This window comes from Acomys minous (assembly GCF_964271855.1).
Source record: "Acomys minous genome assembly, chromosome: 9".
NCBI lineage: Eukaryota > Metazoa > Chordata > Mammalia > Rodentia > Muridae > Acomys > Acomys minous.
The window spans coordinates 112,493,782-112,606,289 of NC_140490.1; the positions used below are offsets into that span (position 1 = coordinate 112,493,782).

Consider the following 112,508-nt stretch of genomic DNA (forward strand, 5'->3'; position numbering starts at 1 on the left):
GACAGATGTTCCACGGGAAAACTTTTGCATGTGAAGTTTTTCTAGGGAGAAATGAAGTTCCCTCATTAAAAGTTCTGAATGCGGGGCCAGAGGGAAAACAAAGAGGAAAAGGAGACCCTGGAGACGCTCTGGCCCTGGGCCCATCCCCACGCACCTGACTGCAGTAATTGACAGAAGGTTAACGTGGAGCAGCTGGGAGGCCGGCCTCTGAGAGCCTGGAGTTCCTAGCCAGCACTCACTCACATCTGTAATCCAATACCGCTGGGCCAACTGTACGACTCAACAACAGCCAGAGCTGTGCAAATAAAAGTCTAGATTAGTGGTTCTCACCCTTCCTAAGGCTGCGACCCTTTAATACAGTTCCTCATGCTATGGCGACCCCCACCCATAAAATTATCTTTGTTGCTACTTCATGGCTGTGATTTTGCCCACAGGTCTAGACTATACATTGAAGTAACTTCTTCATAAAGGTTAAACATGAATTCTTCTTTGGCTATCCCATCCCTTGCTGGCTTAGAAGGTGGCCCCTATTATGCATGGGCCATGGGGTGAGGGAGTATAACTAACAGGAGATCAACTATTAAGAATGTTTCTAAACTTGCTACAGTTTCTGGCCAGCAGAGATTAAAAGGAGGGATTGCATATTTTATTATAAATTAGCCATGACGTTTTTTGTTTTTGTTTTTGTTTTTCCTTCTTGCTGGTATTGCTAAAGGCTGGAGCACTGTGCGTTGTTATTGTTGCACTGGTCTGGAAGCGTTTTCTCTTCAAGTTGCCAAATGCAGGCTCCGCAGGACCACAGCCTTCAGCTACCACAGCCCCTGGACCACACACTCCTCTCTCTAACCCCCAAATGGCACTGAAGTGGTTCCAAAGTGGGCTTCTCTTGGACACATAATATTTATTTTATGCTGCATTCTCAGAGATGCCTTTTAAAAGTGCTCTGAAGGCTTACGAACTTTATAAAGAGAAAGGTCGGCAGCTAGGTAGGTATGTGGGTATACTTTAGTAAATAAAAAGTGTGCATAGAACTTAGTGTTGTACACGATCTGATGCTTCCAGCCAGGCAGATTTGTGAACTGTGAATTGTGACCTTGACCTTGGTCAGCATTTGACCATATGAATGGCTCCTCCAACGCTCATTATCTAATCATCTAAGTTACTGGTTGTGACTCAGTTTACACACTGAATACGTCTATGTGTACTTCCGATGAATTGGTCCCAAATCATATTTGTTAGTACCACCACCACCGTGATTTTTTACTAATCCACGATGTGACTGTAGCATGTGAATCCACAGACATGAAGTGTATCGACATGGTCTTTCCCAGGACTGAGGTTATTATTAGCTAACACTGATGTCGAGAACCCATTTCCCAGACATGTTGGTTGTCAGCGGAGAGCCAGCTGCTGATATGGCAGCCGGTCTCTGTATAGGAAAATGCTGAAAGATCCAACCACTCCATTTTTTTTTCTCATTCTAAGGAGAGGATAATGCCCACCTTACATTTGCTGAATGCTTGTTCCTTGTAACTGGGGAATGAAATTCCCACAAATTATGTCACCCCAAACATCAGTTATTAACCGGTTTCTACAGGAAACAAGGCCAGGAGTGTGCAGTGGACTCTGAGGTCGTCTCTCCTTCATCCCTACAGACCCTCTGCTGCCACAGCCCTGCTCTCTTGTTACTTGTAAAAGTCTTAGCATCCATAGACAATGAATTATGCTCTTTAACTTTAATTAGTAAACCTCACAGTAATATGTGTATCCCTTTTAAGTTAAGTGTCTTTTTATCGTCTTCTTTTCAACTACAGACACTTTCCATGAAACATCTTAATTTTAAAAATTAAGTCTCATACATATATCCGCGTCTCATCTCATATTCCTCCTCTAAGACTTCTTAACCATAAATTCCTTCCATCCCAGTATTTCTTTTCCTTCTTGGCCTGTCCTGCTACTTTACATTTTGCTGATAAGCAGCTCGTGTAATTAATAACCTTATCTCTCTGTGTCTGAGAAAAACAAATTTAATGCATTTCAATAAGGAGGCTGGAAGGACAAGGAGACATTTTATTGCCGTGCTGACTCTGATAAGGCGAGATATAAACCGGCTGCTCAGTGACTACACATAATAAACGGCATTTGTATGCATATTTTTTATTACTTGTGGTGTCAGAGCTTCAATGCTTCTTATAAGTATGTGGACGAACAGCTATACAGTCTAGAATTCTTTAATAAGCCGCTCCCACTGGACAATACGCTCGTTTTTAAAGTCGCTTTATCTCGTTCCTGATCTTAATCTTGTGTTTGTAGTTCTCAGACGACCAAGCTGTAGAGCTGAAAAGGCAGGAGCTCTGTCTCTCCAAAAATTTGCTGTTGCCTCCAGGAAAAACAAAGTGCTGTTTTCTTAGCTGCACAGGGGGGGCTAGAAGATTGAGAGGGGTTCTAGAAGGTTAGTAAGGCCACTTCCAGTCACACATTCTACAACTGCAGCTGGTACACTAGTGGGGTGGGGACAAGTTCCTCCTAAAACAAAACAAAACAAGGAACAAAAACTATTTGAAGGTTTTAAAAGTTTAAGGTCCTTTAGGACGTGAATAACTGGGTCTCTATTGTCTGTGCCTAAGTTTTATGTACTCCATGTCACAGCCTATTCCTCTGAAATCAGGGGAGCCTGGGACATCGTGAAGGGCCCATAACCGAAGAGCCCTGGGAAGCGCGCATCCGAGTCGCCTCTGCCCTTCCTTCCTGTGCACCGACCCTGTGATGTGTGTCTGCCATCTCATTCTGCAAAGTGAACTGCGTGCCACATAATAGTTGTCCCTGGGCAGGGCCACGGGCACAAGGTCACACACAGCTAAGGATGGCTGGGAAAACAAAACAACTTGATCTGCTAGAGAGGTTTGTTTGTTCGTTTTATGGTTAACTCGCTTTTCACTCTGTTCTTTTAGGTCAAAGGCAGAAATGAGCGGGAATGAACCACGACACGTACAGTCGTGTTATGCTCTGACTAGGGGGGGCTGATGGTTTGGTGGGGGTCTAGAGCGTCTTCTCCCGAGTTAGCATGGCAGCTTTTAGACCAAGGGGACCTGTTCTCCTGGCTTGGGATGGACGCACCCACCCTCCATCTGGACTGCCTTCCACGTTCAGTGTATCCTCAAGCGTCATTTGTGCCGTTGACCACATTTGTTTATTACTAAGATGAGCAAAAAGATCAATTTTTACAACATTCTCCGGCGCCGGATGCCGTGCCAGCTTCCTCGGTGTTTCCCTATTCTCAATAACTCCGCGACGATTAGAGAATTCCATGAGTTGACTTTAGCAAAAGTAGGAAGTTTTGAATCTGGCATTCTTTGGGAAAAGTCTTTCTGTGGTCTTTGTCCCGCCCTCGCTGGTTTCTTTTGAGAAGCAGGAATGCTCAACCAATCCCTCCAATTAATCCCGTAATTAGGGTTTAAAGAAACGATGCTTCCACTTCGGTAATCTGTCTAATTAATGATGCTCCTGCTGAAGACCAAAGCAGGTAGACAAGGGGTTTATTGTCTTTACAGTCTATCCTCAAAACGCCTTTAACTACTCCCACCCAGTACTGCTTCCTAGTATTACATAGATACTGCCTGTGTTTTATATCACATGACATGTGTGACTGTTGTACACAAGGAAGAAAAGCCACTATGTATCAAATAAGTTATTCGCCATAGCAAATTTTAATGGTTTTCAAACCAGAGCACCGATAGTTTTTTCTTCTGACCCTTCATCATAGCTTTAGGGAAAGATTTCACCTGTGTGAGCACTCTTTCTTTCATGTATGTTTTAGCGATTCTGAATAGTAAGTGCCACTGACATCTCTTTCTCCGAGCTCAGCAAGTGAAGACGGCATCGCCGTTGACTTCTGCCTCAAGTTAGAGCAAACGTTCTTTTGTCCTTTTCTCCAAAGAAATAAAATCTTTATGTGCTGGGCCACGAGGGGTGGGAAATAACAGGGAGGTCATTGTTCTCAGCACAAAGGCACGTCGTTAGTCTTTCGAGCACTGCCCCCTAGTGGGGAAATGTTCGCGTTTTCAGACCTGGCGTCTTAGTTAAAAGGCTTCTTCCCCTGATGTTTATGGAGAGAGGCTGGGCCCCGTTCATCATGTGTGTTAAAGTAACTCTCAGAACGTGAGTTCCCGACAGCGCAGGGACCTTTACCTAACAGTATCACTGAGCAGGAACACTGAGTAGATGAAATAACTTGTAGCTTCGTACAAGTCCTGGGAGCTTGCTGTCAAAGCGATGGACGGTAAGGAGGGAGATGAGTGCTCAGGGCTCGGAGATCTAGGCCAAAGGCAAGGCAGAAAGATTGGAAGAGCAACAGGGGTGGATGACTCCATGGAAACAGTGTCTTCCAGACACGACGGAGACTAATGAACACATGACCATACGAGTAGCACATACAGGACCTGCAGGGGTTCAAACCAGACAAAATCCTGGGAAGGGGAAGTGGACACAAAGTCCCACCCCTAACCAAGAAGCCATTTCCAACTGAGGCCTGCTGGGAAAGGCAAAATCAGTTTTCTCTAATGGAGTAACACTGGGGATGTGAACCAGACTGCAGCCAGGCTGCATGCTCAGAAGCAGTATTTGACCAGCACAAAGACACACTCCCTCTCTCTTCCTCTCTCTCCCTTCCTCTGCCTCTCTCTCTCTTTCTCTCTCTCCCTCTCTCCCTTCCCCCTCCTTCCCCCCTCCTCCTGTGTGTATGTGTGTGTTATTATGGTTTGATGATTTTTGTATTTTTAGTTTTTTGTTTGTTTAGTTTCCTTGTTTTTGTTTGTTTGTTTGTTTTTGCTGTTGCAGTTTTGAGAGAGAGGGAAGGGAGAGGGGGGGGTCGGGTGGATAAGGAAATGGAGAGGATGAGGAAAAACTTAGGGAAGGGGAAAAGAATATGATTAAAATATATATGTATATTTCAAAAAACTAAAACAAAACTACATTGTATAAAACTGAAAAGCAATTTCAAGAAACGTACATTTAAAAGGGCATATTGTTTGCAGTTTTCAAAATTAGTATTTCAAAGCCTCACTGTTATCTGGACAAACTAGCTATTCTGAAATTACTTGCTGTATGTGAAGCAAACACAACGCTGCCTTGAATTGCCGGGTACTTACTGGCTGGCCATTTAATAGCATAATCCTCATCCGTCACAATTTCTACATTATTATTTCTTAATTTTTTTTGAGCATACAGCCTGTTTGAACCTAGGAGTGAATTTTTGTAATTTCCTGAACTGGGGATTGAATACAGGACTTCGCTCATGCTGGGCAACCACCCCGCCTGAGGTGACACCCCTGCCCTCTTCTCACTTTTTAATTTTAAGGCTAAACTGCTCAAGCTGGTCTTGACCTCACTTCGTGGCCAGACCAGTTCTTAACTTGTTACTCTCCTGCCCAAGCCTGGGGTAGCTGGAATTCCAGGCCCATGCCCCTAGATTTCTACTGTGAGTATATATTTTTAAGAGGTACTGAAACTCCTGGCTTACCCTTCTGTTATTTGGTCTTTTGAACCAGGTTTCTGTTTGTTTGTTTTGGTTTTTCGAGACAGGGTTTCAGGGCCTTAACAGTGCCTTTCTGAAATAATTTAGTAATGAGCCTATGAGATGACACAGTTTCCAACTCTTCATAAACAGCAGACAAACACTAGGCATTCTGTTAAATAATTTTTGTAATATTTTGCCATAACCCCTAGAAGATCCTGCATCTTCCAGCTAAACGACAACTGATGACTCTTTCCACGACGCGTGTGGGACACTATCCAAGATTCACTTCCGTTTCCTCCGACCACTCCTCCTGCCCCGTGGTCCACAAGCACGCTCGGCCGCAGTTATACCTCCTAGGCTCTCGGGGGATTTTTGTGTCTCACACCTCCTTAGAGGACAGTTTCATATCAGGTGTGATTCCGTAGTAAGGAGCCAAAGTTTACGGCCGCTTCAATACACTCAAGAGCATGAACGTAGCCAAACCTGACTGCTCCTGTGGTCAGTTCCCAGAATAGGGAGCTGACCTCTGCGCCCAAGGGAGCAGAGACCGCAGACCTGTAAAAGACAGCTTCTGGGAAGCTAAGATTGAGGACAAATCTGGGAAAACATTCACTTTTTTATTTTTGGTGGTGGTTTTTGTTTTGTTTTGTTTTGTTTTGTTTTCTGAGACAGGGTTTCTCTGTATAGCCTTGGCTGTCCTGGACTCGCCTTGTAGACCAGGCTGGCCTCGAACTCACAGGGATCCACCTGTCTTTGCCCCGCTGGGTGCTGGGATTAAAGGCATGCGCCACCACCGCCTGGCACCATTCACAGTTTTCATCGCCTCATAGGTTAGGTCTGACGTCTTTCGGGATTATAATCGAGTCCATAGCACCTCTCAGTCACAAAGTGCGCCATTCTTCCACAAACCAGCTAACTGCACAGCTGGGCATACTTTTGCAAGACAGTCTGACTGGAGCCCTTCGAAGGCTTCCCTTCTGTTTCCGGGAAAGGTGCCCTTGAGGCTTCACTCTTGCTCAGTGTCCTGTGAAAGAGATGGAAAGCTGCTGCCACCTGCTCCCTCCTTTCGTCAGGCCTCATCTCTGCTCTGTCATCTGACTTCTTCGTGTTCATTTTTTTTTTTTAACTAGATCTCTCCTGGCCTGGAGAAGGGGTTATGGTTAAGATCACAGCTGGAGTCAGAAGTCACCAGAAGTATTTGATTGTTGCTTTGCAGGAGCGAATGCAGCAGGAATGCTCCAAATTTAGGCAATAGATTTTTGCCTCCCTCAGGTACAGGAAATTTTGAGTGGAAGAGAAAAGGAAAGATACAAGGAGACAGTTTGCAAATATACACTTAAGCAGCCTGGCACCGTTGAGAGAAATGTCACGGTCTGTCACTGTGCCTCATAAAACTAATGAGCTTGAAGCAAAGTGGAAAGCTGAAAGGTCTTCTTCTTAATGCTAAGTGGATTCTGGTGAAAAAAATGAAAGACTTTTTTTTTTTAAGCTGGCAGGGAGCATGCACTTGGAAACTGAGGTCACACTGCCACACTACCATGTGTATTTTTATTTTTAAAGCAAAGCAAGATGAGGCTCTTACCTCAAGGTTTCCCTCAAGCCTATGGCTGGACCTGTTCTGATGGTTCTTCTGGAATAATTTCCCTGCCTGGGACATGATAGGTTGGAATCTTCTGGTGTATAATCTACTGGAAGCCATCGCTTGGTTAGCTGGATGAGGCATGGCAGTAGGAGGAAAAGGGTCCCATGAGCAGGCAAAAGATTTGGAGATAGCCCCCACTCCCACTGATACCTGAGCATGCATAGGGCCTAGAGCAGACCCATGCAGGCTGCTGGAATCTTCTTATTTCAGCCCTGTGGCATTATAGTAAAGCATGTGTGGGATTTCAGCAAACCTAACGGACTCCTGCAGTTCATTTCATCTGCTTTTCCTGAGGCGACATGAACTTTCACCCTAATGTATATTTGGTGGCTTTTAAGTTCATAGGCCCGACAAAGAATACAGCTAAAACTGCATCTGGAAGGAGTGAATCTAGGGCACACGTCAGGAGGCAGCTTTCCATGGAGTGCGTAATGCATCCTCTGAGCAGATGCTTACTGTGTAGCCCCTAGCTGCCAATCATCGCTGTAAGCTCAGGAGATATTACAGTGAGCGAGACATGTGCAAGTATCCTTTCCTTGTAGGCTTGTATATAACACACACACACACACACACACACACACACACACACACACAAACACACACACACACACACGCATGCACCATGGTTCAACACACACACACATCATGATTCAAGCAGTGACTATAAGCTAAAGACTGTACCATGCTTGGCAGCTGCAAACAAAAATAAGACAACATTTCTCCCCGCCCACCCCCAACAGAAATGACATAGCTCAGTGAATAAAGGCTCTTGCCTCAGAATCCTGAATGCCTGCGTTCAGTCTTCAGCACTCACGGGAGAAGCAGAAAGACACAGAAAGAACAAGAAGCTCCAGACCAACAGAATCAGGAAACGAACAAGGAAACATTAATTCAGAATATTACAGGGAAATGCTTTTAAAAGCCCTACTCCATTAAGATGGACACTCTACCAAGAAGAGTTTAGCAGCGTAAATAGACCCATCATGGCGGAGGGGTTGGAAGGACAGAGAAAGTTGTCTTCTGGCTGCCAAGTGTGCACCATGGCCATGTGTGACCTCCCAGCCACCGCCACCCCCAGCATCATACACACACACATAGTAATAACTAATAATAATTTTAGGACAATTTCTACTCCCAGAGCAACAGATCTTTATTTTAGGAAATCCATCCCAATGCCATTATAGAAGCTATGCTACATCAGTCCACGTAGAAATGAGGCACAGTACAGACAATTACTGAGTAAAACCTGGTGAAGGACCTGGAAGACAAGAGGCAGCTGGGAAAAGCTATTTTTCAAGAGTGAAGTAGCCCCCAACAGCCACACACTTGGCTTAATGCTCTACAGAGCCCTGTCTTCAAACCCTGGGTAACTCGGAAGCAAGCAGTTAGGGGTTTCCCTTTCCATCCAGCTCTGCAAATTCTGCAGCAAGCTTGAAGAAAGAAACTCCCAGTGGCTGAGCATCAAGCTGCAAATGCCAGGAGGCAAAAGGACTCTGACCTGGGAAGTTATTGATTGTGGCAGCTCTAATTTGTGTAGCCGCAGGACCCTTGGGGGTTTTGAATGCCTGGGTCTCTCAGCAGCAGTCAGGCTTTGATTGCCCATATGCTAAAGCCAGTGGCTGTTGCACACAATAGAAACATCAAGAAGAAAAGCATTTCTAATCTCTCTTCTGAAAGCTACCTGAGTAGCTTCGTGCATGAGTTAAGCCTCCTGCGGCTTCCTCACTCATGAAATAAGGTGATAATCCTGGACCCATCATAGCTCCTGGAATTGTGACAATTAAGCTGACAAGAGAATTAAGCACTTTAAATTCCCCTCAAAGGAATGCATTCCACTAAACAGAAAGACTAAAAATAATTCTATTAACAATAGTCCTCAGGCAGTGTCCTTGACTCGGGTCCTCCAGAGGCAGCTATGGCTGCATGCTACCCAGGATCTCTCCATCAAATTCCCGACATTTGTCTGAGATGTAAATGGACAACCATGTGGTCTTTCTGTGTGCTGAGACATCACGGCTTATACTTATGCTGCTTCATAGTTTACGGTTTCTGCATATATTCATGCATTTATTAAACGTGTGTTAAACACACCTTGTGGTGTGCTGACTGATCTCTATGATCAGTCGGGAGAAGTTTGGGGTGCCTGCCCTGAAGGACTTTACAGTATGTCAATTGGAAATGGACACAAATGGTCTAGTTTAAACACTTTAAAGGTCCTTTGATCTCACAGAAGAGGGTTTTGAGTTCCCTCACAGCCAGCCTGGTAAACAGAAAACAATCCTATCTTTAAAAAAAACAAACTAAACAAAAATACAGAGTAATCACAGAAGGTCATGCGTTAAGTGCTAGTGGGAGCAGAAAAACAGCGCTTATAGCAGCCGTTCTCAACCTGAGGGTTGCAACCCCTTTTGTGTCTCCTAACACCAACAGAAATATCAGAAGTTTATGTTATTTTTCATAACTGCAGCAATATTACAACTATTGAGTAGCCAAAAAATAACTTTTTGGCTGGAGGTGACCACATCGACTGAATTAAAGGGTCGCAGCATTAGGAAGGCTGAGGACCACAGGTTTGTAGGATGTAGGGAGAAGCTGCACTGACTTGCAAGACGTTCCGTTTATCACATTAAGAAATCATACATGACAGGCTGGTGGGACAGAGAAGGGAGTAAAGCCGCTTGCTGCCAAGCCTGATGACCTCAGTTCAATCCCCAAGCCTCACAGGGAAGAAGGTGAGGACTGAGTCACAGGGTTGTCCTCTGACTTCCACGCAAATGCCATGGCTCCGTGTGCATGTGCGCGCACACACAGAATAAATAAAGATGACAAAAATAAAATCATACAGTCAGCTGTACTTCTCAGGTGCCACCTTAAATGGGCCAATCTTCCTCAAGCTCCGTCACTATAGCTCCTGAACCATATGCTGAAATAAACCTCTGACTTTAAAGAAAGAAAAATAATAATAAATCCGTGTGTTATGAATTTTAAAGATAGGATATAGGATTAGAATTTGAAAAGAATCTAGCACTGATAATACTGTGTGTGTGTGTGTGTGTGTGTGTGTGTGTGTGTGTGTGTGTGTGTGTACTGCCTTTGGAGGTGTTGTTTGTTTCTTCCACCATATGGGTACCAAGGATCAAACTCAGATCATTGGGCTTGGGAGAAAGCCTTTTATCCGCTAAGCCACCTTGCTGACCCTTCATCATTTGCTTTTAAAACCACTGTGTTGTTTTTGTTTTCCAAAAAGCCATATTGGTTCACTGTTTATTTCTCCATGGTTGCTATGCAACCGTGGCAATTTTTCCAAAGGCCAATGACTAGAGTTCCTTAAACTTTCTGAGCCTGAGTCTCTTCTGAGCGTGAGATTTTTATACTGTGGCATGCATACATTTGCTTTAAGGAAAAAAAAAATCATCAGGTCAGGACTCACACTTAGGAAACTGCAGGAGGTCCTGGCTTTTGATCTTAAGCTATACACACACACACACACACACACACACACACACACACACACACATTGTGATACTAGTGCTAAGTCCTAACCTGTTGTGCTCTTTGCTAATATTTTATGATTTTTCAGAAGTACCAGTGATGAAGATCAGTGTGACAATTCACTTGTAGACAGGGGCTGATTGCAAAAAGACTCAATAATTTCTACGGACTAGTCATTTTCTTGCAAGCACTTTGTACAGACCATTTCAGTTGCAGTTGATAATGCCGCGAGGTATATTTGAATCTAATTCTCAATTTACAGATGGGGATTATGTGTAAAACGATCCTGGGCCCTGTGTTGACCTCCCTGAGCCTTGAATTAGCCATATGGCAGCATCACAGCCGCACAAGTTCTGAACCGGAAGTCCTCCCCCCAGCACACACATATTTAGAACACTAGACATCTTCATCTCGCTGATGAATTGACAAAAGCCATGCCACTCTTGTCTGGAGGTCTGGATCTGTCTAAACAGCCATGGTCTCCCCCCCCTCCCCCACCCCCACCTCCACCCCCGCTACCCCAAGTTTGCCTGTCTTCTGCTTCATGACACTTCTCAATGCCCATCTCTGGGCCTGGGCCTTGGGTAGGGGCTCTTTCCTACCCTACGGATCCACTTGGTAGCCATGTAAATGTTGAGGGATAACTGCATGTGCAAAAGGAGCTCTGGCGCAACTAGAAACAGTTTGACAAGGCCGCTCCTCGCTGACTTCTTCCTGCAGTTTTGCTGATCACTGGCCTGGAGCTGAGGTATCTGCTGTTAGTGGCATCGCATTCTAACTAGCCAGTGCGGTCCCGTTCCTAAAGGACTTGGAGCCTCGACTGTAGTACATCTGTCTCTGCCCTGCTAGTCCCATCTATGAAGCCTCCTGTCGCCCTTTCCACTCTTGTTCTCGTCCCCTTTTTGTCACATACTCTTAATTGTCCACAGATGTCAAGTGTAGAGAGAGACATGTGGCGCTAATGTTCTAGTGCTGGCACAGAGGGACTTCCGGAAGGAGAAAGGGCCCCCTCACCGGGTTGTTGAGCTGGCTGCCCGTCCGGATTTATCACAGCTCAGGGCCTATTCTTGATTCAGATAGCCTGACAACTCTCACGCTGGAACAATGCCACCCAGGGTGCCAGTCAACGGGCCATCTAGTCACGTCAAGTGCGGCTGTTCAGGGCAGGAATCCTAGCCAGGAATTTCTGCACTGCTGCTGTCTGTGAGAGGTTCAATGCGTTTTGGCTGGGGACGCCTTCCAAAAATAAACACTAGATACTGTGGCCATTTGTTTGGACTTTGGTAGAAGTGTTATTAGTCACCGGCGGGTAAGAGAAGGACGTTGGAGACGTCAGCAGGAAATGACGTCATTCTGACAGGCAGCCGGGGAGCTGAGCCCACTCTTCCCAGAACAACTGTAGGGAACTTAGGAAATGGCTAAAACCGCGTTCAGTCTGACCAAATTGTGTTTGTTTCTTCAGAAATGGAAAGATCACATGAAATAAGAAAAGTACATGGGAAGTAAACAACATAGGAATCCAAGGAGTGAGCACATACGTTTATTTCAATGATTAGAATTAGTTTCCTTTATATGATATTTACGTGTGTGTGTGTGTGTGTGTGTGTGTGTGTGTGTGTGTGTATTAGGGGGGACAGACACAGAAATTGAAAGCTAGACATGCTAGGCAAACCCTATATTCCTCTTGCACGCTAGGCAGACGTTCTACGGCTGAGCTATACACCCCGCCCTCTTTCCACTTTTTATTTTGAGACAGGGTCTCCCTAAGTTGCCCAGGCTGGTCTTAAATGTATCTTAAATCTTCCTGCCTCAGTTTACTGAGTAGCTGGGACGTACTGGCCTATGCTAGCAAACCAGCTTGTTCAAAGCCCCTAATGGAGGGGTAAATGCATTATACTTTCAAGTCCAAGACTTAAATGGGTTTTAGGGGGTTACTAAAGTCTCTCACTGAGGGGTGCTAGCATGCACTTTCTGTCTAAAAACATTAGCTTTTGATCCAAACAAATTAAAGTTAATCCCTGCCTTCCCACTGTTTCCCCTCTGTTCTGTTTGTGTATACATTATAGAAGGTCAATAATCAAATAGTTTCACAAGAATACTATGAAGAATAAATAAGAAATTTGGCAAAGAGGTCAAGCTTAATGGCTGTAATCCCAACTACTTTGGAGGCAGAGGCAAGGGGCGCCATGGGGTCAGGGCCTGCGAGAACTACAAAATAAGTTCAAGGTCACAGGGGGCAACTTAGTAAGACATCACATCATCTCAAAACAAAACAAAAAACCCAACAAATTTAAAAAAAGAAGAGGGCTGAGAATGTGGCTCCAGGGTTGCGTGTTTGCCTTCTAAGTGTCACAAGGGCCCATCTTTATCCAGGCAGGGGCTGATAGGCAGGTAGGAGGAGAGGAAAGAGAAGATGAGGCAAAAAGAAAAACATTTCTTTTGTGCCCATCCTGAATATATCTTTGACTTTTTAATGTCTGTTTTTCCAACTGGTCTCGACGTGGTGTGCTCAACTTAATTCCTATTAGCTTTTAATAGGCAACTGTTCTGCTTTAGGGCTTTTGAGACACCGACCATACAAAAATATAAGAGCAAACAAAAAAGAGATACATGATCCCCTGACAACACGGGGTGAGCACCGAGAATTCATCCCATCACCGTCTTACTGCACTTTGAGGCAATGGACACGTCTTCTGCCTGTACCATGCTACAAACGCTGTATAACAGTGTGTTTGTTCACATCTCCTCCCAGCCTTTGTCACTGGAACCCCTTTGAGTGGTCTGACAACAGCCAAGGGACTTGAAAGTGACAATCCCTCTAGTGGTCTCCGAAGGTCACTACTGTCAGACATTAGTGAATGTTTCACTCCTGGGCTTCATCACAAAGCACCAATTATTAAACACTCAACAGCATGCAACTGTCCCAGGATAATTTAAATATCCAAAGTAACTTACGCAAACATTTACTATTGACTTCAGTGGATACTTTGGAATATGAGATATTTATATACGTGTGGCCCACTGAGATTGGCTCATGCACTCACTATTTTTTCAAATCAACTCTTCTTTCTTCAGAGTGTCTGTTTGAGTTCTTAGGCAGTTGATTGGCTTTCTAAGAGACCAACTTAAAATTGTTACGGTTGATATAGAATCCTTCTATGTACAAGTCACACTCAGTAGAAGTGGGTTTGTGAAAAGACAGAATTACAACAAATTTAGCTTTAAAGAAAGATCTTCTCTGGGTTTTGGCTGTGATTCTTGGGCAGCCCTCAGAAGCAAGATGGCTTCAGAGAACTCTGGCCTAGCAAGAAAGAACACTGTCTCAGTTAGAGTTTTATTGCTGTGAAGAGACACCATGATCAAGGCAACTCTTATTAAAACAATCAAACAAACAAAACAAACAAACAAACAAACAAACAAAAAACCAACAACAACAACAAAAGAAAACACTGAATTGGGCCTGGCTCACAGTTCAGAGGTTTACTCTATTGCCATCATGGCGGCATGCAGGCAGACATGGTGCTGGAGAAGGAGCTGAGAGATCAGAAGGCAGCAGGGGACTGTGTGTCACACTGGGCATAACTTGAGCATATCAGACCTCAAAGCCCGCCCCCACAGTGACACCCTTCCTCCAACAAGGCCACACCTCCTCATAGTTCCATTCCCTATGGGCCAGACATTCAAACACATGAGTCTATATGGGGGGGGGGGGGTAAGGGAGCAGGGAGCTACACCTATTCAAACCACCTCAAACGCTGAATACATTGCCAGATCAAAGCAGTGTTGTTTCAGAAGAAAATATCAATTATTCTCTTTAATCAGGACTCAGATGTTGGGGTGAAAACCTGCTAGCTCAGAGAGGCAGAGAAAGCATCCTGCTGGCCTTCCTACTCTGCTCATGTCTCAATGGAAAAGGCCTGAAAGGCTCACTAGCTCAACTGACAGCCCAGGAGGAAAAGGCTAAAAAACCCAGGGCCAAAGGCTTGCCAGCTCAAAGCTCAAAAGGCCCCAAAAGCCAAAGGCTGAAGAGGTGAACAGCTAAAGAGCTAAAAGCCCCTTCTACTTACTGTCTTAAATACCCATCAACTCAAAGTCCCTCCTACTCTTTAATCCCTGTCAGCTGGTTTCTTGCTCCCCTCTTGACCTAGGATTAACTTTATTAAATCCTGTGTGCAGAAAGCTCTTGCTTTAAAGGTGTGTGCTAGGGCTGGCTGAACCACGCCTTAATCACCTTTTTATAATAAACAGAAAGTTCTTAGATTAAAGGAGCTAATGAGCCTTTTTGGGCCTTTTCCTTCCTGAGCTGAGTAGGAAGGTCAGGTGGGTGCTTTCTCTGTCTCCCTGAGCGAGAAGGGTTTTCAGCCCAGCATCTGGCTCCTGAGTATTTATTGGTAAATAGACCAATCTGAGATTTTCATTTAAAACAATGAAGTCGCTCAGGGTTTTCGGTTATCTGCAATTCTGTTTACTACCCAAAGCCTAACATTCTTCTGGTGAACTTAAATGCTTGATACCTAGATGGTAGTTCCTCCCTCCTCAACTTGTTTTTTCTTTTTACAGTGTGGGGGTGCTTTTTTGCTTGTGTGTTTGTTTGTTTCGAGGCAGGGTTTCTCTGTATAGTCCTGGCTGTCCTGGAATTGCTTTATAGTCCAAGCTGGCTTCAAACTCAAAGAGATCCGCCTGCCTCTGCCTCCGTAAGTTCTGGAATTCAAGGCTTGCACCACCACACTTGGCTTCTTTTTCCATTTTCATACTTGTATTTGAGAGGCAACTGCAGTCTAGAAGACTAGTATTTCAAAAGTCCATGGCTTTCTCTGACAACCAAACATTAAGTCCCATAAACTTAGCACACAGTTGCTAAAACTTGATGATTGACAGCTCTTGAAGTAAGATGATGAAGATAAAGGATGCCTCTTGCTGAGAGAGGATGTGCTAAAGGAAAGACAAAGTTAAGAAAAAAAGTTGATAAGCCAGTTTGCAATCCCATGTCTATTTAGTTGTCTCTATAACTAATTAGAAACACATTAATTCAGAAAGTTTCAAAATAGAGGGTTGTCTTAATTTTAGTTAGAATGAATAAAAGAATATTTCTGTAGTAAAAATAAGACAACTGACATTTCAGATTTTTTTTTCCTATATAATTCCTCATAATAAGTTAGGATACTTAGATGAAAGTGACAGAGCTAACTAACTAATGTCACGATCTTACATTAGGCTCTGTGTCCTGTGTAAAAAGACATTTTTCAGCCTTTGAAGGTCCTTTTCATTTGAGGCCCTGTGGTCTTCTTCTATTTATAACTCACCTTCCACTTGTCAATCTGCACAGCCAGGAGGAAGGGCTGGAATTAAGATGGGAAAACAAAAGGACGTTCTCTCTGTAGCTGACCTTTTTCTTCCTGCTCTTCTTTTTCTCTACTAAGCCACAAAATAATCCTCCTGGAAGTGCTGTGAAAGCATAGCTTGTAACATAAGGATGCATAAGGAGAAAAAGGGCTGACCTGCACTGTTATGCGGTGCACAGCAGATGATGCTTGGACTCAGAGTTTACACACACACCCTTTTGTTTCCCATGTACTGCACTCCACTCACAGCATTATCAGTCACACACACAGATCATGTTCCTGAAAGTTTCTCCCAAGCACAAAATAACAGTTTTTGTAAGAAGTCGCAGGAAATAAGGAAGTATAATCAAAATGCAACTATCTTCCAACATGCACATTTCTGTTTTCTTTTCTTTCTTTCTTTCTTTTTTTTTCTTTTTTCTTTTTTTATTCTTCTGGTTTTTTGAGACAGGGTTTCTCTGTGTAGCCTTGGCTGTTCTGGACTTGCTTTGTAGACCAAGCTGGCCTCGAACGCACAGTGATTCCTTGCCCCTGCTGGGATTAAAGGCGTGCGCCATTATCTCCCGGCCCAACATGCAAAATTTTAACATGAGCAAAATAAGAGAGGATGTTGAATTGGTGATCCTCCTGGTATTTACGGAAGAAGAAGAGGAATAACCACTTGAACTTGGCAGCATTTGATTATTCTTCTTTGTCTGATGAACAAATCATGGACATTGCCTCTTTATAAACACAAGGCTTGCACAGCAGCAGCTAAGTGGTCTCCATGGAGATGTCCAGGGAAAGGTAACAACAGCAGCAGCAGGAGCAGCAGCAACAAATCCTATGTCGCAGCTTCTGAAGCTGCCATCTAAAAGCTCTTAATTGTATTTTTGCTTCGCACTGAAATAGGCGGAATCAAAAGTCCCCAAACACATTCATTTCCTAAGCATATAAGAGAAACAACAAAAGCTTAATTCTTGCATGTTCTCCCTCCGTCTCGTTCCTCTTAGTCTTTTTTATTGTTGTTGTTGTTTTGTTTTTATGCTTTAACCTTAAAAACAAAACAAAACAACAGTTGCTTCCCTCTCTTACGAACTTCTTGCAGTGGCTTCATTTCTGTTTTCTGCCAATTCTCGTCTAATTTTGCACGAATCTCCTCTAGCCACTTAGGATGCGAATCTGGCATCTACTGTATTTCTACTCCTGCCATGTAAATTTAGTACAGGAACTCAAATGCAGGAACTCAAAGTTTAGAAAGAAAATCAGATGAGGATAGAGCATTTTCAAGTGGGTGGAGTCTCTTCTTGAGAGCGGACAAGTGAAGCCAAGGCATTTTGTCCCTGGAAGAAGACCCCTGGTTACAAATATGATCAAGTAGGTTAAAACTCAAGCTGGGGCCCTGCGGTGGCGCACACCTGTAATACCAGCACTTGGGAGGCAGAGGCAGGCAGGTGGCTATGAGTTCGAGGTCAGCCTAGTCCACAAAGCAAGTCCAGGACAGCCAAGGCTACAAAGAGAAACCCTGTCTCAAAAAAAAAAAAAAACAAAAAAACAAAAAAAACAAAAACAACAACAACAAAAAAAACAAGCCAAACAAACAAACAGTAACTCAAGCTGGGCCTCTGGATCATACAATCTGCCCTCAGAAATCCTTGCCTTGGCTTGGAGTTTCAAGATCAACTTCAGTCTCTTCCAGAGTCTGGCTTGCACACTCTGGTCCTCATGAGCAATATTAAGTTTCCTGAGAAACATCATGTATAAGAATGAATGAGGAAGAAATCTGTCTTGGTATATCCTTTTTTTTCTGTTTCCTTTTAATAAAAAAAAAAGCAGAAAAAAGTTTAACCTCATATGTATCTATCTATCTATCTATCTATCTATCTATCTATCTATCTATAGGTATTTATTATTCAAATATATTATTGGACTCAATGAACCTTTAATTAAAAAGTTCAGTTTATGAGACATAAAAATAACAAAGCTAAGAATCAAGTTGAAGTCTGATACGTAGGTGAACTCCATAAATAGTACTTTCTTTACATTTTTTAAAAGAAAAGATTTATTTTATGTGTATGAGTGTTTTGTTTGCCTGAATGTATTTATGTGTACTGTGTGCATGCCTGGTGTTCATCAAGGTAAGAAGAAGGCATCAAGTGACTGGGAACTGGAGTTACAGTGGTTGTGAGCCGCCCTATGGGTGCGGGGAACTGAACCTGGGTCCTCAAGAGGAGCAAAGGCTACTAATTGCTGATCCATCTCTCCAGCCCTGTATTAGTTACTATTGCTGCGAGGAAACACCGTGACCGGAAGCAACATGGGGAGAAAAAGGGCTTTATTCCACAATAGTTCCATATAATGGTTCATCCTCAAAAGCAGTGAGGGCAGGAACTCAGCCAGGACAGGGACCTGAGGGCGGGAGCTGATGCGAGGCCGTGGAGGGTGCTGCTTACTGGCCAATGGTTTGCTCAGCCTGCTTTCTAATAGAACCTAGGAGCACCACCAAGGCTGGCACCACCCACAATGGCCTGGGCCCTCCCCCATCAGTCACTAATTAAGGAAATGCTCTCCAGGCTTGTATACAGCCAGATAAGTTTGGAGACATTTTCTCAATTGATGCTCTCTTCTCTCCGATGGCTCTAGCTTGTGTGGAGTTGACATAAATGCAGCCAGTATAAGCCTCCAAATAGAAATTTTTGTCAAGAGGAATCTGGAAATAGTTTTTTTTAAATACAGAATTGCACCAAAGGAATTCTGGACACATTGAAAACTGATGAGACTGTTTCTGGGTGCTTCTGGATCTTTGGTCTGTTGATAAGGTTTAAGTTTTAGTTGTGTTGGGGTTTTTTTGTTTGTTTGTTTGCTTGCTTGTTTGTTTCTGTCTGATTAACAAAACAAAAAACAAGCAAAAAGCTGAAATTTGCGTTGACTCAGTAATGTTCTATACTCGTGAGCAAGATGTGTTCAAGATGCCGATGTGTTTAAGAACAGGGTCCCTCGTCCCCTTAGTTCCCCCACACCCCCCTCCTCTCCCTCATTGTGTTCCGTATTTGGTTAAGTATCCTGTAAAGTATTTTTATGGTCTAAAACGAATAGGTTAGGGAAGAAGACGGAGACACTTTTAAGGGAATACGAGAAAACCTTCTAAGAATAATTCATCAAGGCCCAGGGTAGTTCTTTTAAAAATCATCACACTAAAGAATTCTTTACCAGTACGGACTACATCGCACACGGACACTCATAGAACCGTCCCCTGCCTAATGACCAGCTGTTACCATCAGTTAAGCTGATTGGAATGGACAACTCCGAGCAGCTGCAGAGTGCATTCAGGAGCGGTGAGCGAAACTGGCAGCTGCTATCTGAATTCTATAAATATTTTTAATTAAAATTTGCCTCCTGGATTTCAATTTGTGTAATAGCAAGGAATTTCAGTTGGTAACTTTAGGGGTAAAAGGATAGCTGTCTCTTCAAAGGAGCCTCTTAACTCTTCCATTAACGATGACTATTAACGATAATGGTGGCATCTTGCCACCTGATGGGAAAACAGGCCACCTAAGGAGACACTTCCATGTACCCAGCCATTTCAAAGGTTCTTTGCTTTTTTTTTTTTTTAAATACCTGTATATTTAGACAAAAGTCCTGATTTTTTCCATCAGAAATTCTTGGGAAAGTTGAAGATCGTGGATGGAATTATCTTTGATGTTTCTAAATGAGCTGGGCAAGTAAACACCCACCTCGACACACACACACACAGAAAGAGAGAGAGAGAGAGAGAGTGAGAGAGAGAGAGAGAGAGAGACACACGATCGCGCGCGCACCACACCCTGACTCACACCCCAACACACACACACACACCCTGACTCACACCCCAACACACACACACACACCCTGACTCACACCCCAACACACACACACACACACACACACACACACACACACACACACACACACACCCGCCATGCATTTTCTCACTGGAACTCCCCACTTCTGACTCATCGGACTCTTCCTGTTGACAGCCCCCTTTCACCTCATCAACCATTTGCTCTCGTGATCTCTACAGAAGAAATTTTAGTCCCTTCTCTGCACTCTGCCCTTCCATACACTCAATTTCTTTTTGTGGTTTTATAATAACAATGCAAATGGACCCTTTTATTGCCCTGCCTCTCACCTAAGGATGGGATCTATCTGAATTGCCCTAGGCACTTAAAGCTCTTTAGGGTGCGCATACCTGTGTTTAGTCTTGCTAATCTCAGCTAATGGCGCCTACAAGCTCATTACAGAGGCTCACTTAAGACTTCTTTTGAGAAACCAAAAAGAAAAGACTTTCCCCCTCTCACTTCTTGACTAAATCGTATCAGTTTCCAAGTCCTCTTCCTTTTACCTTCTATTTCTCAATGCTTTTACTGCTACCTTCATTTCTACTGCTAACCCCTTGAGGCGAGCAGGAAGCAAGAACCTGTCTCTTAGGTTCAGCCTTTCGACCTGACCATATTGATGCCTCAATTAAGACGTCATTGGCTACCCTCTCTGGAGTAATGTTCAAATTTTTAGCATGGGTTGCAAGGTTCCTGAGTGAGCCGTGACCTCCAAGTTTCAATGACAGGAAAGGAGAGTCACAGCAGGCTGGGAAAAGATTTCGAGGAACCACATACAAATATATCCTGCTTTATTTACCTGCACACAGACCACTAGGCAGGCAGATGAAGTGTTACCCAGGCACACAGTGGCTCATACAAGCTGCACACAGACGGGCACATGCACACATGTAGACTAGCACACAGGCTACATGGATGAAGGTACACTGACCCATGGATTGACACACACACAGGAAAACTAGCAAAGACAGGCACTCACCTCTGACCTTAAGGCCATATATGTAAAGAGTCACACCAAAGTGGCATATTGCCACAATTCTTGTGAGGAACAGTTATATAACAGATTACAACTCTGTTTACGTTGGGGTCCCTGGACATCCAGTGTCAGCCATTTTGTGCTAATTCATCGTTCTCCTGGATGTCCTGCATTACCCATCTTGGCCCATGGAGGATAGCCATATCAGTATCTTGTTGTCTAAACATAAACTAGTCTACACAGTTTCCTGTTCCCTCCAGGGCTGGTGTCATTTGCCACTCCTCACTATGGTTTGTGCCTAATGGCAGTGTATGTTAGTAGTTCCTCATATGCTATCTAGGCTTTGAAAAATCACTTAAAGTTCACATTAAGTGAAGTCTGCCTTGGATGCAACCTTCATACCTCCAGGCAGAGGTGAGTGGTGTCTTCTCTAAGAGTCTATGAATTTTTTTTTTGTCAGTGGTGTGTGTGTGTGTGTGTGTGTGTGTGTGTGTGTGTGTGTGTGTGTGTGTTATGCTGAGGACTTCCTGTATTGCTCCTTTTTTTTTTTTTTTTTTTTTTTTGATACTGGGATACTGGGTCTCTCACTGAACCCAGAACTCATCGTTTCAACTAGACTCGCTGCCCCAGGGCTGACTTGTCTTCATCCTGCAGCACTGGAGGATGTTGCACAGCACAGGCAGCCGTGCCTGAGCTTTGCGTGGATGCTGAGTGTGTTCAAACTCAGGCCACCTTGCTTCTATCTATAGCAAGCATCCTTACCCACTGAGCCATCTCTGTGACCCTTAATCGTGTATAATCATTATAACATTTACCAAAGACTCTTATAACCATTTTTATGAGCTCATGTCTCTAATTGTGATACTCCTTGAGCAAAAGCCAAGTCTAGCTTACTGCTGTTTCTCACAGTTACCATCACAGGGACAATTAAATGCAAAATTAAAACAAAGAAAGAGTTCCAAATATTAAAATTAGATCAGCAATTTTTGGAAGTCTTACCATTGAATAGGCAATTAAAGAACATTAGACATTAGAATTTTTTTTAAAGTAGCCATTAGTCTTATTTAATGAGATAAACACTTCACTGAAGGATTTGTGTGTCTTTTATTTACAGATGATATTCAGCCAAATTCATTTATCTTTGTGTAAGATGATGGTACACTGAACACATCTCTTATCCATCTAATTAGTTCCTCTCTCATGATTGAAGATTTGTGCTTTAAATGTCTCCATAACGTGGATGTGTTTTATAATATGTCACTTAATATGCCTATTGTTGCAATATCAATAACATTTCCAATGCATTATTTGTGAAGAAGTTTTATTTAAGCCATTCTTCACCAAGGGACAAGACTTAGGTGCAAATTTAAGTAACTGGATATATATTTTAATAAGTACATAGCACAGAATCTGCTTGCTTACACACTGGTCTGAGGTGCTTGCAGGCAGAAATACAAAGGATCACATGAAATGACACTCAGTCCAGTTTTCCGTATTCCAGTCATAATCAAACCTAATTCTGTAAGGGATGCCAAGTGTTCATCAGCCTACGACGGAATCTTCTCAGCACAAGGGGTGTGTCGGTGTTCTCCAGAGGAGTGCCAGTAAGGCTGGCGTGCCATGAGGGGTTGCCTGATGGAGTCATCTCAAAAAGCCTATGAAAGAAGTGTGCTTAGTGTGCGTAGGAGATAATAGAAGGAATAAATGAAGAATGAAGAATAGAGTGCTAAAAATAGAGAAGTACAAAAGGAGGGGGGAGCCAAATAAAGCTTCCAGAAATCAAGTGTGTTTAGCCACCCTCAAGTGTGGAAGCCTGTTAGACAGACACAGATCTTTGGGGGTTTCCGTAATCTGCCTGGGCTGTAATGAGACAATATGAAACCATCCTCACCGCCTCCTTTTGCACTTTCCGGTAAGCTTCTAGGATGCCTATGGCAACTGGGGACACCTATTGGGCTCACGTTGCCTGGAGATTGACATTCTCATCTATAACTATAGTTATTTCGCCTTTATGGATTAGTTATAGTCAATTATAGCCTAAAAGTTCCAAGTATTGCCTGTTTATAAAGAACTTTTTTTTTTTTTTTTTTTTTTTTTTTGCTTTTTGGAAGATGAACATATTGATACAGTGTCACATTAGAACCCAGGCTCTATTTGTAGAATTATCAGAAACACTTGAGACTTGGTGAAATGTATTGCTTGCTCTGGCTGTTAACCCTCCTGCTAGAGTAATGTTAACTTTAATAAATAATTCAGTGGTTTAAATTTAAACCTGGCACCACTGCTAACAGTCTTGAGAAAAACTAGTAAATAAATAAATCAGGCAATTTGAGTTTTTTTCCCCCATAATGCAAACAATACTATAAATAAAACAAGACCCAGGAGATCTGGGTGGGTGTACAAAGCTGCTGGGGACCTTATCTTAAAATAGCTCTTCCATTAGGTATTAAGAAGGTGGGGGCTTAACTATGCCCTTTAGATGTAGGGTTGTAGGGAAGTGATTAAGTCATTAGGATGACACCCCGATGACTGGGTTCTGGTGGCTGTATAAGAAAGGAGAGAGAGAGAGAGAGAGAGAGAGAGAGAGAGAGAGAGAGAGAGAGAGAGAGAGAGAGAGAGAGAGAAGCAGAGAGACACAGAGAGAGAGAGATGGGGGGGGGCGCTTAATATAGATATGAGCCATCATGTGATACCTCAAGGTCTCTGCCCCAAGAAAGCCAAAACCTTGAACCCGAACCTCCAAAATAGAAACTATTTTCTTTATAAAGTTATCCTGTATGTTGTAATTCGTTATACTGATAACTTTACACGAAGAAAATAATACTTCTTAAAGCGCTAAGGTTACATTGCTAAATGTGTTTTAGCCACGGATGGAGATGGAGCCTCGGTTTCATACGAAAGAAAGAATCTCACGGATAATACACATATCTAAATGTCCAAGAGCTGTTTTCTCCAAAGTAGAAATTACATTCCATGATAAGCAGCTTTAAGCAGCATTATACTTTTTTTCCATATGTGTAGGTGATGTGTGTGTATGCATGTGGGTAGGCATGCATGCATGTGTACGTGTCCGTGGTGGAGACCGGAAGCTGACGGATCCTGACTTTCTTTCTCATTTGCTCTCCATCTTACGTGTTGAGTCAGAGCCTCTCTCTGAACCCAGAGCTTGCCACTTCCGCTAGTGTTGCTAGCCTGCTTGCTACAGGTTCCTCCGTCTCTGTCTCCTCTGAGCTGGCACTGCAGACAGGCACCATCCCCATCCAGCTCTGGGAATTCAAAGTCCTGTCCTCCCTGAGTGCTTAACCTGATGAACATCTCCGCAGCCGCTAACCTTACGTCTAAAGATGACGTCATCTCAGCTTTAGACTCTGTCTCTGAACGAGATCTAGCGTTTCGCCGTTAACTTTCCAGAGATCACAGTTCTGGGCTTCTCAACATTAAAAGTACTTTCATCTTCCTGTAGACACGGGTTGGTGCTGGCAACTTCGTTTTTATTTAGTTAAACTATTCCAATACTTATTGATCAAACCTCAAACTTAGGAGATAAAATACTAAGATAGCTTCTTACCATAGAAGCAAGTATAAGCACATTCTGACCAATTTTTGCCTGCTGAAATTTTTGATTATGACATTTCTATATATGGTCAACATTGTTATACAAATTAATATTTTAGGATTATATTAATCTCTGATAAACACTAAATAAAATAAATACATCAGGTTTAATATAGGTTATGCAAACTCCCCCACCCCTTTTAAAGCATTATTAAAGAGCTCAGCCCAGCAGTGGTGGCACATGCCTTTAATCCCAGTACTTGGGTGGCAAAAGCAGGCAGATCTCTGAGTTCAAGGCCAGCCTGGTCTACAGATTGAGTTCCAGGACAGCCAGGGCTACACAGAGTAACCTATCTCAAGCAAAAACAAAAGGAAACAAACAAACAAACAAACAGAAGTCAGTTTCAGTCATTTTATAGTCTGTTTTAGAGTTGGCTCACACTTGCACGGCTCCTACCCCCAGGGCTTCATGAAGTCCACTAGAGTCTCCCAGGCATCCCAGGCGTGTGCTGAGCAGGAAGGCTCAGAGAAACATGGCAGAAAGGCTATTTCTCTTAATTGCCTGGAACATCCATTGCAGCTTCTTGGGGAGCCATAGATTCCTCAGCCACCCTTCCTTCAGAGAGAGGCCGAGAAGCTTTCCACGTCTCTTCCTCTTCCAGCCTCAACAACAGAGGAGAGGCTGTTTGTTAATTCACACGTGGGCATAATGTATTCCAGCCACCCTTTGCCCCCCACCGTCTCTTGTCAGCCTCTGTCCACCAGCTGCCTTCCACTCCTTACACAATGCCCGCTCCTGCCCTTATGTCCTTCTCTCTTGTTTTGGTCCCCTCTCTGTGGCCTCCTGCGTTTAACCAGGGCCTGGGTGACATATTTGGAACCACAGGTTCTGTCATATATTCATTCTGTGAAAATACATCTGATGACAACTTTCTCACCCAAATGGCACTGGCCTTTAAGGAGACCCATAGAGCTCCTATCTGCACATGCGCGTGTGGTGAAGAGGCAGAAACTGAACCAGCCTAAACGAAATGCCTGGTGGTAACTAGGCAGAAACTGAACCAGCCTAAATGAAATGCCTGGTGGTAACTAGGTAGAAACTGAACCAGCCTAAACAGAAAGGTCTGGTGTCAGCTCTTCAGTCCCACGTACTGCGTGGTGAGCACACACTACAACAGAAACACACTTCGTGTGTACCCACCTCTTCCAACTGGTAGAGGAAAAGAGGGCAGCAGGTGACTCGCACCGCGGCACGCTGGAGTGGATGGTTTGATTGCCTAGGCTTTAATGGTTTTTCTCACATACAACTAGCAGAGCTTGACGTGACTTGGCAGGTTCTGTCCAGTGCCGAGGTGATGCGACCCTGTTCAAACGTCACGTGGTCCCTTTGCACTGTTGTAACCATACATCTGACAAAAACACGATCCCCGGGGGGGGGTGTTGGGGGGGGGATGAACACATGTTGCCTTCGGGTTTCAATGCCCCTTAATATCGAGGGGCTTGAAAGACTCATAGGACAGCATCTGCAAGAGGTCACCTTGGAAACTATAGAATAAACTATCAGGATGCTTGTATGACTCTCTGCATGGGACACCGTCCCTTTCTTGGCTTGTACAAAGTCTGAGGGACTTTTGCAAATCCACTTAGTTCTGGGGTAAAATGATGGGTTGCAGTCTTCTGAGGTAGCACCCTAGGGACACAGGCAGCTCACTATGAACTAAAAGAAAGTACCAGCCAGGGAGGTGGAGGAATAGGAAAACAGGGCTTGGCTTTGGGAGATGGGGTGTCACATGGTCTTGCCAGGGTATTTCTGGCAGAGTTAGGGCCTTCGGATTGTAATGCTGAGCTTCGCTGGGCAATCAACAATAAAACTGTTGTTTCCACTGGGCCTTCAAAAGACCTAAAACTTCTCTCACAAGGAAGACTTGTGAAACTTGAATCTGCTGTGGAGATTAGGGGCATGTTATGTTTTGAATTGTCTCCCATGGGCTCCAGTGCTGGACATTTGGCTCTTCTTAAGGGTTAAAGTTTTTACCATTTAAAGAGAATATCTTACTTGTATTCATTAGCAATAAAATCAATCGTGTTTCTATAGTGAAGAAAGAGATCACCCTGTAAACTTGTAGGAAGTATACCCTGAAATTGTGGGGACTGTAACAAGTGATGGTCCTATCTGGAGGGTGTTAGGGTGTCCTTGGGGGTGCCATGTCTGACCTTTCCTTGGGGTTCCTTTGCTCTGCTTTCTCCCTGCTGAGGCCAGCAGCTCTGCGTTGCTGTTTCTTCGCTACCCTGAATTACTGAGACCTTTGAAACCCCAAGGCAACATATGTCGTTCTCCCCGGGATCATGTTTTTGTCAGATGTGTGGTTACGACAGTGCTGAGGGACCACGTGACGTTTGAACAGGGTCCCATCACTTCGGCACTGGACAGAACCTGCCAAGTCACTTCAAGCCCTGCTAGTTGTATGTGAGAAAAACCATTAAAGCCTAGGCAATCAAATCCTCCACTCCAGCGTGCCGCGGTGCGAGTCACCTGCTGCCCTCTTTTCCTCTACCAGTTGGAAGAGGTGGGTGCACACGAAGTGTGTTTCTGTTATAGTGTGTGCTCACCATGCGGAACGTGGGACTGAAGAGCTAACACCAGACCTTTCTGTTTAGGCTGGTTCAGTTTCTACCTAGTTACCACCAGGCATTTCGTTTAGGCTGGTTCAGTTTCTACCTAGTTACCACCAGGCATTTCGTTTAGGCTGGTTCAGTTTCTACCTAGTTACCACCAGGCATTTCGTTTAGGCTGGTTCAGTTTCTGCCTAGTTACCACCAGGCATTTCGTTTAGGCTGGTTCAGTTTCTGCCTAGTTACCACCAGACATTTTGTTTAGGCTGGTTCAGTTTCTGCCTCTTCACCACACGCTCATGTGCAGATAGGAGCTCTGTGGGTCTCCTTAAAGGCCAGTGCCATCTGGGTGAGAAAGTTGTCATCAGATGTATTTTCACAGAATGAATACATGACAGAACCTGTGGTTCCAAATATGTCACCCAGGCCCTGGTTAAGGGCAGGGGGCCACAGGGCGGGGACCAGAACAAGAGAGAAGGACACGAGGGCAGAAGCGGGCATTGTATAAGGAGTGGAAGGCAGCTGGTGGAGAGAGGCTGACAAGAGACGGTGGGGGGCAAAGGGTGGCTGGAATACATTATGCCCATGTGTGAAATCACTAACAAATTAATAATAAGTAATTCTCAAAAAACTGTATTAAAATTTTTTAATGCTAACCAATACCATGTAGAGATTGTATTGTATTATTTTCCCTTAAGTTACTGGTGTGTCCAAGGCTGTGTGTCACTGTGGTCCCCAATAGAAGCTGGGTAAAGAGCCAACACCACACTAGCCTATGGAGGAGTCTCCCTCCCACTTGCCCCGTTTCTGACGTTCTCACCACCTGTTTTCTCCACCACTTAGGAGCATCGCAGTCAATCCTGCTGGTGAATCTACGAGTGAGGCAAGGAGATATTTCTAGGAAAATGTACCATCATCAGAGGAGACATTGGTAGCTGGGAATGCTGTAAAGCTGGGAACCTTGGGTGGGAACTGAACCACCCTGATGTTCTAACTGGAGAGCTAGAAGGAGTAAGGCAGCGCCTGTTGGGATCATCCTCTGAGGAACGTCCACTGAGCTGTCCGGCTGGTGCGGCATGTGTAGCTAGTTTGCACAGTCTCCTGTCTCCAGACCGTAGCCAACTGGAGTCCACCGAGGGGGCGGGAAAGCGTTATTTCTGCCCCAGCTATCTTTGGACTCTGCTGTCTGCCTTACATTTTCCAACGCCTTACTTTTCGGGTGCCATTTCAACGGCTACAGAGTTAAGTTTCTGATTTCATGGCAAATAGAGATGTTGCTTAGCATCCAGAGGGTTGGAGAATGCCCCTAGATGACAGACTTGCCTGGGGAGAAAAGCAAGTGGCGAAGGCGACCAGTGGCGGGGAGTACTTTGTTACCTAAGGTAAGACTGAGCTACAGAGAGAGGACTCGCTTGTTGCTATTCCTAAATCTAATTGAAAACCCCGTGTTTAGTGCAGGATGAGACACCACAGTTAGGAGAGAAGATCTGACACATCAGTTATTTCAGCGTACAACACGTAAAGGCTCCCCCAAGTGGTGATAAAGAGAAAAGTCTAAATCTTCCCTCCCAGAGACAGACCTGTGAAAGGAGCATAGTGATTTTTAAATTTCAAAAATTGAAAAGTTTCCTTTTAAATTAAAGTCTAAGTAGGTGGAGCTTGACCTTAAGGCATAGGTTCACAACCTGTGCGTCTCAATCCCCAAAGACCATCGGAAAACACAGATATATGCATTACAGTTCATAACAGTAGCAAAATTAGTTATGAAGTAGCAAAAGAAAAAAAAAGTTTATAGTTGAGGGTCACCACAACACAAGAAACTGTGCTAAAGGTTCTCAGCATTAGGAAGGTGGAGAATTGTCCTAATCATATTATTGCATTGGTGTCATTCATTTCAAAATAACAGTCAAGCTTAGTCACTTGGCTCTACTCAAGCCAAATAAAGTTTATACTCTCAAAATCATAACATCTCATTGAATATCTGTTGAGTTAGTCACCTAAGGATTTCTCATTTTTCTTTTTTAGAAAATATTTATTTATTTATTTATTTATTTACTTATTTATTTATTTATTATGTATACAGTGCTCTGCCTGCATGTACACCTACCTGCAGAAGGCATCAGATCATATTATAGATGATTGTGAGCCGCTGTGTGGTTGCTAGGAATTGAACTCAGAACCTTTGGAAGAGCAGGCAACACTCTTAACCTCTGAGTGATCTGTCCAGCTCCGTTTCTCATTTTTCCAGTCCACAAACATGTCATAAACATAATGACACAATCGACCCACTTGTGATTTTTTTTCTCGAATATTATCTTTTGTTGATTTTTATTTTTCAAAGTTTCCACTAGGTTTGTTTCAGGCCAGACCTCACCATATAACTCCTTGATAGTGTGGGGTTGTTTTGTTTTTGTTTTTGTTTTTGACAAGTTTTCCATAATAGACATTGCAAGACTGGCAAGTACATCTATATAATCATGTATGCATCTATGCAGTATTGAACATTACATATATAGGTTGTAAAAACAGCCTAAGATTTGTGGTTCCTTTTTTTTTTTTTTAGTTTTTAGTTTTTTGTTTTGTTTTGTTTTTTTCGAGACAGGGTTTCTCTGTGTAGCTTTGGCTGTCCTGGACTCACTTTGTAGACCAGGCTGGCCTTGAACTCACAGTGATCTGCCTGCCTCTGCCTCCCGAGCGCTGGGATTAAAGGTGTGCGCCACCACCCAGTATCTTAACCAAGGTCACATTACACTGAGTTGCATAGCTGGGATTCAGTTGCAGTTCTCTGCCTCTTTGCCCAGCATTTGCTCATTCAGCAAACACTTACTAAGCATGTGCCAAGGACGTGACCTGTCTGAGAAGATGAAAAAATGGGGAAAGGGAAACAGAATTTGTTCTTTCAAAGTCACTGATAACTTTGAAAGAATATGGGGGGAACTGGGCCCCATTGTGCGAGCCTGTGACCCCTGCACTTGGAAGGCTGAGGTACGAATAGCCTGAGATCAAGATCGGCCTGAACTAAGTAGTGAGATGCTGCCAAAACAAAATGAAACAAAACAAAAACAAACAAACAACAAAAACACCACCCAACACCACCCACCTAAACAATAAGAACAACAACCTTCCCACCCTGATGGAAGGACCACCACAAAAGACTCTGTGTGAGAGCCACTTGACTTACGAAATTGCCTGTGTTGGCTTCGTACTCCAGGGTTCAAACTCCTGGATTCACGCCCTGCTTTTGCCTCAGCTTCCCAAGTAGCTGGCTGTCCCAGGTGTACACCACTGCGTTTGCCTAGCGGAGTGGGTCTCCACTTAGAATTTTATCATGCCCTTTGGCTCAGAGGGCTCATTTACACCGTGAAACCAAACATCGGTCACATTTGGCGTAGAAGTTTACACTGTGACTGTAAGGTGTCTGGCTCCTGGTCGTCTTTCCTAGTTGAGGCTTCCTTTCTTTGAGCACAGCGGCAGCCATCCCTCTCAGGAACTGTATTAATAATAGATGGCATGGGCCAACATTTTACCCACTTTCCCAATATTGTCACCTCCCATCTTTACATGCCAAAGCTAAGAGGGTAGGGAAAAAAAATCACCTTGTCAAATCAATTTCATCATCACTACAGCTACTAAACACAGAATGGGAGGACACCTCTCACACCATGACTCAGGAGTGTTTAACTAAAGTGCATACCAACCTGGCGTGATGACTTCTGCCTTTCTGCTTATTGGATTACGGTTGAGACCAGGAAGGCTCTCTTCTCCAATGCACTATGCTTGGCTGACTCTCTCTCTCCCCCTACCCCGGGGATATGTGTGTGTGTGTGTGTGTGTGTGTGTGTGTGTGTGTGTGTGTGTGTGTGTGTGTGTGTGATAACTGAATCCTGCCTGCACTCTATTTTTTTGGTACAGTAAACTTGTACTGTACTGAAAGTGCCTGAGGTACAGTAGGCAATACATTTATCCAACAAATACTTACTAGGCATAAGTGACTTAGAGAAGAAGGATGACATAAATGCTCATTTTCTCACCAGAGATCTTAAGAAGTTAGCATTCGTATATTCTAAAATGGACCCACTACTCCAATTTACCAAAGTGCTAACTTTTTTTTTCCTCATTCCATTTCTCTAAAAGAGAAATTCAGTGATGAGAAGACGCCGAGAGAAGTATTTCCCTACTGTAAACAGCAGTGTTTACAATAGACCTTCTTATGTAACAAATATCCCATAAAACAATGTTAAGAAATCCTTATGAGTCTTTACCATGTGAACTGGTTTAACACTTGTGAACTAGACAGTTCTGCGTGGAGTCTACCAAAGTAAAGATGTCTAAAGTTCAGGGACGCGCCTTCTCTCCCTCGTGGCCATAATCCCAGCTGTGATGCTTCTGTTTGCCCTGCACATGGCTAGCTTGCCCTTCCTCACAGGGAGGTGGTCCTAGTGTAGTTGAACACCATACACTGACGTTACATCCCAAGGGAGAGGAAGTAGAAGCTACCGGTCCTCCTCAAGCCTTGACCTAGAGTTCGCAGAGTCATCTCTGCAACATCCAGTTGGTCTAAGTAAGTCATGGAGCCTGGCCAGATCCAAAGAGGAGAGAAATTCGCTCAGTTCCTTGGGGTGAGGAGTGACAAGGAGGATATACAGGAGAAGGCGTCAACACTGGATTACTTCAGGGTTGCACATCGTATTTGCGTGATGCATCGTCTCAGGCTCCCTGCTCATCTACCTTTGGAGCGCTGTGGCTATAGCAACGGTGCCACTATATTGCAGGCAGGGATGAGGAGTCAAGCCATGCATGGATAGGTTGATACTGTGCCCTTGCCAAGACTGACTTCATATTCCTGAAGCATTGACATGAGTCGTTGCTTTGGAGGAATAATTCCTCCGGCCTAACTACTCCAGCCAGACACCTGCTCATCTACCCTAAAATGTGACTAATTACCATTGTAATCAATCTTTAGCTTTACTAACACCTCTCTTCTATGAAGTCAAATGAAAATCCAGGAGATTTTTCTTCATTAATCATCATATTACTGCTGAGACCTTGTCTTATTAACTCTTCTATTGCTGTGACAAAACATCAGGACCAAAGCAACTTATGAAAAAAAGCATCCAATTGGCTTATAATTTCAGAGGGTCAGTGTAAAAGTAACTTTTATTCTCCTGGCTCAGCTGTTGTCTGGGAGGCTCACTGCCTCCTTCTGCTAACCTAGGCCTAGTCATGGAAGCTTCTAGCCTCAGTACAATCTAACCTAGGCCTAGAATGTTTTCAGCCTCTGAGACTTACTGCTTAACAAGCTCACCCTTTCTAGTTCTTTCTGAGCTCTGGGCTGGCTGGTTCAACTCAGCTGTTCTGGCTCAAACTCTTCTCCCAGTTGACTTATTTAATCTGGCTTCTCTCTTAGCCTGGAATTGCTCTGCTTGGCCTTAAACTAACTTAGCAATCTGCTCTAATCTTCTGGCTCCTTCTCATTTTCTAGCTCATTCTGTCTTCTTCACCTGAGTTCTCTCTGCAACCCGTCTCTCTATTACTGTCCTGGTAAAAATTCCCTCCTCTCTCTGTAAAACTGCCTCTTAAGTAGCTTCTCTTTCCTCTCTCTTCTTGTGAGAGTTGGGTGTATCCTATTCTGTCAAATCTTTTCTGATTTGTCATCTTTCTCTGCCACTCAATTAGACATCACTTTCAAACACGGATGTTTCCTTCTACAAACTAACTTTACCTTTGTTTTGAATTAAAGGCATGTACCACCACGCCTGGACCTAAGCTTTTCTTTACTTGATACTTGCTCTAAACCGGGCTGGCCTTGAACTCAGATCTGTTTGCCTCTGTCTCGTGGATTAAAGGCATGTTTGTATTCCAGCAAGATCACACAGACCCAGAGGGTCTTTGGATGTGATCTCTTGCCAGAACAGCCATGTTCTGAGTTAGCCTTCCTCTATAGGTTAGAGACCCTGATGCTGTAGAACAGGTATGGTGGCAGCAACAGCTGAGTGCTTGGTCTGTGAGTTGGAAGCAGAGAAAGTAAGAGGTGCACTGGCAATGGGGCAGAATCTTTGGAAACCTCCAAGCCCTCACTCAGTGACACACCTTCTCAAACAAGGCCATACCGCCTTACCTTTTCCAAATGGTCCTACCAGATGGAGACCAAGCATCCAAAACATCTGAGCCTGTGTGGCCATTCTCATGCAAACCATTATAGGGAGGGAGAGACGTATTCTCTCTTAAAAATAAAGACAATAAAACAAAATGAGGCTTTGAGAAAGTTAATCAAGATCACACAGAGGGAGTTCTCTGTAAACAAGTGAAGGGCAGTATATTAGTTACTTTTACATTTCTGTGACGTAACACCATGACCAAGGTAACTTGGAGAAGGAGGGTTTATTTTGGGGGTGTTGGTCCCTGTCCTAGTTAGGGTTACTATTGTTGTAATGAAGCACCACTACCAAAGCAACTTGCAGAGAAAAGGGTTATTTGGAGCAGGCTTCCAAAGCACTGTTTATCACTGAGGGAAGTCAGGGCAGGAACCTAGAGGTAGAAGCTCATGCAGAGGCCATGGGGGGGGGTGCTGCTCACTGGCTTGCTCCCCATGGCTTGCCCAGTCTGCTTTCTTATAGAGCCCAGAACCACCAGCCCAGGGATGGCCCCACCCACAGTGGACTGGTCCCGCCTCCGTCAATCACTAATTAAGAAAATGCTTCACAGGCCTAGATACAGCCAGATCTTACGGAGGCATTTTTCTCAATCGAGGCTCCCTCTCCAGGGACTCTAGCTCATGTCAAATTGACAGAAAGCCAGCTGGAACAGTTCCAGAGGCACAAGAGTCATTGTCACCACAGTAAGGACGCATGGCAGCAGGCAAGGCACGACGACTGAAGCAGCAGCTGACAGCTGACATCTCAAACCATACCACAATCCAGGGGTGCAGAGAAGAAACTCGGAGCGGTATGTGACTCTGGAAATGTCCAAACCAAGCACCCCCTGCCCCCCCCCCCCCCCCCCCCGCTGCCGCCATCCGCCTGCACAACTGACACACATCTTCCAGCAAGGCCACACCTCCTAGTCCCACCCAAACAGTCAAACAGTGCCACAGACTGGGGACCATGCACTCAAGTGGCAAGATGGGGCAGATGTCTCATTCAAAATACCACCCACGGGCTGGAGAGATGGCTCAGCCGTTAAAGCCTAGGCTCACAACCAAACCACCACCCACACTATGCTTGTTAGTCTTTGTTGCCAACGTGGCATATCGTCTTGAAGAGAGAGCCTCAACTGAAGAACGGCCCTAACCACACTGGCTGGTGGCTGTATCTGAGAGAAATTGTCTTCCCTCACAACCGGCGTGAATGTCACTAGTCCTTTGCAGATGGGCCCAGGCTTTATGAGAAAAGTTGCTGAGCGAGCCAGAGGGAGCGACCTCACGAGCGTGCCCCTCGTGGCTTCTGCTCCAAAGCTCCTGCCTTGAGCGCCTCTCCTGATTTTGTTCAGTGATGGATTCTGACCTGGAAGTCTAAGATGATGAAAACCCTTCCCTCCCAACTTCCTCTGGCCGTGGTGTTTATTACAACAGAGAAGCACACTAACACAATTACCAAGTTATCTTGTGCCTTCTATTCCAGCGTTGTATAGCTGACTATTTAAATATCTCAGCATGCTGAAATATTTCCAGTAGAAAAAAAAATCATCTGGTATAATGAAAGACCGGGATTTGCACCCCTATGAGCCCCCCCAGAATCAAGCTGGTCCTTGCTTCTTTTAAGCTTTGTCTTTGCATAAAGCCATGGACTCTCATGCATTGATGTGAAAAAGTGTCAAAGGCACATTGTGTACATTGAGTGTGATGCCATACAGCAATACAGTAGTGGCTTGTGACAGGATAGGAAAATGGTCATCTTCATAAGTCCTGTGGTATCGGAAATGTTAAATCTGTGAGTCGAATTAGAGAACAAAAAGGATTAACAACGCGCTTTTACCTTTTATTCTTTTTTTTCCCTTAAGATTTATTTATTTAGTATGTATAGTGCTCTGCCTGCATGTGTGCTGCAGGCCAGAAGAGGGCACCAGATCTCATTATAGATGGTTGTGAGCCACCATGTGGTTGCTGGGAATTGAACTCAGGACCTCTGGAAGAGCAGCCAGTGCTGTTAACCTCTGAGCCATCTCTCCAGCCCCCTACCCTTTATTCTACACTAGCATTAAAACAACAACAACAACAACAACAACAACAACAACAACAACAACAACCACAACAGATCTGATTAATATTAGGAGGCAGCTGGTCAATATGTTGTTAGGTGTTGCTGAGTTTGTTTATGTAGATCTGGCCTGCATGAGTTAGTGTCTCTGTGTATTTTCACTCTCATGTGTAACTTAACAGCTGACCCTAATGAACATTTTTTTGCATCTTATCTTTAGGGCTCCATGGCTAGAGGCAAAACCTTTCAGCTTTTAGCTAATGCCATCATTGTGCCCACTTGCCCTCTAGTGGCAAGAACCAGAGAGAGACATTGTTTTTTTTGGGGGGGGGAGTTTCTCCCTCCACACCCCCATCCAAAGATGATAAAGGTTTCAATGAATTCCTGTGCTCACTTCAATGTTACATTCATTGTGTTTGTCTAAAAATTTATTAATTCTCACCCCCAAATTAGCTGCTTAAAACAACAAACAGTCATAGAGGGAAGCTTTTGTCAGCTGTCTGGAGTAGTTTAGCAGAGAACTTGTTCCTGGAGGTTTCTCATAGGGCGCTGTAAGGTGCAGCTAGGGATGCTGCGGCCTGAAGGCTCCCATCGAGCGGCAGCATTGCGTCTAAGCTGTTGCACGGCGTGGGTGACGTGACACTTTGGCTTTGCAAACATAAGAGGAAGGAGGAAGAGAGACACAGAGAGAAGTGGCTGAGAAAGGGGAGGAGAGTCTGTATGGCACGGTGCCTCTGAAAGCCAGTCCGTAGGTTCATAGGCTAGCCATAGGGCCTCCTATTTACCCCTATGACTTTAAGTTAAGTTTTTTTGAAGGAGCCTCAAGAAGGATTGCTACCTGCAGTATCTAAGTCACACTGAAATACCAACTGTAGAATGTTGTGATTGTTCATTGAGGTCAAGAAGTCCCCCGTTCTCTCCCGCAGAGCTCTAATCTCTGAGCACTTAGTGCTCATGAGACCAGACCACTCTTCTTCCCTGGACCACTCTTCTTCCCACGATGCTTTAAGGAAGCAGTAAGTTGATACCTGATTCATTGGAGCCTCTTGAGAAGGATGCTTTTATGTGTTCTCAAATGTGTGCTTTTCTGGGGGAACAATCTGGAGACTTATCAGATCAGAAAAGGGACTAGTAAGCAAAAGAGGGTTACAACCACCATGCGCTCATAAGGTGTCAGGGTGAAAAGCCTGAGTCTTCATGTCTCCCGGTGGGTTTTGGGCAGCCAGACTTTTTAAGTGGAGAATTTGCAATAATGAAGTTGTACTGTTTACTAATACCATGAAGTGACTTGCTTAAATGTGTATCCATTAAGTGTTTAAAATACATTCTGTAAAAATTTCATTTTCCTCCCAGCCATCTGCGAATACTTCCATCAAGGATGGAAGATGCATATAAATGTAACAAATGACTAAAGATCTGCTTTCCCAAATGCTAAAATATTCCTCTCATGTTGTGTGTAGAAATAAAATACTGTAGTTTGTTCTTCTTGCATAAAACAATTCTCAGCAATATCAATACATCTCCTGTGTTGCTGATTAAATCTTGAATATTCATGTAAGCATTTAAAAACCTTCTGCTGCTATGCTGCAACCTAATATTAAAAAATGTATTCCAGCTCTCCTTTAGGGAGAAAGAATATTATAACTGCAAATGAAATAAAAGCTGGTGCTTATCAATAAGAACAGGCATAAAGAGAAAGAAAAACCTGCTCTGAAGGAGTAGGCGGCGGGGGGGGGGGGTGTACTACATTTCCAAAGCAACATGAATGTTTTCTTGGTCTAGAGCCCTAGAGAGGCTAATATTCAAGCAGTGATGACTACCTTAAGATGCCAAGCATCTCCTGTACTTATAAGTCCCATTGTGTAGGTCAACAGACAACTGAATCCCATAAGACGGAAGCCAAGTAGAAGGAAATGGTGCAGGGTTGTCCACCAAGAAGCGCAACAGATGAGTAGACATGTCAAACTGCCTTCTGAAATATGTACAGCTATTGCATAGATTAGTGCTGCTCTCAGCTGGCTGGATAAGGCTCTGTATAGTAGGCTGCAGTGGAGCTACTCCTAGCTGGTCAAAGTGCCGAGGCTGTTGAGTGTTCATTCCTAAATAGGACACCTGTATCAACCCCATCAAAGCCTGGGGGATGTCACAGGGGAGAAGCAGAAAGAGAAGACCTGGAAGATAAGCAAGAGACCTGTGAAAGTGCTGTCTTTCAGATAGAACGTGGCCCTTTAACTCATGCGCTCACTGTGGTTACAGTTTCCCCACACAATGCTTGCACAAGGTAAAGCCAAATTTGGTCAACATCCTAGCATGAAGCACTAATCGACCTCAGATTAAAAATCAAAAAAAAAAAAAAAGTAAGGACATGAAGGTGGGAGGAGGACATGTCGGGGATGTCCGGGCGGAAGCTGGGGTTGGGTCTATTGGAGATACATTGTCAATGTATGAAATTGTCAAGGAAGAAATAAGAGGCTTTTTGAAAAGAAACCCACCACAGTAATGAACAACTAACCTGGCAACTTGCTTTTGATACGTGTTCTCCCTATGCAGATAGAAGACTGAGCACTGACTCTGCCTGCATGGCATTGCTTGCTTGAGATTAAAGCATTTACTGGCCATTTGTAATGGAATCCTACAAATCCAAAACCACAGAGATGCAGATCTCTATGACATTTGACATTTGAGATTAGTAGTTACTTGTTGTTCTACATTGTACTATAGTGTACAATGTACACTATAAACTGGGCCAATAGTTAAATTTCCTCCTTTTAAATACTTGCTTCTTTTTTGGGAGATTACTGTGACAGATTTGCACGCATTATACTGCTGCGTTGTTTTGCAAAATGCCATCAGTTGTTTGCAAATACTCTTTCTCCTAGCAGTATTAATGTTGTTATTCTTCCCTTTTTGCCGATCTGGTGGGCAGGAAGTGATTTTTTCCATTGTGAAGTCTGAACACGTTTCCAGTAGTAGTGGAGATGAGACTCATTCATGAAACAGTTGCTCACGTGCCTTCTTCTACCCAAGAAATGTAGATATACACACAAGAAGAATTGTAAAACCCTAAATGGTCACGGAGAGATGTCTGGCTCACCCTGAGAAAACCAGGTGTAGTTCAAGCTTGAGGACAGCACTCCTGCTTGCTAAGGAGTGGTCCCTTTTTTTGTTCTAGTCAGTTCTACTGACTGCTTTAAGTGTAAACGCCATCCAGAGATACGCTTACATATATTATGTCCGAATTTTGAGAGACTCCCCGAACAAACCACCCAAGAGCTGAGTCCAAAGGCAATGGCAAGGAAGTCTTTATTGCAGGTTCGAACCTGGGCCACACCTCCTATGCACTGACACAGCAGATGTTGGGAAGTGGCATCGAGTCTCAATTGAGGAGGTTTTTTTAAAATAGATTTTTAGACAAAGAAATGGGTTTTACAGTATATGGATTGGATGGCATTTGGGCAGAAAAGCTGCAAGCAGGGAGTTACAAGCCTTGGCGTTTCATGGTTGGGTAATAGGCGTAGGGGCAAGTTGGCCTATAGAAAGATTGGTTGAAGCAGTCATGGGGGCCACTAGGAACTTTGGCCTGGCTTCTCCTTATTGGTTGTTGCTATGTGTCAGACCACCTGCTGGTGAGCTTGACCAGCAGAGAGTATATTTGGACTTTCCCAAGGTGAGCTGATTGTGTTGCTAGGGAATATTTTTCTTTTTTTAGACCACTTTGTGGTTTTTCTGGAATCTGGGTTCAGCCCTTGGCTAGGTTTAACACAAAATGGAGTTTCTTTTTTAAAATGGAGTTTGTCTGGTCCTTACACAGAGACATATATGACTACAGCTATGAGCACTTTTGGCCCAACTAAGTTGCCTGTTAATTTTTTTTTTCTGATGAATGGTCTATATCACTTTATTCATTTTCAAACTAGTGATATCAAATCAGTGTGTTGCAGATGTTTTCTCAAATTTCATATCCTTTGTTAAATGATTTGCTCTGATATAAACTTCCTTTGGATGCCTGTTTGCATTTGAAAATCACTATGTAGACCTGGTTGGCCTCAAACTTGAGACACTCCTCCTGCCTCATGCTCTCAAACGCTGAGACTGTTGACCACCATGGTTAGCAGCATTTTACCTTTTTGTTTGTTTGTTTTATTTTGATTCTTTACATACGTTACATTCTGGGGAGTTTCCCCTATATCCACTCCTCCCAGCCCCCCCATTTCCTCTCTCCCCTAGATCCACTCTTCCCTCATTTCTTTTCAAAAGAAAGAGCAGGCCTCCCAGAGATATGAAGGGAACATGGCATAACAAGCCATTTTCCCTTTCAAATTATTGATTTAAATGCTTTATGATCAATGAATAACAGACTCACTGAATTTTAGATGAAAATTATACAAAAAATGTGGATGCCATCCATCTTCATCATTTTGAATTTCTAATCTTCTTCTAAGTTGACCTTAGAAGACTTTTCGGTATTTTTTAAAATACTGTTATGCTTCCATCTTTTAAACACAGTGTTTGGCAGAAGCTGAAGCCAGACCATCAGCCGTTTTCCAGGGAAAGGAACCCAGACCTACGTACGTCCCCATATGTGAAAAACACTGATGAGAACGGCTCAACGATCGCTAATGATATTCGACTCATAAAACTAGATGAATGCATTTCCGAGGTTAATGATATAAGGGTTTACCATTATGAGGCATCAGTTTTTTTCTTTCAAATTTGTTTAAAACTTAGTCTAAACCTTCCTAATGCTGCAACGCTTTAATACAGTCCTTCATGTTGTGGAACAAAAATAACGTTATTTTTTGTTGCTACTTCATAACTGTAATTTTGCTACTGTTGTGAATCATAATGTAAAAATCTGTGTTTTCCCATGGTCTTAGGTGAAAAGGCTGCTTGACCACTCCCAAGGGGTCGAGACCCACAGCTTGAGAACACTGGCCTAAGCAAATGACCTATTATTCTTAGTGTCTCAGTTTTACTAAGCATATGCCAGCACTCTTCTTTCCTTTATCTGGCCCAGTGGCCCATGTGCTTACTAAATGTTCTCCGGAGATTGAGAAGAGCTTGGGTCATAAGAGGATATCCTATGGTGTTTTCAGATCCTGGTTACTGCTGTCTTGCGTGTCTCCTCATCTTAGGGTCTAATTTATTGAGTATATTTTGTGATAATATATATATTTTTTGTTTTTACTGACTTTATCCTAAGTCTTTTAAAGTTGAGATGTAAGAATAGTAAGCAATAAAGGACAGTTTTAGTACCAGTGCCGCCCCTCCCCCCCCAATTATTAATGTTGAGACTGGGTGTGTTAATCCCAGTATTCTGGAGTCAGAGGCAGGCAGATCACTATGACTCTGAGGCCAGTAAGGTCTACTTAGCAAGTTCCAGGACACCGAAGGCTATTGTACTGAGAGACTTTGTCTCATAAAACCAAAATAAATAAACAAAGTTGAAACGGTCCCTAAAATCAATCTGGAAGGTGAGAGTGTTAAACAAAACACAAGGTAGGTTTTCAAATGGGCTAAATAGTGGCAACAACGTATGTGTAAATTTTTATTACTTTTTAATGTTTATTTTATTTTATTTGTTAATGTAAGAGTACATGCCAGAAGAGGGCATCAGATCTTTTTATAGGAGGTCGGGAGCCACCATGTGGTTACTGAGAATTGAACTCAGGACCTTTAGAAGAGGAGACAGTGTTCTTAAACACTGAGCAATCTGTGTTTTGTTTTTAAAGTAATTTTTGAAGTAATAATTTTTATTACTTCAATTTACGATTTCTATTAGATTCCTAATGTTCCTCAAACAAGAATTTTAAGCCGGGAGTGGTGGCGCACGCCTTTAATCTCTATACTCTGGGAGGCAGAAGCAGGCGGATCTCTGTGACTCCAGGCCAGCCTGATTTATAAAGCGAGTCCAGGACAATCAGGCTGCACACAGAAACCCTGTCTCGAAAAAATAAATAAATAAATAAATAAATAAATAAATAAATAAATAAATAAGAATTTTAATAATTCTCTCTTTTTTCTCTCCCTCTCTCTCTCCCCATTTCTCACCCCTCCCATCAGCTCTCAAGAAAGAACTTTCTGTGCTGTTACAAGTAGCAACAATTTAGCGCTTGACACAACAAAACTACAATTCCCAGCTTGCTATCTACCTCCGCGGTTGCAATGCACCCTGGGAAGGAAGTGTCCCCTTTCCCCATTGGCTACTCATCCGTGTGCGCAGAGACTGCGCAGATTGCGTCGGGATTTCACCGGAACTCATTTTGCACTTTAGACATTGTAGCCGGCGGGATTTAGGAACAGTTCCACTTCCTGTGCCACCGGAAGCAATTTTGCGATGGCATCTTCTTCTGTGGACGCGCCCGCCAAAGCAGCTCGAAAAAGCGACTCTCAGCAGCCGAAGCAAAAGCGTGAGAACCAAGGTGAGGCGGTGTGAGACCCGAAGCCTGGAGTTGGTAGATCTTGAAACGTCATTTTTATTTCCTTGGCTGCGCACTTGGGTCAAGCCTCCCGTAGACTGTTAAGTGCCTGCAGCTGCAGTTGCCGGTCGGTGGGTGTTGACTTGTGCCGGCCACGTGTTTTCTAACTCAGTGCTTTTGCCAGGGGCTGACCCTGCCAAGTATAGCTGATGTGCATTTTGTAAAAGTGTGAGGATTCAGAAACGGAGGAAGGCGCGGCAGTGCTTTGCTGCGCTCTGCGGAGGGAAAGTTGTTGAGAAGATGCGGATCAGGTGGGCTAGATAATCCTTAGGTTTCAATGAGGGATAATGATGAAGATTGAGGCACGCAGAAAGGTGGGGGCGGAGCTAAATGGGAAGTTTGCCAGAACTTTTATCAGATTGCTCTATTACTAGTATTACTAGTTGACACAGCTTGGTCTTTAGTTTTGCTTGCTAGTTTGATTTTTGCTGCCCTACTTTGATTGCTCTCTCGCGTTATAATGATAGTTTGGTGTTTTTTTTTTTAATTTTTATTTTTTTATCTACCATCATTATGGAAATGGGAATAGACCGTAAAGAAATGTATGTACGGTTTTGTTTTAATTGTTGCGCTCAAAGACTATGTAAAGTACGGCAGGGACTGTAGACACCGGTAAAAGTTTAAGCCAACGCTTAAATAGTTGACACTCAGACTGTTAGAAAGAGTTAACTGTATTCCACAAGGTTCCCATGTGCCAGTCGCAGATGATAGTTTCCTGTCTGAAATCCGGAGTAACTAGTCCGAATCATTCAAGTTTTCTGTTACCCAGCTTCATCGACCATCATATCGTTAGTTTTCAAGAGAATGCTTCGATTTTTGCCTCTTTTCGAATCACAGAAGAATGAAAGACCTTTGTGCATGCTGTGTCTTTAGTTTCTCATTGGCTACTTAGCCAAGGTGATATTTGTAGGTGTGATTTTATTCTTTCTGCTGCTATGTAATGTTGTTGCCTTGTATGAAAAACATCTTTAAATTCTCCCCTTGGCGGATGTTTGAGTTCTGCCCTCTGCTTGCTATTGCTATTGTAAGCACCTTTGCGGCTGTCTTCTGATAACGTCTAAGGCTTTCTGTAGGAGTATAGGATTGGAATTACAGGGTATCTTCAAGTGTCACACTACCGGAAGGAGCTGTGCCAGCTTTTTCCTTCTTTGTTTTAGGAAAGGTTTATGTAGGCTCATAGAGTGAGAGTACAGACAACCACGCTGCGGAAGCTGTGCCAGTCTGACTCACTAATAGATGAGGTTTCCCATTGCTCCACATCTACAGTAGTTTTTATTATTTGAGTTTCGGAAATGTGCTGTTTCGGAGATAAGAAATTGCATCTGGCGGGAGTGGTGGCGCTCGCCTTTAATCCCTCAATCGGGAGACAGAGGTAGGCAGATAGCTGTGAGTTTGAGGCCAGCCTGGTCTACAAAGTGAGTCCAGGACAGCCAGGGCTACATAGAGAAACCCTGTCTCGAAAAACAAAAACAAACAAACAAAAAAAAAAAAAAAAAGAAGACGAAAAGAAAGAAAGAAAAAAAAAGAAATTGCATCTGACTGTGTTTTTAGTTGGACTTCCGGGGTGACTGGTAAAGTTGCACAGTTTCACATGTGTTGGGGGCCATTTGTGCTTCCTCTGCTGGGAAGGAATCCTTTTCCTTTTTTCCTGTTTCTGTGCTTTGGAAGGTGGTCCCGGAAACGTTACTGACTGATAGCACTTGAAGTGTTTACATTGGACAGCAACTCACTCATAATGAAATTGGAGTGACTAGTGTTTGCAGGATTTTAGTTTGCCCTTTTAAAAAGTAGATATTGGAGAATGGATGGTTTATGAGACGTAATTCTTAGTCTTTTGAGCCAGAAATAACAAAGTGGGTGTGAGTGAAAGTAGAAAGCAAGTTTTTCTTAACAGGGATGGTGACGAGGGCCAAAGACCTGCTCTGCAGACGGCCACGCGGTGCCAGACGAGGCGGCTTAAGCACAGATCTCTGGCCACACCCCAGAGATCCTGATTCATTTGCTGGGATGGATCCCCATACCGCATTTCCAACAAACTCCCACCAGTGTGCTGACGCTACAAGTTCATAGATGCTATCTTTGAGTAGATTAGATTTGAGTGCTTTTTAAAGATCTGGGAAAGAGCTGGATGTGGTGGGATTAAAAGAGCCTTTAATCCTTTAAACCCAGCACTCAGGAGGCAGAAGCAGGTGGATCTCTCTGAGTTCAAGGCCAGCCTGGTCTACAAAGTGAGTCCAGGACAGCCAAGGCTACACAGAGAAACCCTGTCTCAAAAAAGCAAAAAAAAAAAAAAAAAAAAAAAAAAAAAAAAAAAAAAATCTGGGACAAGGAGTTTTAAGAAGTGACACAGGGCTCTCCTGGGGTTTTCATTTAGTTATCAGTGTTTAGGCTATTTCAGCTTTTGTCCCTTTGGCCTGTTAGTCCTTTTGGGTTGACTATATTCTATAAGTAGAAATAATAATAGTGGTTCTTTTACTCATGAAAGATATATAGAAGGATCTTTGTAGAACTGAAATCCTATCACAGAGATTGTTAATTGGCATTATATACCAGATCTACTTTTTAAAGTTTTAGCACACAGGTTCTGTACCACAAAAGTCAGAAAGGTTATTAATATTAAAATGATAAAAGTTTGAGCCATAATATAGTGCATTAAAAGTGTCTTAATAATTGCTGTCTACTAATACATCTCAGAGTGGATAAAAGGAGGCGCCCTTGTCCTTCAAGAACTTGTTCAGATGAGGCGCCTGCAGTGCATCCAGATGGTCCTATATGGCATATATAGGCATAAGGATAATGATGATGTCAGAGGCATGGCCGTCATGATGCTCAATAATGTAAAACCGGGGAAGAGGAAACGAAAGCATGTATTGGACCTCTTAGGGAGATGTGCGCAGAGTGTGCACGGAGAGTGTGGAGGACCATAACACGTGATGTATAAATCCTTTCTTCTGTAGATGAAGCAGAACTCCTCACTGTTCCTGATGGTTGGAAGGAGCCAGCCTTTTCCAAAGAGGACAATCCCAGAGGACTCTTGGAGGAAAGCAGCTTCGCAACCCTGTTCCCCAAATACAGAGAGGCCTACCTGAAAGAGTGCTGGCCGCTGGTGCAGAAAGCCTTGCATGAGCATGTAAGCTTGTTCTAAACAATCCGTGGGGGAGTTTGCTCTTGCTTATGCCTTTACTTGTAATGAACTGTGTGCGCTGGTTCAGGAATGCCAATGTCACTGGGTAATTTGGCATTGAAATTAATGGAAAGAATTTAGGTAAGCTTTGTTCTTACAATTCATTCCTTTTTCATTTTGTGCACAATAAAGTCCTTTGGGAAATTCTTATGCTCTGAATACTTTAGAGGTTTCTTAAAGTGTCTGATGTCACCTGTGTCATCCACATTTCCAAATGCCTTTTGTAGGCAGTGATGGTGACCGGTACTTGGCCAGTTCGAGCCAGGCCATGTTTCAATTCTTGTTTTTGCTCATCGTAAAGCAGAATTCTTCTGAGCATGTCACGAGCCATGGAGGAGCATTTTGCTTTGCTCTCAGAACCCACGTAAACAGCCAAGCATGGGGGCAGAAGACCTGAAACTCACTGGCCGTCAGCAACAGCTCAGAATTTTGAAAGGAAAATTCCTTTCTCAGTCTTGGTTTCAGTTGCCTCAGTTTAAATCCTGCCAAGAATGAAGTTAATCAAATATTCATTGCTTGTGTTTAACTGGCCAGCTTCCTGGGGGAGGCAGTTGAGAGGCTTTGGTGGTTAGCTTACCGGCACAGAGGTTCCCTGTTCGCTTAGGATCTGTTCTATAGGATCTAAAACGGAACCCACCTTTGCTTCTCTCTGTCTTTTTGTAGCACGTGAAAGCAACGCTGGACTTGATAGAGGGCAGCATGACTGTGTGTACAACGAAGAAGACGTTCGATCCTTACATCATCATCAGGGCCAGGGACCTGATAAAGCTCTTGGCGAGGAGCGTTTCCTTTGAGCAGGTATGCCTGCGACATGGGGTTTGTGTTGTGTGCAGTTAATTTGGTGAGCTCTGGGCCAGTGAGGGACTGTTCAAAAAAAAAAAAAAAAGGTGAGCACAGCCTGAGGGAAACATGGGCACTTGTAACACTGTGACTTTCCATCTCTGTGGCTTCCTTCCCATCCTCCCCCAGGTTTTCATGTTTGTCCTTATATTTTATTAGCTGGGCTTAGAAAATTAGAGTGTTGATGCATTTTTTTTTCTCTTATAAAAGGCAGTACGGATACTTCAGGATGACGTTGCATGTGACATCATTAAAATCGGTTCTCTAGTGAGAAACAAAGAGAGATTTGTCAAAAGAAGACAGCGGCTTATTGGACCCAAAGGATCTACACTGAAGGTACTTGTCACCAGTGGGCTGTGAGCGTCTCTTCCATTGGTCTTTCAGGGCACTGAATTTGAATTTGCTGTTTTTGTGCAGGCACTGGAACTCCTGACAAACTGCTACGTTATGGTTCAGGGCAATACTGTCTCAGCCATCGGCCCTTTCAGCGGCCTGAAAGAGGTGAGGACTATGACATTTTCACCATACAAAAGTGACATAACTTGGTTGTAGTATAAGTGATCATTGGGTAATGTCTTATAATCAAAATTTGTAATTTTAGAATGTGCTTTGATTTCTCATTTGGATATTGTGTGCCACATAGCCTGAGGGTGTGCGTCATCACTCCTGGAACCTATGGTGACAACTGTGGAGACATCCACTTCTGAGTTAGGTCTGTGCCGTATCATCCTTCCCATTAAAAGGTTTAAAAGGGCAGTTCAGAAGCTGCAGCTCACCTAAGAGGCCTGCTATCTATCCATTTGGGCATGTGCTCCATACTGGATTCTGAGCAGAGGCCTGCTGTTGTAGTACTGCATGCAACCAGCAGAGGTCAGGCTCAAGCCACCTTTTCTTTTCTTTTGGGGTTTCCATGAACAACTGTTTGGAGACTCCTGAGGAGCATGTTTTCCTGAAAGGCTCTCTTCTGTTTTGAGCTGGATCTGGCTGTGGAGATTGCTTCCTTTTTGGGATGTCTTTTGTAGCATTTCTGTTGCCTCTTTCTCATAAATTGCCTACTTTTTTCTAATGGAGCAATAATAAATACATAATTTAGAATTAAAAAATATTTTACTTATTTCTTACAGTAGATCTGAAATACAGTTTTAGTTCCATCTTACAGATATAAAGCTGAGATGGGAATATTAATTGACTCTTAAATGATGTGGCACTCCCAGGATTATTATTATAATACTCACTATTACACTGCAGTGCCGGAAACCAAACGCAGGCCTTGTGCACTATAGGCAAGCACTCTGCTACTGAGCGCAGCCCCTGTGACAGGATTTGAACCCTTGTCTTTTGACTCGACATCCAGCTGTCTTCTTCTAAATCAGTACCTCTAAGGCACCGAGTGTTATGTTAATTGTTCACCGTAGAGTCGCAGTCATGAGACTTTGTCTGAAGAGGTTGGCTGCTGCTACAGAACTCCTGAAGGAGTTACACTCAGTGTGGCTTACTCCTCTTCTGTCCTGCTTGCTGAAATCTTTGTGACTGCTTCCTTTTTCTTTGTAAATTTCAGGTTCGGAAAGTCGTCCTTGACACCATGAAGAATATCCACCCGATTTATAACATTAAAGTGAGTGCTGACTGTGCGTTATTAATCGTGACTGTCAGACTTCTAACCTCAGACTGTCTGAAAAGTAAATGCTGTGTGAGAGCAGAGCCAGCTTGGGTGAATTGGGAATAGAGTCCGCCCCACCCAACTCCACCCTAGTACTCCTTTGGTGCTTGTAAACTATGGAAAGAGGCACTGTCACTTACTGCAGAGTTCCAGTACAGTGGAAACAAGCCTCCCAAAGCGATAGCAGGCAGAGCAGCAGGGTTCTGTCCATTTGTGAGGGACTGGACTCTGGGGTTGCACTAAAGCTTCGTTTGGGATTTAACGCTTGCACTGTAGCCCCCTTTGGGAGAGGCCTGTTGTGTGGCTGTGTACAGAGCCACTGGCTGGGCTGGGACGCAGCTAGAGTACAGTGCGCTGTTTGGTGCTGGGGGCTTGTGGGGAAGTGACTTACACTGAGGGCCTTTCCCCTGGACCCCTCAGTTGGTACCAAAGCTTCTTACTCCCAGGAAGCACCGGCGAGTTTAGCGCCAACTCTAGCATTAAGTTGAATTTTAAAGTGCGATGGCAGGGAAGCCAAGCTTCATTTTCATATCGTATCTACATTTGATCTAGTGTCTTAGAAACCAGTTGTGCAGGTTTAATTTAATTTAATTGCATTTGATTTCACTCTCCTGAACTCACAAGGAGCTCATCCCTTACTTTTTAGAAGCAACATGTTAACAAATGTATAAATTTTAATATTTTGAATTTTATTTGTATGTATGTACCTAAAGACCTTGATGATTAAACGGGAGTTGGCAAAAGATTCCGAGTTGCGATCACAGAGTTGGGAAAGATTTTTGCCACAGTTCAAGCACAAAAATGTGAATAAACGCAAGGAACCCAAGAAGAAGAGCGTCAAGAAGGAGTACACGCCGTTCCCGCCGCCACAGCCGGAGAGCCAGGTCAGTGCGGCACGTGTCATGGCTGCGTGCAGACGACACTGCCTTACAGTGATTGCTCTTGGAAGTGTTACTGAGAGTTTGGCTGGGGAACTTGGTGACAAGGGTCTGGGAGCAGCCATCACATTGTGAATAACCTGTGTCGGGTGTGCTGTCGGGCAGCCAGTGGTCTGTAGGGAAAAGCTGCCCTGTCATTTAACAGTTTCTGATTGTTTATTACTTTGATAGTCTTATGTCTAACATCCACTTTTTCTAAGTTATGGAGTATATGAGTGCTCTGTTTTCATGCATACCGGAAGAGGACATCAGATCACATTCAGATGGTTGTGAGCCATAATGTGGTTGCTGGGAATTGAACTCAGGAACCTATAGAAGAGCAGCCAGTGCTCTTAACCATTGGCATCTCTCTCCAGCTTGGAGACTTGTTTCTTAATCTCTTTGTTATTGACAGGTTTTTAAATGCCTGGGAATTTCCTTCCCCTCAAATTGTGTAATAACTGCTAGTGAATTCTATATTGAGTTAATACCGGTTTTAATATCCCGTTCTTTCCTAATTGTTTTATTTGAGTCTTTCCCCAACTTTCTTGGTGAGTATAGCTGTTTGATCATTGCTCTGTTCTTCTTCCGTCTTTATTTCTGACTGGTCAGTGGTGTTGGCCCAGAGGCTCCAGGAAAGCTGTTAGGAACCTTAGCAACCGCTCTGTGACACTCACACTGAGTCCCCCAGAGCACTGCACAGTCAGTCAGGTGGAGGGACAGTGCAGGTAAGCAGACCGTTAGGTTGCTCGTCTCCTTTGATGGCAGCATGTAGCTAAGAGTCCAGCAAAGCTTTAGACTCTTTCAGCATGGATAGCTCAAGGTGTGATGCTCAAGCCACAGCTGCTCTGCGGTCCCTTTGTGTACCCATCCCTTTGGGAAGGACAGCAGGAGCCACTTAGGTACCCGCTTCCAGCCCTAGCACGGTTTAAATTCATACATTTGACCATCCCCTTGGTTTCACAGGGAAAGCACCTTGAAGGGGGTACATCCTTGTCACAACACTCATTCCTCATGGTACAGGACACCCAGCAAGAGTCATTATCACTGTGTTAGGCCAGGTCAGGTTCATAGACAGCTAAGTGCAGTTGAATGCCTGTGGTTGGCAGACACAGAAGTATGCAGTGTTTGTGGCCCCTGGGCATAGTGTTAGGTCCTTGTTACTGCTGGGCTGATGTGCAAATTGCTGGTTATTGACCTTAGTGGGTTGCTAGCCTGTAGCGAGGACTGCCAGCACCTCAACTAGTTGGCTGGCTGTTCCCTCACCCATAGCCTTGTAGAGCAGCAGCAGTGTCTCCAAGGTGCTTGGGGTACTGTGTTTCCTTGTGCCACTGCTGTGGGCTTTTAAAGATTAGCATACTTGAGTCGCTCTTGCTGATACCCCATGTTCTCATGCTCATTCACCCCAAAACAGACTTATACACCTGTTACTTTGGTTCCTCTTTGTAGAGGGGAGAGTGGTGTGCAAGGAACCTCCAGTAGCCGCTTTGTAAGTGTCTTGACGCAGCAGTGCTGCCCCTGACTTGTCCTCACCCTCTTCCTGTGACTGGGAGCTTATGAGCTGTTTTATCTGTCTCATCCATGGGTTGGTGTCCTCATGCCTAAACCAATTTCAAGGTTAAGTGAGAAGTTATAAGAATTGAGACAGTGACTTTGATTGGGTCCCCTCTTCTTGTTGCCTCCCCCTCCTCCCCCCCCCCTTTTTTTTTTGAGAGGAGTCCAGTCCCAGTTGCTGGCATTGAGCTTCGTCCTCCTCCCTCAGCCTCCCTGGGTGCCTGGACAAAGGTGTGCTCAGCCACACCTGCCTTCCGGCCTTCCACGGTGGTTCTTCTGTGCCTAGCTTCTTTTCTAAGCCACATTTCACCGTCTCGGAGTCTCAAGGTTTGCCCGACCTCGTCTGATTCCTTTTCACAGTTTGTGAACCCCTGACCTTTGGTCGGACCTGAACTGTCAGCTTTGTGTTTTACAAGTAGCTCCTGTTCCTCTAGCTCCATGTTTGTGTGATATCTCCCTCTTATGTGGCAGCTAATTAGAGGATTGATTCCACAGCTTTTACCCCAAGGCCACTGTGCCTTTCGCAGGAAGTTCCCTGTCTGCGTGATTTCTGATCTAGCTGTAAATACTGTTTCTAATAGGTTGATAAAGAATTGGCTAGTGGTGAATACTTCTTGAAGGCGAATCAGAAGAAGCGGCAGAAAATGGAAGCAATAAAGGTAAGGCTTTGTAGAGCGCACGCACCATTGGCAGCACAGCGCAGCTGGGTGTCATGTGTTTTACTAAGGCGTTTCTCACTGACGTAGGCTAAGCAAGCAGAGGCGCTTACGAAGAGGCAGGAAGAACGAAACAAAGCCTTTGTTCCACCTAAGGAGAAGCCAGCTGTGAAGCCGAAGCAAGGTAAGAGATCTGTGACCTCTGACAAGGAACTGCATACCAGTCTCTAAGAAACAGCTGCTTTCCTAGGGTTTTTATAATCTAGCAAGGAACTGCATACCAGTCTCTAAGAAACAGCTGCTTTCCTAGGGTTTTTATAATCTGACAAGGAACTGCATACCAGTCTCTAAGAAACAGCTGCTTTCCTCGGGCTTTTTATAATTTGGGGATGGCTTCAGGGTCAGCCTCTGCCCTGTCCTGGGGTTGGGTTCTTTATTGGGAAAGATGCAAGCCCAGAGCCATGTGTTGCCTCTGAAGACACCTAAACACTGCTGCCACACCTCAAAGGCCTTTCCCAACTGTGGCTTAAAGCTCACTTCTGTGTTAACATGCAGTTCCCATCAGCTTTAAAGCAAAGAGTAAGTTAATATAAGGTGTCAAGAGGAAAAACTTCATGTCACCCCTTAATCACATATGGCCTCATTTTGATCCAGTCTCCTCATTTTTTGTGTCTGGTGACACTTGTCAGAGTAGCCCTGGGAAGTCGACACTGGCACGTGGTGGGGACATGATTGTTTAAAAATAAGTTTCAAAATAAGTTTCAGTAGTTAAGTACTTTGGTAGCTGGGTAACCATCACTTATGAATAAAGATGTAGCTGCCCCATAGAGTGGAGATTGGAAATGTATGGACATCCAGTGTTTGGGCTGTTTGATGGTAAGAAAAATTTGCATCCTTTAAAAATTGGCCTGTTATGACCACTAGATGATCTTACATTAGTTTTTATTAACAAAGTTCATGTTAAATAAAATACCACTAGATGAATACTTTGATTAGCCTTGTTAAAGTGACTGAAGCTAGAAAGGCTGTATGCCTAATGTTTTTTCATTCAGTGTAATTTAAAATTGGCTTACTAGTGAATACTCTTATTTAAATTTCCAAAATATAAATGACTTTGTATTTTGTAATTTGTTAGTACAAACGGAGTTTGACTGTAACTGAGTTCAGGATACTGCCATGTCATTTCATCTGTATGAATTGTTCTCTCAATTTGAAAGTTCTTAAACAGGTAGAATCTGAAATGGTCATATATTTAAATTTTTTGCAGCTTCTACTGAAACTAAGATTGATATCGCTGCTATCAAGGAAAAGGCTAAGAAAGCGAAGACCAAGAAACTGGGCGCTCTTACAGCGGAGGAAGTGAAGCTTAAGATGGAGGCTGATGAAAAGAAACAGAAGAGAAAAAAGTAACACTGGAAAAAAAAAAACCCGGAACTGAACTTTCAAGGTATTTCCTTTTGTAAAGGATTTTGAGATATGAAGGCTTTAGCTGCCTCACCTGGAGTCGTCAAACTCAGTCATGAGCTGGCTTTCTTCTGTTCTTGGATGTACCCTTTGTAAAGACGTTCTGCATATATATTCTAAAGTTTGTGTGGGACGGTGGTAGATACTTTAGTGCACATTGTACCCAACCAGTTCCAGCTAGGTTTTGCCCACTTGTTTTAGGAATACCATTTTTTGTTTTAATTATATAGCTCTTTGGAACAGACTATTGTTCATCAAGTCCAGTGTTTGTTGTCACTGGTTAGTCTATAAATACACATTTTAGTGCTTTCTTTCTCTTTTGCTAGTGGCAAATATTCTGGCTTACTTCTTTTGTAATTTTAAATAAAATCTCTCAGTCACTATTATTCTATTCTGACTCGGACCAGAAAAATGTACGTAGCTATCTCCCCTGCGTGTGCATGCATGAGCACTACACGCACACCTGCTGCCCACTAAAGCCAGAAGAGGGCGCTGGATTTGCAGGAACTGGAGGTAGACGGCTAGTGAGACACCAATTGAGTGCTGGAGGCCAACCGCCACCAATCCTCTGAAACCCTGGGGGAAAGCACTTGCTGAAAGCCTCGCTGTGGCCGTCTGGACAGTCTGAGTCATAAAGCAGAGAGATGAGTTTACCCTGTAGACTTTGGAAACTAAGCCCTTCTTTTGACCAAGGCTTTATTGAAACATTTTCCTCAAACACTGTAAAATAGCCACATGGAAATAAGCCCCTCTCCCCCATCCCCAACCATGGCATTAGTCCAAAAGAATTAAATTAGGGTATTTGTGCTTTACCCAAATGGTAATCAGAACAGACAGTAGTAGTAGAACTGACTTGGCAATGAGAAAGAGAGATGTGTATCTGTTTCGCGGATTTATGGGCCGATCTGGATCATCTACAGAGTAGTAACCTGTGGAATAAACAAGAGTGGGCTCTTAGTTTCTCCTCATGTGCTAACCCAGCCACACAGTGCCTCGTGAAAAGCTGAAGGTTTGCATACGTACGTGAGACCTGGTCTCGTTGTTGGTTAACTGTGAAGCCAGAATTAAGAAAAGGTTGGTTAGGTATAGGTAGTATGTAGGCATGTACACATGTATGTTTCCAACTACAGCTTTCTACGGACTTGACTTGCCCTTTAAGTACAGTGATTTTCAAAGATCAATAAAGGTCTTGCTTAGTATTGTTTAGTTCTCCCACCCTAGACAGGGGTCTCTGTGTAGCCTTGGCTGTCCTGGACTCACTTTGTAGACCAGGCTGGCCTCGAACTCACAGAGATCTGCCTGCCTCTGCCTACCGAGTGCTGGGATTAAAGGCATGTGCCACCACGCCCAGCCCTTTTCAGTTTTTTTTTTATACAAACTTAATATGTGAATTTTTATACAAAAGAAATTGTGCCATAATGAATGGAAATGTCATTTAATATGCCACAGCTACCAGATGAACCCTTTTTTGTGCTGTGGGTGAAACTTAAGATTAAAATAAATTATTTGTTTTAAGTAATAAAATTAAAGTGTTTTCTAAGCTCCTCCTCATGTAGAGTGATATTGTTTAGAGTGAATGAGGCAGCGGTTTCTCTCCCAGCCCAGTACAGCATCAGAGCCTCCACGGGGCATCCGGCTTATCTAAAGTCATAATTCTGTCTCTTTTTCTGACTTCAGATTTTGGTATTCAGAGCACTGGGAAAGGAGAGTTCCTGGACCACTTTTGGTCTTCTAGCTTGCTTTTACATGGGCTGCTGTGGAGCGCCTGGGATGGACCATTTAGGAGCTGGTTCTGGGCACTTGTGAGCATCTCTGGTCATTGTACCCGAGCCCGGGCTGAGTGCCATGATCCTAACTTCTTTTGACAGTTATATCAGTGAATTTGAAGGCATGGTGTTTGTTTTTCCCACGTGTACCTGAAGAGTCATACATCCATGATTCACGTAGGGAAACAAATGGACATCCATGTACCAGCTAAAACCACCTCATGTGCCACTCACATGTCCATCTATTGCACAGTAGTGTTGCATAGTGATGCTGTGTGCTTAACGGATGATAAACAAGAGATGGTGGGATTTTAGGTTTTCATTTAACCGTGTAATTTGTCAGTTAGGTTCTGTTAAATAAAAGCTTTTATCTTACAGTGTTTATCCCCTCAACCTCACCATAAAAGGTGGGGTGGTTATTCTTCAACTAGAAACCTGATTTTTCAGTATTGGTACAAAAAAAAGTAAGATGCTTTCAAGTGGGCCAACATATTTAAGCAGTGTGTAAGTTGAGCTTTATAAATAGAAAGTTAGTGACAATCTAGAATGTATTGAAGTCATCTAAAGTAAATGTCTTGTGAGTACCGTGCAAGTTTGTGTCCAGAGAGTTCAGGGGTTTTCATTATTGCACTGCAGCCATCAAGTGTAGATAGACACCATCCCAAGTTAGCGCTCTACAGGTCGACAGCTAAAGCACTGCCAGCACTTTCATGCTGTGGCAGATACTATTAATTGAGATAGTTCATTGAATGACTTCACTCCCTGTATGATGTGGTGGTGTATGCCTTCTATTGAGGAAATGGGTACAGAGCGATGGCCAGGGTCACAGGTAGAACTAACTCTTCATTAGTTGGCACTTTTAGCATGTATATGTTGCTGCATTTCCTGATGGTAAATATGAGTTAAAAAATTTCATGGATTGGGGGAAAAATGGGTCAGGTATGATTTCATACCTGGAAAAAAAGTTTGTTTAAATGGGGGAAAAGAGGACAGCTTAGGGGAGTTTACGTCTAGAAGGGACTTGGGAATTATGTGTACAACGGACACTTGCTAGCAGGATTCATACAGTGAAACTTGCACCACTGCCCCCCTTCTTTTCTAAGCACCCCTTATCCCAGCCTGGATGCTACGAGGTAGTTTATTACAGGTATGGCACAGAGGAACCACAGGGTCGGAATAACCACAGTAGCTCTGGTTTCCCTTCACACCGTGGGGAGTTAGGGCCTAGAACAGTGAGCTGTTATGTCACAGCTTTCTAGAAAATAGCTACTGGATAAGACAAGTACTTATTATACCTTAGTTCTATGGAAAGTATTGTTATCTTACTTACTGCAGAGGTTGTTCAGACACTTGTCGTCTTTTGGGCATTTACTGCAAGTGGTACCTTGTTGATATGGATGCGTTGGGTAATTTCCTCTGTAAAGCAGATGACTGTTAGTAGAAGCCCCCAACACAATTGTTCCTTACACCAAATGCCTGCCCAGATCCCGAATGATGATGGGATGGATGAAGATTCAGGAGGCTAATAAAACGCATGGAGATGGAAGCAAGTACAAGGTTGCCAGTGTCTGAAGGGATCGTGTAATGCGCCTGTGTCTAGGGACCTTGTATAATGTACGCCATTGCATTGACTTCTGAGATGACTGAGAATGAATTATTTTTGTTTCTGTTTAGCAGGTAAGGAAACTGAAGATCTGAGCTTCATAACTTGCCAGGGATCTCAGTGTGTGTGTGTGTGTGTGTGTGTGTGTATGTGTGTGTGTGTGTATGAATCAGGAAGAAATGTAGAAATGCCTTACGTTGGGCTCTACTTAACCCATAGCCTATGTGATTACTTTCAAGCACTACCTATGGTAGAAAAGCTGTTATACTTTATATGTGTTGTCAACGTACCAGCCATCATAGTTTTTACTGGGCTGGGGTAATGATCTTCAAAAGAAAAAGATGGGAAATTTAGAAACAATTCATTTGCATATAAATGTGATAGCAACTGATAATTGTTACATAATTAAAAATCTGAGGGACAGAGAGAGCTCAGTAATTGCTATCAAACATGTTTGGACTATTTTCTATTATTTCATCCATTGTAGGCAAATAAATACTCAGCCTCAACCCCCCAAAATATTAATTTCTGAAGCAACTTAGCTTGAAGCCAAATGAGATTAGAAGATTAGAAGATGCAGGTGTACATGTGTGAAATGAAATGGAACATGCTTGGGGTGTCTTTCATTGTTAGAAAGCCCAACACACAGTGAGCGGCTTAAGTTGTAGAAGGATTTTGATTAAATTATGGTTACCTTATTTTTAAACTGTGCATTCCAAACTAAAATAAAAGGGAAAAATACCACTTAAGAAATTGGCAGATTAATTTTGCAAAAAACATGAAACCAGAAAGGCTTGGATTTGTTTGGGTGGGTGTACTTAAGATAAAGATTTTACCATATTCTGCCTAGTGAAGAAGCAAAATGTTTTTGTTATTGCCCTAGAAACCTGAGAGAGAAGAGGTTTGGTACCCTGGGGAAGAGGAGAGACAAGATGAGTGTGCATAAAGGTCCTCCAGGGGACAGCCTAGGGCAGTGGTGCCCGAAGAACACTGGCCTATCTTAGTGGTCAAACCTTACTCCCTCCCTGGTTCTGTGAGCCCTTCTTGCACCCTACTCTGTACCATGAAGAGAGACACCATGACTAAGGCGGCTCTTAATTGGGGGCAGCATTTAATTGGGTTGCTTACAACTTCAGAGCCCTGAGCCTGTTACCATCACGCTGGCAGCATGGCACAAAGGCAGGCAGAGTGCTGAGAAGCAGCTGAGGTCTGCATCCCGACCCAGAGGCAGAGAGACTGAGCTCGGCATGGCATGGGCCTTTGAAACCTCAAAGCTACCCCAGTGACACACTTCCTCCATCGAGGCCACACCTCCTCATCCCTTTATGTACATACGCTTCATGAGTACAACTTTCAAGATCAAGACTGGCTGGCTCGTTTGAAGGCCAGTAAAGACTATTTATTAAAAAGACTGATCTATGAAGTTATTTTATACCAGCCTAATAATCTAGTTCAAAATTTGATACAATTCTGAAGATAGCATGGATCCATACTAGAATTCATATTTGGACTTAGTGTTATAAAAATAAATATTTTAATCAATAACTGCTAGGTACTGTCTATACTTCTTATTTCTAGATTGTTCTCCTATGTAACTTTTACAGCTATAGGAAGTGGTTGGTACTGCTGTCGTTTTTGACTTTTTGGGTACAACAGATTCAGAGACCAATGTGAGGCCACACAGTATTCCAATGGCCCTACCCTACCCTTCTAAGGTCATGAAGGATTGTCACTGGTTCAGTTACAGTTTTGGCTACTTTTTCTGTTGTTTCTCTTTGCAGATGAGATTTTTAAGTCAAAACTATTCTTTTCTAACAAACACTTGACTTTAGTTCCTCCCTCTGGTTTGCATACTATCAGAATATTGACTACCTCCCCAGAACAATAATTATGAAAAAAATGAGTTTGTTCCAGTTCAGCCAAGCAAAACTCAGGGCAGCAAATATAAGGAAAATGGTTACACATGACAAGGGTTTAAATCCCTAAAATATACACAACTGTAAATCTCACTAAGAAAATCACCACAGTAGAAGAATGGGGGGGGGGGGATGGAGAGGTGGCTCAGAGGTTAAGGGCACTGCATGCTCTTCCAAAGGTCCTGAGTTCAATTCCCAGCAACCACATGGTGGCTCACAACCATCTATAATGAGATCTGGTGCCCTCTTCAGCTGTGCAGGTGTACATGCAGGCAGAACACTGTATACATAAGAAATAAATCTTAAAAAAAAGAATGGGCAAGCAATATAATTCACAAAAGAAGATGTAAATGAAGAAAAGCTAAACTGCAATAAAACTTCAATTGAAAAACCCAGGAAGTCAAACAAGAAGCTCAGAGGAAAACCTCACCCATGGACTGCAGCAAGAGAAAGAGTACTAGTTAAAGATAATGTTATACACACACACAACCCAGGAAGAAAATATCCAGGATATCTGGTATACTATGAAAAGACCTACAAATAATAGGTATTGAAGGAAAAGAAACCCAGGTCAAAAGCAGAGAAAATGTGTTTTTGTTTTCATTTTAAGTTTAAAAAAAAGTTTTCCCAATCTAAAGAAAGAGAACTCTGTTATTCTGTTATCAAGGTGCAGGAGTCATACAGAATACCATATAGACACAGAAGAAACTCCTCATGACATAGTGATCAGCACAGGCCCTTCAAAATAATACCTGACTTCACTGGTGACTTTACAAGTTCCGAACGAGCAGAGATGCTCACCAAGACTACTATACCCAACAAAACTGTCGGTTCTAATCAAAGGAGGAAATCTTAGCGTGAATGTGCTCTAAGATGCTTGACATAGGATGCTGGAAGGTATATGTCAGTCTGAAGAGAAGATTAAACATACCTGAAAGAATGAACACAAGGAATAAACAATCCTAGAGCAGTTAACCAAGAGAGAGTTGAGAAACTACCACAACAAACTAACAGGGATTAATAAACATTGTTAAGTAATAATTATCATCTCAATTGCTAACAAAAAGTCAAAGACTACCAGGTTGGAGTAGAAATCAAGATCCAGTGTTTTGCTTCCTCCAAGAAACACCTCAGCATGAAAAACATAGCACCTTGAAAAGGTATTCTAAGTGAACATAACTAAAAACCCAGCAGACAGCTATTTTAACACACAACTTAATAGACTTCAAACCAAAGCTTATCAGGACAGGGAATGACACTTATATTTATTCACTAAGGGAAAAGTCCACCAAGAGGACATTACAGTTCTAAACATTTAAACTCCCAATACCACCAAATCTTACAAAAGAAAACATGTTTAGAGCTAAAATGACATTGACCCTAACACAGTGGTAATGGGTGGCTTTATACCCCACTCCCATCCCTAGGTCATACAGACAAAAACTAAATAGACACAGCCAGGAGTTAAATGGGATATAACATATGTTTACAGAACATCACACCCAGACACTAAATGTACTTTCTTCTCAGCAGCCCATGGCACTTCCCCCCAGTTGACTACACACTAGGACACAAAGCAACTCTTGAGAAACATAGGAACAACTGAAATGATGTGCATTCTGTACAGAAGGAAGATAGCAAGAACGAGCCAGCACATGCGACCTGTGGGACGTTCACACACAGAATGAGTCAGCATCGCCTGCCATTGTGTTTAGAGTCATCGAAAGCAAGCTTCAAAACATTGATTTCTGACCTGACCAGAGTTTTCCGAGTATGTGATTCATGAGCAAAGTAGAATCACTTTTCTCATCTCCAGGAGGGAGAAACGGTTTCTAGCTGACAAATTCAACGGTCTAACATAGTGAAGTAATTAGGATGAACAGAGCAATTCTGTGTTCTTTGTTTTGAAGTGCTGAAACAGTATTGCCTGACAAAACAATAAGCTAATGTCAACCCTCCTTCCTTGTATTATCAATATATCAATTTATGTCCCTGGTGAGCATTTTAGTCTTGCTACCCTTAAGAGATGAATGCTTTTGTAGCGTTTTAAAGCACGTGTGCACACACATTCACACACACAATGTATTAGAACATCAGTGTAGTGAGTCTCTGAACAAGGGATTTAGAGGCCTTCAGATTCCTCCCTTATGCCTTTTCTAGATTTTCTATATTAAGAATGAAAACCTATGTTAGTATATTTTTAGAACTTAATTCAGGCACTTACGCTGGTCCATAGTTGCATATAAAATGGGCTGCATTCGGATAATTAAAGCCAGACACTTTGGGGCAAAACTGCACCGCACAGCCAATCTTGTAACTATCTGCCCAAACAACCTGAAAGTACAAGAAGATTTTCCATAGAAATGGTGAAATGAACAGTTAGTTATGATCCTTCCCATTATGGGAAGACGTATCTGCTCTTAGTTTGTACAACAACCTCTACATAAGGAAATTTTAGGCACTCAAAATTCAGCTGGAAACAAGTCTTGAATTATAATCCCAGTACAGTGTGCATGGGCGCATGTGTAAAATAAACATGTTCATGACAAGATGATATTGTAGACAGCTGCTATAGGGTCCCTGCAGGTGTCACTGCTGGCAGGGCAATGAACCACGGAAAGGTGAAAATGAAAACCAGAGACAGCTGGACTTGGTCAGATTGGATTAAAACTTGGAGAGTCTGATGCCCATGGTTTAATTCTCATGCACATTTCAACACAAAGCGGGGGTGGGGGGAGGGTGGCCGGGGAGGGGAAGAGGGGGGAAAGTCTCCACATGATCATTCTCAAAACAAAGCCTCAGGATAGCTACACTGAGATTCCCTTGGGAAGTAGCAAATCACCCGTGACCTTTACAATAAGAATGAATTCTATTGGCTGATAAGCAGTGCTCACGGCTAGGGCCTTGAGTAGAAATGGGTCTGTAAGAAGCATACGCATGGATTCTATCGGTGGAGGATGTCAAGGTACATGGGGTCTCTTTGGTAAGGATGAGTTAAGAGACAAAGCCCAGGATGAGAGCCCAAACAATTCTCAGGATTCGGGGGAAGTTGAAGTGGAGGCTGGCTCCTAATAGAATAGCAGAAGATCACCAGGGTTGTTTGTCCACTTTCACGCCGGCATTCTAGGTGACCAGACATCGTTCTTCCTTCCACTGAAGACAGCAAGCCTGTGTGCTCGACAATCCTGCTTTCTTCAACGCTAAGCCGAGCACTTCCTATGGAAAGCTAGTACAATGGAATAAAACTGGGTAACTTGGTGGAGTGTCCGAAGGGAAGAAAGCAGCAGATGATTCAAAGGCTTGCTTAGGGAAGACATAGCTGCAGTGACCTTTGAACTGAGATGTGAGCATGAGGATGTAGACTGAGAATAAACACCAGAAGACTTGGGCTGGAGAGATGGCTCAGAGGTTAAGGGCACTGACTGCTCCTCCAAAGGTCCTGAGTTCAATTCCCAGCAACCACATGGTGGCTCACAACCATCTATAATGTTATCTGATTCCCTCTTCTGGCCTGCAGGTGTACATGCAGGCAGAACACTACACATAATAAATAAATATTAAAAAAAAAAAACATCAGAAGACTTGGGCAATGGACGAGATCCAGTCTCAGGGATCCTGGAGTACAAATTGTTTGACATGTTAGAGTGGCAGAAAAAAAGACAAGTGGGGGCACAATCTGATTGGGGGGACAGTCATAGACGATCCGATCAAAGGCAGCAGACTGAAGGAGTTCTGTTAGGTAAGGAAAACACACTTTCTGGGTTCACTTGGGACTTATTAGATGACTGAGATGATTGGGGGAGGGGAGGCAACTCTGGAAGTTGTTTCCGAATGAATACATGGTGACTCACTCTTGGGTGATGGAATTCCTGGAAACCGATGGAGGTCATGAGTCACAAGAATTGCTGAAAACACTTTATTTCGTTCTGAGTGTTGGGGGAGCATTTGGGCTTGGGACTCAAGCGACATTTTTTTTTTTTTTTTTTGAGACAGAAAACTAGGGAATAAGCAAGGTTAATAGGACCGTGGGCACAAGGTCCTATTCAAAACATGTTCATTTTGAGCTGCCTTTTATGTATTCCATAACTGCTGGGCTTAACCATCTGCAGTTCAGAGGATGGGGTGACACCAGAGATAGAAATCTTGAGGGCACACAGCTAAATACGACAGTAGAGGCAGAGGTAGTAGAAACAAAGGAAAACTGCAAACCCGGCTTAAGAAACTATTATAGCAGTCAGTAAAACAGATGTAAAATGTGGTCCCTGATATTGAGGAAACGGACAACAGAACTGGTTCCCAAGAAGGCAGCTGTGCTGTCAGACTGGGCCCAATGCTCAAGGGAGCTCCAGGCTTAGTCTAAATCAGTATGTGGCTGCTTATTCAGCAACTCCAGTGGTATTTTCTCCCCTCTCTCCCTCTCCCTCTCTCCCTCTCTCCCCCTCTCACCCCCCTCTCTCTCCCCCCTCTCTGTTTTTGGAAAGATGTATGTGGACAAAAGGGAATCTCCATTCACTGCTGGTGGGAGCGCAAACTAACCCAGACACTGTGGAAATTGGTGTGGAGGTTTCTCAGAAAACTCAAGTAGATCTACCATGTGACCTAGCTGTGCGGCATTCCCAACGGACTCAAGTCATCGTATTACAGACACACTTGCCCATTGATATTTATCATAGCACTGTTCACAATAGCTATGTTATGGAGCAAATGGAGGTGTTTAACAATAAAGGGTTGTTTGTTTGTTTGTTTGTTTGTTTGTTTTGAGACAAGCTATTCTCTGGGTAGCCTTGGATCTCCTGGAATTCACTCTGCAGACCATGCTGGCCTCAAACTCAGAGATTCACCTACCTCTGCCTCCTGAGTGCTAGGATTAAGGGCGTGCACCACCACCACCCAGCTACAAGCTCCTTTTTTCAGTGAAACATCCTATATCCTACCACTTTACTTCCCTGATTCCCATAAATGACGTGTCTCATCTTTACTAAAAATGATTAGTATCAAAGACTACAGGAAACCTTTGAGGAGCTAATGAGTTTGTCTTGAAGACAAACCAACCATCAAACATCTTTTACAGTGATAGAGAAATCACATTTTATTTTTTAAAATATATTTTATTAATTTATTCATATTACATCTAAATTGTTATCCCATCCCTTGTATCCTCCTATTCCTCCCTTACACCCATCAGAATGGCTAAGACCAAAAACTCAAGCGACATCACATGCTGGCAAGGATGTGGAGAGAGAGGAACACTCCTTCATTGCTGATGGGAATGTAAACTAGTACAGCCACTTTGGAAATCTGTCTGGCGCTATCTCAGAAAACTGGGAATAAGGCTTCCTCAAGACCCAGCTATTCCACTCCTTGGAATATACCCAGAAGATGCTGCAGCACACAACAAGAACATTTGCTCAACCATGTTCATAGCAGCCTTATTCATAATAGCCAGAACATGAAGACAGCCTAAGTGTCCCTCAGTAGAAGAATGGATAAAGAAACTATGGTACATTTACAGTATGGAATACTACTTAGCTATTAAAAACAAGGAATTCCAGAAATTTGTGGACAAGTGGATTGAACTAGAAATGTTCATAATGAGTGAGTTAATCCATAAACAGAAAGAGTCAAATGGTATATACTCACTTATATCTGGACACTAGCCCAAGGGGCATGTCCCATGAAAGTCTTCACTTACCAGGAAAGTGGAACAGAGGGGAAGACTTCCTATTGGGCATGTCCCATGAAAGTCTTCACTTACCAGAAAAGTGGGACAGAGGGGAAGACTTCCTATTGGGACTATAGATGAGAGAAGCAAGGGAAAATGGGGAAATAGAAGGATCCACAGGGTCCTAGAAATCTACAAGAACAACATTATGACAGGCAGATCTGGGCCCAGGGGTGTCTGCTCAAACTATGGCACTAGCCAAGGACAATACATGCAGTAAACTTTGAACCCCTAACCAGATCTAGCCAATGGACAGGACATTCTCCACAGTTGACTTACACACGAACTCTGGTGCCCCATATTTGACCATGTCCCCTGGATTGGGAGGCCTGGTGGCACTCAGAGGAAGGATAGCAGGCTACCAAGAAGAGACTTGATACTCTAAGAGCGTATACAGGCAGAGGAGTTCCCCCTCAGTCACAGACATAGGGGAGGGGAGTAGGGAAGAGAAATCACATTTTAAAATTAAAAATTTTGAGCCAGGCGTGGTGGCGCACGCCTTTAATCCCAGCACTTGGGAAGCAGAGGCAGGCAGATCGCTGTGAGTTCGAGTCCAGCCTGGTCTACAAAGGGAGTCCAGGACAGCCAAGGCTACACAGAGAAACCTTGTCTCGAAAAAACCTAAATAAATAAATAAATAAATAAATAACATTTTTTACCATAATCATCAAGCCATTTTGTACCAAGAATTGGGCTAAATAGATGGGCACAACGGTGAGTGATCTGGAGGGTAGCAGGAATCTTCAAAGTGTAGACAGAGGTGGTCGTTGGACTGTTACATGGAGCTCTGATCACTCTCAATGGTTCTAAGACATGGCATAGGACCATTCTCTGAGGAAGGGAGGTTGAGCTGGAGCTGTATCTGTCTTTGAAGCATCATCTGTGTGAACTCGAGGTGGAGAAGACACATTCACAGAACTGCAACAAAATAATGGCCAGTCTGGCTGCAGCAAAGAAGTCAAGCTTACTTTAGAAACATTATCACGCTGTGGTGGTTTGGAAAAAAAATGGCCCCAATAAGCTCCTAGGATTGATGCTCTTAGGAGGTGTATTTTTGTTGGAGTTGCTGTGGCCTGCAGGTGGGCTCTAGGGTTTCAAATGTTCAATCCAGGCCCAGTGTCACTCTCTTCATGCTGCCTAATGATCCTGATGTAGAACTCTCAGCTTCTTCTCCAGCACCGTGTCTACTGCACACTGCCATGTTTCCAGTCATGCTAAAAGGAAGCTAAGCCAGCCCCAGTGAAATGCCCTCCATCATAAGAGTTGCTGTGGTCACTGCAGCAGCTGTTCATAGCAATAAAACCTACCTGAGACCCACTCACTGGGGACAGCATAGAGGGAGGGGAAAAGGGTGAGTGGTGGACGGAATCTGAGCTTCCCTCAGGCCTGGTGGGACAAGGGACATGGTGACATGGGTAGGGACATGGTGACATGGGTAGGGACATGGTGACATGGGTAGGAGCACCTGCCTTATATAGACTGACTTTATCTTGGTTTGGGAGCTGGAAGAGTCTACAAAGGTTGTTCCTAGAGTCTCAGAGACAAGGAGCAGTGCCTTTCTTTAGCTAGAGACAGACTTTTCTCCATGATTGAAAAGGACTGTTCCCCAAGGACCAGCTCTCTAAATATATTAAGTCAAGAATCTCAAGCAGGGTACTCGACTCTAGTCTAGATAGGCAGGGGAAGTGGCTTGGGCCGGTGTTTTGTTGAGACACTGAACATCGTAGGGCCAACATGACACTTGTACTTGAACTTTCCAACTTTTGCTTCATCTTGATGATTTTTATTTTTTTCCATTTGTGACTGATTTTACCCAGAATATTCTCCATAAGATGCAGAATTCTGCGCCCATGTCAGACTTACTAAGTGAGAAACAGTGGTGGTATTCTTTTTAAAGATCTTTTTATTTTATGTAGATCAGTGCCCTACTTGCATGTACACCTTCATGCCAGAAGAGGGCACCAGATCACATTACAGATGGTTGTGAGCCACCAGGTGGTTCCTGGGAATTGAACTCAGGACCTCTGGAAGAACGGACAGTGCTCTTAACCACTGAGCCATCTTCCTCAGTCCCAGGGGTGGTGCTCTTACACCTGCATTTCAGTAACTCCCTCCACATGCTGCGACTTCCATGCCACCAGTTACACTTGCCTTAGCTCACTTAGTGTTTTGTTCACTCTCTTGGTTTTTCAGCACTTTGATAACGTTGCCAAGTTTCTTAATTCTTATGTCTCCTGTACTTTTTCAGAAATGTGCAGATGTCGGCTAGCATCCATGGTATGCTATAGGTGTTGTGTTAGCTTGTCAGTCACTTGTTAAGGACAGCAGGACACAGCTGGGAATGGCTTCTGGTTCTCAGAAGAGCTCTCCCTGATTTGGGGAGTCACATGTGTGCATGGCTAGTGCATAACTATCCAGTCAAGGGCTCACACTTTGTCCCACACAGTAAGTGATGTGGCAGGTAGTTCTTGAAAATGGAGTTTGTTGAATTTGAAAAGAAAGAGACTCCAGTATAAATTAACCACAGGCATAGGTGTACAGTGGATATGAACGAGCCTGGTATTTTAATTGGATTTTAAGTAGCTGAGCATGCAAAAATAGGTAGCAGTCAGAACACAATTCACTTTATAACAGACTTGTTACCCAGACTTGTATCCCTCACCCCAGGGAGTCAGACCCAGAAGAGTAAATTCAAGTTCATGTCATGTAGACTTCAGACCACAGAAACTCCCCCAAATTCGTAAATCCCCCCCCCCCTTTACATCTAGGAAAAATAGAAAAGCCATTCTCTGGGTCAAGAGAAAACGAATTTTCAAAATCATATCTATCTCCCATATAGACATGAAACTGAATTAGTGGTCCTAACCTCTTCAGTAGACTACCATGTTCTGTCTTCCCTGCAGAAGAGGGACCTTGTCATGGGAGAACATCCGGGAACTCCTGAGTTGGAGAGGATGGAACACCCTGACAACCACTTGGTCAGTGAGCACAGAGTTTACCTTTCTAAGCTGTAAGACTCATTCAGGTCCTTACCACAAACCTGTCAGGGAGCGTCTCCCATCTATCCATCAACAAACTGAGTTAGAGAGATGACCGTAAATGTTCCCCTAGAGCCACGTAGTTAGTGAGAAGAGAGTTCAAGTTCACTTTATCAGATATATTGCGAGGCTTTAATGAATATATAATGTATGCACGTGATCTCGCACGAGTATCTCGTACGGCCTAGCCTGATGGCTCTTGCATATGGTAACTAATGACTATGTAACTAATGACTCCAAGTATGTTTTCCTCTCATAACTATCATACTAGCTCACTATTTTCCCAACACCAAGTTCAGTTCTTTCTTCACCTTTAAATGGCGGTTTCAAGGGACTCTATAGGGACTTACTTACTTACCTGAGTGTAATGGCCACAGACATGGGTGCATCTCATAGTGTTGAATTCATAGTATTTGATTTCATCGTACCAGGATTTGATGGCTGAATATGGTGAAAAGAGGGATAAAGATCCGGTCCAGAGATTCTCTCCCAGCACGGTGAAGTTTGGGTGTAGCCCCGAGCCCAGCTGTGGGTTGTGTTGAAATTGACAAGTCTGCGTCCATGCTTTTGCAATTTGGGCTAGTTTTGGGTCCCAAGACTGAAACGTAAACAACATAGGAGTCAAGGAAGAAATCTCTTACTCAAAATTGTAAGAGTGTTATTAATAACACAAGGCTGTCCCTCGCCCTCCCGCCCTCATTCAGATCTGTAGGCCTCACTGGCTTACTACTCTGAGGCAAGGTCCCAGTCCCTTCTGGCTGGGACTGAAAGTGGCAAATGAGGTGTGATGACAAGAATCCAGAATGGAGCCGTTGTCTATCATGCTAACTAGGTCGAGAATGGTGTCTTCCGTTTCTGTTGCTGTGAAACACTATGAAGAAAATGCAAGTTGAGGAGGAGAAGGGCTTATTCAGTGTACACTTCCACACTGCTGTTCATCACACCAAAGGAAGTCAGGACAGGAACTCAGACAGGGCAGGATCCTGGAGGCAGGAGCTGATGCAGAGACCATGGAGGGGTGCTGCTGACTGGCTTTGCCCCCAGAACAAGCTTGTTTTCTTATAGAACCCAGGACCACCAGCCCAAGGATGGCACCACCTGTACTGGGAAGAGCTCTCCCCCCCACCCCGAGTTGATCACTAATTGAGAAAATGCCTTACAGCTGGATCTCGTGGAGGCATTTTCCCCTCCTGAGACTTCTTCCTCTCTGATGACTCTAGAGTGTGTCAAGCTGGCACAGAATCAGCCAGTACAAATAAGAAGAATCAGGTCAGAAAGTGACCAGGAGAGAAGCAGAAATGCCCACGTCTGCAGGTGATGCCCTGGGAGACAAGCAAATCCAGTGATGCAGAAGGGCAATTAAAAAAATCAGCATCCTACCAAGATGAGACTTGATAGCCTATGACCATATAGTGGGGGAGGAGGTGGTCCCCTGGGTCATAAACCTAGGGAAAGGGAATAGGGTGGAAGCGGGAGGGAGGGAAGAATGGGAGGATATACAAGTGATGTGATAACAACTGAGTTGTAATCTGAATAAATTAAGAAAATAAAAATATAAATAAATACTCAAGATGCTTTTATACAAAAAAAAATTAGCATCCAATACATGCTAGCCTTTGTGTAAAGTAGTAGTGGGAAAGAAAAAAAAAAAGAATCTCCAGAATTTCATTCCTCCAGCAATAAGATATGCAAGGATAATCCTTACCAAGGGGATGAAAAATGTCTACAAAGAAAACTGTGAAAGTCACAAGTAGGTTATAGAAAATATAAAGTTGGGCTAATAATGTTTATTATTAAACATCCTATAATTATGGCAGTATTATCTAACCTCCTGTCATAATCAATAAAATACATAAACGCCAGTTTCATTTTATAATAATACTTATTTTACTTGGGGCTGGGGCAGATATTTCCACCTATGCTATTTCATTATTTCCTTGCCCCCATTCACATGCCATCTGCTTTATTAATCATTTCTGTCTGGGCTACCTCCCATGCATAAGTCCATAAATACTGGCTTATACTCCTATCCTGGCCACTTTTCTCCATGAGGATTCAATTCTCCCAGGATACATGGTTCTTTACCTATACCATGGCTCCTGGTACCCACCCCCTCATGATCTTTCTGCCTCCAGAGTCCGAGAACCGCAGCCCTGCCCCCATACTTCTACTCTGTCCAGGTGAAGCCTTTTATCCAGTCAATCAGGAATAATTTCTCAGGCAAGGTTACAAATGTCATTTTGGGGTACATGTCTGCTCATAAAAGACCACAAGCTGACCTCAGGGAGTAAAATAACTTAACAATCAAATACAAGGCACCAGACCATGCTGTTATGACACACTAAAGACATACTGGGGACAATGCTAGAGCAGGGAGCAGTGGTTCTCAACCTGTGGGTCGTGACCTCCCTTGGCAAACCTCTCTCTTTATGTATTAACATTACGATTCATAATGTAGCAACATTACAGTTATGAAGTTGCAATGAAAATATGGTTGGGGTCATAACAACATTATGTATTAAAGGGTTGCAGCATTAGGAAGGCTGAGACCCACTGGTGGAAGAAGCCATTCATACTCATGGACTTGGGGTTGTCAAATGGCAGGACCACTGAAAGATGCTGACAGACTCATTTCACTCCTAACCCTTTCTTCTTAGAGCTAGAGAAAAGCATCTGACAGTTCACACAGAAGCACAAAGGCTCCATAGGCCGAAGGGCTTCTGAGCAAAAAATAACAGTGCTAGAGGAACTGTCAACCTGGACTTCAAAAATAGGGTGCGGGTCAGAAAAGAGAAGAGCAGTATTGGCATCGAGACAGACAAAGGGCACTAATGGAAGAGGACTTTAGAAAAATGGTGCTGAGGAAACCGGCTGTGCACACACAGAAGCACGGAACCAGCTTCTTGCAACGTATAAGAGACAAGTCAGGATGTATTACAAATCCTAATATGAGACCTGAAACCACCACAGCCAAATGTCTCAATTTTACCTCACCTTTTCCTATCTGTAGCTTTTATTTTGTTCTCTTCTGCCCGATTACTTTGGCTAAGATTTCAGTATACGGAGTATAGGCAACATTTAAGAACTGGCAGGTGAGACTGCACCAACTCTAAACCATGGGCACAGTGAAAGCTAACATTTCTGGAGTGAAGGGACAGCCTGAAGAATGGGAGAGAAATTGGGAGCGATGATACACGCCTTTAATCCAACACTGAAGGTGCAGTCAGGCAGATCTCTTGAGTTCGAGGCCAGCCTCACCTACACATCAAATTCCAGGTTAGCCAGGACTGGTGAGACTCTCTCAGGTGACACACACTTGTAATCCCAGCACTTGGCAGGCAGAGGCAGACATATCTCTGTCAGTTCGAGGCCAGCCTGGTCCTCAGAGTGAGTTCCAAGACAGCCAAGGCTACACAGAGAAACCCTATCTTCGGAAAAGAAAGAAAAGGAGAGAGAGAAAGAGAGAGAGAGAGAGAGAGAGAGAGAGAGAGAGAGAGAAACACAGAGAGAGAGAAAGAAAGGAAAAGAAAAGATGTCCTAGCTACTCATCCATCCACAGATTAATACCCAAAATATATGAAGAGCTAAATGCTAACAGGATAACAAATCCAACAACCAACAAATGAGCTGAACAGAGTCCTTCAGAGAAGCGTAGCTCAATATCCTTAGCCATTAGGGAAATGCAAACAAAAAGTACATTAATATGTGGCTGGAGAAAAGGCCCTTACATGCTGCTGATAGGAACGTAAATTAGTTCAGCCACTTTGGAAACCAGTATCACCCCCCCAAAAAAACAAAACAAAACAAAAAAACCACACACACATACACAAGACTATCACGTGATTCAGCTATAACATTTTTGGGCATGCACCTACAGGGATGGGAGCCAGCACACTCTGAAGATATCTACATACCCCCATTTTTATCGTGGTACTATTTACAGTCTCTGAGCTGTGGAGTACATCCAGTGGTCCACAGACAGCGTATGTGGGTGGGTGTGTATGTGTGTACATAAGCATACTGTGGAGCATTGTTCAGCACAGAGGACAATGACACCATCTGCAGGAAAATAGATGGGATTGGAGATCATCACGGAAGTCAAAGACAGCAGATGAAGAGCACATAAAAGCAGAAGGACAAAGGGACCAGAGAGAGAGGGCCGAAAGGGCAATGCTATGCGTGTATGCGTGTCATCAAAGCACTTGTGTGACATTATCATGAGTCACCATAATTGTGTACAACACACAACAATTAAAAAGAAAACACAACTTAAGGCACAAAAAGAAACCTCACAAATATTAGCGGGGGTGGGGGGGGTGGGGGGATGGGGGGGGAGGGGAGTGGCAAAAGGAAGTCTGCTTGCTGCTCCCGGCTGGGGAGAGAACTGTACAGAAATAACTGATTAACACCTGTGGCATTGCTTAAGGCAGCGTTGGGACGGGCTTCACTGTGTGGGCTGTGTGTGGGCTCCGAGCGCACTCTGTTTATTGCACACATGAATTACAAGCAAAAACAAACCAACTAAAAAGCCTAAACAAAACAACAAATCCCCCTCAAAACAAACAAACAAAAAGAACCCCAATCAGGAGTACCTAGAATTCAGACTCAAATTAAAGCAATGTCTGACTGACCTGCGCTACAGATGTTGCTTAGTGCACTCACCATGTACAGCATGTTCCTGGCCTTCGGGTACACTTTGGACCGAAGTCGGTTGTGAATGTGAACACATTCCTTGATGAATTCCTCGGTTGTTATATTTGGCAAAGTACTTTCGGTATACGAAGAACTGGAAACAGAAGAAGCCATCCAGACTGTCACAGCAAGGACGACCAGCATGACCCCTCTGGCTGCACCTAGACTCCAAGAGCCTCAGGATTCTGACAGAGCGTGTGGTTCTCTCAGGCTGCGGACTGTTTCTTCCGTGTTGGAGATTGAATCCAGGGTCACTTGTGCCAGGCAAGTGCTTTGCCACTGAACTACCTCTTCTGCACGCGCTTCATTTAATTTTTGTTGTTGTTGTTGTTGTTTTGTTTTTCTTTCTTTCTTTCTTTCTTGTGTGGCCAGCTTCACAAAAGTACAGTCAACTTCAGCTTGGAAAGCCTGAAAGCAGAACATGAAATCGTCATGAAATGTACTCCTTGGGGTTTCTCCATATATGGATTACAGCTCATTTTATTCTTAACCCTGTCTCGTCATTGCCTCTCAGCGACGCTGCACCTAGAAACCAGGAATCCTTCTCTGGCGAAGTCAGGCTCTGAGCTGAGAGGTATCCCCTGTGGGATTTCTGCATTCTTTCAAAGTAAGAGTATTAGTCAGCGTTCTCTAAAAGGAAAAGAACGGGCATGACAGAAAATACATATTAAAGGGGGATTTATAAGATTGGTTTACAGGATGTGGTCTCAGTGGACCAACAACGGCCAGGCCAAGTTGCTCAGTTCCCTGAGGCAGGGTGTCTCGTCAATCTAACGCGGGAGTTGGAGCCTGGTCTCCGCTTTAAGCTTGAATCCCGAGGAAGCGGGAATGTCTATCCCCAACCAAGCAACAGGATGAGGAGCATCCCAGCAAGAGTGAGGTAGCAGGCAGGCAAATCCCCCCTTCTCCCCATCCTTTGCTGTGGCGGGAGGGAGGGTGCGGGGGGGGGGGTGCCACCAGAAGGTGTGGCTCAGACTTAGGGTGGGTCATCCTGCTTCCAAAGATCTGATGAGCTTCCCCGCGCGCCCCTCCCTCTTGCCCCCGCCCAGGAGTGAGCACAGCTGGTTTTTTTGGTTTTTTGTTTTTTTTTTTGTTTTTTGTTTTGCCAATTCCAGATGTAGCCAATTTGACAGCTGAGAGGATCACCGCAAGTCTCCACCCACAAGATTTGCATATGTTTTTGTAAAACTTTTTGTTGGGATCATGCCTGCCAGCTGTGGTGGAGACATGCCACTCCCTCATTTATCAATCGGTGCCTGAGTGAGCGCCTCGAACAGGCTAATTTCCTATCCAGACAGGAGTGGGAAAGTTGAAATTACAACCTACACACATTGATAATAATCAACTCAATCGACCAGGGTATTTGCTAACAAACTTGCCAGAATCAGCACTATACGCATTGGGGCCATTATTAACTAAAATAAAGGGTTCTAGAACACAGAAAGCAATATCAAAAGTTTTATCTGAAGAGAAACAGTTATTAAGTTATTAAAACAGTTGATAACTGACCAATGACTAATGACCAAAACACAACTGGACAAAGGTGGGGTGACTTCCAGGGCAGAATAATTAACAGTGGCGGTGTAAGACGTCACAATGTTTAGCATGGTGCCCAATTAAAAACCTATGAATTGTTTAATTCTACAAGTTTCTATGTAATACTTATAGGCGGTGTTTGATCACGAGTAATTGAAGCTGCAGAAAGTAAAGCCATGAGTAAGAGGTGGCTGCTCTATGTGGTTAAACAGCATGACTTTATGCACATGTCAAAGGCGGAAGTGTGTGGCATATGGACACAGGCCTGCATGGTGAAGGAGGGAGGGAGGGGGGTTGTTTTAGTTTAATCTCTGTTTGTGACTAGCAACTAGCTGTGAGACCTTGGGCGGCTTAGCATACATACTCTCTAAGTTCTTAGAAGCCTATTAAGTGAGGCCAATGGGGTGTCTCTCTGTCTCCTTGATCACAGAGGGTTGGGAGGATCAAGTGAACCTTAACTAAGTACCTTAAGCCCCCACTGTGTATATTAGGCTTAATGATATAAAGCTAAGAGCTATCAAGAGTCTAACCATAAGTGGGGTGAAGGGAATAAGATTAAGAGCGATTCCAGTAAAGGCTGTGACCTGAGTGGCATGCGCAGAAAGGTGCAGGAGAGAGTAAGCACGGGGGTTCTCAGCCTTGCTAACGCTGCGACCCTTTAATACAGCTCTGTATGCTGTCGTGACCCCCAAACGTAACGTCATTGTCATTGCTTCTTCATGACTGTAACTTTGTTACTATTATGAATTGTAAATATTTTTGGAGATAGACGTTTGCCAGAAGGGTCAGGACACACAGGCTAAGAAATATAATCTAGCATTTAAGTTTTTTGTTTTTTGATGGTGTGTGTATGTGTGTGAGAACAGAGTCAGATAGGTGAAGAGTAGGTGAAAAACAGGAAGCTTATGGCAGCCCTACGATTGCTACATAGCAAACGGCTTTGCTAGACACACTCAGGTATAATCTCAAAATTTTGTCTAGGAGGCTGTTTCTAGAGCACGGCTTTCTAACATATCAATAAAGGCGAAACGTTTTCTAGGCTGAGGCTTGGGCAATGTTTGAATCTCTGTGGTAACACCACCAGGGAGGCAGTTCTTCCTCATACACAGGCCTGGACCTGTCTGTCCTCTTCCATCTTCTTGGTCAGCTAGCTACACTATCTGGGATTTGAACATAGAACAAGAGATAAAAGCCCACAAGGGAGCAAATTTAGTGCTTGAGCACCCCAGTTGCACATGCAACTCCCAAGAGTGAACATTATCACTGTGACATTTGCCCTAGTTTTCATTATGTTGCCTCGCTAAACCATGGAGGGAGCCGGGGTGTGGTGGCTCACGCTTTTGATTCCAGCACTCGGGAGGCGGAGGCAGGCAGATCGCTGTGAGTTCACGGCCAGCCTGGTCTACAAAGCAAGTCCAGGACAGCCAAGGCTACACAGAGAGATTCTGTCTCACAACAACCAAAATTGGAGGGAAAACAACTTGGGGAAGGGAAGACAGGCCTATTTGGTTTATAACTTCATACCACACCCATCAGGTTGGGAAGGAAGGGCAGTAACTGAAAAAGAGAACCAGGAGACAGGAACCAAAGCTGAGTCCAGAACCCCCAGGCCAACCCAGTGCCCAGGGCTGCACTGCCACAGCAGGATGGACCCTCCCACAGAAATTAGGAATCAAAAATAAGCTCCCACAGACCTGCCAACAGACCAATCTGATGCATGCGACTTCTTAAGGCTCTCTCTTCGCAGGTGACTCTAGTATGTCTCAAATTGACACAAATCTAGCTAGCACAATACCAACCCGATGAACTGATGCTTTCTCTGGTCTCCTAGGACTAGTCTTCACAAAGGAAATGGCCAGCAGAGGCCTTTTTTTTTTTTTTAACATACAGAGCAATTTAACGCCTCAGTCTCCCTACCCCCATCCTCTCAATTCAAACTACATTTCTGCAGCCAAAGCCCAGAGGTGGTTTACCACAGAACAGCGGAAACGAACGCCCTCAGTTTCACTTCTCAGAAGAGTTACAAGTGTTTGAGTAACTTCTCCACTGTCTTCAGTCTTTGCCACAGTAGCATTTTAGCAATTTCTTTTCTTTTCTTTCTCTCTTTCTCTTTTCTCTCTCTCTTTTTAAACAGTGGAGATACACTACCTTTTGTAATAAGAAAAATAAACACTGCTTTAGAGGATCATATGCAAGTTAGCACACGGACACAGCATGATAAACCTGTACACAGACACAAGGGTATCAGGACTACCCATATTGTTATTTTCACTGTGTGAGAGGGTTACCGTCTCTGAGTCTGGGAACATTTAGACTTTAAAAGACAGATCTTTGTGAGTTTGAGGCCAGCCTGGTCTACAAAGCGAGTCCAGGACAGCCAAGGCTACACAGAGAAACTCTGTCTTGAAAAACCAAAAAAAGAAAAAAAAGGAAGAAAAAAAAAAGCCTCTTGTACAGAGCTTCTCAACCTGTGGGTCATGGCCCAATTTGGAGTCAAATGACCCTTTCACAGGCGTCACCTAAGACCGTAGGAAATATTAGAGATTTACATTATGATTCAAGAGTAGCAAAAACATAGTCATGAAGTAGCAATAACAAAAAAAATGGTATTATGGTTGGGGATCACCACAGCATGAGGAACTGCGTTACAGGGACAAGAAGGTTGACCACCTCTGCCCTAAGACTGGTTTTTGTTTTTGATTTTTTCCAGTTTCCACGACCATCTGCCAGCTCCCTATTCTCTCTTAACCAAGTACCACTTCAACGTGGCTAGCTCATCTTATTTATAAGCAGGAATTTTGGCTTTAGAGTTTTTCATTTGATAGAGGTCCTTACTCTTCTAGCCTAGGCTGGCCACAGATTTGTAATCCTCCTGCCTTAGCCTTTCAAGTGCTGAGATTATAGGCATCAGCTACCTCACCTGGCTTCTAACTGTTGTTTTGAGACAAGGGTTCTCTACTTAGTAGTCTCGGTTGTCCTATAACTTGCTAAACAGACTAGGCTGGTCTCGAACTCACAGAGATCCACCTCCTGCCTGCTTCCCAGTGCTGGGATTGAAGGCGTGCTACCATGCCCAGCAAGATTCTCTAGCATGCTGCTGTTGTTTTAGCCATGAGTACATGCACATTTGAACACACATGTATGTGTTCTAAAAAATAGAGACTGTACATTTGAAGATCTGATTGAGGCCATAATTTTAAGAGTTTTGTATCATTTTTTTTATAACCACAACTTCATAAGAATGCTATTGGTTATTATGGTTATTATGACTTCATAAATACTTCATGGGATGGGGCTGGAGAGATGGCTCAGAGGTTAAGAGCACTGTTAGCTCTTCCAAAGGTCTTGAGTTCAATTCCCAGAAACCACATGGTGGCTTACAACCATCTATAATGAGATCTGGTGCCCTCTTCTGGTGTGAAGATATACATGCAGGCAGAACACTATATACATACATATGTGTATGTGTGTGTGTGTGTGTGTGTGTGTGTGTGTGTGTGTGTCTGTGTGTGTAATAAATAAATAAATCTTAAAAAGAATACTTCATGGGTTATATTTTCTACAAGTGAATGCACCATAATTTGCATACAATTACATATATATGAATATTCAGATTTCTTTAATTTTTTTCCTAAATAATGCTGTGGAAATCTTTAGAGTGAATTATGTGTGATTATCTTTAGAAATTATGCTAATTTATATTAGTAGCATATTACTATCAGGATGACTTTTAATTAATTTATTCAGATTACATCTCAATTATTATCCCATCCCGTGTATCTTCCTTTTCCTCCCTCCCTTCTGCTTTCACTCTATTTCCCTCCCCTATGTCTGTGACTGAGGGGGACCTCCTCCCCCACTATATGGTCATAGCCTATCAAGTGTCATCCTGGTAGCCTGCTTATCCTTTCTCTGAGTGCCACCAGGCCTCCCCACCAAGGGGAAGTGGTCAAATATGGGATCAGGATGACTTTTTAAAACTTTATTTTTATTTATGTGCATTAGTTTTTGCCTGCATGTGTGTCTATGTGAGGCTGTCAGCTCTTGCAGTTACAGACTATTGTGAGCTGCCATGTGGGTGCTGGAAATTAAGGCCAGGTCCTCTGGAAGAGCAGTCAGTGCTCTTAACTACTGAGCCATCTCTCCAGCCCCAGGATGACTTCTCATCTTAATAATAGACAATAACGAAACTTAAGCACATGTCTGATTTTTCATGTTGTTAGATAACACTAGAGTGGGATGATACTGAAAGAGGCCAGGACAGATTTTATTTGGCAGCAACTAAAGGAAAAGAAATCTCACTACAGAACTGGGCTCAATTCCAAATATAATATAGATAGTGGAAGGCATGAGGGGGCAGCAGATTACTGTTAAAACTGAGTTAACACTGCTAGTGACAAGACAGGAGGTTCAGATATCAAGATAGGAGAGACGAGACACCCTCTAAGCTGCCACAAGAGCAGTTTTGCTAAAACTGGTCTATGCTAGTCTAACAAAAGGTCAAAGGTCAAGGCCTAGAGCAGAAGAGTGCTCAGCGTTTCCTCACTAGTTTATTCATAGTCTCCACAATATTCTGTGCTTCCTCCTTTATTCCTTTCACACGCCAGGTTTTTAGCTTACCACTTCCTCAACTTTAGCTCATCTTGGCGTATAGTTTTTTTTTTTTCCCAAAGCTGCATCTGAACTGGAGCTTCCATATTTGCCCTTAATAACCCATGCCAGGAGCAACTCTGCCCACACAGTAATGGCTTTAAAAACTGACTTTTGAAGATAATTGTTATCAGCCAGGTTTTTCATCGCAGCGACAAATTTCCCAGGAGGAAACTTTAAGGAAGGAGAGGCTTCACCCCTTTTTGTTTATTTTGGTCTGAGGGAGACCTTACAGCCCAGCTAATGACCTTTAGGAGGTCACCAGTCATTGTTACAGGATGGTGGTATATTTGAGAATCACTATTGTCCAAGTGTTTCAGGACAACAGTTATTCTGGACCGGCCAAATTCCCAAGGAAAGGGGGCCTCGCGATGGCCTGAGCCTGCTAGAGGATCGATGCTCAATCTTACCACGCCTATGGTCTGTCCTCCCACCAAGGACCGACTGACGTCTGATAACCGAGACTTATTCGATCGCTCCGTCTCTGACTTACCAGGCACTATCGCGGGTCAGGTCAAGGTGGGCTCAGGCCAAAAGATATAGGGGAGGGCTTGCACAGGTTTACTAAAGGCACCGAGGGCACAACCAGGCTCGCCATCCAGCATTTTGCATCCTCAGGAACTGCAAAGGCTGCCCATAGTTAGCCGACTGAGGCGTAGGTGAAATCTCCTGGATGGAAATAGAAGTCTCATTTGGGTCCTCAGTCTCCAGGCAGTGGTAGTGAACCTGGATATTCTTGGTGGCAGCTTCAACCTGACTTTTAACAAACCCTGTAAGACGGTTTAAAGTCCATGGGCCAAAGGATAATAGAAGGAGAACACCAACGAGGGGCCCGAGCAGGGTGGGGAGAATAGTAGTAAGCCAGGGGGAGGCAAGGTTAGGGTTAGGGAAATTCCCCCTTCCAGAAAATTTAAAAATGAGTCGGGGTCATGAATAGTAAAACGGGGAAGAAGAATAACAAGGACACACCAGTCTTTGGAGGAAAGGAAGGTAGGGGCATAGACGATCGAGGTTAAACCAGAGGAACAAGCAAAATGGGTGTTATTTGGCGCGGGAATGTAGGTGAGGGAGAGGTCGGGAGTGACAGTCTGGGCGCAAACGTCCCTGAGGGGAAGAGGAGGGAGTATATGGGGACCCAGGAGGCAAGTACCTATGCCGGAAACGGACTGGAGGGTAATGCGATTGTCGGGAGCTAAGCTGGTGAGGGTGGGGTAACATTAGTAAAGAGCAAGGTGGAAAGAAGAGCAATACCCTCGTCAAAGGGCGGGGAGGGGGAGAAACACATCCAACATTCAGGAAATGACAAGGAGGAGTCATTTTTCAAGGCCCATATGGAGGCATTTGCCAACTGGAGAATGACATCAGCCGAACTGGGGGGGGGGGGGGGAGGCCCACGGGGAGGGTAGGTCGGAAGGGAGGGGGTGAAATGGACCGAAGGAGGACGTTCGAGGGGGTGGGCGGGGAGGGAGGCATGGGGGTGGCGGGTTTAGGTGGGGGGCCAGGAGCAGGAACGGGAACAGGATGATGGAAAATATGATTAGGCCCAACCACTGCAGTGCCCTTATTGGGTACCTCTTTCAGGAGGTGTAACCTGAACGTAAGTCCAAAATCGTACTCTGATTTATAAACACGGAGGCCCCATTCAAATCCACGACCCATCCAAATGGCTCGTTTACCGGGCTCAGTGAAGCGAATGGTCAGGGGGTTGCACCAGCCATTGGTGAGTGAACGAGCTGCATTGTAAAGGTCTTTAACGGCCTCACCATAGGGCTGAGGATGAACCCAGGAATCGACAGTGATGTAGTCCCAAGAAGAGGATGGCTTCCAGTACGTGTCGCCAGTGGTCTCACACCCCCAAGAGGCACAGTAAAAATCTTGGGTCCCACCACAGCGGTGGTTATCAGGACAGGGCCGATGAGAGGGTCCCGGGCAAACATAGAGTCCTCCGGCCCAAGCAATCCCATCCTGGTGTAAGGTTTTGTGGAGCATGATGTGCTCCAGGTCATTACGGCAGCCGGGACTGGGACCACCAACCGAGCGAGAGAAAGGGGGCGTCTCCTCGGGAGCCTTAGATTGTTTAGTAGGCCAAAAGATGTCTTCCACGCCCCAAGAAGAGGGGCCTCCCAGGGCCAGGGCACAGAGGTCAACCTGTAAATCGGGCCACTGGGGGTTAATGCCCTGAGAGGAGGAGGAATTAACAATATCTTCCGCTTGGTTAATAATGACCCAGGTAAAGTTATAGATTGTATAAGGCTGAGGTTGGCGCAGGAATGCGGCGAGAATCACTTCAGGAAGGCAGAGGCAAAGGAGCGACGCGGTGAGTAGCAACATGATGAATCGGCGGTATCTTTTTTATCCTAAAAAAGAGCACAATTACATCTTTTCCTCAGGGGCATTCCCTGGGGGAGGGGGGTTAAAAGGTTTGATTAGGCGCTCAGGTAAGCAGCGCGCATTTTGTTCTTTTTGATCATAAATGCAGGCATGACCTTTGCCCCAAATAAGGACTGGGTCGGGTCCATGCCATTGGTGGGTCAGTGGATCCTTCCACAGAGCCTTGGCATAGGTGGAGGAGGTGGAAGAGTGCCAAAGGCTATCGGCCGCCGAATGGCCAAGATCATTCTTTTGTAGAAAATTTAGGACGAACAATGCATGATTGAGAAGCAGGCGAGGCCCTGCTGTAGAGGGATATAGGATTCCTTTGGAAAACTGTAATTTATTAAGCATTGCTTTAAGTGTCTGGTGGGCCCTCTCGACAATTCCTTGTCCTTGGGGATTGTAAGGTATCCCCGTAACATGTTTAATCTGCAGTTGGGCACAAAAGGACTTGAAGGCAGAGCTTGTATACCCAGGGCCGTTATCAGTCTTTAAGGTAAAGGGTTTGGGGGCAACAGTAAGGCAATACAAAACATGATCAATAACATCTCTAGTAGCCTCTCCAGCGTGCGGAGAGGCGCAAATAAATCCACTAAAAGTATCTATAGACACATGAATATACTTAAGTTTCTTAAAAGAGGAGAAATGAGTAACATCCATTTGCCAGACCTGTCCAGGCATGAGGCCACGAGGATTGACTCCATATGTGGCTCGGGAAGAAAGGTGACACATGCCTGGCATTCTTTAACAATAGCCCGGGCTTGTTCCCGAGTGATGGAGAACATGTGGCGAAGGCTTTGGGAATTAAGGTGGTGGAGGGCGTGAGCCTCCCTGGCCATAGCAACGGGGTCGCTGGTGGATGGAACGGCCAGCCCTGAAAGCAGGGGGCGCGTGGCTGAGTCCACCTGGGCATTAAGTGTAGTCAAAGGCCCTGGCAGGGTAGAGTGAGCGCGAATATGACCAACGAAAAAAGGCTGAGAGCGCAAAAGAATAAGCTGTTGGATACAGGAGAAGAGAGGGGAGGCATTAGTAGCAGGCTTAATACGAGGAACCGTCTCGAGGAGTGGAACAGAGGACGCGACATAGGCACTATCAGTATATAGATTAAAGGGAGTATGGGGAAGCAATGTAAAGGCGTGTGCGACAGCTTCCAGCTCAACAAGCTGAGCAGAGGTATGGGGGGTTTGTTTTTGCAGGATAGCTCCGTCCACAGAGAGGGCAGCGACCCCGGTAGAGGAACCATCAGTAAAAACCAGGGAAGCTTGGGGGAGGGGTCTGGAGCGGGTGACTCTCGGGAAGATGACAGGTTGTCGCTGCAGGAATTGAATTAGTTTATCTGGGGGATAATGATTATCTAATAGGCCGCAAAAAGAAATACAGGAGACCGCCCAATCATCTGAATTTTGAAAAAGCCACCTTATTTGTGTGGCCGAGTAAGGCGTGATAATAGAGTGAGGGTCCCTTCCGAAGAGCCTGGTGGCCGCTTCCCGCCCCTGCCGAATGAGAGACGCAACCAGAGTGGGATAAGTAGGAAGGACCTTAGTGGAGGAGGAGGGGAGATGAAGCCAAAAAAGAGGGGCCCGTTGCCAGAGCAGTCCTGTGGGGGCAAAGAGGGAAGGAAAAATTATGAGCGCGAAAGGCTGGGTAGGGTCAGGGGCCGTTCCACCACCTTTCTGTTCTCCCTCCGAACCTGAGGAATCATGCTCACTATCAGAATCTACAAGGGCCGCGGACGACTGGGAGGGTGTAGGGGCAGGTGGCTCTCCCGAAGCAGCGCCTGAATCAGTGGCCTCAGTTTTCACCTCAGTTTTCGCCCAAGACCGGGTAAAATAAACGGGGCTGTGGAGGAAAAGCGCGTTGTTAAAAGTGAAAGCCGTTGTTGAAGTTGAAGAATCTTCGTCACATGGGAGATCTGGTGTTGGAGATGGGCCTCCGTCTGGCAAAAGCAGTTTGGGAGGGAACAAGATGGCGGGAGCCGGGAGGCAGGGTAGGGTTTAGTAAGGGGAGGGGGAAGAGTGAGTAAGGTAGAGGAGGAAAAGGTTGGCGCCGCGCGGAGGAGGCCATCATCGGAATGATATCGAGCAGCCTCCTCCTCAAGGGTGGCAGCAGCATCCGGATCCAAGGGCTCATCTGGGGCCTGAGAAAGGAAAATGGCGGAATGGCGGGAGGCGCATGAAGGGGTGGCCGACGGAGGGGGAACAGGAGAGGCTGGCGGACCGGACCGGACAGAGGGTGCCCTTTTTGGGGGAAAAACAGGGGCACAAAGTGGTGAACACCCACGTTCCATAGCGGAAATGGGGTCCTCATAGGTGGGAGGAAGCGACGGATAAAGACGGCGGGGGGAAGGGGAAGGGTTGGACGCAGGCGCAGGGGAAGGATTTTTTAAGGGCTCCGAGGATGTAGGAGGGACAGAATCGGGGGGCATGTCAATGAGCGTAAGAGAGGAACCCTGCAAAGAGGAACAGGAAGGAACACGAGAAGGAAGGAGAGATTCGCGCAGGCAGAATTCAGCCACGGAGAGGAGCTGCCTGTGTCCGCTTTTGTTTTCGCCGGACTCAATTATGTCCTGTATAAGGCCCCAATAAGAAAAAATACTGTTCGACACCGCTGCATGACCATCTTTTTTAATAAGTGCATTAAGCTCACGCCCCACCTTTTGCCACTTTTCAGAATGAATAGTAGGTCCATCAATCATGAACCAGGGACAGGTCTGGTCAATAAAAACAAAAAACTCAATCAAATGTTTCTTTTTTACCCTAATACCCCTCTCTCTGAGTACGTCCTTTAAGCCTCTTATGAACTTTGCTTCCTTGGACAGCAAATGGCCCATTCTTGAGATATGCGAACGGATGACTCACCTAATGACGAAGCCAGCTGGGCGAACTCGGCTGGTCATGAAAAATCCTGTGGACCAGTCCCTTAATCCGTTCGGGGAGAAACCCGCACCTCGAGTCCCACGTGGGGCGCCAGATAACTAGTCCACGTAACTAGTCCACCAACCAGTCCAGCTGGTCAGATATTGGGGGGCCGAGGGGGGTCGCAACCTGTGGTTAAAGATATGGGCGAGAGAGACGCAGGGCTCAAGCGAACAGTAGCTAGTCAAGAGCCGTTTATTGAGGGTGGGGGCAGGCTTTTTAAAACCTGCTTTAGGGAGGGCGGGGTAAGCGGGGAGAGTAAATGGAAAAGTACAAAATCTTCTGGGGTTGAGCCCCGGGAACATTTGCAAGGGGAGGGGTCTTCCTAGGTGAGACAAAGCAGGATGTCTCTGTGGTTATCTCAGGATCGGATCGCTCTCTTCTCAGGGCTAAGCCGGATGCCTTGCATGCCTAATGAGTGGCCCAGCAGGATGTTTGCTGCAGATGCTGAATGGGTGGGAGTCAGCCACAGGCCATTTGGTCCCTGGCAGAGGCTTGTTTTAGTTTAGCTTTTCAGTCCTTGGTGGTTTCTAGGTTTGGGTAAGGCACCGCAGGATGTATACAGGGTAAAGAAACAGTGCTGCATATGTCATCGCAATGAAAAGCAGAAAACAAGGAGGGAAGTCAGGAGACAAAAATGTACCCTTCCCGAACATGGCACCAATGACCTCCTTCCTTCCTCTAACTAGGCCACCTCCTACTTTTTATATCCTAATAATTTCTTATGAACTACTAAGTTTCCCAGAGCCTATCAACTGGCAGTCACACACATCCCCCCACCCCCCAGTGCATGAGCCTGCGGGGACATTTCTTTTTCAAACTATCATAATGCTGAGGTGGAATACTTCTACACCCTTAAACTCTCAAACGTGTCTATAATTGTTACAAACTTATTATAGACTTTCCGTAGCACTGGTGTGTTTCAGATATTTACAGAGTTCATGTCCTCTTGGCGCTATTTGAAACTGAAATATGAGGAACTCAGATCACATAAACATTAGAGGTTTCCCATCTTTCTGTATGAAGAGAATGTGTGCTCTGCCAAGCTTCTCCAGAGAGTCTGGAGACATACGCCTCAGCAGCTACATTACTGGACCCTACAAAAAGAGCATTGCACAGATGGAAAGCTGTACAGGAAAATCAGCTCTCCTATGGAATGGCTGAGAGCTGTTGTGACGTTACCATGGTAACAAAACTTCCTCTCTGGCTCTTAAAACTTGCATCTTTTCAGATGTTTGGATTTGATCCTGAGAATAACAGGTGTATCGTAGAATTCCTGACTGACTTAAAAGGGGCAAGAAAAAAAAAAACGGGGGGGGGGGGAGTGACAAGTCACTGTGACCCATGACCTTATAGTTTTTTCATGACACTACAGCCTAGCATATTCTGTTAATGTTTACTTCCCTATGCCCCTGGAATTGCATAGGTGCATTACATTTTGGTGCTTCTTGCTGCTATCTTGCTAAGCTTAATTTTTAAAAAACTTTTCTCTTCGGCAATTTTTTAAAAAATTTTTTATTTATGTATTATTATGTATACGGTGCTCTGCCTGCAGGTACATCTACAGACCAGAGGAAGGCATCAGATCACATTATAGATGTTTGTGAGCCACCATGTGGTTGCTGGGAATTGAACTCAGGACCTCTAGAAAAGCAATCAGTGCACTTAACCTCTAAGCCATCTCTCTCCAGCTCCTAAGCTTAATTTTTAATTTTATTTTACTTTATTGGGATGTGGTCTCCCATAGCTTAAACTGGCCTTGAACCTGGTCTGTAGCCAAGGATTTCCCTGCCTCTTTCTCCAAGTGCTGGTATTTCAGGTGCACGTGAAAGACTTGTATGAAAAAAACTTCAAATCTCTGAAGAAGGAAATTGAAAATGATATCAGAAGGTATCATGGGTCAGGAGAATTAACGTAGCAAAAATGGCCATCTTACTAAAAGCAATTTACAGATTCAATGCTATCTCTATCAAAATACCTAGACAATTTTTTTAAAGACTTTAAAAGATCAATTCTCAACTTCATATGGAAAAAACAAACCCAGAATAGCTGAAACAATGATGTATAATAAAAGATCCTCTGTAGGAATCTCCATCCCTGATCTCAAGCTGTACTATAGAGCAATAGTAATTAAAACAGCATGGTACTGGCACAGCAATAGGCTGGTTGATCAATGGAATAGAATGGAAGACCCAGAAATAAATCCAAACACCTATGGATACTTGATTTTTAACAAAGAAGCCAAATCTATACAATGGAAAAAGGATAGCATCTTCAACAATGGTGCCAGTCTAACTGGATGTGTACATGTAGAAAAATGCAAGTAGATCCATATATTTCACCATGCATAAAACTCAAGTCCAAGTGGACTAAAGACCTCAACACAAGACCAGAGACACTAAATCTGTTAGAAGAAAAAGTGGGGAAGAGCCTGGAACTCATTGACACGGAGACAACTTCCTGAACAGAACACCAACAGCCCAGGCTCTAAGGTCAATAATTAATAAATGGGACCTCATGAGGCTGAGAAGCTTTTGTAAGGCAGAAGACACTGTCAACAGAACAAAAGGACATCCCACAGACTGGGAAAAGATCTTCACCAACCCTACATATGACAAAGACTAATATCCAAAATATTTAAAGAGCTCAAGAAATTAAACACCACCAAACCAAACAATCCAATTAAGAAATGGGGCTCAGAATTAAACAGAGAAATCTCAACAGAAGAATATCAGATGGCTGAGCAACATTTAAAGAAATGCTCAACATCATTAGTCATCAGAGAAATGGAAATAAAAATGACTCTGAGATTCTATCTTACACCCATTAGAATGGCTAAGATCAAAAACTCAAGTGACAGCACATGGTGGCGAGGATGTGGAGAGAGAGGAACACTCTTTCATTGTTGGTGGAAGTGCAAACTTGTACAACCACTTTGGAAATCAATCTGGTGCTTTCCCAGTAAACTGGGAATAGGGCTTCCTCAGGATCCAGCTATACCACTCCTTGGAATATACCCAGAAGATGCTCCAGCACACAACAAGGACATATGCTCAACCATGTTCATAGCAGCCTTATTCATAATAGCCAGAATCTGGAAACAACCTAAATATCCCTCAGTTGAAGAATGAATAAAGAAACTGTGGTACATTTACACTATGGAATACTACTCAGCTATTAAAAACAAGGAAATCCTGAAATTTGCAGGCAAGTGGATGGAACTAAAAATGATCATTCTGAGTGAGTTAACCCAGACCCAGAAAGATACACATGGTATATACTCACTTATAATTGGATATTAGCCCAACATAGATGTCCTCTGAGAGTTGTCACTCAGCAGGGGATTGGGACAGATGCTGGAACTTCCTATTGGGACTCTAGGTGAAAGTGGTATGGGAGAATAGGGAGATGGAAGGACCCAGAGGGTTCAGGAGCCCCAAAAGGTGACCATCAAGGCTGGTGGATCTGGACCCAGGGAGGCCTGCACAAACTACTGTATCAACCAAGGACAAAGCATGCAGTAAATTTAACCCCCCTCTTCAGATCTAGCCAATGGACAGTGCATTCTCCACAGCTGTGTGGAGAGCATGGACTGACTCTGACATGAACTCTGATGCCCCATATTTGACTACTTCCCCTTGGTGGGGAGGCCTGGTGACACTCAGAGGAAGGGGGAGCAGGCTACCAGGATGAGACATGATAGACTATGATCCTATGGTGGGGGAGGAGGTCCTCTTTTGTCACGGGCCTAGAGGAGCGGAGGGGAATAGGGTGAAAGAGGGAGGGAGGGGGGAATGGGAAGATACAAGTGAGGGGATAACAATCAGGATGAAACCTGAATAAGTTATTTAAATTTAAGAAAAAAAATCCCTATCACCTGCTGAGTGCCCCTCCTCTACAGGTGCATGTGGGCCATATGCAAATACACAGTTTAGAGAGGTTGGAGAGATGGCTACATGGTTAACAGTAGTGGCTGCTCTCTTAGAGGACCTGGGTTTAATTCCCAGCAACCACATGGTAGCTTACACAACTGTCTGTAACCCACTTCCAGGGGACCTGATGCTGTCCTTGGCACACATGTGGTACATATACCTACATGCAGGCAAAATAGCCATACACATTAAATTAAATTAGAAATGAAGTAAAAACAAATTTGGAGCATTTGGGAGGCAGAGGTAGGCAGATCTCTGTGAGTTTCTCATGATGTGGTGCCCCTCTCACCCACCATAAGAAAATTTTTTTTGTTGCCACTTCATCACTGTAAGTTTACTACTTTTATGAATTCTGATGTACATATACAGATGCAGGCTGTCTGCTATGCAGCCCCATGAAAGTTGGTCATTCAACCCCCAAAGGGGGTTGAGAACCCACTGCTGTACACCAGTCTCCTCGATAAAAGTAGACGGCAAAATTCTCAGCAACGTGCTGTCAAATCAAATCTGGTAAAAATATCAAAAAGGAATGTAGCATGACCAAGTTGGTTTCATTTCAGGGATGCAAGAATTGGCTCCACACAGTCCATCACCTCAACCAAGTGGACATCGTCCAGTCTCCACGGACACAGAAAAGGCATCTGTCACAATCCAACATCCCTTTATGATAAAATCTATGGACAAGTTAGACAGAAAGATCATACCCTAACATAATAAAGGCTATACACAATAAATGGGTTGCCAGAATTGTACTGAATGTGGGGCCAAGTCACTTGGAATACACACTAAGTATTTTTTAAAGGTGCCATCTGCTTCTGTGGAGCTTGCAGGACATGCCATGATAAATCGCTAACAAACAGGACTGACTTTAGAAGGGTTGTGTAAGCAGTTGAACCCGGGGCACACCTGAAACAGTGACATTCTTCAAAGCACAGGTCGGTTCATTTTCACCTTCACCCTTTTGAAGTTGTCTTCAAAAGGGAGAGAAAGTACGTTAGTCATACAAAAACTTATTATTTGCTGTGGCCAAATGACACGTCACTTTTCTCAGCTCAGAAGCCCAAAGACTGCTGAGAGCAATCTAGAACAAGTAAAGCAGTAATAAGAAACTATCAACAGCCAGGCACCGTGGTGCACACCTGTGATCCCAGCACTGGGGGAGGCAGAGGCGAGTTCTGTGAATTCAAGGCCAGCCTGGTCAACAAAGTGAGTCCAGGACAGCCAGGGCTGCACAGAGAAATTCTGTCTCCAAAAACTAAAGGAAAAAAAAAAATACCATCAGCAGTTTAGGCTCTCTGAGTACCCTAGTTTCATTCTTAGCAGCACATGGCTTCTCCACTCACACTTTTTAATCTTGTGGTCACCTGACTCACTGCAGGCATACAAAGGAAGGAGAGAACAGTGCTTATCAGAGTAGAGATACAACAGACACAGTTTCTACTTTGCACGGTGTGTGGAAAAACAAATTCCTTGCCAAAAAATTATTCAGAGAGATGGCTGGCATTTTGAGCCAAATCCCACTGTACAGGTTGAGTTTTGACCCCCTGTCCTAGATTGCTTTCTGATGCCGTGATAAACACTATGACCAAAAGGCAACCTGGGTAAGGAGATCCTGATTTCATCATACAGATTACGGTCCATCACCCAGGGAAGACGAGGGAGAGACCTAGAGACTCCAACCGGAACAGAGACCGAAGGAAAATGCTGCTTGCTACTGTCTTGCTAAACTTGCCTTCCTGTAAAGCCAGGGCCACCTGCCAATGGGTGGGCCTGCCTCCACCCCCACCCCCACCACCAATCATTAAATAAGATAAAGCCTCACGGACATGCGTACAGGCCAATCTGGTGAGGGCAATTGCTCAGTTGCAGTCCCCTCTTTCCAGGTGTCTCTAATTCGTGTCAACCGGACAAAACTGACGAACGCAACTTACAAAAAGGTGAAATCCTGATTTCTTCTAATTGAGAATGAGGAGATGCTTGCAGGTGCAGTCAAGTTAAAAGCGGGCCATTTGGGTTGTCTTGCCCAGTGTGACTGCTGTCCTTAGAAGGAGTCCAGACACAGAGAGCGAGAGCCATATGTAAACAAGCAGGAGGGAGGGGGTCACACAAAGACGGAGGCAGAGACTGGGCTTATTTACCAGAATGCATGCATTTAACTTCTGAGGCCGGCTCAAGAGTCACAGAAGCATCCAACCCCCTCAGTGGCTTTGGAACGAACACAGGTCTGGCCAAGACCTGGATTTTAGGGTTCCATCCTCCAGAAATGTGAGCAAATACATTTGTTGTTAGTCATCTAGTCTGCTGTACTTTGGTACGTTGGTTTTAGTAAATAAATACGGTAGCTAGTTCTGATTTGGAGGGTGAGGGTATTACTTCCTTGTGCCAGGACATAGCTCAGGATCTACTTAGAGAAAAGGGTTTTTTGGGGGTGCCACTTGGGGGGGTGTATAAAGCAAAGCAACGCAAAAAGACCATTGCTGTACCTCTATGGTCGCATCAGCGAAGGGACGGTCCAGAGATGTTAACAGCTCAGCGTTGAAGGTTTATGTGATGAGACAATGTTCTCTCATTGATCTGCAAAAGTATTTTCTTGCTTTTAAGCTACACAAACTGCTTGATAGATCCGATCACATTAAAACTGAAATTATAGTCTACTTTTGAAAGGACAGTTAATAACTCCTAGATGCTTAAAAATGCTGATTTTTAATAGCTTTTTAGTATTTAAATAGGAGAGGAATTGTTATGCAAAGGCAACTTGACTGTTAACATATGAATTGTCATCAAATACAACTTATAGGAACTATAAAATTGTTAACATACTGTCCTCGCTAGAATGCGTCATGTCAAGGGGCAGAGGGGACAACTTAAGGGTCTGGGAAAAATACTTTACATACGCCTTTAATCTCAGCATCTCTCTCTACCTCAGGGAGGTAGAGGCAGGTGGATCTCTGTGAGTTTGAGGCCAGTCTGGTCTGCAAAGTGAGTTCAAGACAGCCAAGGCTACACAGAGAACACTCGTCTCGGAAAACAAAACAAAAACACAACACCAAAAGCAAAACCAACAACCATGAAAGAAAAGAGGTTCCAGGCAGAGAAGAAAAGTATAGTTCCCACAGAGGGAAAAAGAGATGGCAGGAGGGGAGGCGGGGCAGTGGTGGAGCGCTTGCTTACTTTCCTGCATCTGATGGCACAGAAATTAACTGAATAAATAAGGAGCTAGTTTCCTAAACTGGAGAGCTGCACCGAGACTTGCCGACTTTCACTATTTACAGTATGGATTAACTATAATCCCAAATAAAATCACATCCATTTAAAGCCAGTGTGGTTTTCTAAGGTCCTTGGAAGTGAACTACTCTGCCTTAAAAAGAAAAATCGGACGGAATAAAAAGTCAGCAGCTCCTTTTGAATCCACTAAAGAACCCAGGCAGGATGGGGCAGCCAGCTGTCTCGAGGTGAAAAAGACAGGCAAATATAGGGACTGAAAACTTACCGGCAACCAGAGAGCAGCCCCTGCCTCGGCAAGCTGTAACCGGAACTGATGAACTCTAAGGTGACTAAACCTCCACATCCGCAGCGCTCTCGAGATTGGGCCGGTTGGTCGTTAGTGAGTCACAGGCTGGGAGACGCTCACAGGGCCCGGTCCCTCCAGGATTAACTCTGAGCTACTAGTGGATTCTAGGGGAGAGGCAGCCTTTGGTTTTAGTTGTTTATATACTGGGGCTGGGGGAGAAGAGGGAAATAGAGAGGGATGCAAACCCACTAGGATTCAGTGGACAGTTCCAAACTCAGGATCACAGCGGGGAAGGAAAGGCCATGAACATGAGGAAGGGATTTGTAGGGGAGAGGGGGAGTTAAAACTGGTGGTGGGAGGGAGATAGAAAAGGGCTGAGGGTGAGAGATACCAGAATGCTATTGATATACATTTATAAAATTGTCCACGAATACAATAAAAAATTATACTTGAAACAACCAGCCTTCAGGGAACCCAAGCAAGGGAGCCTGGGGCCTTGCTTTTTTTTTTTTCTTTTTTTCTCCTTATCTCCAGGAACTCTGCCAGATCCTAGCTGTAAATACCGCAGGAAAATCCCTAGGCTTCTCAGGTAGAGGAGCAGTCACGTGAAATGGCCCTGAGAGCACCTTCATTTAACGAGGTCTTCTCTCAGCAGAGGCTATAGAATAAATCTAAACTCCTATACCTCAGGATCAGAACTCAGCTGGACTCACTGAGTGGAAATACCCTATTCTGAGGCCTCTTCTCCGCCAACCGCCCCCACCCCCTCCCCACCCCCAACCCCGCCACCTGCCCAAAGGCAAAGGAGGGCTGAAAAGCACTGAAGTTCACAGTCCAAAGACGTCAACCTGAGTCTATGTCCTAGGGCCACACTGCCTTTTCCCTTCCTCATCAAGGAGGACTGAAGTTCCCGGAAGCAGTCATATCTGCCTTGACACTTCTGTGTATTTTATAGTCCTCCAGAGCCCGATTTGCGTCAGAGTAGCTTTAGTCCCCTTATTAGGCATTTATCATCAACCCCTGTACTGGGCTTACAAACATCTTAGTAATTATTAGGTACACCATTTAGAATGTGTTAATTTAGCAGATGGTAAAATTCTTGTGTGTGGGTGGGGGGGGGGAGCCGGGTGTGGTGGCTCACGCCTTTGATCCTAGCACTACTCCGGAGGCAGAGGCAGGCAGATCGCTGTGAGTTCGAGGTCAGCCTGGTCTACAAAGTGAGTCCAGGACAGCCAAGGCTACCCAGAGAAACCCTGTCTCGAAAACAAAAACAAAAAACAATAACAAAAAAATTCTTGTGGAGGACATAAACAATATTCACCCTCCTTCTCAAGTCTCAAGGACAGACCAAAGTATTAGTGCCCCCAAAAGTTCACTCTTGGGGGGACTGATGAGATTATTGCGCTTCCTTATAGAGCACAGGTGACAGGGTTACTTACTAGAGTGTAGGGACTGTCCCCGCAAATGCCACACCAGAACTCTATCAAGTAAGGATGACCTTCCCATAGCTGCATGGATGGAGCGCCCCCCCTCCCCTAACAACTAGGACAAGGTTACCTCATACACCAGGTGGTCGGGAGCGACTGGATAAGCAGCTGAGTCTCCTGACCCTCCTCACCCCTCTGTGAAGAGATGCAAGCGGGTACAGCGCTACTCCTCAAAATGGCAGTTGTTTAGCCAGGAGGATAGTCCTGTGCAGTGTCCAGCCTCTCTGCCCTTTCCTCACCTTCCTTCATTTTCCTGCCCTCCTCTTCCACAAGGTTCCCAGAAGGCGGTGACATAGATGTCTGTCTGTCCTCATCTAAATCCAATGAGGGAATGAACCGTGTGCCCTTCTGTTGTGGCTTCACCTCACAGCTGTTAGCAAGTTAGGGGGTGGGGGTGTGTTTACTACAAAACAAAACGTGAGGAAAAGAATGAAAAACAGAAACAGAACATTTCCCAAATGGACACAGACTGCAGGAATAAACAATGCAGTAATAACATGGCCTTCAGTACTGAACAGAAATGTGGCAACCATAGAAGTTGCTTCTCCACAGGAACCTATGACTTCCCTGGCTATTGATTTCCAGTTCCCTGCGCTAGGTACCAGATTGATTTTCCCCCGTGTGAAGTTGTCCTTAAACCCAACCAGAACTGTGGGTCTATCCATAAGCACTTATGTGCTTGGCACTTTCAGTGTGAGGTATACGGGACCTCTTAATTCTCCCCAGCATCTTTAGTAAAAATTCAGCCACGACAAGAGCTGGCTGACAGGGAGGGGACACTTGGGGTCCAGCCCTCGCTTTGTTTCTCTAAGCCCGGCAGACAAAGCATGCAATGCCTTTAGCAAAAGAGTCTTAAACATCCAGTTCTGGAACGCAACTAACAACCAAGGTAAAAACCTGTACTGTTTCAGCGTCCTCTGTAACCAACAACCCCAAGGAAAGTAACTCGCACTGAGATTACCAGTCGTAGTCAGGGTGACTATGGCTTTGGAGAAACACTGCCAGGGACCAAACGGCCTGTGGCCAACCCCCACCCATTCAGCATCTGCAGCAAACATCCTGCTGGGCCACTCATTAGGCATGCAAGGCATCCGGCTTAGCCCTGAGAAGAGAGCGATCCGATCCTGAGATAACCACAGAGACATCCTGCTTTGCCTCACCTAGGAAAACCCCTCCCCCTGCAGATGTTCCCGGGGTTCAACCCCAGAAGATTTTGTACTTTTCCATTTACCCTCCCCGCTTACCCCGCCCTCCCTAAAGCAGGTTTTAAAAAGCCTGCCCTTACCCTCAATAAATGGCTCTTGACAAGCTACTGTTTCCTTGAGCCACGCCTCCCTCTCGCCCATATCTTTATCCACAGGTTGCGACCCCCCTCGACCCCCCAATAACTGACCAGCTGGACTGGTTATGTGGACTAGTTATGTGGACTAGTTAAAACACTGTGACCGAAAGAGACTTGAGGGGGCAAGGCTTTTACTTACGGCTCCATATCACAGTTCATCATTAAAAGAAGTCAGAGCAGGAACCCAAACAGGGCAGGAACCCAGAAGCAGGAGCTGATGCAGAGGCCACGGAGGAGTGCTGCTTCCTGGCTTAGTCCCTCAAGGCTTGCTCAGCCCAGCCCGCTTTCTTAGGGAACCCAGGGCCATCAGCCTAGTGGTAGCACCACCCACAGAGGGATGGGCCCTCCCCCATCAATCACTAGTTAAGAAAATGCCCAACAGCTGGACCTCACGAGGGTTTAGTTCCAATTGAGGTTCCCTATTCTCAGCTGACTCTAGCTTGAATCACGTTGACATAAAAAACCAGCTGGCATAGCAGTCAGTCTTCTCATGGCTTCTAGGAGCACCTGGTTTTTTTGTTTTTTGTTTTTTGTTTTTGGTTACTCCTTAGTGTTTGCAAGCGCAGGCTACTGCAAACTCTCCTCAGTTACCTTGATGGTTATCACTTGTGTCTTTCCCAACCTCACCAGGAATTCCACAGGAACACCTTTGCCCCCACACTTGCTGCCTCCAGTGCACTGGGCTGTCTCTTAACCAAGTGTCCAAATCAGTAAAATGCTCCAAGTTTAGTGTTATGCTGGCCCCATGTAAGAAGATGTTTAGACAGAGGCTGGGCAGAACAGTGATGTAAATCCTGTGCCGCCTCAAAATGAATAGTGGGAAATGTGAAGATAATCCTTGGTGAGGCACTTTAGAGTCCACTGGTCCCTGGAAATGCCAGGTTATCGAAGAAGATTTCCCTTTCTCTGTGTTAAAGGTGCGTAGGACCCAAGGAGAGCCTCCTGCTGCCTCTAGGATTCTCCCTTCCTCAGCTCCCTGACTCCTCCCATAGGGTTCCAGGGTTCGGTGTCCCAGGAGGGGGTGCCTGCTGTAAAGGACGGTATGCGAATCCCTCCACTTCTTCACTATCATCCCATTTACCTGCCAAGTCAGAGGCCAAGACCTGAGACTCCAACCTTAGATCCACTTCTGGCTGCAATTCCCCCATCGCGCCTCCAGTTTGCCCTTCTTACTGCACACAGCAGCATCCAGGCTGCCGCCTTTGCAACTGCTTGCTGATTTTTTTTTTGCCCCTGATGTGCTACTTTCAGGTCTGGTAATGCCTGCTTTTAGCCCTTTGGTTGTTATGCTAACCACATGATGTTATGCAGGGCAGACCTCACCCATCGCTAAGGTGTACCGTTCCATACCTGGAAGACTGCCACCCTGAGGTTTCCCCCAGAGACTGCTCCTGCCCAGATGGCTTGACTGTAGTGACATTTCTTACTACTCCCTGCCCTGTTCATGTCCCAAGCACTACCACTGCAAGTCTGACAGGGGTCAAGCACCACATCAAAATGTCCTCTGCAATTATCCCCCAAATCAACTTCACTGCATTTGTTGAAGGGGGAAGTGAATTCTCCCACTTAGGGACAACAGCACTGCTCTGCTCAAACTCCTCCTTAGCTTTGTCATATCCTGCCGGCTGTGCCAAGTGTTGCTAACGCTCTTTCCCAGAGGGGGACTTAAGCAATGCCTACCTCTCTTCCTTAGGTGCCAAGGACAAACCAAGGCAAAATGCCACCAAAGTTCACTTGGCGGGAGCTGATGAATTTATTGGGCTTGCTTACAGAAGGGTTACTTAGTAGTGTACGGGGACTCCCCCCAGTCCCAAGAAAAGGGTCACCACAGAAGCGTACCTTTCTTTCTCTGAGCCTAGACACGTGTTGGAGTGTTCCTTCATGAAGTCTTCTACAGACACTTGCTGGAGATTACATGGGCCGGGGGAATCTCAGTACACTCCAGAGTATCAGGATGCAGGATGGAATGCACAGTACTTTAAGGCTTGAACCAAATGTTTGCTTATTCCCCCCACGACAAATTTCCAGGCCAGGCAAGGATACTTAACTAAAGTGCATCCTTCAACTCCATACCACGGAAACAGAAAAAAAAAAAAAAAGGTTAATTCTCCCAGACATCTCTGGGTTTTGCATTGTCAATCTCATAGGCTCACTGAAGATATTAAATTCTAATTTGTTTAATAAAAAGGAAAGTTAGAAACTAAGTGTCCCAGAACAAGAGGTATAAGAGCTTGCGGGGAGCTAGAGCTGACACCCAGCACGTACTTGTGAAAGAAAATTCAAGGACGCGAGACACCAGGTGGTGACGTGAAAGGCACTACCAAGTAATTTACTATTGTGCAGGATAACCAGTGTCCTGAAGGCTATAGGACACTCTCTGAGACAAAACAAATTGGCCAAATGTGGAGATTAAGCATGGGGTCAAAAAGAATTGATAAGTCTAAATGCATCAAAGTGTACAGAGAGGAAGGTGTTGTTAATCTTGGTTTAGCTAAGCCACTCACACGTAAAAGCCAGATGTCTCGTCTCCAATGCAGAGAACAATGGCCGATCCACACAATGGCTCTGAGTATTAAACAATCATACGGAGGCTGCCACGTAGAACACAGACACACGCTAGTAACAGTCAATTCAGCCACCAGAGAGAACCATCTCACTTCCTACCCAACCCTTTTTCCTAGGATGCTGGGTAGAAGTGGATAACTTTATAACAGAAAACACATCAATTTCTACAATTTAGATCTTCTGAAAAACAAAGGAAACGAAGCCAACAATAGAATCCTAGAAACTTAGGTCAAAGAAGGTAGTCTAGGCTGGTAGTTCTTTTGTTTGTTTGTTGTTGTTTTTGTGTAATTATCATTTGCCTGACTACAGGACAAGCTTTTAATGTAATGCTAATCATATAAAAAATGACTACAATGGATAAGAACAGATTTGATGACATTTTATATTTTTTGCCAGGCTAAAATTTTATTCAATTAATTTATTAATGTTAACATTCATATGAAAACTTATTTTTCCCACAAGTGTGTAAAGTTCTACTAAACATACTGCGTAATTATAAGTAATAACTTGAAATGTGCTTTTTATATAAATGTGGAAGCAGCTATAACGCTCATTTACAATGAATTACTTTTGCATTTATTGAACCTACATGACAAAATTTTCAGAAAGTTTTTGATGAACTACTGACCATGAAGTGAAAATTATACATTTTTCTTCTGATCGGTGGGACTAGTATCAAGTAAACTACTTCACAAATACATATAAATACAGACAATATCTGATGTGTTGATATCACATGGAAAATACAACTAGTCACTATAATAGTAATATTAAAAACAAGCTAATGTCTATCAAATGGGTATTCTAAACTTGGAATGGTCCTAAGCAATTGCTTGAACAATTTCATCTAACTTAACACTTCAGATAATTATAACTCATATAAAAATTCTACACAGAAAAATAGACCGTAAATATTCCCTCTTTTTATCAGATACCATAATGAAATCTTAAGACAATTTTTGTTGGTGGTGCTGTTCCTATTATCTGCTCTCTATGTCTTTTAAGAGCTTAAATATTTTCATTACAATAAAAGCTTTTTTATTCCTATTCACAGTTTTGTTTTCTAATTTAAGTTTGTTAAATAAGTATAGAAAAAATAAAAAATATTATAATTGAGGGTTATATAGCATTCCATTTTTCAACGTTTTGGGATTTCTTTTTCTATTGGGCTTTGGCTTATCTTGGGTTATCTTCTTTGTCTTCTTCTTCATCCATCTCCGTTTCCTCATCTTCAGTTTTCTCTTCCTCCTCTGCTGAAAACCTTTTACTCTCATATAGCATCTGTTTTTCCTCTAAGATATCTGGGAATCGAGACTGTATTATCAGAACGATGACGACACATAGCGCAAAAGATGCTATTCTCAGTAAAAAGATAAATAAGCACATCGGGTCACACACAAGCGGGCGGGGTGTTTCCCAAGGTGGGTACCAGAAGTGGTAATCTGTAAGTGAAGAAGCAATTGAAGAAAGCTATATTTCACATAAAATGGTAAACTTGTTTAACAAATAAAAGACAACAATACATACATGTGGCTTGGTCACGATCTGCATTACCTAGAAAGAAAAATAAAGACTATTAAATATACACATTCTTTTTTCTACTTCTATAAGAATTTTCCCAAAGGTAATGCCACCATCCTTCGTGTTCACAGAATCTAAGGAAGCAGTTCTCAGTCTGTGGGCTGCGACTTGTTTGGGGTCGCCTATCAGATAGCCTGCATATCAGATACCTACATTACAACTCATAGCAGTAGCAAAATTACAGTTATAAAGTAGCAACAAAATACTTTTATGGCTGTGGGCCACCACCGTAAAGGAATTTTAGGCCAGCCACATGGCTGCTCTGGCAAGGGACTACACTCAAAGACCTGCTAGGTCTGTGTGCTCCAGCTGGAATGCAGACACGCCCTGGATTACGGTATGACCTGGCTGGAATTCAAACATGCCCTCAGTACACACTTTAACCCCTCACAATGAAGGTAAGGTTAGTTTGTAGAAGGAAGCAGCCATTTTGAAAGGACCAGCTAACTGTGGGCGTGGAAGGGGGTAGGGGGCAGACAAAGTGACAAGTCAGAGAAAATTGACAGAACGAGTCAGAGATAGGATACACCCAACTTTCAGAAGAGCATCGTGGGAAAGAGAGGCTACTTTAGAGCAGAGAGAGAGAGAGAGAGAGAGAGAGAGAGAGAGAGAGAGAGAGAGAGAGAGAGAGAGAGAGAGAGAGAGAGAGAGAGAGAGAAGGGGTGCGTATGTATGACAGTTTAACAGACAGGTTGCCGAGAGAACAAGCTAAACCCAGGTGAAGACAGAACAAGCCAGGGAACGAGATGGAACCAGAAGATTACAACAGGTTGCCAAGGTTGTCGGGAGGCCAAGCAACAATCCAGGCAGAAGCAAGGAAGCTGGACTGAATCAGTCAGCTTGGAAGATTAGACCGCATGGGAGTTAGAAGCTTCCGGGCCTGGGTCTAGGGAGAGTTAGACCAGAGAAAGAAGTGCTCTGGGCTCGTTCTAAGGTGTGTATTCACACAGGTTGGGCGCGACTCTCATGCCTTCATCAGAGGAAATAAAAGACTACATAGCACGGCGTGAGGAGCTATATTAAAGGGTCACAGCATTTGGAAGACTGAGAAGCACTGCTCTGAGGCATGACGGTCTTTGATGTCCTGCTCCAGCTGGTAGCCTCGCATCAGTACCCAATACTTTTCTTTAGTAAAAGTCAGCCTGGCTGGCTAGAGAAATGTAAAGCTAAGCAGATGTGAATTCTAGTGCTGATGGCGTCTCCAAAGCACTGTGTCACCTTAGCTGAGTCCGTCACTTCTACACTCTAGCGATCCCTCCCACTCTCGCAAAGGGGAGCGCCATCTTTCTCCACTTGTACCGCTCCAATTTACTACGGACTTACTCATTTCTCACCTAATTCTTATGCTTCATTGAGGTTCGTTTTCATTTCGGGGACAGCAAGGTTAAGCCTGCCACCTGGGTTTCACTGGTTTTATTTATTTATTTTTTTCAATGAGATAATTACATTTGAAAGTAGACAATCCTTATTTGCTTAACTGGGTGGAGAGGGTCAGACAATCCCTTTTCTCCTTTTATTGAAAATAGATTCTTTTCTCACATAATAACCAGGGTACTGTCTCTCCCCCCTCCAGCCCCTCCCCAGTCTCCCCCCCCTTCCTTCCCACCTTCCCTCCCACCTGGATCCACTTCCTTTCCAAGCTAATCATTTTGGACTTCCACTAAGAGGATAAGTGAGTAGACATGTATGGGAAACACAACTCTGTTGTGGGTTCTGTCTTGCATTATCTCTTTGGTGAAACTTAGAATTTATTTGTTAGGGTCTTTGGAGACGGAACTGAACTCTGTTGTACCTTTGATGTCACTCTAGTGTTTTGTACTTTATTCTTTATGTGCTGAGCCCTTCTCTCTTGCTGATGCATGTGTATTTATTGATCCTTAAGTAGAAGCAGGACTGTCCCAGAGCACTCTTTTTCAGCATGTTTCTTTACTTATCACCAGTAGTTTTTGCTTATTACATTGTTCATCTATATTTGTTTATCTGCATTTGAAGAAAAGATTTATGTATGTTTATATATGATATATGTGCATGCACGCATGCGCATGCCTGTGGGAGACTAGGTGTTGTGTCTCATGAGCTACCTGTCCACTGAGTCTTCTCTGCCGCCCATGTCTGTCAGCTTTTAAGCCTTATTTTTGGCCCCTGGATATAAAGGATATGAAAATATGAGCCTATATCTTTCTTCTCCCATTTTATTAATTACATAATTTTTATATTTTATTATTTTCCATAATTTCATATATGTATGCTATGTGTTAATTAGATTTTTTCTTCTATCATTTATTTATCATCTATCTATCTATCTATCTATCTATCTATCTTTTTTTGGTTTTCAAAACATGGTTTCTCTGTTTAACAGTCATGTCTGTTGTTGAACTCACTTTGTTGACCAGGCTGGACTTGAACACATGGAGATCCATCCGCCTCTGCCTCCTGAGTGCTGGAACTAAAGGCATGCACCCCATGCCTGGCTAAATTATGTCATTGTTTATCTTGCTAAAATTTCTTGTTACATTTTGCTTGGTGGCAGAGGAATTTTAATCCAGCAACATGGCTACTCTGGCAAGGGATCACATTCAAAGATCTTCTAGGTCTGTGTTATCTAGCTGTGATGACACATCTGTAATCCCCCTGGCTGGAATACAGACACACCTTTAGTACACACCTTTAATCCCACACACTGAAGGTAAAGTGACCTTGTAGAAGGAAGCAGTCAAGTTTGAAAGTGACATCTAATTGAGGTGCAGACAAAGTGATGGATCAGAGAAAGATTTGAACGAAGGAGTCAGAGATAGGACACATAAAACTCACACAAGAACAGACAGGAAACTGAGGCATCTTAAGAGCAGCCTCGCGTGAGTCAGGAGGGAGGAGAACAGGTGCAGTTCAGTTGAGTCCAGTGAGTGCAGTTGAGCTGAGTTCATGCAGTTTGTGCAGTTCAATCCAGTTCTGGTCTGTCAGCTGAGTTCCGTCAGTGCAATGGCGTCGAGTTTGGTAGAGTTCAATTTAGAGGCAGTTTTTACTATGACAGTTTTACACAGACAGGTTATAGAGAGGACAAGGTAGGCACAGGTGAAAGCTTCTGCCAGGAGCCAGAGAGGGCAAAGGAGCCAGAAGATTAGAATAAATTGCCAGAGTTTAGTTTGAGGTCAACCAAAGCAATTCAGCGAGAAGCTGAGAGAAGCCTGTTTGAATCAGGCAGCTCGGCTAGGAGTTTGGGCCAGAGCAGCTGAGTCGAACCAGCCGGCCAGAGAGAACTAGAAAACGTGAGCTCATTCAGCCTCCAAGACAACAATTGCATCTGGTGATAAAAGTTACTTTTACACTTGGTAATAATAGTGTTTGCATTATCTTTTCAGTCTATTAATTAGGATGTGATTCTTAAAAATGTCTTTCATTTCAGTTTTTTCCCTTCCCATTTTTTTGGTGAAAGTCATCTTCACGAGTTTGTTCGAAAAGTATTCATGTGAACTACGTATCAACAATTCCTGCATGCTCCCCCCAAAAAGAACCGTTCGTCTAGAATACAAAGTTTGGCTTCAATTCCTTTAAATATATTGAGAGTTGAAAAATAAAAGCATCCCCGTGATATGTTCAAGGCATGTATGGCATACCTACAGCTGTGGGCTGCAGAGGAAGGGCCAGGGTAGCTCTGTGTTCCAGCTGAAGGGGCCAATTACTGATTCTAATTAGAATGAAACATTAACTATGTACGTAGTTATTGGTGAATGACGGACTGAAAGTCCCATATAGAGCAGTATCAGGCATTGTAGATGAGCTGAACAGAACATAAAGAAGATTTTAAAATCCAAAGAAAATCAGAGAAAAGGAAATAGGAAAAGCAAATAAGCAGAAAACAAAGCGGAAGACTTAAGCATAAGCACCCGAGTCACCACGTTCCTCATTGGCAGTCTGAGCACGCTATACAGCAGCAGGCTCCTTGGATTGTGATTCAGGAGAACTGAAGTACGGCAAAATGAACATGCACTCAACACAAAGTGCCACACGGAAACGGTCCCCCAGTGGTTTTTAGTTACACTCAACACAAAGTGCCACACGGTTTTTAGCTAGTGTGTTTTTTTTTTCTAATTTTTTTGTTTTCCCACAAAAGTAAAATGTGCTTGGAGTTTATTTCTCATGGCATTCTTCCAAATGCTGTATATTCCAGCTGTAGTTATGGCTTTGGACTATAAGTTCTTATATTTGGAAGAAGTAAAAGAAAAATCAATTGGATATACTTCTATATTTTTCTCTGAATACTTACTACTAAGTATTACTAAGATAATACTAAGTATTATCTCCCCAGGGATGGAGAAAAAAAAGAAAAGATTTCTTAAATACTCCTTTTTCTTTTTATGGGTATGTTGGGTACGTTCTTTGCTTTAAAGAAGTCATTGTCAAACTGGGCGCTATTTAGGGAGTTGGCTGTGAAGCTCTTTCACAGAATAACTGTTAGTTCTTTTTTTTCTTAATTTGCAATCCTTTATTTTCTTAGGTGAGTGTTAGGGCCCTGGAGAGCAGAGAAGGCTTTGCAGGGTGTAAACACCTACAGGCGACACTGCTTTGATAGTACAGTGACAGCATCAGAGTCAGAGTCAGTAAGCTGTGAGTCAAGCGCTCTGCTCTCTTCCTGTCCGATGTCTTACAGGTTTATTTCACTTACTGCATAGGAAGTCTGTGCATTTGTCTTTAGCGCTACACCGAGTACATGACGGCCCTGCTTGATAAGGCCTCCTTGTCAGGGTTCCTCTAGAAAAAAGCAGGGAGTAAGGAGAGAATCAGTTTTTATGTTACACAGTGTGAATTAAATGTATGTTAGTTATATTGTTAATTTATGTTAAACACTGTTGTTTCCACGTTTAACTATTTTAAGATGGTTCAGTTAAGAAAATTCATTTATTTTCTCTTACCTAGGGGAAAACAACCAGTAAACAATGAGATTGATCCATACACCTTCCTTCCTTCCTTCCTTCCTTCCTTCCTTCCTTCCTTCCTTCTTCCCTCCCCCTCTCTCTCCCTCCCTCCCTCCCCCTCTCCCTCCCTTGCTTCTTGCTTTTCTCTTTTTTTCCTCTTTGCCCTCCCTAGTTTAGTCCAGATAGTATTCTCTGATGTTAGGAGGCAGTCAAGTCTTTGTTTCTATTTAAGATATTGGCTAGAATATTTCCCACCTATTTGGAAGTTATAGTCATGTTACTAATAGTGTTATGTGACTTAGGACTTCCAGCAGGCCATTAGAGTGTAGTTAGTTGCCGTAAGTGACAGATGCTCAAGTACAAAGAAAATAATCACATGGTGCATAAGTAGAGAGAACTCAAGCTCCCAGTGGGTAGACTGACTCGAAGACTTTCAAAGTGCTTTTCTGGCTCTGATGTTAATGGATTCTTGTATGGCTTACATTAGTCCAAACAGCCATCTTGTGGCTAGTTCCAGTGTACTTCATGTCACAAGACGGATGTATTTCTAAAACATTCTTACTACATAAATTTCAAAATAGCTTAGGTTTTAAAACTTGTATTAGAAATCTGAGAATACACTACTTTGGAAAATAACTGAAGGCCTGGAGCAGCTCCTCTATTATTATAACTAGTCAATGCCAACTTCTTCCCTATGCGTTGTAACCATTAGAGAGCTTGTAAGTAAAGCAAATTTACTCAAAGTGTGACTGACCCCATATGAAATTTAAAATATGCCATTATGAAGTAATTTATTAATAGCATGTATTTAAAGCTTTTAGAGTTAGGAAAGATTTCAAAAACATTACAAGTTAGGAAAACTTAAAGTTGGAGTATTCTCATTTTATTTAATATATTTTGCTGCTTTAAAATCACTCACCCTGGCGCATAGTTGCATATGAAAAGTGCTGCATATCTGATATTTCCAACGCTTGAACACGGAGTTACAGCACAACCAACTTTGTAGGAGCTGTCCCAAACAAGCTGAAAGCAGGTCAAAGGTCAAGCTTATTCAGAAGGGTTATAAATACTGCATTCCATTCAGACAGAATCTTTAAGCAAGAAATTCAGGGACTATCAAAAACCGTCTCAGACATAGGTAGGGCCCTGCCATGAATTTAGGAAGCATTTCCAGAGCTCTGTGTAGGTGAAGACTGCCATAGGGTCACATCCTAGGAAGCAGCTGAAGAGCCTGACTCAGCACAATGCTCTCAGCCCGTGCAAGTCACACCTGAAAAGGTGATTAGATTAGAAGGTTTTAGGAAGGAAAATTAGAGAGAGAAGAGGAAAAGTGGAGGTTTCTAGTGGAAGGGAGAAAAGAGGAATAACAGGGCTACAGACGGGAAACAAGCAAGATAACAGTGTAAACGAAGGCACCAGCGGCTCTCTTTCCTTTTATAGGGGACGTTGGATCAGGAAATGAAACAAAGTATTGGCCTTTTCATTAGAAAAGACCAAGAAGAGATCTGCTCTCTATAACAGAAAAAACAGACCCTGAATTGAGGGGTGGGGGTGGGGAGACCACCAGGAGTAAAGAGAGGCACTTCAGAAATTCTCTTTGTGATCTCAATGTTAGTAACTAGTAAAGAATAGATACAAAACTCCGGCCAGGAAGTGGTGGTGCACACCTTTAATCCCAGCACTCAGGAGGCAAAGGTGGGCGGATTTCTGTGAGTTTGAGGTCAACCTGGTCTACAGAGCAAGTTCCAGGACAGTCAGAACTATATAAAAGAAACTCTGTCTTGGAGAAAAACAAAATGACAACAGAAATCTGAGGGTAGATCAACCTGCCTAGTAACATGGGTAAGGCTCTGGGGCCAGTTCCTACGCCTGCAAAAACAGCAAAATAAAATAGAGTTGAAGCAAAGTCTAGCCCGTCCAATATAGGGAACAAGTATGGCTTGCTGGCTTGAATTACAGAGCAGAAAACAGTGCAGCAACAGGAAAAGGATTAAAGTTCTATGAAGAAGTTTAGCCTTCCTATCAGTAAGGAAGAAGGAGAGACTGATTAAAAAAAAAAAAGAACTGATCAAAAACTCTTTAAACAAATCATTTGCTAGAAAAAACAGAGTAGAATTAAAGCAATGAATACATTTCAAAATTATGTTTTACAGGAAATATAAGCTGACCGAAGGGGGAAAAAAAAAACCAAGTAATGTTTTTCTAAACTCAACCTCACTCAAAATCTCTTTGATGCCTGATGTAAATATTTATTGAAGAAATTAAGTAGGGTCATATTGCTTTGAGACTATGTGGATAGGAAGACAAAGATCTCTGTTTTTGGTATAGTATGAGCTATTGAAGTTACGATGTGAAATAATAAAGGTGAGCACACAAAATAAAAGGTGGCTGATTTCCTGGAGGGGAAGGTGGGCCTTGGAGTGCTGGCGTGAGTCTTGGAAATAACACTAGAAGTTGACGCATTAGCCACATAGTCTGCTTCCTGGTCTGTGGGGAATTAGGATGCCTTTCAAGTTTGCTCCCAGTCCATGACTTGTAAGGCATTTCCTGTAAAAGAGCCTTTTCGACATTTTTCCGGTGCACTAGTTTCAGAACAGCCCCCTTGGTCTTGAGGTATGCAGACGACGGCTATTTCTTGTATGATTCACATAATGGATGCGATGGTGGATGTTTAAAGGCTCAGAGGAGATTAAATTTTTATTTTATTTTATTGAGGGAGTAATTTTATCACTTGAGCTTATACATTTAAAACAGAATAGGTAAAGCAATTAAGTCTACTAATTTAATAATCATATTTAAAAATCAGATACCTGAATATAGTGAGAACAGTCATCATCATCAACGCAAGTGTCATTTTGAAAATTATAACTTTTCCTTTCTTCATGCCAACTTGTGATAGCACCACGTGTAGTAAATTCATTTTCAGGACCAACCCACATGTTTTCACCAATACCGTTAAATATGGGATGGGCTTCATGCACTTTATCTAAATGAGTGTTACGTTGATACAAACACTTTTTCCCCCAGGCTCTAGCAGTACGTGATAAAGCTACATCCCAAGTCTGAAAATAAACACACACAAAACAGAGAGAACAAAATAATTAAAAACGATGTCTTAGTGCTACACTTGATTCTCCTGGTGTTTACTCTCTTAGGGAGAGCTAGACCTGCTTTGTATTATTAGTTCTTTCTGAGCAATATTTGTAGGTAAAACTTTTTTCACATCATCAAAGACAACTACTTCTTAGGACAAAAGCTGACTGTTTGTACCTGACACATTCAAGGGGAAGAGTAACGAATCCTTGAAGTACTGGCTTATATAGCTTTACAGCAGTTAACACAAAGACTCCCAGCTGGCCAAAGCACAGGGAATAGATGACTGTGTAGCGCTCAGTGCCAAATACAGCATCAGTACCATACCTTCCCACTCCTAAGACTCAGCAACACAAAGATGCTAAGAGCCAGAGATGGAGAAAGACTGCTGTGGAATAATATCTCCTGGACATGCTAGTATCTTTGTAGTGATAAACTCATAGCAGATGGGATTGGTAGCACAACACACACACACACACACACACACACACACACACACACACACGAGATCCACCCAGCCAACACCGCAGCACAAAGAAAGGAGAGGTTCATGAGCCCCCACACCTAATTGAGGAGCCACTGGCAGTCACTGGCCACAGAGGTTGGGAAAGTCAGTTTTCTGAAGTGAGGTTGCTCACAGTAAGTTGCCCCTGCTTTGGTAGGTGACTCCCTATATACTTGGGCTAATTTAATCCAGTGGATTAGAAGAAAGAGGAGGGGATCGTTGGGAAGAAAAGAGGAATGTGTGTGTGTGTGTGTGTGTGTGTGTGTGTGTGCGCATGTGTGCATGTGTATGTGTGCGTGTGTGTGTGTGTGTGTGTGTGCGCGCGTGTGCATGTGTATGTGTGCGTGCCTGTGTGTGTGTGTGTGTGTGTGTGTGTGTGTGTGTATGTGTGCATGTATGTGTGTGTATTTCCCAAGAGGAGTTTGAGGGAAGAAGGGGTGGATTTAAGTACATTGTGTTCATGTATGAAATTACCAGAGAACACATTTTAAAGTTTGCTTATTACATTTTTCTTTCTATACACATCTTTGATTTCATGAGTGCTTTCTATCTATCTATCTATGTCCAGTAACATTTAGAAATAGGATCAGCAGGTCAAGGGGGTAATAAGCCTGTCAATTAGGTGTTAGATTCCTCTCTAATCAAATTGTGTTATTTTGTTCTCATATAAAGTGACAAAAGTTGCCATAAGCAGATAAAAATGAAACACACGAGAAAACAATTACAATCCATACCACAAAATAAGGAATACTTTTCCAAATAAAAAAGTGAAATGAATATTTAAAAAGCACTAAAAGAGTTTTAAGAAATAGGTAAAGGACAATTAACAGACATTTATTTACAAAAAATAACGGACCTTACTCATGGCGAAAGAATAAAATTAAAACCACTCTCAGAAACTGTCTCACGCCTGAAACCCCAAAAGTGTAGCAACATTTTTCCTGCACAGTCTCCAGAGCATCACTGGCTGAGCTGCAGTTTATACTGTTGTATGCATGAAGCCACATCACGTTTCCACTGCGGTACCAGCTAAAAATACCATCAAAAGACGGAGACAAAAGAAGCCACTGGAAAGCAACTCCATGGCACTGAATCAGAATAGAAAATACAGAGAAAAGGGAAATATAATTGAAAGAGAAGAGCTATGGATAAAGAGAAAGTCAGACATATCCTCTGTACGATGAAGGTGTGACTAAGCCGTGGTAGAGGCAGCTTTCCCTGGTGAAGAATTTCAGGTTCACCGATAGACATAAACACACAGATTCAAACAGAACAGGGTCTGGGGAGGACAGCAACAAACACATACGTAGAAGCAGCTCAAACTACAGAGCAGCGAGGGAAAGAACAAACAGTAATCCCAAGGGGCCTCACACCAGTGCGTCTCAGAATCGTCGAGACGACTTTATTTTAGAATACAGACCACTGCACTCTTAACCTGGCTTCTGGATTCAGGAGAATCAGGGGCGGGGCCTGAAAGCTTTGATTTCTACCCAGTTCACTGGCAGTTGCAATGTTTTAGTCTAGGGCCTTATACTTCAGCCATCTGTTAGGCTGGCGAATAGTTGGAGAGTCAAAAGGCAACAGAGGAAACAGTGCTGGGGGCAGAGACGGGGACTTCTGGGGCTTTCTAGCAGAATAAACTTTGAGCTCAGTGAGAGATGCTGCTGTCTCAATACATTAGGGCTGAGAGAGCATCAGAGGAGGGCACTGGATGACCTCATTTGGCCTTTCTATACACGCAAATAAATGCATACACACACACATACACACACACACACCTGCACATATATATACAAACATGCAAATAACACATGAAGGTTATCTTGGAAATAGAAATATGAAACTTATTATTCATACTCTGATTGAGAGAACTATTAAAGGCTGAATTTTAAGTGCAAGGAAATTTAGAAATGATTTGAGTAAAATAGGATGCCACAAAATTAGCATGTGCCACTACGTGCATTTCTATACATTAACAATCTGAATGGAAAAATTAGGCAAATAATTCCACCATGATAACATCAAAAAAAAAAAAAACCTTATTCAAACTGGCCTTTTTTTTTTTTTAAACTACAGAATGTTGTTAAAGAAAATCAAAGAAGACACTTGATTAGTGTTTGGTATCTATGGCCAGGAACTGGGGGACAATATTAAAATGCCATCACCATACAAAATATTCAGTAAAGCAGTGTGACTCCCACCAGAAGCAATTCTGATAGACTCTTAAGGGACATTAAATATAATAATAATAATAATAATAATAATAATAATAATAATAATAATAATAATAATATCATCATCATCATTATTATTATTATAATAAAAGTCTTAGAAAGAAAACAAACCCAGAGGGCTTGTCAGACTATACAATAAGATAAAAAACTCAGAAATAAATTCCTGCACACACAGGAAACAGGCTGCCACGACTACTTAATTGACAAACACTGGTACTTTAAACCATGCTTTGGGAAAACTGGATATCCACACACAAAAGAATAAAAGTAGACCCTTATATTATACCGTATCAAAAAATTAGACACAAATAGTTCAAAGACCTAATTGGAAGACCTAAAATTATGTTTTCTCCCCAGAAAATGTAGAGGACTGACAGGCAACCCACACAAGGAGAGGAAGCATCTGTACCCTCGCCTCTCTGCTACACAGCTCCCTGCTGTCCTCCCTGCTCTGCCATTTCTTCACACAGTTCTAGTCTACTTCCTCCTCCCCCTCCTCCCCCTCCCCCCTCCTCCTCCCCCTCCTCCCCCTCCTCCCCCTCCCCCCTCTTTCCCCCTTCTCCCCCTCCCCCTTTCTGGTTGAGGAGGATAAAGGAAAGCATTGGAAAGGAAAAAAGAAGAAGAAGAAGAAGAAGAAGAAGAAGAAGAAGAGGAGGAGGAGGAGGAGGAGGAGAAGGAGGAGGAGGAAGAAAGAAAGAAAGAAAATACTAATAAAACTCACACCAACTTTAATTAAGAAACAAGTAAATTTAGAGTCAAGCCTTAAGCTACACCTAGAATGTATCATCTCAAATGTTAAATTATATGGTGTGAGTGCACAAGTCTGAGGTTTTGTATTCTTTTAATTGAAATATTCTCTGTTTCAGAGATCACAAGTAGAGCTCACGCCAGAAATGACTGTTTACTCATCTTCGCTTGTTTGTTTGAGACAGGGTTTCTCTGTGTAGCCATGGCTGTCCTGGACTCACTTTGTAGACCAGGCTGGCCTCGAACTCACAGAGATCCACTTGCCTCTGCCTCCCATGTGTTTACTCATTTTTAAGAGGAAGGACAATTCGAATTTGGTGAAGCAGCAATAAGGAGTAGAAAATACAAACCACTGGCTGGGAAAAAGATACCTTCAGCAAATAGAACAAAGTGAGAGAATACTGACTACACAAGACATAGGGAACTGAACAAGAAACAGAAGACTAATCCAGTCAGCATTTCAAAAATTAGCACGAGGCCCTACAAGATGGCTCTGCTGGTGGAGATGACCTGACTACTTGAGTTCTAGCTTTGGAGGCCACTGGGCAGGACAGAACCAACTCTGTAAGTGGTGCTCTGACATGCACATGCTTGTCATGGCTGCTCTTGTGTGTGTGTGTGTGTGTGTGTGTGTGTGTGTGTGTGTGTGTTTGCATGTACACACATCCAAAATTTTTAAAAATGTAATAAGAATTTTAAAAATTAACATTAAAACAAAATCTCATTTTGTGATTAATTTAGCAAATGATTGAAAATACCCAAGCCAGTGAAAATGTGGAAATATGACACTGCTATTTGCTGAATACGCCATAGTCTTTGACAATAGTAACTGCTACATTTCAATTCTTTTTTAAACATCATACCTTTAATGTCCTACTCTAGAACTGTTTATGAGGAGACAAATGCTCAAGACAGGAAAGATATGTTTCTAGGGACAGCAGTCTAAGTAATTTACAACGCAAATTGAAAGTGCTTAATTGGCTAATAAGGAAAGTTATTTACTTGCTGGATTTTTGCAGTCATTTTTAAATGACAATCATAAAATCAGGATTTTTTTTAAAAAAAATGACAATCATGAAATCCCTGTATCAATAGAGAAATAGTCGATGTCAAGTGAAAACAGAAAAAAAAATATAGTGGTGAGAGTTAAGACTTTCAAAGAGAAAAATGAGGGTTTGTACTAGGGTGAAGGGGTCTCAAGATCCTCCCTCCAGACTCCCCTTGACTTCTCAATCCCTGTGACTTCAATAAAAGGAATTCAAAGACAGCCAGTTTGTAGCACAGAAGAGAGGGAGAGCTGATGCCTGTGTTCAAGGGGCAGGCAAAAGCCAGAGGAACCATTGTGCCAATCTACCTGTAGGCAGGCTTTATTTACTCTAGTCTGTAGAACCAACAGCTTTCCTAAGGGGTATTTTCCTCCCAGATGTAGGCCCATTGAAACGGAAAGTGGGGAGTCACATAGGCTCCTTCCTTTGCCATCATGTGTCTTCTTGGAATTAAGTTTAGATAACTAATCAATGACCTTTGGGCAGTTCAGGAGTATACATGAAAGGGCATTCCTCTCACAAGTAGTTAAGAGTCCTGCAGTCCTTGGCTTTAGAAGCTGCTGGTTTTGTGCAATCTCCCAGCCCCAGTGCCTTCTGTTCCTGGTAATGTTCAACTAGCTACCTAACAAAGGGGCTAAGACAAACCCTTGGGAGCAAAATTCAACGCAGGCATAAAAACAAACAAAACTCTGAAAAACAAAACAAAACAACCACCACAACAAAACAGAAAGAAAAAAACTCTTAATAATCAAGTTTTTTTTAAGAGGCAGAATTAATGTGAAAACATTTACAACGGAAAAAAATTAGTATTTTAAACAAAATAGAATCGGACCCCAAGCGTCTCACTTTCTACTAATTCACATTCAAGGATTCTCTCTTTGCTCAGTATTGTTCCTTGATTGATCATGGATAAGGTAGCATCGATTCTTTTTTTTTTTTTTTTTTTTTTGGTTTTTCGATTCTTAATGTTTGAAAAAAAATTAATGGGCTGGAGAGATGGCTCAGCGGTTAGGAGCATTGACTGTTCTTCCAGAGGACCCAGGTTCAATTCCCAGCACCCACATGGCAGCTCACAACTGTCTGTAACTCCAAAATCTGACACCCGTAGACATATAATGCACACAAAATAAAATAATTTAAAAATATTTGTTTAAAGAAATTAAAAAACAGTTGCATTAAAATAAAATTTCTAAGTTGGCATCCCTTAAAAATTTGTACCCCCGGGGACAACCTCAACTTCTTCCGCACTTGGTCCTATGCAAAACCACGGAACTGATCAGTATCAGAGAGGCAGCGGTTACATATGTTATTTAAAAATTTTTCTCTTTGGAGATGTGGCCTAGGCGGTGGGAGGTCTGGGCAACAGCTTTCCGGCCTCACCATGAAGCGCAGGTTAGCCCCTGCAGGGAAGACGGAGCCTCGGAGACTATTATGGAGAGTCACATACTCATTGATAAAGTCTACATCCTCTTCCTGCGGCAGAACTTTGGCGTATAAACCACAGCCCATCAGTAGAAGCCACAGCTCACACAGACACAGCTTCATTACACCCCCTAGTGTCAGGGGACGCGACTGAGCACACCGCACCGTGGGAAGAGGCAGACGAGCCTTCATGGTCACCCACCGAGGACAAGCCAGTGCACATGCGCCAGCCGTCCCCACCCCACCCCTTCCTGTCTACGGGTCGGCAGAGGCCCCCTAAGTGGGAACACATGGAGGGACGAGAAGTGGGCCGCGAGGAGAAATACATGATTAATGTCCGCTGAGAGACCAAAGGCAGGCTGCTTTTTCTCAAGGCTAACCGAGCGCCATCTAGAGTCGATTCCTGACACTGAAGGGCGTGGCATCATTTATGGATCAAGCATCAGTTCGCTGTACAAGTGTTGAAGGATTAACAAATCTGAGAAACCGGGCAAGGGGGAATCATCTGGCTCACTTTTGTTTTTTTTCTATCTATTGAGTCGTGAGAGTTATTATTGCTCTCTCTGTTAGGGACAGAACATTCTCTTTAAGATTTATTCACAAATATCTAAGTGTTGTTAAAAATTATCTTCGATTCGTTTAATGAAAAGCAGTTGACTATACAAGATGCTTTGAGTTGTGCATTCTAATGCTTATGTGAGGCAGCACATTAAATGGCTGAGGAGGACCAGTGGTCAAGACCTAGCCCTTCTTCTCAAATGTCAATAAGGTAACTTTATATTTGGAAGATATTTTGACGCTTGCATGGGCCTCATTTATCATACATATTCTCTAAATGTAATAAGGACAGGTGATGGTCATGTCCTCCGACCAGTTATATAGGAAAGTCCCTGTCTCCTGTGTAGCTCATTTCATTACTAGGCATCTCTTTTATCTCGATAAATATTTAATACTTCCCGCATGTTAGAGGCCATGATGCTGTAAAAGCTAAACAAAGTAGAAAGGAGCCTATCCGATGCTACAAATAATTTAAACAGTGAATTACAATGCAGTCGTGAATATTATTTTAAGTTTATCTCACCTAGTTTTGTCTATCACTACTTTAAGAGTTGGAAAATATGAACTCAGATAATAACCATATGAAATAATTACCATTTCTATCTCCTCAAACAGACGGAAAATCATTTTGGGAGGAAACCTATTAATTTGTCTAAAGCAATTTTGCCTTTAAATCTTGAAGTTTATGCCTTCATTTTATTTATTTAACAAAAGTTTGGCTCTTTAAGAGGAAATCTGTAGGTTGAGAAGTACAGATATGTTGCATGTGATCTCTGTCCTTGAAAAACATGACATTTCTTCTTTACCCACATCCTTCGTTGGAGCTAAGCATGATGGTATTTTCTTCTAATACCAGGGCTCAGGAGTTTGAGGCAGGAAAATTGTGAGTTTTAGACCAGCCTGGGATATATAGCAAGTTCAGACTAGCTCAGTCTACATAGAAAGGCGGTGTCAAAAACAAAATAGAAAAAAAAATTACCCTCCCCAACTGCACTCCATTAACAATTCTCCGTGTACTACCAAAACCAGACCAGACCAAAACAAAACAAAACACCTTGAAACAAAACAAAACAAAACAAAACAAAAAAACCAAACCACAACCAAAACCAAAACAAAGCCACTAGTTTGTATATTTGCTATAATTGATGAGCCCATGGTGGCACATTACTGTCCAGATTTCACAAAGGCTCATTTTAGATACAATTGATTCTGTGGATTTGGGCATATGCATAATGGCTCATCATTGCCCATTACATACCACCAAAATTAATAATTTTCATTTTCACAGGGGAATTCCAGTGTCAGAAATTCTTCCATGCCATCCATACGTCCTTCCTTCCAACATCTCGTCACTCTCTTTGCAGTTTGCCTTTTCAGGAATGTTGTACAGTGGAAGTCATGCAATGTATAGGCTGTTCACACT

The 112,508-nt window shown here is 43.6% G+C and overlaps 3 protein-coding genes across 8 annotated transcripts; 1 reads left to right on the forward strand and 2 right to left on the reverse strand.

Moving 5' to 3' along the window:
- The first annotated feature begins 41,452 nt into the window (after positions 1-41,452).
- On the forward strand, positions 41,453-56,858 carry KRR1 (KRR1 small subunit processome component homolog). Of its 3 annotated transcripts, none has more exons than XM_084795130.1 (11): positions 41,453-41,606; positions 44,621-44,793; positions 45,511-45,645; positions 45,898-46,023; positions 46,105-46,188; positions 47,246-47,302; positions 48,061-48,231; positions 50,400-50,477; positions 50,565-50,658; positions 51,742-51,921; positions 56,191-56,858. In XM_084795130.1, the coding sequence occupies exons 1-10, from the start codon at positions 41,522-41,524 to the stop codon at positions 51,882-51,884; spliced, it is 1,146 nt and encodes a 381-aa protein (XP_084651256.1). In that variant the 5' UTR covers positions 41,453-41,521; the 3' UTR covers positions 51,885-51,921; positions 56,191-56,858. The 3 variants fall into 3 exon arrangements, with proteins under 3 accessions (XP_084651256.1, XP_084651257.1, XP_084651255.1); XM_084795131.1 differs by lacking the exon at positions 56,191-56,858 and adding an exon at positions 53,616-55,027; XM_084795129.1 differs by lacking the exon at positions 56,191-56,858 and having other exon boundaries at positions 51,742-52,329.
- Positions 52,620-89,932, reverse strand: GLIPR1 (GLI pathogenesis related 1). 3 transcript variants are annotated; one of them, XM_084795132.1, is made up of 7 exons: positions 89,572-89,932; positions 70,646-71,083; positions 66,342-66,581; positions 59,448-59,557; positions 55,035-55,120; positions 52,962-52,988; positions 52,620-52,867 (listed from the first exon to the last, which is right to left on the reverse strand). In XM_084795132.1, exons 2-7 carry the CDS (start codon positions 70,817-70,819, stop codon positions 52,713-52,715), a joined length of 792 nt encoding a protein of 263 aa, XP_084651258.1. In that variant the 5' UTR covers positions 70,820-71,083; positions 89,572-89,932; the 3' UTR covers positions 52,620-52,712. The 3 variants fall into 3 exon arrangements, with proteins under 3 accessions (XP_084651258.1, XP_084651259.1, XP_084651260.1); XM_084795133.1 differs by lacking the exon at positions 89,572-89,932 and adding an exon at positions 73,906-74,027; XM_084795134.1 differs by lacking the exon at positions 89,572-89,932 and adding an exon at positions 71,372-71,552.
- A 5,451-nt stretch (positions 89,933-95,383) lies between these two features.
- GLIPR1L2 (GLIPR1 like 2) lies at positions 95,384-110,728 on the reverse strand (the record flags this gene model as incomplete). 2 transcript variants are annotated; one of them, XM_084795707.1, is made up of 6 exons in its annotated part: positions 110,486-110,728; positions 104,291-104,542; positions 102,400-102,503; positions 101,231-101,316; positions 96,514-96,540; positions 95,384-96,428 (listed from the first exon to the last, which is right to left on the reverse strand). In XM_084795707.1, exons 1-6 carry the CDS (start codon positions 110,717-110,719, stop codon positions 96,163-96,165), a joined length of 969 nt encoding a protein of 322 aa, XP_084651833.1. In that variant the 5' UTR covers positions 110,720-110,728. The 2 variants fall into 2 exon arrangements, with proteins under 2 accessions (XP_084651833.1, XP_084651834.1); XM_084795708.1 differs by lacking the exons at positions 95,384-96,428; positions 96,514-96,540 and having other exon boundaries at positions 101,223-101,316.
- Between the last annotated feature and the right edge of the window lie 1,780 nt (positions 110,729-112,508).

What these genes read in the sequence shown, in the direction of transcription:
- GLIPR1 (XM_084795132.1), bottom strand. Translation starts at nt 70,819, where the DNA reads ATGCTGGTCGTCCTTGCTGTGACAGTCTGGATGGCTTCTTCTGTTTCC. An exon ending in CCAGGAACATGCTGTACATG is followed by an intron (nt 66,582 to 70,645) that starts GTGAGTGCACTA and finishes TTTACGTTTCAG; the next exon opens with TCTTGGGACCCAAAACTAGC. An exon ending in TCTGTGGCCATTACACTCAG is followed by an intron (nt 59,558 to 66,341) that starts GTAAGTAAGTAA and finishes TTGTACTTTCAG; the next exon opens with GTTGTTTGGGCAGATAGTTA.
- KRR1 (XM_084795130.1), top strand. Translation starts at nt 41,522, where the DNA reads ATGGCATCTTCTTCTGTGGACGCGCCCGCCAAAGCAGCTCGAAAAAGC. An exon ending in CTTTCAGCGGCCTGAAAGAG is followed by an intron (nt 46,189 to 47,245) that starts GTGAGGACTATG and finishes TGTAAATTTCAG; the next exon opens with GTTCGGAAAGTCGTCCTTGA. An exon ending in AGAAAATGGAAGCAATAAAG is followed by an intron (nt 50,478 to 50,564) that starts GTAAGGCTTTGT and finishes TCACTGACGTAG; the next exon opens with GCTAAGCAAGCAGAGGCGCT.